The sequence below is a fragment of the Macrobrachium nipponense genome, chromosome 33 (genome assembly GCF_015104395.2).
Source record: "Macrobrachium nipponense isolate FS-2020 chromosome 33, ASM1510439v2, whole genome shotgun sequence".
Lineage (NCBI taxonomy): Eukaryota > Metazoa > Arthropoda > Malacostraca > Decapoda > Palaemonidae > Macrobrachium > Macrobrachium nipponense.
The window spans coordinates 22,578,619-22,719,077 of NC_087219.1; the positions used below are offsets into that span (position 1 = coordinate 22,578,619).

Below are 140,459 nucleotides of genomic sequence, written 5' to 3' on the forward strand. Positions count from 1 at the left end.
GTCTCTGTCCGTTTCCCTTAACCCATAATGCACCAATGTAGTCCACATCTGTGGTATTAAAAGGTTGCCTACATTAGACCTATAACTCAGGTAATGGAGGAACCACATTGAGACTATATAGCCTCCCATGCATTCTCCTACAAATAACATAGTGGTGTAACATACTCTTAGTTAGTTGCGTGATCTGTAGGATCCAGAACTCCTGCCTGACACTCACCACAGTTGCACTTTTACCTATATGAGCGTTAGCATCATGATGTTCTTTAATAATTCCCCAAGTAACATATCAACTCTTCGGCAATAGTACTGGAAATTTAGCAGCTTCGGGTAATTGGGCGTGCTCTAGTTTACCCTTACATCTTATTATTCCGTTGTCCAGGTAAAGATTCAACTGATGTACGAGAGCTAGTTTAGATTTTCTTACCCCCCTCATCAAAATCACAATTTTTTAAAGTAAATTGTATTTTTCCTAACTAGCATATAAACCTGAGGTCCTTTACATTAGGAATACCTTCAGCAAAGCTGGTAAACAGCTGCTAGACTTTGTAGCATGGTAGTTTGAACTACCACCCGGGTGGGGGAGGGTGTACACATTCCACTTTCTTTTGACCCAGGAATAACAGAATGAGGGGTGGCGTGAGATGGGCGACCTCGGGTTTGTATGGTTAGGAAAAATACAATTTACTTTAAAGAATTTATTTGTTCCTACACGGTAAACAAACCATCAGTCCTTACATTAGGAAGACTTATACTTGGAGGGAGGATTATGATATACGTCACCTGAGCTGACTGGAGGTAGGTCACCTTGATTTGAACCTTGGTCTTAAGAGCTAGGGAATGAATCGCACATCTGATGAATTGATCAGAATATGTGAACTGCGAGACCATCAGATATCCGGGCTTTCTCTCTCACTTCTAATCCTTCTCTCTTCTACTTTCTCTTCTTTTTCCTGAATCCTTTCATCCAATCTCTACTTTCTCTTCTTTTTCCTGAATCCTTTCATCCAATCTCTATAAATTTTTATTCCTCATTTTTTACTGCTTTTGTTGACAATTTGGAATGGACCTGACCAAGCTTTGACAGTCCTTCTGATTTGAGGGAAGGTGTGGTTGGATGGCATTCCTCCTCACCCATAGAACTGGGGTACCTGACGTGTTCGAGCAAGGGGAAACGTTTGTTAAACTCCGCACTCTGTGCTTTGCCCGATCTCGACAGACTGACAACTCCCAAGGCACTGGGTATTGGGTGTATATCTGGGTTGGACCCTTAGGGTGCCATATCACCCTCTAATTGTGGCTCCATGGTGGGTATGGGGCCAACCTGGATGCATGGTCATACCATAGCCACATGGATTTATATTCTTCCCCCCCTCTGTTGATGACTCTCGCTTGAATGAGGATTCCGCCTTTTGCCTTCTACTTGACCAAACACCAGGGTGTAAGTACTTGTGGTATAAATTCATCCAGGAGAGGCTCTTTTGAATTTCATGTCGCAAGAAATTGGTATGTCTGCTGGATCCCAGCTATGTCGGAATTTGCGGGAATGAGGAGGCAGATAGATATGCTAAGTAAGCGGTTAAAAGTCATTTGTATCAGGTAACCAAAGTGCCACATGTTGATATGAAACAGACTCATCAAGTCGTACATCTTGAAGAAGTGGTAAGAGAGATGGTCCTCTTCTCTCTCAGCCAACAACAATAAGAAGACAAAGAAAACCATAGAAAAATGGCCCTCCTCTTTTCAAAAAGAGAACAGAAATTGTTTTGGGGCAACTTTGCATAGGTTATAGCAGATAACCCATATGGCTCTTTTAGAAGATGGCAGTGTGCCAGTGTGTGTTCGGTGCATTGTGTAAATTATAGAGAAGAGAGGCAGTGATTCCCTCTTCTCTTGCTGATATTCTAGACACAGCAGATAAGCCTGCACTAGTCATTTTTAAAATATATTGATTTTTTATGAAATTTAGTAGCATGAAAAATTTTAACATTAATTTTTTTTCATAGTCAACATTTCAAGTACCTAATTATTTGTTATTATTTTTAATTAAGGTGTAAATGGTGTTAAATGAGTGTGTGCATGTCAGATATTTTTTTTAATTGTAATTTCAGCTAGGTGATTTTTCAATTATGGTGTAAATGGTTTTGAATGAGAGCGTATGTCTTAGTTTTAATTGCTATGTATCATTAGATGGTCTTAGTTTTAATTGTTGTGTGTCATTGTATATTTTCAATTGCAGTTTTAATTGATCAGTTGTATTCAAGACATTAATTGATTCATATATTCATTCATTTAATCCATTTCATTCAATCAGCCTGTCAGAGAAGATCCTTTGCTGCCTGGCAGAGAGAAAAGGAATGAGTGCCTCCCTGCATTTGAATCTACATACGTACATATACATCAGTGCGGTGGTATTGTCCGCGTGGACTACCACTGTCTTGTAAGTCATGTTCGAGAAGCACTGAAGACCTAGGTGAATTGCCTTTAACTCCCCGACACTGATACAAAGGTTCCATTCTTCTGGGAACCTGACTTCCCAAAAGGGTTCCCCAACTTAGATCGGAGGCATCTGAGTAAAAATCTAGGTTGGAGCTCGGAGGAAGAAGAGACTTTCTCTACAAGTCTTCCTTCGGACAGCTACCATTGGGGGTCCAACTTGATTTCCTGAGTCATGGGTAACAAGACAGAGTTTGGTTTGGTTTTCCTGTCCCAGTTTGTTTAAAAGAGGTCAAAAAAGTGTTTGAAAATTGCAGTGGCCTGGGACCATCATAAGTGGCTGGCATGGTATTGGGGGGAAGAAGCATAGGAAGCATTCTTGCTCTCCTCTGGTAGTGGTTTCAGTTATATAATTATGTATTTGTTACGTTAATTATAAGAAAATTGTATTTTCATAACAAAATTGAGTTTCATATATAGTACTTACAGAACCAGAGCCTTCCCTCCTCCCCTCTCATGGACATAAGATCAGGACTCGTCACCTACACTACACTATTGAAGCACTACCATAATTTTTAAATAAAACTACATCTATGTAATTACTTGTTAAGTAAATATGGAACTTAATTTTATTATGAAAATATGATTTTTCTGTATTTCATTTGCTAGCAGCACAGTCCATAGGATTTATATGTGTGTTTGTGTGAGTATTTAGGACAGTGTTCTAAAGATAAGTCATGAGGACATTAAATATTTGCTAGCAGTTTTTCCCAGTAGGTGTTTTGTAATTGCAAGTTTGATGTGCTCTAGTGCGTGTGTGTAGGTAGATTTGCCAGTCAAGATGTTAGGGTCATTTCTGGCCTGATTTTATAGAGCCCACCATCATCTGTAGCATTTGTTAAGGAAAGGTTTTTCTCTGGATCATACCTATTTGCCAGGAGTGGTCACTGGTATAGGGAATCACTTCCAGAGTAGGAATAAGGAGAGGAGATGTCACAAGTGTTCAGTAAGTGACAAAGGTGCTTCTTCAGCCTGATACTCCATTTTCCTGACATGCTAAACCTCCCTCTCTTGAGTGATAATGCTATTTCCAGTAGGAAGCACCTCTTGTCAGATTATGTCCTGGCTGTGCTGTAGGTTGTTGTCTACTTCACAGGTTTTGCTAGCACTGCTGCTGCTACCATTGGGCCTTTTCCACTGTCAAATCACTCTTCAGTGGGGACAATTTTCACTTCCATTATGAATTCAATTTGTTCTATAATTCAGGTTGAGGTTCACAGCCTAATTGGTGCAACTCCCTTTGTATCTGTTCAGTCCTCTTGCATTCATGTAGCAGATGATAGCTTTGCATGGCAGGCGCTTGTCCTCTCTTGATGATCGTCTGTCACAAAATAGGAGGAAGTCCCTGTCAGACTTCAGTATGATTCTGCTGCTGGTCATTGTCACCATTTTGATTTGTATCAAGAATCCCAATGATCAACCACAAGGCCTTCCCCAATACCTACCACAATATTGAACACTCACTCAATTGTGCTTTTTCCAGAACCCCTTCCATAACTTATACACCAGTGTGCCTATCTGCCAGTGCTCCCAGATTTGTTGATTGATTGATTATGAAATTTGGGTCTTGAGGACCAAGTGCCAGAGCCCATCAGGATTATTCAGCTGTTGATTGCCAGCCAGGAACAAGCTTGCCAATGCCCTCCAGAGCATTGTTTCTGCAAAGTTTACTTCTCATCAAAATCATGGTGATTTAGTCTTCAAATGAGATCACCTTTTTGATTTGTGAGCAACCAATTCTCTCCTAGCAGAAGATAGCAAGCCTCGAGATATTGCTAATTAGGCATTTGGTCACCTCCCTAGGTCTTCCTTCATATGGTTTCCTGCCTTTTAGCTAATATTGACAAAGTGGGATTCAGTGCTGAGGAGCCTCTCCGGCTTATCTTTAGACTTGAAGGCCCTCAAGGTCCCCAACATGGATCCTGCACCGAGGCAGTGTTAATCTTTCTGGTTACCAGTACTTCACACCAGAAAAGAGAAGTAGGATTGGCTATTTAAATGGTTGCTGTGTCCTAAACAGTCAACAGAATCCTCAGACTCTTTCTACTTACCCATCTGTGACCCCCTTCCTAGAACTCAGTAGCCACACTTTAGGCGAGGCAGAACAGGCTAGTTTCCTTTTAGGTCTCCAAGCATGGGAGGAAGAGGAGGAAATAAGAAAAGTACCAACCCTCAGACCAGTAGTCTCAATGAGGTTGGTCTAGAAATTTTGGGGAGTTGAGAAAAGATTTGAACAAAGGTTGGGTTATGAGAAATCTGCAAGATAGCCATAAATTTATATATACAGAGGCAAATACCCTACCACTGACCCAGCCAGTTGCATTGAAGGACTGGGCGTGTCATGTTGTTCTACCTAGAAAAGCTGCTCTGCAATCATTTTCAGTCGAAGTTCTCTCCAGTTATAGCCTAGTTTATGGTCTCCAGCAGTATAGCCGGACACCTCATTGCTTATAATAAATACTCTCATATCTACATTGGTGACATGATCAGAACCATGTAGTAGGGGTTCCATTAGCTTCAGTACCGAAAATCCTGATTTTTGGATGCTTTTGAGTTAAGGGTGGAGCGCTCTTCTGGATTTACATGCTTTATGAACTTGGTTGCAGCAGCAGCACTAAGGCAAGATCTTCAAGAACTTTACAGCAGTAGGACAAGACCAACAGTTTCAGTAAATTGTATGCTGCAGGACGAAGACAAAAGCTTACGGAACTTAGCTGCAGAAGGGAAAATTGAGAAATTGTACCCTGTCTGATTAAACTACAAATCACAAGACATGGTTTGCCAGATCATAAAATCAGTGCCACAGCGCCATGTATTACAGTGTCTTTCTTTCTCACTTGACAACAGTTCTTGCTGATCAGGCTTCATTATCATCAGTTTGTGCATATTTAGGTTGACTAACAGACACTTTCAGACAACTTCTGTTAAACTAATTTACTTTTTTTTTTTTTTAAGTTACACTAAGACTGCAGTGTTTTCAGATGACTTCCGTTAAACTCACACCAACACTGCAGTGTGGGAAACCTGATCTCTGTGGTGTGCTGTATAGATGGAACCAAAGGATCTTTGGCAGTGTCCTTTCAGTCTCGTGCATTGTATTGTCTTTTACTCAAGTCTGTTTTAACTTGGCTATCTTTTATTTTACCTTTTACCTTGAGGTTTTCACCTTATGGTTTTCACCAAATCGGTGAAAATCTTTAGGGCACTCATGTGATAATTGAAGTATAAACCCAAGGTTCTAGTAAGGCAATGTATATTGTTCCCAGATATATGTAATGTTTTGTTTCCCAGATACAACATATGTAGTACATACTAGTAATTCATTATAAACTTCGCAGGTTCAAATTAATTATCAAAAACTTAGACTTAGTTTAATAACAAACTGATGAAATTTACATAAATCATATTCACCAAATTAAAATATAACATGGTTTTCACAATATTTACAAAAAATGTTTATATATTTGGTCTGGAGAAGCAAGAAGCTGAAAACATTCTGAATATAGTATACCCAAAAGGTCCCAATCAGAAAAGATGTCAAAAACACACATCTTCAAAGTAACGGTTTTCTTTGGTTAAAACTCGAGAGCTTACTTATCTGCGAAACTCGAGCACTGAAGTAACAAGATAGGAATTCTAACACCTGATAAAAGAGTATTTTCCTTCCACAAAATTGCTTCAATTTTTTTTTTTTTTATTATTGGTTTTTATCTTTTTTTTTATTTTTTTAAATTTTTCTATTTTAGTGGGGATATGGGGGATAAGGCTCAACATTACTCAGATCAAATCTTCCGTTCTGAATCTCTCGTCCTCTGTAAAAAGCATTGCATCCCTTTTCTTGTGTGTGATATCAAGCACATATTTAGTTCTAAACTGGTACACTTATCACTATATTTTTCTACAGAATCGGTACTTCGTTTTAAGTATGGTTTGCCACGTACACATAGCTACACAACGGGCAAAAATTTTCAAAATCGGAGAAACTTCGAGCACCAGTGCCAAAAGAGAATGTCCAATATATACACTGTATATACATAAGGTAACTATATGAAGCTCATATTTTATACTAAAGCTTTTTTTTTCTTTTTTTTTTATAAATCTGGACAGTTTATGCCAAAGTACCTTTGGCAGTCGTCCTCCCGGACTTTTATCACTATAGATGCCTTCAAGTAATAGAACTCAAGTCACCAGTTATAATATGCAAGGTGCTGCTTTGCATATATATCCTCGCTTTCTTCAGCATATAATAACATCAACTTAAGCATAAAACTTGTAAAATGAACCAGCTTGGCAAAAACGTGAATGCTATCGGATGTCTCACCCTTTGAGGTAACCTGGTGCTGTAGATTTCCTAGCAATACATCACATATAACAATCCAAGATAACCTGTTAAATTATACAAAGAGCTGATGTACTTCACTGGAATTTTATGTACAACAAACCATCTAACTTTCAAATATTTACCGCTATTGTAACAATCCCAAAGTGCACCAGTGACATCTACATAAAAAGTCTTACTTTTGCGCCAAAACATGCGACCATTGAACGTCTCAAGGATCAAAGTTCAAGATATAATCCTTTAAAATTCCAGGAAGAGGGAGCTTATTCACATTCTGGGCCGTTCTCCTTTCTAAAGAATCATATATTATGACTCTGCAGATCTGCTTCAAAGTTCTTGGTTTTGTATAAAGTTCCCTGGAAGTAAAAAATATCTTTAAAACACATTACAAATAGCTACATACCTCTCATTATCATCTAGGAAGTACAGAGGATATATAATGACTCAAGTCTGAAAATTATCAGATACAAATGGTAACCGAGATCTACGGTTAAGTGAACCTATCAATTTAGGAACAAATTCCCTGCCTTCTGGCTAGCCTAGAAATCTGGCTCTGTATTCATGCAAGAGCAATTACACAAAAAAATTCATAACTAGCACCTCACATTTTTATACTTGTTGGATACAACATACTCCAGTAAAACAAAAAGAAAAAAAACAAACACTTGCAAGTAACATGTTTGTTTTTACTTTGTCTTCTTGTAAAAGCTATACTTAGTGTACAATTAAATTTTATTTACTTGCTGTACAGTATTAAATTTATGCTTAAAAGGTAATTTTGAAGTAAAAGCTTCACTTTACTTTGTTCATCTAATTTCATATGTTTAGATATTCAAGGATAATGTGATGGACCATGCTCGTTTCACTGAATAAGTGTAATTACACTTGTAGGCATGCTACTAAACAGGAAATCACTGTTACCAGTAATTGAACATACAGAAACAAGAAGTAATTTCCCCAAGCTTCTTTGTTTCATTCTGAGAGAATGAGCTCTGAAATTCCAAGGTCTATGGTTAAACATTGCAATCACTTTCTCTTGCATTCATACTTCAGAATAGGAAATCATCAATAATCCAACACAAGTTCCACGAAAGAATTCTTTTCTCAAAACTGACTGCACCATACTTCTTTGTTTCAGAGTGCAAACTGGGGTTCTGAAATACTATGACCCGTGGCTAAAAGTGTGATTGTCACGAGAGTTCAAAACGTCACTGTTACACCATCACATAATGAAATTTGGCAATTCTGGCTCCGACTAAAATGTTGTCTTCAAGGTATTGTTAAACTCAAGACGGTGTGTTATGTATTTTGACTAACATACTGAATTTAAGGCATTGTTGTTTACATCATTTAACATCCAAAGTAAGATTTTGTGATGTATTAGCATCAAGGAATCAGATAATGGATACACTCCAGTACTCTAATCACTTTCTACTGAACAGCACCCTGGTTCTTGTGGTTCTTCAAGCATGTGAACTACTACAAATCACTTTTTACTGAACAGCGCCTTAGTTCTCGTGGTTCTTCGCACATGTGAACAACTGCATTATGGTTTGTCAAGTGAATAATACCAACATTTCTGATTTCTACAACTTTCTCTCAACTCCACAAAAAAAGCCTTCAGTGAGCCTAGATTAGGTACTGGCATTTGGCTAAACATGCCATTGGTGTCAGGTCTTTATAAAAACTAATTGAAGCATTTTAAATTAAAAAATTCAACGTATTTGCAGACAGACTGCATCAGTGGCTTAAATGCTTCCCCTTCAACATGTTTGTGCTAGAGTAGTTACAAAACACTTAATTCCACAGAGTTGCTCTTGATTTTTTTAAGTATTATCAGTATAACTTTAGGTTTTGAGACTAATTTGTAATATCTAAACATTGGTAATGCAAAAATTAACCCAAACTAAAAATATCTTAACACAATGCCTCTATGAAATTTCATTCTTCAGCAAAAGTTGTAACACCACATTTTGCAGTTATATGCAATTTAAACCAACTAATATAGAAACTTACCTAAGGACTTGCGTAAGGGGCCGCTTCATGGGAACAAGAGAAGTTTGGGTATAAAGGATTTTTAGGCACTGGTGAAGTTCCTTGTGATCCATCGCTAGGTAATACAAGTGAAGGAGTCGTGCAAATCTTTGGTCTGGATCAATCAGAAGTTCTTCTTTCCTAATTAGCAGCTGCACATAGTAGTACAATACCTGTAATGTTGAGGTTCAAGTTATAAGCTTGTCACTGCCTCTACAGTTTAACCCTTGAACGCTGAAGTGGTATTTTAAAAATCGTCTCCTGTATGCCGGCGGTGTTCATGAGTGAGCGCCGAAGCAGAAAAAAATTTTTTTTGCAAAAAAATCACAGCATGCTTAGTTTTCAAGATTAAGAGTTCATTTTTGGCTCCTTTTTTTGTCATTGCCTGAAGTTTAGTATGTAACCATCAGAAATGAAAAAAATATCATTATCATATATAAAAATTGGGATATATGACAGCGCAAAAAAAAATTTCATATATAATTGTATACAAATCGCGCTGTGAGCAAAATGGTTAAAGCTAACGAGTTAATTTTTTTTCCATTGTATTGTATTGTACACTAAATTGCGATCATTTTGGTATATAACACATTGTAAACGATCAAAGCAACACAGAGAAAATATTATCACAAAATGATGCATGAATTCGTAACGAGCCAACATAAAAAAAAGCAGTTTTCAAAAATTCACCATAAATTGAAATACTGCGCTAGAGACTTCCCGTTTGTTGCAAAATGAAGGTAATTGATTGAATATTACTAGACTGTAAGTGTTGTAGCTTACAATTGCAGTTTTCGACCATTTCAGTCAAGTTGATCGAAGGACGAACTTTTTCAATTTATCGTTATTTATATGAAAATATTTCAAAACTGATAAAAGCTACAACCATGGGTTGTTTTAGTTGTATTCTACATGAAATTGCGCACATTTTCATATATAAAACTTTATGTAACAACTAATTTAAAATGGTGCAAACATTACGACAATCGGACAACAAATTTTTGTTTTTTTCGGAAGAGTTACCGCGCAGACGTAAGGAAAAAGTTTATTTCATAAATTCACCATAAATCAAAATATTGTTGCAAAATAAAGGTAAATAATTGAATATTACTAGAATGTAAGAGTTTTAGCTTACAATTGCGTTTTTTGACCATTTCGGTCAAGTCAAAGTTGACCGAAGGTTGAAATTTTGGCACTTATCGTTATTTATATGAAAATATTTCAAAACTGATAACAGCTACAACCATGGGTTGTTTTTTGTTGTATTCTACATGAAATTGCACACATTTTCATATATAAAACGCTATGTAATGGCTAATTTAAAATGGTGCAAACATTACGACAATCGGAGACAAAAATTTCTGACTTTTTTCGGAAGTTACAGCACAGACGTAAGGAAATTTTTTTTTTTTTTTTTTTTTTTTTTTTTTTTTTTATAAATTCACCATAAATCGAAATATTGTGCTAGAGACTTCCAATTTGTTGAAAAATAAAGGTAAATGATTGAATATTACTAGAATGTAAGAGTTTTAGCTTACAATAGCGTTTTATTACCATTTCGGTCGAGTCAAAGTTGACCGAAGGTTGAAATTTTGGCACTTATCGTTATTTAAATGAAAATATTTCAAAACTGATAACAGCTACAACCACGGATTGTTTTTTGTTATATTCTACATGACATTGCACACATTTTCATATATAAAACACTATGTAACGGCTAATTTAAAATGGTGTAAACATTACGACAATCGGATGAAAAAATTTCTGACTTTTTTCGGAAGAGTTACCATTCAGACGTAAGGAAAATTTTTTTTTTTATATATATAATCGAAATATTGTGCATACGTTTTTATATATAAAACTTTATGTAATGGCTAATTTAAAATGGTGCAAACATTACGACAATCGGACAAAAAAATTTATGATTTTTTCGGAAGTTACCGCGCGGACGTAAGGTAAAAGTTTTTTTTCATAAATTCTCCATAAATTGAAATATTGTGCTAGAGACTTCCAATTTGTTGCAAAATGAAGGTAAATAATTGAATATTACTAGAATGTAAGAGTTTTAGCTTACAATTGCGTTTTTTGACCATTTCGGTAGTCAAAGTTGACCGAAGGTTGAAATTTTGGCACTTATCATTATTTAAAAGAAAATATTTCAAAATTGATAAAAGCTACAACATGAGTAGTTTTTTGTTGTATTCTACATGAAATTGCATACATTTTCATATATAATGCTCCATGTAACGACTAATATAAAATGGTGCAAAAATTATGTCAAAGTGACGAAATAATTTCTGAGATGTGTCGCTGATGCTTTTTAGTGCGAGAAGAAAGAAATTCCCGCTTGCGCGCCTGGGTGACGATTGTAAACAAAACAACGCCTTGATCTGTGAGCTCCCAGCATCCCCCAAGGCACGTGATTCAAAAGTTTTTGCCTAGTAGGCCTATAACTATTTTTCCGCTAATTTAAAAAAAAAAAATTTATATTGACGTACCATACGTTCAATCGGCACCCAGCAGACAATTTATATCGATGTTTAATACGTCCAATCAGCGTTAAAGGGTTAAAGAAGTACCTCTGTAAGACTTGTCCTATCACATAAGCTGGTAGTTTATCATCGACTTACTTTTTATTTCTTAATCTGGAAGTTATAAATTTTCAAAATCCAGATATTGATAATAAAAAATTAATTAATCACATTCATTTACAAGTATCCAAAAGGACAGACATTAATTTTTGTAAATGATTGAGCTAAAAGTTGGTATTTACAAATTACAATAACCTTCCACCCTTCAGGTTGTATAAGATGATGTGTGTGTGTGTTTTATGACTGCAGAAACCATCCATAATGAACAAATATAAACCATATCATCTTGACTAACTTGTGGTTCTTTAAAGTATTATAGTATCATAGTACCTTGGCTAACATGGTTTCTGAAATCTACATGTTTTTATATCTATCATATTATCATAACAGCTTTCTACTGATATCAGGAAATGATTAAAGCAACAGTCAATACTGCCTTACACCTTGTTCAGAATCTAAACTTATGGCCAGACAAGTTACATACCAGATTTTCAGAAAAATTCTCAAGGTTTGAACAAATCTTGAATAGAGCAAATACCTTATCATCAGGAATATTAAAACCTTTTGGTATACATAAATTACCAAGAAGGGGTCAACTTATCAATGAGTTCACCCTTCAAGTTTAGGTTTTCATCTTGCCAACTTCCTGGCCCTTCCTACTAGGTTTTGTCCTGCTAACATCTCTCTCAACTCATTTTCTGACTAACTTCTCCTCATTCCTCATCAAAAATAACAATGTCGAAAATTGTATTTTTCCTAACTATACAAACCTGAGGTCCTTTAACAATAGGAAGGTACTTAGCGGCAGCTGAACCGGCCGTAAGCTTCGAACAAGGGGGTTCGGTAGTTAACTACTTGTCCGGCAGTTGGCGGTCAGCCCGACTGCGAGGAGAGGAGTCACTTTGCTTTAGGCCCAGGAAATGCAGAGTAAGGGGTGGCATGAGGTGGGACTATGTGTAAAGGACCTCAGGTTTGTATAGTTAGAAAAAATACAATTTTTGACAAATTGTTATTTGTTCCGATACGTAAACAAACCCTCGGTCCTTTAACAATAGGAAGACTCACTTATTGGTGGGTGGAATCTGAGTCTTATGAACAGACTGGTATTCGTCCTACCTTGGTTCCCTCCCTGGTCGTAAGAGCAAAGGGAGGGATCCTAGCCTATGCCCAGCTGATCGGGGTGTGCACGCAGGATCAGTGGTCAGACTTCTGGACCAAATTTATAAATAGCAAAAACACAAGAACTAGTTCCTACTTCAAGAGCCAAAATGAAGTTATGGGTTTGTCTCTTGTTGGCTTCCACTTCCCCCCCCCCCCCTTTTTGGGGAGTGGTGGAAAAGTAGGGATAGGATGGAGCTCAGTCGTGTAGCTTACCTGCACCTGCTTCCTGTTCAGCGTACTGACGACCGTGGCCCTCTGCCCACAGGTCGAGGAGGAAGAGAAGCCAGTCACACTCTCTTTCACTCGTCCATCCATGCAGTCGCACAAGGATGTGATGCTGTTCTGTCCGCTCAGGTGCTGGGTAGACTACACAACTTGTTGAGCAGCCACCACGGGTCCCAAGGAAAAAGTGTCCAAGGACATGTGGGTAAATCCGAAGGTAGAAGAAAGTGAAGGTGGTCTGGTTGGCCCAAACCCCTGCCTTCAGAACCTCCGCCAGGTAGAAGTTCTTGCAGAACACAAGGGTTGGACCAATACCTCTGACTTCGTGAGCTCTTGGACGAAGGGTACGGGTGCCGTCACTACCATCCATGTCGTACGCCCTCCTGATCACCTCACGCAGCCAGAAAGAAAGTGTGTTCTAGGAAACTTCTTTCTTGGTAACCCCGGTGCTAATGAAGAGGCGTCGACACTCAGGCCTGAGGTGTCAAGTTCTCTTCAGATAACGCCGTAGCGCCCTCACAGGACAAAGCAGCATTTCATCCGCATCATTATCGGTGAAGTCCTTCAGGGAGGGGATCGTGAAAGACTCGAACCAGTCGTCAGGGACCAAAGGATTCTGAGTCTTCGCTACGAAGCTCGGGATGAAATTGAGCGTCACAGCTCCCCATCCCCTGGAATGCTTGACATTGAAGGAAAGACCATGAAGTTCCCCTACTCTCTTCACCAATGCCAGGGCCAGCAGGAAGAGGGTCTTGAGGGTCAGATCCCTGTCTGACGACTCTCGGAGTGGCTCGAAGGGTCTGAGTCAAACTACTAAGGACGAGAGTCACATCCCACCCTGGGGGCCTGAGTTCTCTGGGTGGGCAAGACCTCTCGAAGCTCTTCATAAGGAGATATCCACTCCTCGCTGTTTAAGGACTAGGGCTAAGGCAGCTCTGTATCCTTTAACTGCGGAGACAGAGAGGAGCTTCTCTCGGCGAAGGAACACGAGGATATCCACTACCTGCTGAATAGTGGCTCTGAGAGGAGAGAGACCCTGTCCACGACACCAACCACAGAAGACGGACCAATTTCCCTGGTATACAGCTGCAGAGGACTGTCTGAGGTACCCAGCCATCTCTGTTGCTGCGCGAAAAGCCTCTCGCTCGCAAGAGATGGTGGATAACAGCCAGCCGTGAAGACACAGGGACACGACCGACCGGTGGTACCATTCTAAGTGTGCTGGCACAGGAGGTTGTGCCAGGGGGGAATCTCTCTCGGTGCTTCGGCGGCAAGCAGAGCCAGCAGGTCCAGGTACCAAATGGCTTGTGGCCATTTGGGCGCCACAAGGACCATCCAAAGATTCAGGGTGATCAGCTCCCTGCCGATCACTTTGCGAATCAGACAGAACGGGGGGAAGGCATACTCGAAGAGATTGTCCCACAGGTGTTGAAGAGCGTCCTCTACAGCTGCCCATGGGTTCGGCACAACCGAGTAGAAAACCTGGAGTTTTCTGTTGTGCCAGGGGGGGAACAGATCTACGACTGGACGTCCCCACAGGTTGAAGGGACCACTCGGTTCTTATCACCTGACCCCGACGGCTGAGCTTGTCGGCGCTACCACATTCCTCTTGCCTGGAATGTAGCGGGCTGACAGCTCTACTGAGTGTGCCACGGCCCACTCATGCACCTGCAATTTCAACTGATGAAACGGGAGGGACACTAGGGCCCCCCTGTTTGTTAACGTATGCCACTACCGTGGTGTTGTCGCTCATCAACACCACTGAGTGTTCCACCAGACGATCTTTGAACTCTTGGAGAGCAAGGAACGCCACCTAGAGCTCCAGGACGTTGATGTGAAGGTGCCTGTCGTGATGGTTCCACACACCCACAGCCAGCAACTCCACCAGGTGTGTGCCCCATCCCTCGGTCGATGTGTCTGAGAACACAACATCTCCGGGGTGGGGGAGTGCGAAGAGGTACTCCTCTTACGAGGTTCCCGTCCTCCAGCCTCCAGGCTAGCTCTTGCCTCACCTCCTCCGTGAGGGACACGGGGAAGAAGGGAGGATCCCTTGCCTGTGACCAACACTACTTTAGTCTCCACTGAAGAGACCGCAGGTGAAGATGCCCGTGAGGGACTAGCTTCTCAAGAGGCGACAGGTGACCGATCACGACCTGCCACTGCTGAGCTGGCTGCTCCTGTAGGGACAGGAACCGTCCTGCTGATCCGCAAATCTGCGGGGAAGACTCGCCCTGCTACCGTGTCGATCAGCATGCCCATGTACTTCATCCTCTGCTTGGGCACTACGATCCCCAGATCACGGCAGAATTCGAGGAGTCGATCTCTGTCCTGTAGTAACTGTGAGCAGGAGCTCGCCAGGACCAACCAATCGTCGAGATACCTCAGAAGACGTATCCCTACTGAGTGGGCCCAAGCCGACACCAGCGTGAACACCTGTGGGGCGGTTGAGAGACCAAAACAAAGTGCCCTGAATTGGTACACCGTCCCGTCGAGGATGAAGCAGAGGTACTTCCTGGAGGATTGATGGATGGGTATCTGGAAATACACGCCCTTCAGATTCACAGAAAGCATGAAGTCGCTGGAAATACGCTTCCTTCAGATCCACAGAAAGCATGAAGTCATTCTCCCTGATGGAATAGAGCATTGACCGTGTTGTTTCCATCATGAACCGAGTCTGGCGAACGAATCGGTTCAAGGGAGAGAGACCTATCACCAGGCGCCAGCCCCCCAAGGACTTTTCCACCAGGAAAAGTTGACTGTAGAAGCCCGGTGACTGATCCCATACGATCTCCACAGCACGTCTGCTCAGCATGGCTTCTACTTCCTGCCGAAGCGCCACGTCCTTGGCCGAACCAGGAACGTACGTCTGCTGATGGACCAGGTTGGAGGTGAGGGGTGGCCGAAACTCAAAGGGTAGTAAATATCCCTCCCAAAGGACGTTCACTATCCAGGTCTCCGCTCCGAAGCGTTGCCATGTTGCCCAATGGCTCGCCAGGCAACCCCCCCACTTCCGAGCAGCAGGTGAGGGGGAATGCTGTCCCTAGCGTTTCCCTCCTCTCTTCAACTTCTTCTTCCCAGTTCCTCTTCGAGAGAAGGAGGCCTGGGAGGAGGGCTGGTTACGGTCACTCCTTACCGAAGAAGTTGAAGGCAGAGTCTTTCCTCTCGGCTTCGACGAAGCAATCGTCTTAGCCACAGAGGAGGCGCTAGCTAAACTCTTGGGCTTAGAGTTGCCCAGCCACCTTCGAGACTGCCTGGTGGACTAAACGGTCATACTCGTCAGTGCGCCGTTGTTCCACCGTAGCGTCCACCATCTCTGGGGAACAGAGAGGAGGAACTCTACACCGGTCCATTGTGAAGACCCAAAGCCGCCTCTCAGTCAGCCGCCCTGGTGACTCGAGTGAGGACAGCGTCCCTACGCCTCAGCACCAGGTTGGCCCACAGGTTAGCCGTCTGTTGGGCCAGATAGGAGATGGCCCTACCCCCAGACTGGCACAGTCTCACGAAAGCCGGGTCCCCTTCAGGAGTGATGTTTCCCCAGGAGGCCGCGGCTTTAGACACTGTGAGGGACCACAGGTCTAGCCATGAGACTGCTTGGAATGCTGCCATAGCGGTAGATTCCAAGGCAAGTGCCTCTTGCTGCAAGAACCAGAGGTTCTCCGACAGGAGCTGGTGCAGAGACACCCCCGGAGTTAGCCTAGCTAATTCCGGTTAAACTGTTTGGGCGGCAGAGGGTCCTCCGATGGCACGTAAAAGCGCCTCTGTCGCGGTAGAGGTGGGAGAAGGAGCTTGGTCGACCTGCCAGACCGAAGCGAACCCTCCTGTCCGGAGACGAGAGCGTCCACCTGGCTAAGCACACTGTCAGCCAAGGCTGATCGCGGCAGACCCATCGTCGTCCTGGGTTCCTTTTTGGATCCCCAGAACGACTCCAAACCTGATGTAGGCTCAGAAGGTGGAAGCGGCGATCCTTCCCCAAAAGTTGTTGTGCTGACGGATCAACGCAATAACCTCGGTGAACGACCTCTGGATCTCAGGAGTGACTACGTGCTGCAGAGACGGACCGTCAAGCCCATCCAGCGAGAACGCCTCCCGAGACCCTCCTCCTGCCACTTGCGCGTACGATTTGGTCGGTCCTAGGACCGTGCCAGGTTCGTAGGGCGTCGTGGTGGGATCGTGAGGAGAGCACCCCTTATGATCACTCCTGGTTGCCTCGCTCTTCCCGGTGTAGCCCGAGGAAGTTGAAGGGATGGGAGAGGTAGACCTGACGCTTCCCCCTCGCCCACCGGCAGAACCGGTGTGCTTGGGGGGATGCAGGGGGTTGCCAACCCATAGTGGCGATCAAGCTGCAGGCCTGGTTGAGCGGTTCTCACGGGGAGAGCGGCTGGACCGAGAACAGCGGTGACGGTCCCGAGCGTCAGGAGAGCTGCTGCTGGTCCCCCTCTCCACCCGGTCCCAGTAGAAGCGGCAGTCAGGGGACCGGCAGAGTCCGCTGTCGTGGTGGGAGCGAGGCCTGTCCTCACGCCGAGGCTGGTCCAGGCGACCGAGAGGACTGCTTCCTCGCCTCAGCCGGCAGCCGGTCTGGGATCATCGCATCAACCCTGGGTACCGGCGTATTGCCGCGAGAGCGATCGCTGGTCTGGGGGACTCCCACCGGTCTTCCTCTCCATGCCTGGATCCTGGCGTCGAGCGGATTCGGATGCCTGGGTCTTGGCTGCACGGTCACCCGCATGTGACCGTACACTCGGTACCTCTCGCGAGCGAGAGGCCGAGACAGTACCCGGCACCGAGGCAGAACCTCTGGCGCCAGGCGAGGAGGTACCGGTGTTAGCCGGCGCTCCTCCGGTCCCCGTCTTCTTCCTTGCAGAAGGAGGACCAGCGGAAGTCTCTGGTGGGACGGACCCTTAGAAGTCTCAGGGCAAGCCTTCTTGGGGGGTGGGGGGTGGGCTACCTTCGTCTTACTCGGCTGTGGGGCCTTAGAAGATGAAGGGGAAGCGGTAGCAGACGACGACGATGAAGACAACGACGACACCTTCCTCCTCCTCCTCTTCTTCTTCGTCAGCTTCCTCAGGACCACTGTCAGGTCTTCCATCCAGGACAGAGCCGGGGCAGTTGCCTAAGCAACAGGGCCCGACTGCACCTGTCCGGAAGGACCTGGGGTGGGAGCAGCAACACCATGGGCAGGAACAACGGCGGCAGGAACTGGTACTGGAACTGGAGCGGCAGGAAACTCAGGAACAGGAGGAGGGGCAGGAACCAGTGGCATCCTCTGTACTGGAGGCAGGGCCAGGGGAGAGCTCTTGGGACACCGGAAGTCAGGGGCTGGAGCAAGAGTGGCAAACCCAGGTGGCGGCGACAAGGCAAACCTATTCACCTCCGGCAGCGGTGCCTGAACAGTAGCTGTCGGGATAACCATGGCTACGTGCTGGGTATACACCAGGTGAGGCGGAGCAGCGTAGCCAGCCATGGACACCGTCACGGTTGTCGTGGTGGTAGGGCCGTGAGTTACCGGCATGGTTCCTCTCGCTAGATGACTCAGCAGCCCCTGCACACTCGGTGTCCCTTGGAGCCCCAGCGAGTACCAGGCCCAGCCGAGATCGTCCTCCGTGGCAAGCAAGTCTGAGGAAGGAAACAGTCAGGTTAATAAGAAGGGGGGGGGTCTCTCCTCGCCCGGGGGGGGAACGGATCCCACCACGAGCGAACAGACGATCCCGAATACAACTGGACATCGGGGTACCTAGCCCCATCCTCCACGCTCGACTCATCGAGAGAGGAGAAGGAGCAAGATACTGGCCGCGCCGCGCCCCCCCCCCCCCCCCCCCAAAATGGGAAGGAGCCATACAAGGGAGCTGCAATGGAGAGAGAAAAGAGGAAGACGTGTCTGTAACCAAAGGAGTAATGGGAGAACCCTCCGATGACTCCTCCCCCCATAACGCTCCCACTGCTTATCCGACCAAACAACACATATATCACATGGCTCGGTGCGAGAGCATTCTCGCCCTCGATACCAAGTACAAAGTTCGTGAGGATTAACCTCTACAGAGGACCGGAAGGCCCCACACTTACGGCCCTCCACACCAAGGCACAATCTGCGGATGATGGGGGGCCGAGGGGGTCTCTCTGGCTCTCGAGATTCCATTGCAATTCACAAAATTCAGCGTATTGAATATACAAAACAGACACGTACTTATGTCTAGCCTTGCACATACACACACAGTTAGAGGGAGAGAGAAAAGCCTTCACGCAGTGAAGAAAACAAAGCATACGACGAGAGGTGGGCAAAGAGGCGAGCAACACCTCTAACCACCAACACGGCCGAAAGCAAAAGTGGCTCATCTCCTCGCAATCGGGCTGACCTCCAACTGCCGGACAAGTAGTTAACTACCGAACCCCCTTGTTCGAAGCTTACGACCAGTTCAGCTGCCACTAAGTACCTTCCTATTGTTAAAGGACCAAGGGTTTGTATACGTATCGGAACAAACCTATACCGTCTCAATCTACGCCACCTCCTCACTTGCAATACAGACATCGCTTTGCTCCCTGGCAATGAATCTTGGCATTCTCAGGTCACACCTTTTCTCCTCCACATTCATTTTGTGCATGTTTTGTCATTTCTATTAATGGGATATTTTTTATTTACCATTCGTCTAGATACTTCCCTCTATTACTCTTACTGGCCCCTAAATCCCTGCTCTACATTCCAGTGTGTCACCAAAGTAACAGAAATGTCCTACTGCTTCAAAGACCTGTTCCTCTCCCTGATGGTTATTAACTGCTCTCTCTTTTCCTAGTCTTCTAATATGTTTGAGCATCAAAATTCTCCTGTATACATGATAACCATGAGCGCATCTATTTAATACCATCTATTATGTACTTTCAGTGCAAGGTACGAAGTTCACGACACAAGACTGACTACCCACTAATTCATTTAAAATTCCATGACTGAATGTTCGATACTTTACTCAAACATATGTTCCTTTACTTCCTACTAAATTTCACTACAAAATAAGATGCCTATTAAATTTCACTACACAATAAGATGACTCTGTACCTGATTGGACGACTTTTTTAGGAAGACAGATGACTGAGAGTGACAAATCATAGGTTCAGTGGTTGAAATGTTGATGTTGGGATTAGCGCCATACTGCAGAAGCGTAGTCGTTAAGTCGTAAACGTGATCCAAATCGAAAGGTGTTCTTGCATTCTGTACCATGTCCATTAATGAGAGCAAGATGTGCTGCGTGCGTTGACTGAACCTGGACAAATGTATGTACACACTATAGTAGAATTTTTCTTTTAGGTCTGTATCATTTATATTAGAATTAAAAACTCAAAATAATAAAAACCTGTATAATTTTTCAATTTGAACTATCATTTATATTAAGAATTAAAAACCCGAAATAATAAAAACCTGTATATCTTGACATTCACTAGATAAGATTACCTTACCACAGAGTATTAAAATATTAAAATGGCTTAAAAAGTCAATAATCAGATACTAAAAATGGTGAATATCCTGACAAAAATTTATTTACTAACAGATTTATCTCCAATAAAAGATTAATGTTGTTGGTTAAAAATTTTACACCGCTCAAGGTACATTTGATTGTAAGTATACCGCATTCCCTTTATTTATAGATAAGTTCAAGTGGGTTATTAATTAAATGGATCCAAGGCTGGTCCGATCCGTTTCACTACTGTCTGATTCCCTGAAGGACAATGCCTGCTTGTGCCAAATCCAACATATTTCAGCATTTCTAGTAACTACTTTTTTTAAATAAAATCTTTATCCGTGTTGGAGCGCATGTTCACAATGATCTTAATTAATGACCTAAAGTTACATATGCAGTTAGTCTTTCTTTGATTTGATTTTTTTATTTATATAAATTTTGGCATTATGCCAAGCACTGGGACAACTAAGGCCATTCAGCGCTGAAACGGAAATTTACAGTAAAAGTTTTGAAAGATGTAACAGGAGGAAAACCTCACGGTTGCACTATGAAACAATTGTTAGGAGAGGGTGGACAGTAAGATGGAGGAAAGAGAATATGAACGGAGGTAAAGTAAAAGGAATGAAAGTAGTTGCAGCTAGGGGCCGAAGGAGACTTGAGAAAGGTGTTTATTGAAGTACATTCATGCATTGGTTGTCAACACTAAATAAAATTTACTACTCATGGAGAAACAGGCTAGATAACTAGTCTAGGACAGCCTCCCACTCACCAAGGGAACTAGAAAATGAAAAATGGTTCTACCACAAATGGTGCCTGTCCTCGGAGAGCTTCCAAGATACAAACATTTCCATCAGTCTTTTAAGGCTTTGTTGGTCAATCAAAATAGGGTTAACCACTAAGGGTAAGGTTTAACATTAATTTTTTCGCTGTATTCAACAAAGTCAATGACGTAAATTCTATGGGTGAGGATGCATGCCCTCCTTATCATCCTCTTTGACATTTTAAGAGTAATTTAATCCATTTTCAATGAAGTGCTTACGTTGTCAACAAAAAGTCTATCCTGACAGATTAAGAGGAGAAAACAGAGTTGGGGGATAATGTTGAGAAAGCCCACTAATTTAGTTCAAAGCAATTACTTGTGGCCAGAGTATAATTTGACCCTTATTAATTACCCCACTCAATAGGAAGGTGCCTGAGTCTGTCTGCATGAACTTGAATGACAAATTTGCTTTTCTCATTGACTCTGAAATAATAATGAAAAATGTCTTTTCCAAAACCAAAAATTTCTAGTTCATGAGTTCACTATCATACCCTAATCACTTTTCACCTACCTTAGTCAAGAATAATAGATATCCAATGCTGAGAATAATGTTGAACAGCAACCGAAGAACAATATATCAGTTTATGATGTTTGCTATCATTAACCAATTAGAAAATGTACAGTACAAAAAATCTTACCTGACATTTGGATCTAGACCATGCTGCAGCAAAATGACAAGTAGTTGCCGAATGAAGGTGAAAGCGCCAGATTTTTCTTCTTCCCTTGATAGAGAAATGTTTTCACTAGCAGTGAACATGAGCACATGAAGAGGTGTAAGATTGGAGCGGGACGAGCAGTTGGGATTAGCACCATACTTGCAAAGTATCCTTACACAATTCAAGTAAAATATCTGAAAGAGAGGAAATCTCTTCAAGTTACTTGAGCAGGAAACTGAGTGACAAGCAGAGTTGCAGTGTGGCATAGTTACAAAATGATGATAAAAATACAGTACAAAACAGTTATGTAGGCTAACTGATTTCTGCAAAAAGCAGCAAAAGTTAAAACAAATATCCATTCTGCTACAGTTAATTGCAATTTTGGAAAGATAAAAACAGAAAAAACGGCCCCCTTTTGGTTATTTTTCTGGGTTAAAGACATACATCAAATAGCACATAAGTTCTTTACAAACCGTCTCCTTTCCTTACATATCTGAAAACAGTATCAAAATTCCCAGCCTACAGATGATTATGCTTGAAAGGGGGCTAATGAACTTATCATCAGACAGTTCTAAGCCTTGGAAAGTTGGGTGGGCCAAGGTTGTTTGCAAGGGCATACAGGATTCATATTCTTAACATAACTTGTGACTTCATAAGAAATTACCCAAATTACATTGCAGCCTTCAAGTAGGTAGTTATTGCAAAGAACCTCTGGAAAATTAAAATAAAGCAAGCTCAATAAAAATGAGCACAATTAATGATAGACTAATTGTAGTAAAAACTATCAAAGTAGCATATTAGGTAAGATAAATGGAAGCAAGTACAATAAAATGCCAGTGGTGAAATAGATTATAAATTCTGATGATGATATGGTTATGAAGAAAAACAGAATAGAGAAGGAATACATGCTAAGGATGAAATGATATTGCTGAAAACTGATGAAAATTTAATGAAGAGATAAAAATATTAACAACTAAAATCATACCACAAAAGGAGATGATGCATGGATTGTAAGTGTGCTTGCAACAATAACAAAAAAACAGCAAAATTTTTGGAATAGATCAGATACAGTGACAAGTGCCAAATTCATAGTTTCTTTCTAAGCACAATGTTTAAGAATCTTAAAATAGACCTCTTCCAAGAATACAACTGCATTGCTATATCCGGTATGCAAGAAAATATAGCATCAAAATGTGGTTGTTGGAAATGCTGAAAAGAGGCATACAAAAGGCAGCATGGTAGTTAAAAATGGTTGTCACATACTCAGTAAGCATTCAATTACCAAGAACCAAAAATAAATACTATTTACAAGCATTGTAAACTTGCAACAACACGCAGGATAAATGGAAAGAGTTTACAGTAAAATTCACCAGACTGTATTATGATTACTTTTCCTAAGCAAAATGCTAACCAATATTAAGGAGCAACACAGCAAAAACACCCACAAAGGGGGAGAGTCTTCAAGGATAAAATGAAAGAAACAGACAACAATAATAATCTGAAACATAATTCACGAAATACCAACCAAATTACATAAAACTAAGAATCTAAGACTTGTCAACAAGACACCTGAGAACTGAGGTGTTAAATGCCTGAAAGTCAAGAGCCAAGATCTATGAAGTGCATGCATGGTGCAGCTTTCCACCCATCAGACAAACTTCTTTTAAACTGGGATGAAACGCACTGTCTAGGATTCATGGACCATGGATATGGACCAACTTAAATAAATGGGTAGTTGAGAAAAGTCTAATAAGCTAATCTGAAATAAATAATCTTACCTCAATGTTTACAATGATTTTTGCTTAATTTGCATACTGGAAGTTTACAACTAATTAAGTCTTAACCCTTAGTGGACCGGTAAAAAAATCAATATGCTGCTCCTCAGGCCGGGTAAACTTTGAGGTCAGCCAATTTATTAAAAAAGAAAAAAAAAAAAAAACACACACACACACTCATTGATGGAAAGAGGAAGATATGCAAATTCACATGGTGAAAGAAAAAAATTAAAAAACTTTCTGTACCTTCCATGAGAATTTGAAAATGACTATTTACAACCCCTTGTGGGGCCTCTTTTACAAAAAGGAAAAAAGAAAATTTTATTTTACCAACTTATAAAATAAATAATTTTAATTTTATTTTGTAAAACTATAATTACAGCTCACAATATCAAAACAGATAAGAAACAAAATCAGTAACAATTTCTTAGCATAATTGTTGAAAAATATTTATGTAAATTTACCAAGAACAAAGATTCAATAACTTTTATTTGCAAATGTGTTTTCTAATATTTCTTTGCACTTTTCTTTGCAAAATTACATTTACAACTGACATACCATCGTAAAAGACAAGAACTAAAACCAACATCAGGCCTTTGGTATATTTATGAGCAAATTTATAAAAAGAAGTCATATGATTTGATTTACATAGATTTTTTACATTATGCCAAGCACTGGGGCAACTAAGGCCATTCAGCACTGAAACAGAAATTGACAGTAGAAGGTTTGAAAGGTGTTACTGGACAAAAACCTTGCATTTGCACTATGAAACAATTATTAGGAGGGTGGACAGTATGATGGAAGAAAGAGAATATGAACAGAGGTACAGTAAAAAAAAAAAAATTAAAGTAGCTGCAATTAGGGGCGGAAGGGATGCTGCAAAGAACCTTAAGCAATGCCTACATTGCACCAAATGAGGTGCACTGATGGCAATAACCCCCTACAGGGAAGTAAAAGTTGCCATTAGTGAATTTACGGGCTATAGCAGTATTAGCACCTCTTTCCCACCCGATTCTTTTCAACTCGATGGCACTTAATACTGTTTCTCTTACAGGATCAATCCGTCCCACCACCCCAACCCTGTTATTACTACTCCTGAGAAGCTATCCATCCATTTAAGATTAACAGCCTGATGATTACTAACCTTCATGGTATGGGTGAAATGGTGCAGTGGATCCTTATTGATGAGGGGAACCAAGCAGACCATTAATGGAACAGAGCCATCTCTGCCCACAAGGTTTGGGTTTCCGCCATAATGAAGCAACATGTCCAAAAGCTCGTAGCGGAACTCCCAGTCCCTCACATGCCTCAGTACACAAGCTAGAGCCGAGTTGCCTTGTTGGTTTATGCTCGGCGAAGCTCCATTTTGCAGTAGATATCGGACTATGTGCAGCATATCCCACTTGTTCCAGGGTGCTGGATCGTGGTCGTAACCATAACGCGCTTCTTCTAATGCATACCTGAAATTATAAAACGATCATGTTAGTTGCAACCTCTGGTTTTTCTGCATCTTCCACCTTCATTTCCTCTGACACCTACAGGAGCAGAAATCCATACACTTCACTACTCATGCACACTAGCTTATTTTAATCAGTGAAGCAAAAATGACATTTTTATAATGAAATACTTTTGTATATATTTACCAGGTAATTACATAGCTAAAGGTTTCTAGCTACGGCAGTCTAAAAATTCAAACTTGATAGTAGTGCTCATTAACTGTTTTAGTGTAGGTAACTAGCCCCGCCCACTTTCCAGGTACTGGGAGGAACAACTAGGCACAGAGAGCTTCAATTCACTTGCAACCTTTATGTCCAAGCAAGGGGAGGAAGAAGGCTCTGATCATGTAATTACTTGGTAAGTATATACAAAACTATTTTATTATGAAAATGTCATTTTTGTATAAGTAACTTACTAAGTAATTACATAGCTGATTCCACATTAAGGGGAGGTGGGATTCTATGGACATACTGTACTCATAAAACATTAAATGAGATGATGATTTTGAAGTACAACAGTTGTGAGCATTGAGATAATGCTCGTTGTTTCTTTACCTGGCAAGGGAGCGACAGCAGCAAAATACTCCCTCTGGTTGATGCTCTTCTTGACCTGTAGTGGGCATGGCTGCATATCCCAGAGTCACCCCTAAATAAGTGGGAATTTTGCAGTGACGGAAGTGCATCCATGGCTAGCAAGTCAAAAAAGAGATGCCCTTGCCCTGGGCAGAGACCAGATAAAAAATCATAACGCTGTTACCTACACTGTAAAAACCCGCCATCCAAACACTAAGAACTGGTGGGTACTACAGGCACCATGTACCCCCAGGCTTCTCATAAAAAAAAACAACACCTATCACAAGATGAAGAATAGTAGAGGAACAGAAGACCCCCAATGCTTCCACTCCCAAGCCCATGCCAGCCACGGATAAAGGCCCTGCAATTTTCAAACGTAGTTTCCACATCCTTGAGATAATGCACTGCAAAAACAGACTTGCATCTCCAAAAGGTAGGTTGGAGGATATTAGACAAGGACATTTTATGCCTGAAGGCAAAGAGGTAGCAATGGCCCGGACCTCATGAGCCTTTACTTCAAAAGTCTGTAAGACGTCATCTCCAATCTGGGAATGTGATTCAGAAATCAGGCTCCTCAGAAAAAAGGAAAGTGTGTTCTTGGAGAGAGGGCATGAAAGGTTCTTTACCACACACCAAAGGTTGTCTGAAGGTCCTCTGATTTTCTCTGTTCTATGGAGATAATATCTGATGGCTATTACTGGGCAAAGATGCCTTTCCTCTTCTTCTGGCCCAAGGAGATCTGTTAAATTCTTAACAGGGCCAAGGTACAGAAGGGTCCTCGTTCTTAGCCAGAAACCCAAGAGGGAGCAAACTGCATTTCCTTGGGAAAAACTACACCCTTATTAATCATTTGTAGCTCACAAACATGTTTGGCAGTGGCCAAGGCTACTAGGAAAAGGGTTTTCTTACTAAGGTTCCTCCAAGAGGCAGTTCAAAGCAATTCGTAGGAGGGACCTGAGAGCCATTTTAAGATGCCATCTAAATTCCAGGGGATAGAGTTAGGCTTCTTTTGCTTGATAGTGTCAAAGAACTTGAAATCATTTTGAGGACAAGTTTAGAGCCCTATGCTTAAAGATGGAGCTGACCACTGATCTGTATCCCTAACAATGGATGCAGCAAGCTTTCTGGAGGTATTAAGACAGAATGGAAAATCAGCTATTTGACTTATAGAGGTTTCAGAAGACAAGATGTTAGAGCAGCTGCACCATCTGAAAACCGTCTATTTGAACTGAGAGAGCTCACTGGAAGGTGGTTACCTGCATCCAGCAATAACTTCTGCAGCCAATTTCAAACAACCCTTTGCCCTGATGAAGCACTTGGCAGTCTGAAACCTATCAGGGCCAGAGTAGACAACCCTTGGTGGAACGTGGAGAAGTGGAGCTGTCTCAGCATCAATGGTTTTTATGGCAGGAGCCTCGGAAAGGCCATTAACAGATTTAGTAGATCTGGGAACCATTCCAACTTGGAATGGTTCCCTTGGCCAAAACAGTGCCACTAGGATCATGGAAACGTCATGATGGCAAGTCAACTTGTTGTTCACCTCCCTGATCAGACTTAAGGGAGGGAAGGCAAATTCTTCTCGACCTGTCCAATCCAGAAGCATAGTTTCCGTCATCCATCCAAGAGGTCTGGGAAAGGGGAGCAGAAGAAAGGAACAGTGGTTCCTGAAAGTTGCAAATAGATTTATGGAGGGTGTACCCCACAGCTTCCATAGATTCTTGCAGACTGGAGGGTCCAGGGTCCATTCGGTTGGCTGGACCTGATTAAGGCGACTGAGTCTGTCTGTCAAGAATTTAGTCTCCCGTGAATGAAGCAAGTCATGCGCGATACCTGGTTTTGGTCTTCCAAATTGTCAGCTGGGTTATGGCAGCATGTAGACCCAGGTGAATTGCCTTCAGTTCCTTTTAGTTGATGTGGTTGTTCCATAGCTCTTCCAGCCAAGTCCCAGACACTTCTTGTTTCCCGAGAAGAGTTCTCCAATCTAGATCTGAGGTATCAGAGTAAAAGTCTAGGCCGGGGTTCAACGGTGAAAGGGATTTCCCCTTCCTGAAGCCTTGCTTCGCACAACCACCAATGAAGGTCTTGTTTGATCACTTCCATAATCGCAAAGATGAAGGAGTCCAGTAGGGACTTCTTGCTCCAGTTTTCCTATAGAAAAAATTGGCGCCTGTCTCATTTGCAATCTGTCCAACCTCACAACTGTTCCACAGAAGCTAGGGTTCCTAAAAGACTCATCCATTGTATGGCTGAGTATGGCTGGAGACAGAAAATTCATGACTGTCTGACAGCAGGCAGCAACTCTTCGGAGTAACAGAGAAGGTAACAGAGAAGCCTGAAAGGCTTGAGAAATAAGAATCACTCCTAAATAGGGAATCTTCTTGTGGGAGTCATTTGAGATTTCTTGTCATTGATGAAAATCCCGAAATTCCTTGTCAAGCGAACGTCTTTTCTGAGTCCTTCATGCATTCCTTCATCGACAGAGATCGGAGAGGTCAGTAGTCTGAGTAGAGGGATAAGTTTATGCCCAGAAGTTGAAACCATTTTCCCAGTGGGGCGAGAATCTGAGTGAATACTTGTGAAGCTGTGGACAGACCAAAGCATGGGGCACGGATCTGGTACACCTCGCTCTGAAACACTAATCTCAAAAACTTTTTGGGTGTCAGATGAACAGAGACATTAAAGTAAGCATCTTGCATGTCCAGGGTGACCATCCAGTCCCCTGTTCGGTGAACTTGACAGTCATTCGTTTCCATATGAAACTTCATCTTCAGAATGCACTGACATCCAGTGCCAGTCTCCAGCCCCACAATAACTTGGGGATCACGAAGAGTTTGTCAAGTACGCTGGCAATAGGTGACTTAGATAGAGGCAGCCTCTCTTTGAAAGGAATGGAGTACTCTTCTCTCAGAACCTTGATTACCCAAAGTTCTGCACCTCTAACTCTATTCCTCCCAAAAGAGGCTCAGTCTGGCTCCTACTGGAGTGTGAAGGACAAAGTTCTCAGTTCCTGCTTGCTTGTTTAAAAGAGGCTCTCTTGGATGGTCTCGAGGCCGAGCATAGATTTGTTGGAGGTCTTCGTTTCCCTCCACAAAAGGGCTGAGGTTGGAGGGGGGGGGAAGGATCTCACAGGCGCAGCATAAGAGACCTTAGTTTTCTTGGTGGACTGAGCAAGAAGGTCATTGGTGGCCTATTTATGTAATGCCAACAAGATTTCTCTAATAGTATCCTTAGGAAGCAAGCAGGGTTTATCCAAGGAGGCAAACAGGAGAACAGACTTCTGGGTCGAGGGAACCCTTTATGAGGTGTGTGCAAAAAAAAAAAAAAAAAAAAAAAAAAGAGAGAGAGAGGAAAGTTCAGCGAATCCATCCCTAAAGGCCTTCGTCAGCATAGGAAAGCACTCCCAGCCATTCGGTCACAGTGTCTTTCGCCAGACAGGGACCGTCCTCAATCTTCCTGGCGAGTGCTCTGATTTGCCAGTCAAGAAAACTGTATAGTACCTCCAAAAACTTGAAGATGTTCCTGGGCAAGTGGTCGAACTCTAAGGGGAAAAACATGACCTTAGCAGCGGAGAAAGCAGCCCAACGACTTGCATCGACCAGGCCAGAGAAGTCCCCTTGGGAGAAAGCAGAAAACCCCAAAGAAGGGGCCTCCCTGGTGGCATAGAAATGGTAACTCCTCTTGACTAGCTTACAAGGAAAAGCAAAGGTGGTTTTGTTTAGTTGTCTCCTAGAGGCCAACCAGTCGTCCACTCCATGAAGAGCCTTCTTAACAGATGAAACACCAATTTCAGAAGAGAAGTCCAATCCGACAGAGGTTTCCTAAGGAAAGTCAACGCAGGAGGCTGGGTCTGCAAGAACAAAGAAATCTGGAAAATTGTCGAGGAAGTAAGTCAACAAAGCAAAGTAAGCCAAAGTAGGGGGCACCAGCCTGACCAAAATCATCCTGTTCAGACAAAACAGGAGAAAACGAATTATCCTTAACCTTGGTGATACCTGGAGTTCTCTTTAAAAATTTCATAAGTTCATCCAACTAGCACTTAAGGGGGTTAAGAGAAGAGTCTTCTTGCTCCAAAGAATGCGGTTGTGGAGGAACAGAGGCTGGCACTGAAACAGCTAAAGCTGGCACCTAGAGTCCAAAGGTGAAAGTCTAGCTGTCAGCAGTAGGAGCCTGGCACAGGAGTCAAAACGTTGGGGAGGAGAGGCAACCTGAAGCCTGAGCGAGGATTCCTGGCGCTTGGGGGCCAAAAGCAGATGATCTTGAAACAAAACTGGCTCTGGGCTGTTCCGAAACAAATGAAGTGGACAACTCGAAGTAGTAGAGGGCAGAACAGCAAAACTGCAAGAGGGTCAAGGACTAATACTAGTCTCCTTAGGCCTTTTGGTTGGAAGCAGGGAGCTTTCTGCACCAATGAGTGTCTCTTGAGTAGGCGCAAAGACTGGTAGCACGGTTGGCGCTTCTTGCTCGCACTGTCATCTTCCGAATCCAATGACAGACAACATGCGCTTAAAAGATGATTATTATTATTATTATTAAGGATTAGTTTATTCAGACCTCTTTGAGACCAACAAAGGTTCTTCTTGGGCTGGTTTTCAGGAATTAAATTAATCCTGAAAAATAAAAAAATAAGATTTTATTCAGAAAACCAGTTTATTTAGGAACGTGATGATTCTGTTAAATAAGAAATCTTTACCTTAAGGAAGGCGGCCTTTTAATGATGGGTTTAAAAAATTAATGCTTCTTTGATGGTTCCAAATTGGACATTCAACTGGCAAGTGTTAAAACAGTCATTGGTATTTGGGATTTATTATATTTCATTGGGTCTGAATGTGGATTTGACATCAAATGACTAGGAATATCTAGTACGGCCTTTATGTTGTCTTGTTAGTATAACTTCTTTGGCTCTCACTGTTTGAGACGATGACATCTATGAACGAACTTCACTTTTTATATTTCTCAGTTTGTTTGTAGTTGGTATTTATTCCAACATCTGTTTGGCAGTCTTGATATATTAAAGGCTTAATAGATGTTACCCAGTCTGATAGTGGGGCATATGTAAATGATGAAGCAATAGTGCAAGCTAATTTGGCTGCTGCATCTGCTTTTTCGTTTCTTTCAATTCCAATGAGTTGAAATCCAAAATATTTTTATTAATAGTCCTGATTGACTAAGTTTATTAATTTTTATTCGGATTTCTTGTATACAGTGATTTGGAGACTTGTATTTGTTTATAGCATTGATAATACTTAGTGAGTTGCTGAAAATTATGGTGGAAATTGCTCTCTTCTCAGATATTATGTCTAGTGCTATTTGTAAGGTTGTAGTAAATACTGATGATATTAGGGTTAGACTTATTTGGACTAATTCATCTTTTGAGAATACTGAAGCTCCTACACCAGAGTTGATTTTTTATCCATCTGTATAGATCATACGTTGCTCTTTTCTTCTGATGTGTTCTCGAGTGCCCTTAAAGAGACGCCTTTCCAACGGTGCTCTGTCAAAGCCTGGGAACGAGCAACAGGCTCGAAGGAGGGACCAACTACCCATGGGCAAATGCCACCAACCTCCCTTGGACCTCCTGTATGTCTACTCCCCGGTACGAGGGAGCGGGACAAGCCACCTCCTTAACACTTACACTTGAAGCTAGATTTTTCAACTAAAGCACTGAACAAGGAACCCTACTCCAACAATGCCTGGGCCAAAAACTCTTAACTTTTGATCAAACTTCGATTCAAGGTCGGCAATGTCGTTGGGATCTGAAGCATAGGAACCTGCAACAGGAGTTAATTGCAAAAGTGTGGGAGGACTATGGATAGGAGGAACAGGAAGGTGAGGAGAAGAAACACCACTGGCTCTAAATTAGTCTTAATTTTGGCTCTAACAGCCACTTTCCTTTTCTTGGCATTATCAAGCTTTTCCAAACAGAAACTAAATACCTTCCACTTTTTCTCGTCCCAGTCCTGACATTCTGGACAAGTATTACCATTAATAGCAATCCCGGCCCCCTTTCACTTGACACACAGTGAGAATCACAGCAAGGCTTAGATCATCTAGTTTTACAATGTTGAGTGCAAAACCTAACACTTTAAGTGCTAGAGTTAGACATTTCAAAAAGCTGATATAAAGCTAAACGAAGCCATCCAAAAAATGACAAAGCAGACTGCAGGGAACCACCAATGTTGGTCAGGAGCCAGCACCAAATGAATTGAAGCTCCCAGCCTAGTTGTTCCTCCCAGTACCCGAAAAGTGGGGTGGGGTCAGTTACCTATATCAAACCAATTAAATAGCACTATTGCAAAGTTTGAATTTTTGGTAAGTTACTTATACAAAAAGTAGGGCCTAACATCAACCCTAAAATCTTATTCTAATAAAAAAGTAATGCCTAATATCAACCCTAAAATGACACAAGATATTAAGAAACAGTCTCTTTCATCTAATTTCCTAACTATTTTTATTTATTCCTTTTTTTACTTGTATGTATTATACCCTTACTTATATCTTGAATTTATTTGCCTTTTTACATATGGCCAATATATTCCTTAGATGCTTACTAAGCAATTCATCCAGATGTGTACACATTATCAACATTAACCATATTTCACTGTACACAAGCCAAAAATAAAAACAATACCTACAGGGTAAAACTGCCTACAAAATCAGTCAAAAGAGCTCAACAACAAGCAGAATTACCTAACAATAAGAGCATGGAGGGGAGTATTTCCCAGAGAATCAGCCGTATTAATATGTTCCTTCAGACCATGTTGGAGTAACAATTTAACAGTTTCTAACGTGTCTTCTGCGCTCTTTTTACCCAGGAGGAAAACAACGTGCAGCACAGTCATCTGCTGCGTGTACGTGCGAACAGTCGTTTCGGCACCACATTGGATGAGGAGATCGAGAAACTTGAGGTCATGCAAAGCGGCTTGGTGTATTGGGTAGTATTCATCGTAACACTGGTTTATTTCATCTGACCTGAAACAAATAGTAAAAATAGTATAACATTAATATCTTTAATATTATATAATAAATTATTCTCACCATCAACTGTGTTTATACTCAACCAGGTGCTGTACTTTTAAGCTTGCATGTAATGTGTTGTTTACGTCCACCTGTTTTCAAATTAAAATGTACTGCTTACTGTCTCAAGGTGCCAAGGCATATACATTCACTCTTGAAAATACCAAGATCCACTTTATTTCAACAGAAAGGCATCATTTACATATGCCTTACATGGAAGCAATGTAAGTAGTACAGTACTTTATATTCACTTTTACAAATTATCTAATGGGACACTAAGGTTTTACTAGACAAAAATTTTTTTCCTTAAGGCTGCAAATTGGAGGAAGGTGAAGTCAGACAGCTGGACAAGAAGAGAACAATGCAACTTAGAACACTTCCAGAATCCTTATATAGCACCAGCACCCCTTCACCCACTTATATATAGTGTTCTGCTTTTCATCTATCTTCCTCTCTTTCCATCAAACTGTCCAATTTCATCATCCAATTTTCAGCCCTATTAAAGGATAAATCCTCTGCCAGTCACCCCAGTAAGTCTTAAATCATTGCAATATAGTTAGGTTATATTTTGGCATTATCATAACCTATATGTAATAGCTTTTTCCCACAAAATTATCTCATCTTTCCCTACAGTACAAACAAACCTTCGCAATGGTGCCTCCATGTTTAAGCAATGTATTTTATGCATTTCATCAGTATACTAAAATCACAATTATTATTAAGATGATTCAAATATGTACACAAATTCCAGTATCTGAAACTTGCCTTTCTAGAACTAAAAACTTCACGCAATTCCAAGCGCCACGCTCGCAGGCAATGTGCAGCAAAGGCCTCTTCTGTTGCCATGGCAACCAGTGATCTTCCCCTTGTTGTGTCAACAACTCCAAAATATCGACCTAAAAAAAGTAATACACTTTATACATATTTTATTCAATATCAAAATATTCAAAAGCTGAATAACAAAGTTCAAAAAGTTCTTCTAGAGTAAAATCTTAGTGAACTGTAAGAATACTTTATAAATAGTTTCTGAAACCCAACATACACTGAACCAGGTTACTAACTCAACCCAAAAACCTGGCAACTTTCTTGAAAGATTTTACAGAACATTCAGAGCTAAGGTTTCTAAGAGCAATACTTGCACAGAAGCCCAAAGAAAATCTGTGCACAACAGGGTGTTAACAAATAAAACCTTCCCTATTATTCCCCTAGTTTTCACTTTCTACACTTATTCTGAGTTTGGCTAAAGTCAAGGGCACAAAAATGGTAATCTTAAAGCAATTAGTAGTGGGTACTTCATCAGTGTGACTTGTGAGGCACACTGCAGATGATACTGAACACTCTTTGGGGACCACTTTGACTGACCTGCATCACTTTCTGTCACACTCAAAGCACTGCTTCCTAACCTTATCATCCACTCCCTTTGGTCTTCAACTTTCTTTTCTTTTGCTTATTGAGCTCTTATTCATGATCAAAACTTCAAGGGAGACTTGTCTCTCACTGAACTTATTTTACAATAATAAAAGGACTTTTTTTAAAAGTAATGTCCATTTTCTAATATGTCTTCCTCTTAAAGGTATAGTATTCATGCCACGTCTAACAGAACAAGACTCAATACTGGGTAGCTAGTAATACCTTTCTGACATAACAATGACTGTATTTCTAAATGAAGCTTTTAACGTACAAGTTCCAACAGCCCTTCCTGAAAAATCTAAAAACCCATAATCAAATACTGTGTACACTAAAACTAAACACATTTACTCAACTTGCCATGTGTACTAGTTATTTCACTATCATCATCACCATCACTACACAAAACAAATGTGTACTAGTTATTTCACCATCACTACATAATACAGAGCTCATGAAATTCTGCCATTCTGTCTTCCCTGTGCTTCTCCTTCCACACATCTCCACCCTTCCATTTCATATTTCTCATCCAAGTAGGTCTGAGACTTCCAACTAGTATTCTTGAGTCCACAGAAACCAAGCTGACACTATTACATAATACTCTCCCAGTGTTGGGCAAAAGAAATTTTCTAGCCATCTCTAGCTCCCAAATTTCCCTAATGATATTTATCATTCTACCTACAATCTGACTCTAAGCATTCTTTAATCACAATTATACTATGACCCATGTCTAAATAGCAAAACAGATCATATAGACTACCTTGACCTACGAGTTTAATTTGTTTAGTGGCCAAGCTCATAGCTCAATCTGCTTGCATATCAAATCAATTTTCCCCATTGACAATACTTAAAATGCCCTTAATCCATTCCAACCCTCAAACTGCCACCCCTTATTTTCATGTTTCATGTTATCAAATAAGGAAAATACATTTCTAAAAAACAAATATTGTACAAAAACATAATAAAAAGAGTATGTAAAGATATAATAAGGTATTATGCAGTGTACAGGTAGTGTTCAAGTTAAGATACTTCATCTTACGATAATCTGATTTTACAAGAGACCAAATTACAATAGCCTAACTTTATCCAATCTTCTAATTAAATAGACCAAATTACAATAGCCTAACTTTATCCCATCTTCTAATTAAATAAGTTCAAAAACAGCAAAGAGAATTATGAAAGTATTGTCTTAATGTTATACTCATTGCGTAAATGTGTACAGCCATGAACAACCGAACTGGATAACCACATCATCTGTCTGGCTTGTATTTCAACCATCGTACAATAGTAAACAATTACCGTAGTTATGTTATAAATGATGCTATGTAGAATAGGCCTGAGATATTTTTATATAATGACTTTACTTGCTATAGATCAAAGATCATGAAAATATAATGCTAAATTTAAACCATCGTTATAGCTGAAGTTGAGAAAACTGTTCAAGCTGCTAATGATCATTATCATGCATCGGTAATAAGGTTAAAACTCCTGTAAATCTACGCCATCAAACACAATCGTTGATAAAATTGAGATCAAATCATTTTAATCAAAACTACTGGGCTTGAAAGAACACATTTTACTGTTGGTTTCACGCCGATAAAAGATAAATAAAGTAAAGCTCGTATTACGATGAAATAAAAGTGAAAATATCGAAAGGAATCACATAATTTTTTAAATCGATAAACATGCCGCCAATGTAATCTGTTAACAAAAAAAGCCATTTAGTTAACAATCACAACGAGACGTATTCAAGTTATATTTCTACTTAAAAACATGTCATATAACAAAAAAATTACCTTGTCTCATATAAGTCAAGTATCTAGATATTTGTTTATGCTAACTAGAAGCGAGAAAATTCACTCAGAATAGTTAAATAAGGAGATACAAACTCATATTTGTCATCAGCTGATTTCCAAACCAAAACATTGACTGCTATGTTAGTAGCATTTTATTATACAATATGAGAATAGTGCATGCAATATTATTGGGTACAGTGAAAAAATTTTCATATAACTTTTTAAAAGATTCATGGAAAAGATGCATATTTACTTTTTCTTCTTTGCTTATCTTAATTTTTGTCACTACGCCATCTTTGTAGCAGCAGCAACTCAAGCTCGTACTTCAATTTTTTGCTCGTGTAACAAAGCAAAAAATCGACTCGTACCTCGGAAAACTCGTATATTAATATACTCGTAGATCAAGGTACTACTGTACTGTATAATTGTACTCTCATAGTCAGTTACAAAATAGTTTAACCAAAAAGCCGAGCTGCTAAATCTAAATATACTAAGCTAAGGTGGGGAAGCTACATAGAAAGAAGAAAAGAAATTAACAAAATGAAGTTTTTATGTTAAAACAAAGTTTAATGTATACTTACCTGGCAGGTATATATATAGCTATATTCTCTGTTCCACCTGGCAGAAATTTTCAAAACTCGCGGCAAACGCTAGTAACCTATTAGTAGTTCAGGCAACCACCACCCCATTACCGTGGCGCTAGCGCTAGGAACCGTTCCCAATTGGGCCAGATTTTCTCTGAACCCTGTCTCCTGAGGGGAGGAGGGTGGGAATTAAATTATATATACCTGCCAGGTAAGTATACATTAAACTTTGTTTTAACATAAAAACTTCATTTTAATGTATGACACTTACCTGGCAGGTATATATATAGCTGATTGACACATTTGGAGGTGGGTCAAAAACAGCAACATTATTAGAGTATAAAAATATTATTAAAATATTATTAAAACTCTAGGTTCCTTACCTGCTAAGGTAGCTGACTTCATAGGTCCTGCCTCTAAGCCTGCTTAAACCTTAGGAGCTCTCAACAAGGAAGTGTCCTGTATGTTGAAGAAGCTAAGACTGGAACTGACAACTGGACGTGACCAATGTGTTGACAGAACCGTACAGCCCTCTTATGCCACGGCATTCAAGCTAGTAATAGATCATTTACCTGAACTACACACACACCACACCAAGATAATACTAACAAGACTGATAAAAGTACAGAACACTTTTCTCAGACGACCAAAAAACACAAACACCATCACCTAATAAAATCAACTAGCTTAAAAGAAGGTTATGGGGTAGTAACTCCTTTGCCCAATACTGTACCAGAGGACACGTATGGACCTAGTGTCTGACAATTATCAAAGGTTGTCTGAATATCCCTAAGATAATGAGACAAATATTGAATTAGTTCTCCAATATGTGGATTCAATAATTTCTTTGAGGGCTAAATTCTTTTTAAAAGCTAATGAAGTCGCAACTGCCCTGACTTCATGAGCCTTCACTTTCAAAATACCAAAGCTCTGCTCTTGACACAACATATGAGCTTCTCTAATCAACTCTCTCATGAAGAAGGCTAGAGCGTTCTTCGTCATGGGTCTACTGGGGTCTTTAACTGAACACCAAAGAGCATCAGAATTCCCTCTGATCTCTCTTGTTCTTTCCATATAAAAACGCAATGCTCTCACTGGACAGAGAACTCTTTCTTGCTCATGACCCACTAACTCAGAAAGACCCAAAACTTCAAAGGATCTTGGCCAAGGATTAGCTGGATTCTCATTCTTGGCCAAGAAACCTTCCTGGAATGAACACACTGCGTTGCCATGTCTCCATCCCACCTTCTTCGATATGGCCTGAAGCTCACTAGCTCTTTTAGCCGTTGCCAAAGCGACTAAAAAGATAGTTTTCTTAGCAACATCTCTCAGAGAGGATTTCTCTAAAGGCTCGAATTTGCTAGAGGTTAAAAACTTCAAGACAACATCGAGGTTCCAAGCAGGTGGCCTGCATTGGGGTTGTTTCTTGGTACCAAATGACCTAATCAGATCTCTAAGGTCTAAGTTATTAGAGATGTCTAGATCTCTGTGTCTAAACACTGAGGTTAGCATACTTTTATAGCCTTTGATTGTCGAAACTGACAAACCCAAATCCTTCCTCAAGTATAGAAGGAAGTCTGCGATTTGGGTCACAGAGGTACTGGATGAAGACACTTTCCTGTTCTTACACCACTTCCGGAAATTCTCCCACTTCGACTGATATACTGTAATTGTGGAGGTTCTTCTGGCTCTAGCCACTGCACTGGCCACCTCTCTAGAATATCTCCTCGCTCTGACAAGACTTTCGATAGTCTGAACGCAGTCAGACCCAGAGCGAGGGTATTCTTGTGAAACCTGTCGAAGTGGGGTTGTCTGAGTAAATCTACTCTTAGAGGAAGAGTCCTTGGCGTATCTATTGTCCATTCCAGTACCTCTGTGAACCAACTTTGGGCCGGCCAAAACGGAGCTATTAAGGTCATCCTCGTTCCTTGGCTCTCCCTGAACTTCTTCATAACTTTCCCCAGTACTTTGAATGGAGGAAAAGCGTAAACATCTAAGTTTGTCCATTATTATTATTATTATAAAAGTAGTTTAACCAGACCACTGAGCTGATTTTCAGCTCTCCTAGGGCTGGCCCGAAGGATTAGATAAAATGCCAGGTCTAGCTCTTAGGCCAGAGCTGGGACCAAGTTGGTCATTCAGGATAAATAAATAAATTGCACCATGGCAAATGCTTTCATACTAGAACACACACACAATAAATACTTTTACTCATGTTCCCTTACATACATACTAAAACGGTATATTAAAATTCAGAATTAGTTTTAACTTTTTGAAATGTTTTAAAATTCACTAAAAACACCAATGTTTTATATTTTATCAATTAAATTGCAGTTCCTCAAAAAAGTCAAAATCGGAACTACCGAAAATGTAAAAGATTCTGACAAAATTTCTTTTATTGTCTTATTTCCAAAAGTTGACAGTCTCTGCTGGTCATACTTTGGACACTCGCACAAGACATGTCTGACTGTTACCAACTCCTTGCACTCCGAACACTCTGGAGCAGAGTCGTGTGGGCTGCTCATTAAGTGTCCATGTGTCAGACGGGTATGGCCTATACGGAGACGTGTCAGAATTACTTGTTCATGTCTCTCTCTCTGATATGATGAACTCCATTTTCCAACATCAGGTTTTATTTGCTTTAATTTGTTATTTTCTGACTCTTCATTCCAAATATGTTGCCATTTCCTTAAAATACCCATCTTTAAGTATGTTACATAATCACTCATTGGGAGATTCACACTTGATCTTGTCATTTGAATTGCTTCTTTGGCTGCTTTGTCAGCCTCTTCATTTCCTTTGATCCCTACATGGGCAGGGATCCAACATATTTCTACTTTTTTCCCAATAATATCTAATTTATGAAGTGATAATTTAATTTGTTGTACTATATTATTTTTTGGTTTGTAACTCTGGATGGCTTCTATGGCACTTCTCGAGTCACTAAAAATCACAAAATTATTGAGTGATGTTTCTTTAATTATTTTTATGGCCGAGGCTATTGCGCAAAGTTCTGCTGTGAATACTGAAGCTGTATTAGGAAGAGAGAATTGGTATGATTTGTCCTGGGACACTGCAGCATATCCCACTCCATGTTCCGATTTAGATCCATCTGTGAATATTGCATAATGTGGACCTTTTCGGTTCATATGTTCTATTGTATGTTGTCTATGGTGTGATGGCGTATATAAGTATTTTTTTGATAAATATTTCAATTGTGTGCAAGTTTTCATTTTATTCATTGTCCAAGGCGGAGGTAATTTTACTACTGGAGGAATTTGTATATTCACATTTAGTGACTCAAACAGTCTTCTAGCTCTAATTGGAAAAGGGGGTGGATGATTGTTTATAAAAATATCTCTGAGTTCAAATAATTTTTTTGTTGGAGAATCGCTTGTCCTAATTCTCAGAGCACTCTTCATTATAACAAGCTCTCTATGGAGAGAGAGAGGTAGTTCACCACATTCAACCTGTAAGGAAGAGGTCGGTGATGATTTAAAGGCTCCTGAACATATTCTAAGGCCCTCATTATGAACTGGGTCCAACGTTTTCAGTGCTGCGTCTGACGCCGAGCCATATACTTCGCTACCGTAATCAATTATAGATAGGACTGTTGCTTTGTACAGTAATGTAAGGGTTTGTCTATCGGCTCCCCAATTAGTGTTTGATAATTTTCTAATTAGATTTAATGCTTTTTTACATTTTGATTTCAAGTATGTTATGTGTGGTTTCCAGTTTAAGTGAGTATCAAACACTAAACCTAAAAATTTTGCAGTTTGTCTAATTGGTATACTATGATTTCTGATTTTTAAATCTATTACTTCATCATTCATCCATCTTTTATCTTTATAAAATACTACTGCTTGAGTCTTATGTATGGATAACTTAAATCCTACAGATGAGGTCCATTCATTTATTTTTACAATACTTTTATTAATGATGCGTTCTGCATGTTTAATACGTGAGGCTGAATAATATATGGCAAAATCATCCATGTAAAGGTTGCTTTTAATTCCAGTGGGTAGATTTTTATTAATATCATTAATTGCCAGGGTAAACAGTGTGCCACTAAGGACACTTCCCTGTGGAACACCATTTTCAAGTGGAAATGTTCTCGATAATACATCATCGATTCTCACTTGAAAGCTACGATTTGTTAAAAAGTTTTGGATGAACTAGGTAAATGTCCACGAATGTTGTTATTTTGTAAAGTTTTTAATATAGGGTACCTCCAGGTAGTATCATAAGCCTTTTCGATGTCAAAAAAGACTGCTACAGTTATTTGCTTTCGCTCAAATCCTCTTCGTATATGGTCTTCGAGGTTAGAGAGAGAATCTAACGTACATCTGTTGCACTGTGACCCAAATTGAGTGGGAGTCAAGATTTTATTTTCTCGAATGTGCCATGTTAATCGAGCATTTACCATTGTTTCTAGTAACTTGCACAAGCAACTTGTTAGAGAAATTGGTCTGTAGTTATTTGCATCACTTAGATCTTTTCCAGGTTTGGGGATAGGAATTATTATAGCTTTACGCCATTCATCAGGAAATAAATTTCTAAGCCATAAATGATATAAAAATTGTAACAAGTATGTCTTCGCCAGAGGTGCTAAGTGGCAGATCATCTCAAAACAAATATTGTCACCTCCAGGAGCAGATTTATTGCTGTTAGTGAGAGCATATTCAAACTCTTCCATATTAAATTTTCTATTATAATATATGTCTTCTATTGTTTCGAAATTTATTGTTATTAGTTCTATATTATTTTTCTTTATGCGGAAGTGATCATCTAAATTTCTGTCACTACTTACATTTGCTAAGTTTTCTCCTATTATATTACTCATTTCTTTTGGATCGAGTATTCTTTTTCCGTCTTTTAATATGGCATGTCTGGGTGGTTTCACATGGGTACCATTTATTTTCCTGAATTTTTCCCATATTTTTTTTATGGGAGTATTATTAGAGAGATCTGATACATATTTCCTCCATGAAATTATTCTTCCTTGAATTACTTCCTTTCGAAATTTTGCAGATATTTTGTTGTATATAGGTTTTAATGCCTCAATTTAGGGTAACTATATAATCATTTTTTGTAAAGTACTTTCTAATATTGGTAATGTTTTATTTATTTTACTGAACTTTCTATTCAAATTATCCAATCGTCTCCCTATTGAGTGTTTTATATTTATTAATTCTGTTAGCTTTTCGGACCACCATGGAACTTTGTGTTTTGTTGGATGGGGTTTTGAGTTTGGTATTGCTTTATCAGCAGCATTTTTGATGAAATGAACAAGAAACTTATTAGTTTCATTATGGTCTTTTAGATATTCAAATGGTGGTATACTTCTAGTATGCATTTCATATTGCTCCCAGTCTGCTTTATAAATATTATAGTGAGGAACGTGTTTTGCTGGGTTATTTTGTAAAAAGGAAATTAATATTGGGAAATGATCACTGGTGTACAAGTCATCAATTGTGTTCCAATCTAATCTGTCAACTATACTTGTTGAACATAGAGTTAAGTCTACAGAGGAAAATGTTCCATGTGTTTTTGAATAATATGTGCTAACTTCTTCATCATTTATACAACATATGTCATTTGAATCTATAAGTTCTTCTACTTTACTTCCTGCTCTATTTGAGTTTGAACAGTTACAGTCCCATATTGGGTTGTGAGCATTAAAATCCCCTACTATTAACATAGGTTCTTTGGCATTTTTAAGTAATTCTCCAAGTTTATCAATATTGTAATTTTTATTTGGTTGGTTGTATAAATTATAAATGCTATAATTATAGTTTTTAATTCGAATTTTAATACCTGATATTTGGAGGTCAGCTATGTTTACAGGTACTTTGTCATAACATACTTTGTTATGTACATATATGGCTGTACCTAAATTTCCTTCTTCTACCTGTGATGTTGATATTAAGGTATATTTACCTATTGTTGGAATTGTATTATTGACATGTTGTAGACATAATATCATTGGTTCATATTCCTTTAATAACCTTTGTACTTCTCCCAGGTGTAATGGTCTGGTCGTAGACCATTTACGTTCCATTGTATAATATACTAACTATTGAAAATAATATGTTATATCGGTCGTGTTTTGTTTTCTTTTTTTGTATTATCATCAACTTGAATTTTTTCTAAAATTTTATTTACCACATTCAGTTGTTTATCTTTATAATATTTTAAGTGCTCAATGCACATACATCCTTTTTCATGGGTGTTTAAATCGGTGGCCTCTTTCTTTCTATATTTCATAAAATTTCTTATAATATTTGTTAAGCAATCTTTTGTAATATTTTTGTTATCATTGCACAATGCAATGAAGCAATCATTGCAGCCACATGTGTTGTCATGTATATATACTGCTTTATTTGTTCTTATTGTACCGATTATTGGTGATGGAGTAACTCTCATCACCCTTGACATAGTCACCATCATCCATGGTATGGTTCTCCTCCACTTCTTTGGTTTTTTGGATCTCTGCATCCATAGGTTTTATTATTATTTTAGGAGATAAAGGTATGTCCACATTTTGTTTTTGTTCTTTCTTCATATCTTTGGTTTTTGGTTTGACCGATGTTTCTCTGATTATAGTTGGTTTCTTTGTTTTTGGTGGTGTTCTCTCTAAAGGTCTCTCTTTAATTTTCGGTACATCACAACTTCCTACTTCCAACTCTGTGATAGTATTTTCTTGTGCTTCTATATGCATTAACACCTCAAATGAATTTGATAGAATATTATCTAATTCATTTGCACTTGTTCCCTGATTTTTTACTATCTTAGTTTTTTCCTGCATATTACAGACTTCTTCTTGAGATCTACTTTGTTGCATCTTGTTACTTCTAACTGTATGTTTTTTTGTTTCATTACTGGTTCCCGTTATAGAAGAATATGTACGTTTCTTAGCAGGATCTTGAATTCCTCTCACTTTTAATTCTAATTTAGCCTCTGCTATAGGCATGCCTGTCCTTTCTTTTAACATTTTTAGTTCAGTGTTGTATATGTAATGCATGCATTCTTTGGATCTTGCATGATGATTCTGCTCACAGTTTACACACTTAGGTTCACCGCACTTCCATTTGGTGGTGTGTTCTGTAGATCCACAGTAAGCGCACACCGGTTCATTCCTACAATTTCTCTTTGTGTGTCCATACTTACTGCAATTTTGACACTGCAGTGGCTTTGGAATATAGGGTCTTAATTCTCTATTTTGACCTAGAATTTTTATTTTTTGAGGTAGATCTGAACCCTCAAATTTTATTTTTGCTATTTTTAGTATTTGTTTATTACCTCTTTTGCTTATTGCATCATAAACCTCGCAATCCTCTACCTTGGGGTATCTCTTTTTGAGAGAGTCTAACAACATTTTCTTATTTATTGGCTCGTCGTTATTGTCAGGAAGTACGATGGTACCCTGGATACTGTTCATATTATCATGTTTTTTTACTTTGACAATAATGTTATCTATTGTTTTTAAAGACAAATAATCTTCAGACTGACTTTTTGTTGTAGCTTCTATAAGCCAAGTCTTTTCTTTTATTTTTCTGAACGACATTTCTGCCGTTGGATGGCTATTTAATAAGCAATTTTCCAATTTCAAAGCTGAAATACTTTGTTCTGCTTCCATAGTAAGAAACCTTGACCAACTTCCACTCCCAAAGAGGGAGTCAAAGTGAGTCAAAGTTGGGTCATGTCGGTACTTAGGTTTCCTTGGTCTGGTATATGGTATTAAAGTTTTAATACCAACCTGGTCTTTGTGACTTGAGCTTTCTTCAGTGGTCCAAATCCGTTCCAGAAGTCGTGAGGGGGTTTGTTAAATTTTCCATATAATTAATATTTAAATTTCGTCCAGGATGAGGTCCCTCTCACCAGGGAGGCCCAACTGGGGGAGGAGCAATACTGTTACACCATGGTAACTGCCCTGGAACACTCACCTGGATATACGCCATACCCACAATGCCTTAAGGGTCGTCAGTCCCATGAGATCGGACCCAGCACTGCAGGCATGGCTTGACATAAAAATTTCTCCTCGCTCAACCACGTCAGGTACTTTAGTTTTACGGGTGAAGTGGCATGCCGTCCAACTCCACCCTCCATCAAGTTATAAGAGCAGTCAATTCAATAGTCCAAAATCATGCCAAGGTCGTCAACAAAAGAAGAAGAAGGGAAGAGGGAAAATTTATAAGAGGAGGAGTAAAGGAGTTAAAGGTCCCAATGTTCAGTTGGATCCAAAGCAGAGAGAGTAGGCGTAAAGGGGCATACTCTCTCTGCAGTGGATCCCTAAGCCCCCCACCTCGTCAAGGAGTTGGGATCAGGGGGTAAGTTTGTCCAATCCATCAGGAATGCGTCGACCGCCACTGCTTCCTGATCTGGAACTGGAGAGCAATAGGTTGGTATTCTTTTTGTTCTCTTCTGCTCAACAGGTCCGCACTCACATTTTTCTCCCCCTGTATAAACCTGGTGAGCAGCACGACGCTTTCCTCTTCCGCCCAAAGCAGAACTTCCTTTGCCAGCTGTAAAGGGGAAAAGAATGAGTCCCTCCTTGTTTGCGGATGTATGCCAGAGCCGTGGTGTTGTCCGAGTTGATCTGCACTGTCTTTCAAAACATCTATTCTCCCAAGTACTACACACATTCTCTCTACACTTCTTACAAATAGTATGAGGGTCGACCGAAGCTTTCGGCAACCTTACCTTACACCCCTCTTTTACACAAACTCTAAACATACTTCCAGTATCCGACATCTTTAAAGAACAAACCAAAGCGAATGCCAAGCTAACGTTTCCGAGTACAATACCAAAAATCCATGAAAAGTCAGCAACGAGAATGAAAATCCTAGCAGGGAACCACCAACAATGTTGCCAGTTCGGCTGGCAGAGAAAATCTGGCCCAATTGGGAACGGTTCCTAGCGCTAGCGCCACGGTAACGGGGTGGTGGTTGCCTGAACTACTAATAGGTTACTAGCGTTTGCCGCGAGTTTTGAAAATTTCTGCCAGGTGGAACAGAGAATATAGCTATATATATACCTGCCAGGTAAGTGTCATACATTAAAACAATGCAGTTGCGGGTACTGCTAAAATATTTTTTGTGCTGTCTAATACTTCAAAGATAACACACCATTAATGGCACCCCTATGCAATTTAGTGGTATAATGATCTTTACTGAAATTTACTTTGAAGAAAAAATGTATCCATGATTTAACAAAGTTGTGTGAAAAAGTCTTGTAAAAAAAAACATTGTATCTTAATGCAATACCTGATCTCCATCGATGGCATAATATATTGCATTTTGTAGTTTATCACTTGACCTGTCACCCATGCTCATGTCAGGTCCACCTGGAAAAAACAGAGAGAGGAAAATTGGTAGCTTTAGTTTTTCAATTATTCCTAATAATTCCAAGGAAGGGGGTAGCAGCGTCAGTGCACCTAACTCTAAATAATCAATTCCATTCCAAAAAATTACAAAAATATCTATATGCAGAGGGAATGAACTACTTCAATTTTCCTATCTTGCAAAGGCCTGCAAGAACCAAGAATAAAGGGAAAGCAAAAATTGTGTGGTAAGGCAGGTTAAATATGTATGCTTCTTTAAAAAAAAAAAAAAAATTAATAAAATTCTATCTCCACATGAACTTATGTTGATGAATACGCTTCTGTGAATTTCTGACAGAAGTTATTTTCATTCCCTTTTCATGCTGCATACTAAGAAATTACAATCCAAACTCTTAAATTTGGGAACCCTGGGACCGGGCCACTGCCAGACCACAGAAATCCCAGAATATAGAATACATCCCTAAAAAATGAAACCCCTACATAAACATAGTTTTGCGAGCTAATTCTACATCCAAACAGCTTAGTTTCCAACTTAGCCTACTACATGGCTAAGTTCTGACACATCTTTTTATCATTTTATTACTCAAATATTTTCACTTCAGCATTTTATAACTTCATACTGTATACTTTTCTTTAAAATAGTGTACTACTTTATTTAACATATTTAGCCTACATTCCCAATTCAGCCTAAATGTAAGTCAACTAGTACAGTACAGGCAGTCCCGGGGTTACGACAGGGGTTTCATTCTTGAGACGCGTCATAAGCCAAAAATCGTCGTAAGCAAGAACATCGTCAAAAACCCTAAGAAAACCTTACCTTTAATGCTTTGGGTGCATTCAAAACTATGTAAACTGCATTCTTATTGCATTTTTCATCCAAAACCTTCAGATATTGATTATTTTGCATTTTTGGTGTCATATTTCTTGTGCCAGATCAGCGTTGTATGCGTCATAATCCTGGAACATGCGTAGTAACCCTGGTAATAATTTCTGATGAATATAATTGAAAAGCATTGTAACATCGGAATGTCGTAAGCTGAACCCATAGTAACCCGGGGACTGCCGTACTAAACTTTTCTCAGAATTTGCCCGTTATCATCAGTGACTTTCATATCCTACTTTTGCTATTATCACTATACGTATTAGTTTCTTCGTCATTTATTTTGATTGTAGAGGGTAGTGAGATGATAAAAAAAAATTAATTTCAGTGATCACAGTGCATTTGAATGTCGTCGTCAAAACTTAAACAAAGCACACCACCATTAATAGAGGAAAATGAACACTAAACTATTCACTAGTTTGATAAACATTTTCTAGCGTAGATAAAGATTTATTCTTGCGCTTCTTACCTCTGGCATCATCTGATCTCATGAATGGCTTATCGAATGGGTAAATATACAGCTACATAAAAGAAATAATGAAAACCCTATCACCTTTCAGTCTTTCAAGCACTCAAAGAGTAAGGAATTTGTGCATTGCAAAATGTCTGTTTTGATTAAAAGTTTTGACTTGGTAGAGCCTTCTCTAGTGGAATATTTAAAAAGAAAATAGTTATTCTTTTCAAGTTATTATCAAAAACATATTTGACTTCACACTTTTTCATTACTAACAATTATTTTCATAATTTTTGCTGTCGGGAAATTGTAAACATTATGTGGCACCACCATCGTGGCCTCGCAACGAACAAATGGCAGCGGATTCGAAATCAAGCCAATCCACAGGAGTTCCTGGACCACAGAATACAGTTTTAAGAGGTTCATCTGTACCTTGACAGACAATGTTCTGTCTTATGTATAGTATTGTAACATTTAGTATACCAAGTTACATACATTTTCACTATACATAATTTCCTATATTACGAGACCTACAACTATTTAACCAATTAAATGTGGGAAGACAGTGATGGACTACCCGATATTAAGTATATCCTATTACAGTATCAAAGAAAAAACTTACAATGCTTGCTAAGAACTGTGTTTTTGTCTACAGTGGAAACAAGGATTTACAAAGAAAATGGTGACATAATACCAAGACCTGTGACTAGAATATTCTTGAAAAATCTCACCACATACGCTGAAGTATTAAAGATATCTTTAGAGGGCTGAAAACTTTATAAAATCTTATACACTGAGAAGGTTCAGACATTATGATGAGAAGATCAAGGCGCAATAAGTTAGAAAACAGACTGATACAAGACAGGTGAGGACCTGACCCAGACCAGCAAATGGAAAGAACTAGCCAGATGTCTAAGTCTCACAAGGAAAACCTTATGGAAAACCTCTAGTGGAATGTGATTGATTATAAGAAAGTAAGGTTTTACAGTTCAGTATACAGTACAATAACTAAAGTAATCTGACTGGCATTAGTCTAAATTATTTTTTAAGTGATGAATTTCACATTCAAACTTTACCAAACACATCAAAAGTTTAAATAATATTTGCTGCACTTGTGATATAAACTAAAAGAACATGAGGCACTTGCTAAGTAAATACATTTCTATAGCTATTACAAAGCAAAGGTAGATTATTTCAAAAATCCAATACTACTACTGAGGAGAAATTGTGTAAATTACAATTTAATTTCACAACAAATGAAGCAAACAGTTGTTGACCACATTCCTGTCATCAGCAATAACATTTACTTACAATATTTCCCCCGCTGTTCACAGTTCTGGTTATGAGGCCCCGGCCAGCACATGCGAGCTTCCACATCAATTCTGGCACCATGTTTCAAGAGAACTTCCACACAATCTTCATACCTAATAAGAGAACGTATGTTGGGAATGTATTCTTATGCTAACCGTGAAAGGATAAGTTAAATAAATTAGATGTCATTTACCAGAGTAGATACCATTTATCAAAGTACCAGACATGGCAAATTATTATTAAAATATTAAACAATTTACACAAACTAGATTTAGAGGAGCTAAATTAACATGGGCTCACTGCACAAACAAACAAGGATAAAATAAACCATATAGAATGAAGAGCCAATAAAAATAATCACAGCTGACCCACAATGATGCTTGAAAAGAAAATTCTTACCCTCTTAGGCAAGCTATGTGAAGTGGGAGGGAGCAGACCCCTCGATTTACATCGACATTGCGTGTCAGACACCATCTCACCATTTCTACGTTGTTGATGCCCACCACTTTTTGAAGCAAATTGTAGCCTTCTTCATTGTGAACGTAAAGTAAGTTCTCATTCTAAGGAGAAAAAATTACCAATATTTAAGATTATCCAAACTTAAAACTTATACAGACTACCAACAACAATCTGCTCCAATTTTCCCCAAACATGAAGTCCAATTTTCCCCAAACTTGAAGAGTGACTGTCCTTTTAAATCCTAATAGTAGTATGCAGTAGCTAACACAAGCAATTTTTGGTCTGCAAAATTATCCTACATTCCTCCAGTATAACCAATGGACCTATGAGTGAGTCTGTGGTCTCAAGTCATCACAGTAAGCAAACGAACTTGGGATGTGCATAGATTACGCAAAGAAAAGTGACAGTACAGTAAAACCTCGTTTTAACAGACCAGGAACCAACAGACATTGGATTTAATGGACAAAATCCAGCCAAGGGTAGTATAGTCTAAGATAAACATTAAATTACAAAACAATCTATATACAGTAGTACCTCGAGATACGAAATTAATCCGTTCCGAGGCGCCTTTCGTGTCATGAGGTTTTCGTATCTTGGACCACATTTTACATGTAAAATGGCTAATCCGTTCCAAGCCCTCCAAAAACACCCCAGTAAATTTCATAATAAAGCTAAATTGACCTATAAATAATGAAATACAACAATTTGGACCATTCAATACCTAAATTAATAAAAAAAAATGCAAAATATAACCTGTAAATAAAGTGTATATTAGTGTACATGGTAACAAGAAATATACTGTACGTAAAATGTGGAGGCTTACCTTTCGAGTGAGGCTACGTACATACGTAACTATCCAAGGAAGATTGCTTCTGCCTACTTTTCACAATGTTCCTGTGTGAGCCTTTTCGGGGGGGTGTCTTCTACAAATGATTGCACTTTATGAAAAGCGGCTTTAATTTCTGCCGTTTTTTTTCTTTTGTACATAAGTACGTACGTACTACGTACACAATTCCTGTGTGAGCCTTTTCGGGGGATCTTCTACAAATGATTGCACTTATGAAAAGCGGCTTTAATTTCTGCCGTTTTTTTTTTTTTTTTTTTTTTTTTTTCTTTTTTTGATTTTTAACTTATTTTGTTACGTTATGTAGATTTTTTTTTTTTTTTTTTTTTTTTTTACAGATTTTCAACTTTCTGTTCTTTCTTTGCACCTCATGACTCTGTTGGCCCTGGTGTCCATCAAAACCCTGTTCAACCAAATGCTCTCTCTGCAACTGATTGGGGTACTGAATGTTCAGCTGCTGACCCTCAACATAAACTGAAGTGCCTTGATTATACGTACTGGTATGCATGTTGTAAATGATTGGTCTACACCCTCTGTTCAGCAGGGAGTGGATATTCTACCAACCTTGCAAAGTTTCCAGTTATCCCATGAGAGAGACCTTGATCACTTATCCCATGTGAGAGATCTTGGTCACTTTTTTTTTTAAATAACGTACACATTGACGATCCCGAGTGGCCAAAGCACACCACCACGTATACATAGTAGATGCATGATGGGAGGGACGCTGGCCAATAGGAGAGAAGGATTTCATGGCCGCGACTAGCATCAGGAACCAATGGGAGAGCAGGAGGATGGTGGCGAGTCTACTAGTACTAAGATGGCGGCGCGCAGCGCGATTTTCAAAATTGTTATCCGGGCGAATCTCGGACTTTCAGAAACCTTTCGTATCTTGAAAACTTTTTGTATGTAGAGCCGTTAAATTGTTCGTATTGGCTTCCGTAACTTGGATTTTTTCGTAAATTGAGCCTTTCGTATCTCGAGGTACTACTGTATAGGCTAGCTTTTGCAACAACAGGTATTTAATGGAAAACTGGTTATGTAAAGATGATGTTATTGATATGTTACCTGGTTATGTAAAGATGATGTTATTGATATGTTACCTGGTTATGTAAAGATGATGTTATTGATATGTTAAGGATATGTTACCTCAATGCAGATTGGCTTGTGACACACTATTGGTTGCATGGATTAGAAGAGCCAATTACAGAGCAGGACTTAGTGGTGGTAGTTGCTGACTGGCTTGATGCTCTTACTTCTAGAGGGGTTTAACCTCTCCATATTAATTGATATTTTGCTGTTTTTGCATTATAATATTAATATTTGAAAATTCATAAATAATTATTAACCATACAAAAATTACATCATGTTACATTTGCATAAACATTTTCTATCTCAGAGAGAGAGAGAGAGAGAGAGAGAGAGAGAGAGAGAGAGAGAGAGAGAGAGAGAGAGAGAGAGAGAGAGAGAGAGAGAGAGAGCATACACTATTGACAGTACATACAAAGCATGAGCTACAAGCTTTATCATCATTGGCTACTTCCCACCCCTTCAACCAATAGCATGTCACCATAGAGAGAGAGAGATGGAGTAAAAAAATTTATTTTTATACAGTGCATACTACAATGATAATAAATAAATATTAAATTTTACTGACATTTGGCTATTTACATTAATATTAATATTTGTAAATTAGTAGATTAATTTTTTATCATAAAAATGTATTCATGAAAATAAAATGAAAATACAATAATTAGTAAATACTGATCTATGAGAAAATCTGCAAGGTAGAGAATTTTCCCATAAGTACTGAATCCGTGATTGCTGAACCGTGATCTAGCAGGTAAAAATTGTTTTATTTCTTTCCCAATCGCAAACAACATGATAATGTACAATAATTATTGTTTGTATGACTACACTGTTTAGTAAAGTTATTTAATACCAAAAAGATGATAAATTTCAAATTCAAAATTAATACTACATTATCCTAAATGTTATCACTACCATAATTACACTTAATAATAAAATTTCTGAAAGGTTACTGTATGACAAAGGTCACTGTGAATGCAACAGTATGACTTGATGTTTACATTTTGTTCACTGGCCACTCAGAGTTAAAAGTTGATTTCATTGGTATGGAATTATTCCTTGAATAGGTTATTTATCATGAAGATATGTCAATATAATATTTAAGGTAAAAATGGTTTTATTACTTTTATCATCATTTTATATCAAAACATGAATCTTTTCATGTACTTTGGTGATTACTGCACCTAGGCTGAGGCTTAGCCTACCAATAAACATCACTTAGGCCATGAAAAACCAATGCTTCACTTCAACAGACAATCAGCTTTAATGGATAATCTCCCCCCCCCCCCCCTTCGGTTAAAAGAAAATTTCACTGTACTGCCAAAATACTTATTCAGACAATGAAATGAGAGTTCCAAAGTACTATTGTACTATTAGTTACTACGTAGGCAGTTCCCAGTTATCGGCAGATTCGGTTAACTGAGGCACCATTAACTGGATATCGGTGCCATAAATCACTAAGTTTCGGTTAACGGCAGTTTTCACTGATCAGCGCGCTGCCGAGAACAGAACCTGGGGACTGCCGTATTCAAATTAACATCAAATCAATAACTTCTGGTTCCTCATGAAAACAAACAACCAGACATAATTTCAAGTTCCTGGTTAACTACATTCTCAGTTGTACTATTCTTATTACTAAGTAGTACATGTATTTAGGCTGAGCATATACTCACTCATATAGAACAAGTCAAGAAGGCTACATAACTTTTAAGAAAGCTTTCACAAAAAGAAGGGCCACATATGAAACAAGTAAAAAAGGCCCACAGTTTCTCCAGCAATCAAGTTTTCTGTACAGCTACTACAGTGTATAATCAAGGCACGGTACAATGCTATATGATGGTGGCCTATCCTATATTGTTGCCAGAGGCACAATTATGGCTAACTTTTTGTTGCCTGAGGCACAACTATGGCTAACTTTAACCTTAAATAAAATAAAATAAAACCTACTGAGGATACAGGGCTGCAATTTGGGATGTTTCATGTTTAGAACGTGGATGATCACCATAATTTGCAGCCCCCTAGCCTCAGTAGTTCTTAAGATCTGAGGGCAGACAGGAAAAAGTGCACACAGAAAAAAAGTGTGGACGGACAGACAAAGCCCGTACAATACACAAGTTTTCTTTTCAGACAACTAAAAAATGAGGAAGAAAGAAAGAAATATATATGCACACACAAACACATGTTCAGTAAGTGGAAAAAAAGGTCAAGCACTAGCCTACAGCAATGAAATATAGCACACCAAATTATGATAATTATCCCAAGCATTACCCAAATAACTGGTGTGTAATTTTGCAATAGTGAGAGGAAATAACACACTGTACTGGGCAGGTGGACATCTAGTCACTTTGCCAGAGTATTAATATAAACAGTAATTCAGGGGAACTACCATAACTAAAGAATGAACCACAATATTGGTTTTGTCCTTTTTCTCAAGGAATGAATCAAGTCTTCCTGTACTGTTGGAAAGAAAGTCTTCCTGTACTGTTGGAACAGAGGAAATTTCTTTTGGAAGGTAAAAAATACATATCACCACAACAAATGCTAATAGTAATTAAGGTACACAAATCCCTTATATGTATTAATATAATGAAGATGCCTTTTCTATAAAAGAATTTCATGCAACCCAAGCATATATCTACCTATGGCTGATGGAGAACTATTACAGTAACTAAGGCAACAACTAAGCTAAATGTTCGTTTTAAATGCTATATGGCTTGGTACTTTCAAGGAAAAAACCAAATACCAAGTTACAGAATGACTGCTCACTCAAGAGAATGGATGTGCTGACCAACTAAGTTTTACATGACTGTTTGATAGGACTCATCTTCAATGCAAAAATACTATAGGCTGTCTCCAGTTATCGGCAATCAAGCTTTATGATGCTTGTCTAGTGCCAATAATCTGCGATTTCCAGCGCCAAAATACACCAATTTCCAGTTATTGGCACCAACAAATGTACTGACGACACTGATGCATACCTAATAGAGGCGCCATTAACCAGCTATCGGCACCAAAATCGGTTATCAGCACCGAAAACCACTAATTTTCAGTTATTGGCGATTTTTGCTAATCATCAAACCCTCAGAAAAGAACCCAACCTCAATAACTGGGGAATGCCTGTATTAGTTGCTATATTCAAATCAACATCAAATCAATAACTTCTGGTTCCTCATGAAACCAAGCAATCAGACATAATTTCAAGTTCCTGGTTAATTAGGTTCAAAAGTTGTATTATTTTTATTACAACATACGTGTATTTAGGCCAAGCATATATTAATGTAGAAAAAGTCGAGAAGGCTACATTAACTTTTACGCAAGGGCCATATGAAACAAGTGAAAAATGTCCCCAAAGTTTCTTCAACAATCAAGTTTTATGTACAGCCACTACAGTGTATAACCAAGGCCACCAAAAATAGATATCTTTGTGGTCTCAGTACAGGCGGCTCGCGGTTAACGGCGCAATCGCTCAGCGGCGAATCGGTTTTACGGCTGTCATAAAAAAAACTCATTAAAAAATAAGGCATTTTAAGCTATTTTTACGGCCCAATTTTCGGTCAACAGCGCTTGTCTAGCGCTTGTCTAATGAGTAACATACATTTGTAGAAATACCATTCAGGCCCACAAAATTTATGTAAATATTAAAAAATTTATTGAGTTATTACATAGGTATCAGGGTAAAATATATGCCTCTGACACTGTTCTATGCCTAAAATATAGTTACACAAGTGAAAATTTAGCATGGATGAGTAGCTTTATAAATGTTCAAGCTTTTGTGTTTAAAACTTGTATGAAAATGTATTACGTATAGGGTATATTTATTTCTGCCCAAAAATATGATACAAAGGCAGCTTTTGAAACTGTCCTTCACGTTATCAAATACAATGTTTTTTCATGTTCATTCTTGTAAGCCGCCGTCTGTTTATCTTCCAAAAATATAGTTTAAAAATGTGCAAATTTAGCGATCGATGTGTCGATTTTATAAATGTTCATGCTTTTATGTTTAAAATGTGTATAAAAATGTATTACGTATAGGGTATTTTTATTTCTGTGCAGAAATATGATACTAAGGCAGCTTTTGAAACTGTTCTTCACATTACCAAATACAATGTTTTTTCATGTTGATTCTTGTAAGCCGCCATCTGCCGCTCTTCCGAAAATATAGTGTTTTTTAAAAAGAGTGCAAATTTAGCGATCGATGCATCGATTTTATAAACGTTCATGCTTTTATGTATAAAATGTGTATGAAAATATATTACGTATAGGGTATTTTTATTTTAGTACATAAATATGATACAAATTAAGGCAGCTTTTGTAACTACCCTCCACGTTGTCAGAGGATGTTTTTTCATGTTCGTTCTTGTCTGCCACTGTTCCGAAAAATGCATGGTGTTATTTTATTAATATGCATCTTTTCCATAAATCCTTTAAAAAGTTATACATTACTTCACTGTATCCAATAATATTGTATGTATAGTCTCATATTATTGCATTATAAAATACTACGGCAAATCTAAGCCAGTATTCCTTGAAGCAGCCAATGTTTTGGTTTCAAATCAGCTGATGGCGAATCCAAGTTTGTTTCGCTGTATTTAACGCAATTCTGAGCGAATTTTCTTGCTCCTAGTTAGCATAAACGAATATCTAGATACTTGACTTACATGAGACAAGGTTATTTTTCCTTATACAACGTGTTTTTAGGTGGAAATATGAACTAATTTTTTTTTAAACAGATTACGTACAAAAATGACGTGATTCCGTTCGCAATTTTCCTTTATATCATCGTAATACGAACTTTACATTATTTATCTTATGTCAGCTTGAAATCAACAGTAAAATGTGTTCTTTCAAGCACAGTTGTTTTAATTAAAATGATTTGATTTCAATTTTATCTACGGTTGTGTTTGGTGGCATACGTTTACAGGAGTTTTATCCTTGTTGCCGATGCACGATAAGTCATTAGCAGCTTGAACAGTTTTCTCAGCTTCAGTTATAACTAAGTTTAAATTTAACAATATATTTCCCGATTGATCTTTGATCTATAATGAATAAAGTCATTACATTAAGATAACTCAGTTCTATTCTACATAATGTCATTTATAACAACTATGGTAATAGTGTACTAAAGTACGATGATTGAAATACAAGCCAAACAGATGTTATCGAATTCGGTTGTACTTAGAGAAAAAAAAAAGTTGTTTCTCGTTCAGTTGCTCACGGCTGTACACGTTTACGCAACAAGTATAACGTTAAAACCATACTTTCATAATTCTCTTTTGCTATTTTTGAACTTGTGTAACTCGAAGATGGGATAAAGTTAGGCTATTGAAATTTGGTCTCTCATAAAATTGGATTATCGTAAGACAAATTATTGTAACTTGAACACTATAGCTACCTGTACACTGTACGTATAAAACCTTATTATATCTTTACATACTCTAGACACTCAAAGGATTAAAGCTAGGCTTTTTTCACTTTATTTATAATACTGTAATGTACTGTACAGTACCACTGTACAGTAAATTCCATAGTACTATACTGCATAAATATAATTTTACTTATTGCGCCATCACGGGATTACGGACCGTTTGACTGGTCTAGGGCGCTGTTAACTGGTCTAGAATTTCGAAAGAAGGTATGCGCCGGCCGTGGGCTTTAAAATCGCTTAGCGTCGAAAATCACTTAGCGTCGGCGGCCAGGAACGGAACCCCTGCCGCTAACCGACGGCCGCCTGTATAGTGCTGTATGTTGGTGGCCTATCCTTTATGGCTGCCAGAGGCATGATTATGGCTAACTTTAATCTTGAATAAAATAAAACCTACTGAGGTTACAGGGCTGCAATTTGGATGTTTCAAGTTTAGCAGGTGAATGATTAACATAGCAATTTGCAGCCATCTAGCCTCGTAGTTTTTAAGATCTGAGGGTGGACAGAAAAAGTGCGGATGGACAGACAAAGCTGGCACAGTACATAGTTTTTTCTTCAAAAAATAAAAAATGAGGGAGGGAGAGAGAGATAAATATATATGCACACACAAACACAAGTTCAGTACTTAAAAAAAAAGAAGTCAAGCATTAGCCAAAAGCAATGAAATGTAGCACAACAAAATTATAATAATTGTCCCAAGCATTACCCAAACAACTGCTGTATAATTTTGCAATAGTGAGAGCAAGTAAATGACACTGTACTGGGAAGCTGGACATACAGTCACCCTGTCAGAATATTAATAGTATAAACACTGCAAAAATCGGCAGCAAACAATAATTCAGAAGAACTACCATTACTAAGACACAACCCCAATACTATTGATTAAGTTTTGACCTTTCTCTCAAGGAATGAACCAAGTCTTCCTGTACAGTTGGAGCAAAAGGAATTTCTTTTGGCAGGCAAGCAAAAAAATACATATCCCCACTGCAACAAAGGCTGATAATTAAGATACACAGATCTCTTATATAATTAAGATAGACAGATATCTTACATGTTTTAATATAATTAACATGCCTTTCCTGTAAGAGAATGTTTATGAAATAAACAAGACAAAGCTTATATCTACCCATGCCTGGTGGAAAAATAATATAGTGACTAATGCAACAACTAAGCTAAAAACTTGTTTTAGATGCTACATGGCTTGGTACTCTCAAAGAAAAAACAAAAAACCCAGCTATAGGAAGACTGCTTACTCAGGAGAATAGATGTGCTGACGAGCCAAGTTTTTCATGGCTGTGTGATAGGAGGACATGTCTTTAGTGCACAAAGACTGAAGCCAAAACAGCACCTTGAAAACTTCATGTAAAGGCACTTTCCGGAGAATAAACAGAAGCTATTGCTATTTTACATTTTTCATAGATCAATATGGGGTAGCTCCAATACAGCTGCCCTAATATGGGTAGCTCCAAAGAGAAAAAAGAAAAATCACAGCTGCATTTATAATCAGATTCCTCATTACAGGATGACCTTGTGCAAAAATCTTCCCAAACATTACATGCCCTACACAGTTCAAACGGCTGTACCACAAAACAAGGAGTGTCTACAAGCAGATGAAAACCTCTTGAAATATGGCAAAAGTGTCTCTCACCTATAACCAACAGCAATCTTATGTTAACCAATATGTAAATGACAGCTACAATGGTGGCCATAGGCAGTACAATATGGCAAATGACAACTTGAAAAGTGTCAGGTGTTTGGGCTACAAATGCACTTTATACCCCAAGGCTGAGGAGTACCCCATGATGGGAAGTAATAGTGTACTATTAAATATTTAGCCAAATGAGCCTCTTCTTCAGAGGCTAATGCCAACCATAATTTATTGACACCTACAGGATGCAACAAAGTAAAAATTAACATTCGTGTTGTTCTACATGGAGCAAAAACTACCAAACTGCCAAAAGCAAATGTTTTGCTGCTAATACCCAATCTTTTTTTTTTAATTAAAGTGCCAAAACAAATTTATAGTTATAATCATGCAGTTTACAAACTACCAAGTCAGTTTCAGACTGTTGCAGCTTGCCCATAGGATTTTTTTCTCAAGATAAGAGATGGCAACACTTATAAAGTGAAGTTACGGAAGATGGTCCACAAAATCCAGTGCACACTGGAAGGCCAAATCTTCTATGAAAATGATATTGTTATGATACAATAAAGTTTGTTCATACTTACCTGGCAGATATATATATAGCTGTATTCTCCGAAGTCCGACAGAATTTCAAAACTCCCGGCACACGCAGTGGTCGGCCAGGTGGTAGTACCCATTCCCGCCGCTGGGAGGTGGGCGTCAGGAACCATTCCCATTTTCTGTCAGATTTTTCTAGTGCCACTGTCTCCTGAGGGGAGGTGGGTGGGCACTTTGATTATATATATCTGCCAGGTAAGTATGAACAAACTTTATTGTATCATAACAATATCATTTTGTTCATGAACCTTACCTGCCAGATATATATATAGCTGAATCCCACCTTTGGAGGAAGGGGGAGACAGACTCGGAATTTGGGAAACAATTCCATTTACATGATTTATATCTTGGTTCCTTACCTGTTAGCATAGCTGACTTCGTGAGTACCGTCACCCAAGTCTGCTTCTGCTTTACTAGAGACTCCAGCCAGGTAATGACCTGCGACGCTGTTGAGTTCTAGAGGATCTGTCAACTGGGGCGTGACCACAAAACAACTAGATCCTACATTATAGACCTCCAATTTTTGGGTAATGCATTCCTAGAGGTGCCAGCAAGAACGTGACCTGTGTAGCTGGTGCGCTCTAATGAACTGTCACGGGGAGCGTGACCACAATGTGACAGATCATATAGGTGTTGATTAGACACCGAATGCTGTTAATGCTTCACTGGAGGTGCCAGCAAGGACGTGACCTATGTAGCTGGTGCGCTCCAGATGATTTGTCAACGGGTACGTGACCACAATGTGACAAAAACATTTTACCCTACTATGAGGGCGAAGCAAAAACATTACCACCTGACCTAGCCTATCTAGTTAAACTTCGTATAACCAAGGCTAATGGAGGGAAGTCCGCCTAAGGCGGCCGACCCAAGACCACAATAAACTAAACACCTAAACAAGCATAATAAACTAAAAATAAAAAGAAATAAAATTAAAAAGTCCAAACTAACATATTATTTCCTAAATGATAGAAAGAGTGCTACTCTCTGTCCCCAATATAGTGTCTGCTGCGACATATGGGCCCAAAGAGCAACAGTTCTCGTATGTAGTCCTCACCTCCCGAAGGTAGTGAGAGGCAAACACTGAATTACTACGCCAAAATGTGGCATTCAAGATGTCATTAAGTGCCATGTTCTTTTGGAAGGCTACCGACGTAGAAATAGCCCTCACTTCATGCGCATTCACCTTCAACATTTTCATATCACTGTCTTGACAGGATGAATGCGCTTCCTTGATGGTGTCCCTCAAGTAAAAAGACAAAGCATTGTTCGACATTGGTAAATTTGGCTTCCTTACCGAACACCACAAGTTATCCCAAAGACCTCTACAATCCTTAGTCTTCTTTAGGTAGAATTTGAGAGCCCTGACAGGGCACAGAACTCTCTCTGGCTTGCACCCAACGATTTCGGCCATCCCTTTAATTTCGAAGGTCCTAGGCCAAGGGTTGGACGGATTTTCATTTTTTGCCATGACGTTGGGCTCAAGGAACAAACCGCGTTATAACCTTTAAAGCCCACGTATTTGCTAATCGCTTGCACCTCGCTGACTCTCTTCGCCATCGCCAGAGCAGTCAGGAAGATAGCTTTTCTAGTAACATCCTTCAGGGAAGCCGTATGCATAGGTTCGAATGGACTGGACATGAGGAACTTCAGAACTACATCCAAGTTCCAAGACAGCAACCTTGGTTGTGAACCTTTCTTGTTTCAAAAGATCTCAAGAGATCGTGAAGGTCTCTGTTGTCCGCCAAGTCCAGGCCTCTGTGCCTAAAGACAACTGAAAGCACACTCCTATATCCCTTGATTGTAGAGACTGCAAGTTTTAGATCCCTTCTCAGATATAAAAGGAAGTCAGCCATCTGGCTCAGAGAGGTCGTGGTGGAGGAAATGCCGTTCTTCTTGCACCAACTCCTGAAGACTGCCCACTTCAATTGGTATACTGCATGCAGTCAGACTCAGAGCGGAGAGGTTTCTGTGGTACCTCTCGAAATGGGGCTGTCTGAGTAGATCTGTCCTTACTGGAAGCGTCCTCGGGAAGTCTACTACGAAGGCCATGACCTCTGTGAACCAGTCTCTCGCCGGCCAGAACGGGGCGATCAAAGTCATTCTCGTCCCTTCCGACTCCGCAAACTTTCTCATGACTTCCCCTAGGATCTTGAACGGGGGAAAGGCGTACAGGTCCATCCCCGTCCAGTCCCAGAGAAGTGCGTCTATCGCCACTGCCGCTGGGTCGAGTACTGGGGAGCAGTACAGTGGAAGCCTCTTCGTTCTGGACGTCGCAAAGATGTCCACTAGCGGACGTCCCCATAACCCCCACAGCTCTTGGCATACCTCCTGATGCAGAGTCCACTCGGTTGGCAGAAGTTGACCTCGTCTGCTGAGGAGATCTGCCCGGACGTTCTCTACTCCTGCTACGAACCTTGTAAGGATCGTGACGTCCAGTGCCCTTGCCCACAGCAAGATCTCCTTTGCCAGGGCAAAAAGGGACCGAGACTGTGTTCCTCCCTGCTTCTTCAAGTACGCCAGAGCTGTGGTGTTGTCTGAGTTGACTTGGACTATTCGATGAGACTTTCTCTTGGAAAAACTGGAGAGCTAAAAAGATGGCTGCCTTTTCCTTTAGGTTTATGTGCCAGGACACCTGTTCCCCTCTCCAGGTGCCTGACACTTCTTCCCCCCCTAATGTTGCTCCCCACCCCGTGGTGGACGCGTCGGAGAACAACACTAGGTCGGGGCTCTGAAGCTTGAGAGACACGCCCTCCGACAACTTCACTGGATCTAGCCACCATTTTAAGTGATGTTTTACCTCTCTTGAAATTTTTAAGCTCATATCCAGATTCTTGTTTTCTTTCCAATTTTCCATGAGAAAAAATTGTAGCAGTCTGAGGTGCAGTCTCCCCAAGGAAACAAACTTCTCCAGCGAGGAAATGGTCCCCAGCAGGCTCATCCATTCCCTCACTGAGCACGAATCTTTCCTTAGGAAGGCTGTCACTTTGTCTAAACATTGCTGCTGACGTCCCTGGGACGGAAAAGCTCGAAAAGCCACTGAATCCATCTGAATCCCCAGATACAGGATGGATTGGGTTGGAATCAGATGTGACTTTTCGAAATTCACCAGTAGTCCCAGGGACTTCACCAACGATAAAGTTGTTTGAAGATCCTTCAGACACCGCGTTTGAGTGGAGGCACGAATGAGCCAGTCGTCCAGGTACATAGAGACTCTGATATTTGCAAGATGAAACCACCTCGCCACGTTCTTCATTAAAGTCGTGAAGATCATAGGGGCCGTGCTCAATCCGAAGCAAAGCGCCCTGAATTGATAAACCGTCCCTTTTAGGACAAACCGAAGATACTTCATCGACTGTGGATGGATGGGGACGTGGAAATACACCTCTTGAAGGTCTAATAAAACCATCCAATCGTTTGGTCTTAAGGTCCCAAGAACTGACTGAGGCGTCTCCATCTTGAATTTCTGCTTCTGTACGAACCGATTCAGACTGCTCACATCTAAGACTGGTCGCCAACCTCCTGACTGTTTCGGCACCAGGAATATCCTGTTGTAGAAGCCTGGGGATTCCAGGTCTACGACCTGTTCCACCGCTCTCTTTTCTAACATCTGCTCGAGCAGATCGAAAAGGATTTGTTGCGTCTCCTGATGGTAAATAGGGCATAAATCCTTGGGTGTCGTGCACAGTGGGGGAGGTTTCAAGAAAGGAATCTTGTACCCCCGCTTGATGACGTTGAGCGACCAGCTGTCCGTCTTCCTTTCTATCCAAGCTTTTGAGAATAGTCGAAGCCTGGCTCCTACTGGTGGCTGAAGGATATCTGGTTCATTTCTTTCCTCTGATCTTAGCCGAGACTCTGCCTCTGAAACGTGTACTTCCTCGAGAAGATGTTCTCGAGGAAACTCCACCTCGAAAGGGCTTCTGCTTCTTGAACGTTTTGCCGACTGAGCTAGGAGGTCTTGGGTAGCCTTCTCTTGTAGACTGACAGCCAGATCTTTGACCATAGCCTGGGGAAACAGATGGCTCGAAAGAGGCGCATACAAAAATTCTGCCTTTTGAGAGATAGAGACCGCCTTTGCAGTAAAACCACAATAGGCCGCTCTCTTCTTCAAAATCGAAGTGCAGAAGTGCGAGGCCAACTCCTCCGAACCATTCCTGACGGCCTTGTCCATGCATGCAAGCACGCTGGACAGCTCCTCGAGGCTAAGTGAATCAGGACTACGCGACCAGTTATCCAAGACCCCTAAACACCAATCCAAAAAGTTGAAAACTTCTATTGTACGGAAGAGTCCCTTCATATGATGGTCCATCTCAGAAAGGGTCCAGGGCACTTTCGTCGTCGACAAAAGGGATCTCTTCAGTGCATCTACCAAGGTAGCGAAGTCACCTTGGGACAAAGAGGGGGCTCTAAAACCTAGCGAAGTCACCTTGGGACGAAGAGGGGGCTCTAAAACCTATCTCCTCCCCTGTCTCATACCAAAGACCTGCCTTGCCTGTCAGTCTTGAAGGGGGTAGGGCAAAAGCGTTCTTGTTTCGGGCTTTTCTTGACTCCATCCAATTCTGCATTTTCTTAAAAGCCCTTTTTGTTGATAATGAAGTAGCCATCTTCAACAATCCTGGAGTCTTGATAGCCTTAGATGATAGCAATTGTGAAGGAGGCGACTGCGGGGCTTCAGGTTTAAACTTCTCTTCAAAGGAGGTTCGAAGCAATTGAACCAAAACCTGGTAATCTGAAGATACTGTTGATGATTGTTCTTCAGTTAATTCCTCCGACAAGTTTCCTTCTTGAGATTCATTACTATCCTCCGAATCTCGGCGAATGTCTGAAGAAACATTACGTCGTGCATCCAGCTGCGCGCCATGCCTGGCGTCAAGCCGAGAGTCCTGCCGAGCGTCACGCTTGGCATCCAGCCGAGCGCCCCGCCCGGCGTCGAGCTGAGCGCCCAGCCGAGCGTCAGGCTTGGCGTCAAGTCTCGCTGCCGCCTTAACGTCGTGCTCTGCAGACCTTCGTGCACGAAATCTCGAAGGCGCGGTAACAGGAGAAAGAGCGAGGCGATGAGAAGGAGAAGGAGACTGCCTGGATCTCTTGACTGGCAGCTTATCATCCTTCCTCCTGTGACATGAATTATCCTCTTTCTCTGCAACTAATAAGGCAATTTGATGTTGCAAATTCTCAATCTTCTTCGATTTAGGGCTGATCCTGTGAGAAGACGAGGGGCGAGGGGAAGCCCTCCTCCTTCTCACATGGACCGCCACAGGTATATCCTTAGCGCAACCAGGGCGCTCAAAAGCATTGTCGTCAAAAGACATTCTCTCCGGCGACGATCGCAACACAGAAGAAGAGAAAGGACGTGAAGCGTCCTTCTCCCTAAGACCAAAGGTGCCGGTCGCCTGTGCGACACCTTGCACCTTTGCTCTCTTTTGCGGTGGAGAGTCTTCGAATTGTTCTGGAGACGACTGCAAAACAGAAGGGGCTAACGGATGTGCAGCGTCCTCCTCTGAGGAATCAAAGGCAGCGGCCGCCTGTGCGGCATCTATCGTCTTTGTCCTCTTCAAAGGGCGCGATCGCTTCCGAAAGCTCTAACCGCTGCGCGGGGAGGACGATTCTGATGACAAAAAACACTCTTTCAAGATCCGTTTACGAACTTTGGAAGCCTGGGAAGCGCCCCCAGGTCTTGCCGAAGGAACGTCAGATCGGTTGTCCGACCCCCCTTCCGCAACACTCGGAGCATTATCACTACACACCACTGCACTATTAACACCTTCTAATGCTTGCACTTTTGATTCCAGGCTACGCAAAGATTCAAGAATCATCGATAGGGTATTACCCTCCACAGACACTAATGTAGGGCCCGAAGGCATCACAGGTTTAGGAGGGATAAATTCCACTGGATGTGTAACTGGCGTTGCACTCCTTCTTACCCTATCTCTTTCTATTTTACACACATATGATTCATACGCCTTCCATGCAGAATCAGACATACTCTCACATTCATTGCAGCGATCATCAAACACACAAACATGTTTCCGACAATTCGCGCACACTGTATGAGGGTCTACCGAAGATTTTGGTAGCCTCACCTTGCATTCATCCACACAACATACTCTGGCGCTAGTCGAACTAGATCCAGACATCTTAAGTTTAAGGAAAAAACAAGCCAAATTCAAAACCAATCCACAATTAGCGTATGCCTAATCACCGATCCAAATCAAAAACCAAAAAATCAATCGGGATACTCAAGTGACCAAAAGAGTTCCAAAATCCAATGACGGAGGTGCAGAAAACACTTGTTGGCTGCACCGGCAACAGAAAATATCTGACAGAAAATGGGAATGGTTCCTGACGCCCACCTCCCAGCGGCGGGAATGGGTACTACCACCTGGCCGACCACTGCGTGTGCCGGGAGTTTTGAAATTCTGTCGGACTTTGGAGAATACAGCTATATATATATCTGGCAGGTAAGGTTCATGAACAAAATATAAACTACGAAAGAGGTGAAAGCAAGGTCACTGAATAGATGAACTTCCTTTGATTAGATCCTTTTTAAAAGAAAAACAAAATATGATCCAAAATAAGAAAGCAACACTCTAAGGGAGGATACTATAATAAAAATATAGATTTATTATCAGGATGAGAAATTTTATATCTGTCATCCATATACATTTTATTTTACAGGCAAAGTCAGCATTTTAAATTATAATAAATATCTACAGCAAGTTTAAAGCATCTAAACAACCAAATTGTTGTTGTAAAGTGAAAGACTTCACTATCATCAAAAAGAATATATTAGGAGGAAGGAGGAGCTGTTAAACAACCAAGATCACAAGTACTAGATGAATGCAAAATACACTGAGACTACCTATTAATTGTGTGCAAAAGACAATTCTGAAAACAAAAGTTTTGCAACAAAACCTCACGAATCCCCCAAAACAATTGTCAAGTATGAACCATTTTATCTGTACACTGAGCTAACGAAGTGTTTCACACAAGTCATGTGCACTAAATTGAAAATTACTTAATAATCATGTACACAGGAAATTATTAAAAATTTGCATTCTGCTAAAAAATAAAAAAATAAAATTTTAACTATGCTTTCAACTATTTATTTTTCTACTTATTCTCAGATTTCCCACAATCAATTGTAAAATTTGGATCATTTAACTTATCCTAGGTCATGGTAAGTAAAATTATGTGCCAGATCTTGTTGAAATCCCTTATTAGCAGCTCTGTAAACAACTGTGATTTTTCTGAATCACAATTAATTGTTAAACCTGTGTAATATTTATAAACTAAATATCACACAACTCAACCTTTATCATACAAGTTACTGAGCAGTAAACAAAAATGGTCCCAATTCCATTTATCATTATACAGGCAGTCGCTGGTTATCAGCGAGGATTCCGTTTTCGGCAGGGTGCTGATAAGCGAAAAATGACAAATTTTTAACCAATTTGTATTTTTTATAACTTACAAACCTGAGGTCTTAACATTAGGATAAATACTCAGCGACAGCTGGAAACCAGTAAAGTTTAAAATAATTGTGTATGCAAGGGACTATTGGCATCTGTGCTTGGTCACGAGACATGTGGAGCCACACCCACATACCCCCCTTTACCGCCTTTAAGAGAGGACGTGCTTTGCCTCTGTCCTTTTAAAGACGGTTTAGTTTGCCCCCTGTTGTTTTGCTTTTTTTGTTTGGAATTCTCGGCCATGTGAACATGAAGCCTTCTTATGCTCCAAGACTTCCTGGATATCACAAGAAGCAGATAAACGACCTGATTTTTCTTCGACGATTTCGATGTCGAGGAACTCATCGTGTAGTAAGTCATAGATGCAGAAACTCTTAAAGGTACAGTTAATTCTTTATCTGTGCTTTGGGAAGTAATTATGACTAATTGTGCTTCTTTCCCTGCGGGGAGAGGTGTGCATCGCCATCTTGTTTTCGTTCCAGATACGTGGGTAGGGATGATGCAGGTGTGCGGTCGGCGTTAGGCTTATCAGGAGAACCAACCCAAGAAGGACAGTTGGTTTGATGTATAACATCGCGCTGCCATCCAGGGTCCCGTGTGATGGATGTCCCTTTTATCCTGATATGCACTGAATGGCGGTCGGATGCATCACCATCTGTAAAGAAGTAGATAGTACAACACAGCAGCCTTTAATATCAGGTTGCTATGCCTACGAGAATATCATCAACAGCCTTGCACTTCTGGTAGGGTGCTGGCTTCGCATTTGAGATGCTCCGCGACGTCATAAACATGGCGACCGCCATGACGTCACTTCACAGCCTACACGGAGACATGCTTCCATTTTTCACTTCGAGGTACAAGAGTACTTTACAACTATGCTTTCAGATTTGGAGAATTTTAATGCACATTGTTTTTGAGAGAAATTACAAGCGTTAGGAGATATAACAGTCACATAATGGAAAAGACAAGTCTTTCCTCTGTAACCTTCCGCTTAGGCGTCAACAAGCTTAGGTGACTGGCTTTGACGCCAGTGCGACCGAAACACTGATTTATGGCTCTTATAGTACTGAGTTACGGTTAATGGTGCCAATAACCATTTAATGGCACCACTGTAAGGTATGTTATGGCACTGTAACTCTATTACCAGTACCTTATGGCACCAATAATCGAAACTCAGCCCATTATGGCACCATAAATTGCTGATTTTATGGGGCTAAGCACCATAAAACCGGATCGTCATTAACCGGGGACTCCCTGTACACTATTTAGTGAATATGTAGTTGGAAAAACCCATGAAAAGGTGAATTTCCTGCGAACAATGGTTAAATATGGTCCAAAGAAAAACCCGTGAATAGGCGAGTCTGCGAATCTCAAGACGGTAAATACGGGGGTTGACTGTGTTTCCTTGATCTGGCACTGAACTAACCAAAGCAGCAAAAGAACAGTCATGATCATCCCAACTTGTGGGTGCTGGCTGGCGCCTGGGAGCTGCTAGCAGTTCTGCCGCTACTGTTTGCTAGCAGGCGCTGGGCACTCTGCCCCCACTGGGCGTTCAAACACTTCCAAGCACCTGGAAGAAGCTGGGCACTTTGGCGCTGACTGACTCTCTGTCTTGCACACGGGAGCCAGCTGGCGTTCAGTGACTGCTGCACTGCTTGGCGGCGAGTACCAAGTACTGGATGATGGAACAGCTTCCCTAAGCTTATTACAAGAAATTTTTGGCATATTACGTCAGCTGCAGACCTTTTCAATTGTCTCGAAATGTCACTAAAGCACCACTGGCGGCTCCGCTCAGGGCTAGAGGCCTCAGAACTAGAGGAAAGACGGTGCACTTCCACAAAGATGCCTTTCCAATGGTTGTCTGTCATCACCTGGGATATGGCAACGGTGAGACTGAGGGGCCAACTACCCATGGGCAGACCCTACTGACCTCCCTTGGGCTTTCAGTATGACTTCTCCCTGGTGCAGGGGAGTATGCCAGGGACCTTTGCCTATGAGAATTGGCGGGACAGACAGCCAGCTACTCCACTCACACTTCACTCACTTCCCTTTTGCGCTCTATAAGCACTTTCAGAGATTCACCTAACTGTGAAACGGTATTAACTAACAATTCGAACTTACGGTCAAATTTGCACTCTAAAGTGGCAATGTTGCTGGGGTCAAAAACCTGGGAGCTGGGACGAAGATTAGGTGGAACAGTGAAACTGGGAATGGGCAAAATTACAGGAACAGAAAGATTTGGAACATCAATAGATAACCTAGCTGATTCCTGACTATAGTCTTAGTCCCGCCTTGTTTAATACAGGCAGTCCCCAGTTATTGGCAAGATTCCGTTCAGACGGCTTGATGAAAAGCAAAAATCGCCAATAACCGAAAACCAGAAATCATCAGCACTTATTAGCACTGATAACCAGATTTTGGGATCAATAACTGGTTAATGACGCCTCTATTATCGTTGCCGATAACCAGAAATCTGCAATTTTCAGCGCTGGACAAGCACCATAAACTGGATTGCCAATAACCAAGGCTGCTGATAACTGGGAACTGCCTGTGTTTGCTTTCCCTCTGTCTATCCCTTGCTAACTTATATAGATAAGAATTAAATACTTTCCATTGCTTGCTATCCCAGCCCTTACACAACACAAGACTTTTCTAAGAACAAATTTGTCCCCTACAATTAGAACAAATTGTGAGAGTCATATTTTCCAGAAAAGTCAAAATCAGGAAAAGTCGCTTCACTGACTAAATAAAAGGATTTTCTAAATCCCTCAAAGGATTATCTAAATCCCTAACTAAATAATTTGCCGAAAGGCTAACGTAAACAAAGTACTTCACCAATTCTCCAAGTAAGAAACCATCAAAGAATTCATATTTCAAACCAGCTACTGCTCACAACCTCGTCGCAAGCCAGCAGAAACAAATTGAAAGACCTGGCTCAGTTGTTCCTCTTCTTCCCAAAAGTGGGCAGCACTACTTACCTAAACCCAAAATAAAAGAATCAGTACCGTGAATTTCAAATTTTACCTGTCAACACTAGAAACTGTTAGCTATGTAATTACTTAGTAAGTTACTTATATGAAATTTATTTTTTCTACCCTTCATTTCTTGATGGATGATTACACTTAACCCCCCCTATCGCGCTATAGCATTTAGCGGCTATCGCATAGGCTTAAAAAGCTCCCCCAGCTTGCTTATTGCTCACCAAATCGGCAGCTATCGCACGCCTTGACGTCACGACTGGCGGCCATGTTCTTTTCTGACATCACGCTGATTGTGTGTGTGTGTGTGTGTGTGTGTGTGTGTGTTACGATAGCAGCAATATTTTTTTGTGAAAGTGCTACATAATGGCCAGTAACCCTCCAACCCCATGCTCAGAATATGGAATTAGTTAAGTTGATTGATGCTGGAAAGTCCAAGCACAGTGTAGGGAGGAAATTTTAAATTAATGAATCCACAGTAAGAGGTATTTACCAGAAGCATGAGCATATCAAGAGTCATATGATGCTGTCACCCTCTGAAGGAGCCAGCAATGCCTTGCGTAGCCGTAATTTGGTGCTACTGAAGACTGAGCAGCCTCGGAACACCCCCCCCCCAAAACCTACCTAAGCCCCTTATCATCCTCAAAAAGGTAAATGAAATGTCTAATTTTAATTTCATAGCCTTGATAAATTTATATTTTTCAACACTGATTTGTTAAAAAAGGTAAAAATGGTGAAGATAAAAGGAGAAATATTGGTGACTTAGGAGGAAAATTTGTGGTCGGGGAACCAATTAGAATTTTTCCCATAAGTTCTTCAGTTCCGCAGCGGAAAACTATAGCATTTTTCACTATAGCACGTCGATAGTGGCACCAATTAGACGTGATAGCTGGGGTTAAGTGTATAGTAAATCATTACAGTTTAAGTTACAGCTTCGTGAAAAAAATTTAAATAATTTAAAATTTATTTTCTAAATACTTACATCTCCATTATATTTCTTTAACTACCACTGGCACGTAAGTAAAAGCTATTTAATAGAGAGGTAAGTTTAATCCAAAAAATATAGTGTAATACAGTACGTAAATATTGTAGGTATGACAAAACCATTCAGATATATTTACAGCTAACTATATATCAAATACTTTAAGTACATAATTTTTTAATACATAAATACCTTCGGAATAGCTGACAGTAGGCCCTCTAAACGCTGAACTGTAACTCGAGGATTCGCTCGAAGAGCGTCGAACACAACTCTGATATTTTTCTTTGTCGTTTCTGAGACAGTTCGGTGGTTGCCAGAGGACAGGAGTGCACTGCCAGACTGAAAAAAGGAGGACAGTACACCCCCCATCACGCCAGCTCCACCTCTCTGTACACACGCACTGCCTGAAAGGAGAATAATCATTAGCTGACAGATATATTTCATAAGTCAATACAACAAAGTGCCTTTAAAAATAGTATTGTCATGATAAAATTATGTTTCACTTATAGTTTCCAAGTAATCATATAGCTATACTTTTCCAATCACACAGCAGCTTAAATTTGAAATCCACTTCTTTTGTGCTTTTATGTCCATAAAAGAGGAGGAGGAAGTGCTCTGTAATTATTTGGCAAGTATACATGAATCGTAATTCTATCATGAAAACATCATTTTCATAGAAGTACCATACCAAGTGATATAAGGACATATTCTATTCCAAAAATGATGTTATTATGATATAACAAAGTTTCATGTATACTTACCTGGCAGGTATATATATAGCTGTATTTTCTGAAGTCCGACAGAATTTAAAAAACTTCCGACACACGCAGTGGTCGGCCAGGTGGTTAGTACCCATTCCCGCCGCTGGGAGGCGGGTATCAGGAACCATTCCCATTTTCTATTCATAATTTTTATTTCCACTGTCCCCTGAGGGGAGGTGGGTGGGTACTTGAATATATATATATCTGCCAGTTAAGTATGAACAAACTTTATTGTATCATAACAATATCATTTTGCTCATGAACTTACCTGTCAGATATATATATAGCTGAACCCCACCGTTGGAGGTGGGAAGGAACAGAATAGAAGGATTTTGGGAAACAAATGCATGCAGATGATTAACATCTTGGTTCCACCTGTTAGCATAGCCGACTTCGTGATTACTGTCACCCAAGTCTGCTTCTGCTTTACTAGAGTTGCCAGCGAGGTAGAGACCTATAAAGCTGGTGCACTCCAGATGATCTGTCAACGGGGGCGTGACCACAATGTGACTTGACCATATTGACCATACCATGAGGGCTAAGAAGTAAAATAAATATATATATATAATTATATATATCACCACCTGACCAACCTAGCCAAAGTTAATGTGTGTTAACTAAGGCTTAAGAGTTAAGAAGTCGCCGTTGTCAGCGACTCAACAACTAAATTAAGAGCTCTTCCTAACCATTTTCTACAGGATAGGATGAGTGGTACTTCTTGCCCCCAAGATTGTGTCTGCAGATACGTATAGCCCTAGCGAGCAGCAGATCTCATATGCCATCTTCACATCTCGCAGGGAGTGTGAAGTGAACACAGAGTTGCTTCGCTAAAACATGGTACTCAGGATGTTCTGAGTGCCATGCTCTGTTGAAATGCTTCCGAGGCCGCGCCCTCACCTCGTGAGCATTCAGATAAAAAGATTCCAAATCTTTGTGCAAACACAATGAAGGAGCATTTTTTGAAAGAACTCCTTAACCCTAAAACCAGGGTGTACTTCGATATGGGCAAGTCTGGTCTTTTTCGGAACACTGCAGATTGCCCGACTGACTTCGACTTTCTTGATTTTAAGTAGATAAAACTTGAGAGACCTGACAGGGCACAGGACTCTCTCTGGCTCCTGCCCACTAACTTGTGCCATCCTTGCTTCCAAGCTCCTGGCCCAAGGACAAAAAGGGTTTCCATTCTTAGGCCATAACGAAAGGCTTAGAGAGCACACCGCCTTGTGTTCTCTAAAGCCAAAACTTGTGACAATGGCTTAAAATCTCACTAACCCTCTTTGTCGTATCTAGGGTGGTTAGAAGAAGGCCTTCCTGATCACATGCAAGAAGTTAACAGGCAGGAGAGGTTCGAATGCTTTGACATCAAGAACTTCAGACTACGTCTAAGTTCCATATTGAAAGCTTCGATCCGGAAATGCACAGTCTGTACTAACGTCAGGTGACCGACCAGTTGACCAGTCAGACGAATCAAGGACAGCAAGGCTGTACCCTGAAGACCAAAAGGCACTATTCTTCGCTGAAGGATGAGTGTCTGGACTGCCTGGGCGATTCAATCTAAGCAAACCTTGGGGGGGTGTATCAACGCAACCCGACGTCGTCCGCAATCGACTTCGTCAATAAGAAACTCAGGGCTACTATATGTCGCCTGATCTCGCACGAGTGTCTGACTCCGAGAAAACAGGCGAGACAAAAAGTAGATGGTGAGCTAGAATCGAGATTCCACAGACCTCAATGATCGTGAAGGTCTTTGTTGTTTGACAGATGCAAATCTGTCAAACAACATTCTCTGTTGTCTGTTCGCACTGGCAGAATTTTCAAAACTCTCGGCAACCGCTAGACCACTGGTAGTTCAGGTGATCTCCACCACGTTGCCGTGGCGCTGGTGCTCGGAATCATTCCCATTTTCGTCAGATTTTCCTCTGAACCCTGTCTCCTGAGGGGAGGTGGGTGGGAATTTAATTATATATACCTGCCAGGTAAGTATACATGAAACTTTGTTATATCATAATAACATCATTTTCATGTATGACACTTACCTGGCAGGTATATATATAGCTGATTGACACATTTGGAGGTGGGTCAAAGACAGCAATATTGTAAGAGTTTTAAAATTTAAAATAAATCCCAAATACTCTTAGATTCCTTACCTGCTAAGGTAGCTGACTTCGTAAATCCTGCCTCTTAGCCTGCTAAACCTTAGTAGCTCCCAACCAGGACATGACCTAATAGTTGATGAAGCTAAATACAAGGGTCTGACAACTGGACGGGACCAATTTGTTGACAGGAAACCCTAGCCCTCTCTTACCAGGGGCATTCATGCTAGGATAAGTTAGACCACCTGAACCACACACAAAGCTAACGTAACACACTACACTTCACAGACTGAAGAGGAAATAACCCTCTCAGACCACCATAAAAAGAACACCACTTAATTAAAATACCTAGCATGTTAGTAATCTATAGTTGCTGCCGTCGATCGAGACGATTCGTACGGACTTTTGCAATCCTGTAACGAACCTCTAGAGGGTCGTTACATTCTACGCCTGTTGTTATAATAGGCTCTTTCTCGTAAACTCGAACAGGGACCGAGAGAAGATACTTCTTAAGATATGAGAGAGCTGTGGAATATCCGAGTTGATCTGGACCACTGGTTCCCAAAAACTCGTTTTGAGGACTGGAGGGACTACCGAATCGCTTTTACTTCTTTCAGATTAAGATCCAGGACATCTGAAACCCTATCCAGATGTCCGGCACCTTCTTTCTATCACCTCAGGTGATAGACGCACTGAGAGATGTTCAGAATCATTCCTAGATCTTGAATAATATTTCAGTTTCCCGGTAGTAAAAAAACTGTGGTCTGAATTGCAGTCTATTCGGGGAAACAAACTTCTTCAGGAAGAAAATGGTCCCCAGCAAGCTCATCCATTCCCTCCCCGAGTATGCTTACTTCCCTAATAAGGCTGCGGTTGCCTAAGCAGGAGAGCATATAAAAGTGCAATGTTGCGGTAGACTCGTAGTTCTATACCGTGCGGTAACGAGCACCGAAAGGATTAAGAGATAACTCTGTGACATAGTAAAAAGCAAAATGAATGCAACGTTTATTCATTCACGTAAGAAATCCCCTCAATCGTAGGCTAAAGTCCGTGATTGTAGGACAGAGATACAGTTAGTCAGTCAATCCCGCAGGAGAGACGCAACCGCTAGCACAGAGATAGGTTAGTCAGTCAATCCCGCAGGAGAGAGAGACGTAACCTACCGCGCATGACAGCGCACGATCTGTTACTGGCTCGGATGGCCTGGAGGACAGACTGACAGAGTCAGACAGCGTGACAGCAGCCGCCAGCAGCTTACGAACGTCGTCTCTAACTTTATGTCTGGGTTGCCAGCTACCCTATTCTACGAAGAGATCGGTCCGTTATTTTTTGAGCAGAAAGACTCTGAAACTGGTATATTTAAGCGCAACCGACAACGCTAAATATATAGATGCGTTTGTGTCGTCAGAACACTACCATACATCGGTAAAAGATAAATCGGAAACTCCTGGAAGGCTGCAGGGAGTAACGATTAAATGTCCTTAAAATAATAGCCAATAGAGCTCTCGGTTGCCCTCCGAAGCGGTAACTACAGCAAGCGTATATGACTTGAACCAACCAGTAGTAAAATAACGCAAGGCAAAAAAAAAAAAAAAATGATATATCACAATAAAGTTTTTTCATACTTACCTGGCAGACATATATATAGCTGAATTCGGAAATACAGCTACATACATAACTGACAGGCAAGTTTCATGAACAAAACTTAGAGAATCGAAGCAGACAGCTCAAGCTTCTTAAGTTACTGGACATAAGCGTTCATTGACGTAGTCTACAAGTCTATTTCTTGTACGAGTCTGCGAATGAGGAATTAGAGCTCTTCCGAACCTTGTCCTTATTCGCATACGCAATATCAAGTTAATGAGATGTTTGTCAATGAGAACTAACCCATTAACGGTACAGAGAGATATTTTGTCATGGGGAGACCCCACTTACTTGACAAAACGATAGTATATTGTCAATGGGGGAAAGTCACTGAATTGACAAAACGTAATCCAGGAAGTCGAGCATTTTATTTTTCCGATTCCCGTCTCAAACAAGGAAGGGACAAGAATCCTGTTAAGAGACTGGGCTTACGGTAGGTAGAACGACGATGTTCAATTCGGCATGGAAGTCTCGACTAGAAACTAACAAAATCTATCATCTGAAAAACCCTTTCAGATGGTCTAAAAAGCTTTAAATTTATTGGCAGTATGGCAAAGGAAGTCCTGTCTTGCGCTTTCCTGAAGAGCGTCCTTTTGATGAGTGCCTTTGCAAGAATCCTACTGAACGTTGCCGAAAATCCTGACGTGCAGGACGTCGAGCCTTTACATAACCCGTAACTGTCTTATCTCAAAGTCTTGACTGAGGTAGAGAAAACGAGATCTTCCCTTGAGCTTTCCTTAACTCCATCCACCTTTGCGAAAAGCAATATAATATTGACAGAGACCTCTTGAATTCACGAAACCCGAGGTCTTGCTGGGTTTCGAAGACGAAGTTCTGTTCACTTTCTTGAGGCTCAAATCTTAAACAAGAGCTTGAAGAGTTCAACAGAAACGTTCAGCCAGGAGACAAACCTGGCGTGTTCTGGTGCGCGCTCGGCGTCCACTGGCGAGGACGCTCGGCGTCCTGGTGCGCGCTCGGCGGCCACTGGTGAGGACGCTCGGCGTCCACTGGTGTGCGCCTGGCGTCCATCCAAGCGTCCTGTTCAAGCCGAGCGTCCAAATAAGCGTGCAGAAAAGCGTCACGCTCCTGACAGGCGTCAAAACAAGCGAGAGAAACTGCCTTCTTTTTCATATTTCTCGGTGGAAAGACGTACACGTGATCAGGCAACTTTCGCCTTCTTACTTCTCACTGAAACACATAACGAGGGAGAGGGGACGTGAAGCGTCCTCTTCTATAAAGCTTCTTAGAGGGCGCGAGTCCTTCCGAGAGCTCCAACCCTTGCGCGGGGAGGACGCCTCGGAGGACGAGAAGCAATCCTTCAGGATTCGTGCATGTGCACGAACTTTGGCAGTCTGGGGATTTTCATCAGAAACTGCCGAAGGCACGCCAGATCGGTGGGGTTCCCTGTAACCCTCCTTCGGCTTTCGACATGCCCTCTCCCTTGGTTCTGGGAGTTCGACAGAGGTCTAGACCTAGAGGCGTTCCAAGGCCGATCTGACGCACCCTCCACTACACAAGGGGCACTGTCACTGCACTTAGCCACTTCACTATTGCTCTCTAAAGCAAGCACTTTCGATTCTAAGTTACGAATCGAAATAGTATAAGAGAAAGGGCAATAACCTCTACAGACACTGTTTTAGGGCCCGAAGGCAACATTACAGGGTTAGGCGTAACAAAAACAGAAGTAGAACTCTTCACAACAATGAAGGAGAGCGATCACCTCTCGCAGACATAGTCATAACCCGTAGGGCATACTACAGCGTTAGGCAAAATAAAGTCTACCGGAAGGTTAGCAGTTTCACTACCCTGACTTTCGTAATTGATTAATTGCGTACATACTAAACAAACTTTTCCTTACGGAATTAGACACGTTTACTGATTAATTGCGTACATACGAATCATACTTTTTCCTTACGAAAATAGACATGTTTACTGATTAATTGCGCCCCCCAAGTGCGGATCTACCGAAGCTTTCGGTAGCCACACCCTATCTTTGCAGACAACACCCTCTGAAACTAGCCTAACTAGATTCAGATATCTTATGAAAAAATGAATCAAATTCAAATCAATTTAAGATAGCGTATGCCTAGCCACAAATCCAAGTAAATAAATTAAAAGACAATTAGGATACTTAGCGGTAAATGAAGTTTCCAAAATCCTAAGCCGGAGGTACTGAAAACAGGTGTTTTCAGCACCGGCGACAGAAAATTTATGAATAGAAAATGGGAATGGTTCCTGATACCCGCCTCCCAGCGGCGGGAATGGGTACTAACCACCTGGCCGACCACTGCGTGTGTCGGAAGTTTTTTAAATTCTGTCGGACTTCAGAAAATACAGCTATATATATACCTGCCAGGTAAGTGTCATACATGAAAACATTCAGACATGAAGATGAATTTGAAATACACAATTCAGTTGGCATTGATACAAAGCTTGTTGTTTCCTTAACTGGTAAGAGAACTACTGCAGGTGATTACTTCTGGTCAGTGCTCATCTTAGCCTGTAGTGATGTAGCAGAATTGCCACAAGTCATCTATACTTTGAAGTGGGGGCTTTTTGTAGTCAGGGACAATCCTAATTGCTCACAAAGCATACGAACAGATGCCCTTGCCCTGGTCACAGTACCAAACAATACTATCACCTACACTGCAACAAAGTTGAAAACCATCACCCAACCACTAAGGATTGGTGGGTACTCCAGGTACAATGCACCCCACCCCCCTCCCCAATGATTTGACATACTAATTCAAGGCTAAGAGATAAGAATAAGAAGGAATACTTCCTTCGCTTCTTCTTGCGATACCATGCCAGCCACTGATAACAGACCAAAGGTACTGTAATTTTCAAAGACTGTCTCTACTTCTTTACAAATAGTACATGGTGAAAATGGATTTACACTCCTAGTAAGTTGACTGAAGGGTTGCTGAAAGCGACATATTATGCCTGAAAGCAAACTAGGTGGCAACCGCTCTAACCTCTTGTGCTCTCTCCTAGACCCTTATTGGACAGGGTAATAAATCAATATGCAGCACCCCAGGCCAGTATAACTTAAGAGGTTGGCCAATTTAAGAAAAAAAAACACCTCAATGTAAAGAGGAAGATATGCAAATGCACATGGTGTAAGAAAAAAAAAATCCAAAAAAATATTCCCTACCTTCTGCAAGAAGTTGAAAATGACTATATATTTACCCCTTGTGAAGCCTCTTTCAGAAAATAATCATAAATTTTACAAAGTTATTCATGATTTTTCTAATAAATAAATATTTCATTATATACTAAAGTTGTAATTATAGCTCACACAATATCAAAACAGATAAAAAATAAAATTAACAAATTTGAGCGTATTTGTTGTAAAATATTTACATAAATTTACTGAGAACAAAGATGTACTAACTTTTTTGGATTTATACATGTTTTTTTCTAATATTTCTTTGCAAAATTATTTATATCTGACATACTATCATAAAAGATAAGAACTAAAATCAACACCTTGGTATATTTATGAGCAAGTTTACAAAAAAAAAAAAAAAAAAAAAAAAAAAAAAAATATGAAAGACAGAGAGGCACTACAATCCCTTCGAAGTCAAGATCACAACTAAGCCCTGAGCTGTCAAGTCTCTCTTATTAACCAGTCTTAAAGTTGCCATTAGTGAATTTATGGTTTATAGAAGTAATGGCACCTCTTTCCCACCAGATTCCCCCAAAATGTTATTTTCATGATAAAATAAATTTTTGAACATACTCACCTGGTAGTTATATATATAGCTTACGTCCCTGACGTCACGGCAGAATTTCAAAACTCGCGGCAATCGCCGATTGGGTAGTCAGGTGCACCACCTGTGCGCCCTCTACCAGGTACGTAGCACCATACCAACTATTCCTCAGATCTTCCATGCCCATAGTTTCTAGAGGGGAGGAGGGTGGGAATTTAATTATATATAACTACCAGGTGAGTATGTTCAAAAATTTATTTTATCATGAAAATAACATTTCAAAGCATCTAACTCACCTGGTTAGTTAGATATATAGCTGATTAACACCTTTGGTGGAGGGTCAGAAACAGTATCACATCGTTGGTAATTGGACATAAGTGTTAATAAAAACAAACTTACGGTTCGTACCTGTTAAGGAAGCTGACTTTAATGATATCCTGTCTCATTGTGTCTGCTTTCCTTATGAGGTCCAGCGATCCACCCAGGGGGCTGAAGACCTCTTGGAGACTGTCAACCGGTCAAACCTCTATGTGACTAGACTCCCTACAATACTCTTGTTCCGGGCACTACTAAGGAACAATTTGATCACCTGACTAAAGATCAATGATTGTGGAAGACTGCATCCAGTCTCCTCCACCCCCAAACCCCCACAAACACCATAACTTTTCAATAGTTCCAAGAGAAGAAAAAAAGAGTATTGGATTATGGGTTTTAAGGGGTAGACCCTTTTCCCCACTACTGAAAGAGCTGCTACAAACGGACCCAGTGTGTAGCAGTCTTCATACAAAGTTTGCACTTGCGTAGATAGTGAGACGCAAAAACTGACTTGCTCCTCCAGAATGTTGCGTCCAGGATATTCTGAAGAGATCTATTTTGTTTAAATGCTACCGAGGTTGCTACAGCTCTAACCTCGTGAGTCTTAACTTTAAGTAGCTTCATATCTGCTTCAGTACATGCTGAATGCGCTTCCCTAATTAATTGCCTTATAAAAAAGGATAGCGCATTCTTCGACATTTGCAGAGAGGGTTTCTTGACCGAACACCAAAGCCCTTCTGAAGTGCCACGTATTTGTCTCGGTCTCTCCAAGTAATGCCTCAGAGACCTTACCGGACAAAGAACTCTCTCTACTTCCTCACCCAGTGAGATCCGAGAGGTTCGGTAATTTCGAATGACTTGGGCCAGGGTTGAGAGGGGCGTTCGTTTTTGGCTAGGAATCCCAACTGTAGCGAGCAGATGGGCTTTGCCCTGTCTGAAACCTACAGTTTTGCTGAAGGCATGGATTTCGCTGACCCTCTTTGCTGTTGCTAGGCTAATCAGGAAGAGAGTTTTCATGGTGAGGTCCTTAAGGGATGTTTCCTGTAAGGGTTCGAACCTGTCACTCATGAGAAACTTGAGGACTACATCCAAATTCCAAGATGTTGAGGATTGTATTCTTTCCTTAGTTGTCTCGAAGGATCTAAGAAGATCTTGTAGATCCTTATTATCAGATAGATTAAGGTTTCTATGCCTGAAGACAGCTGCTAGCATGCTCCTATAACCCTTGATAGTAGAAGCAGAAAAAGTTTACGTCTCTTCTTGAGGTATAGCAGAAAATCTGCTATCTGAGTGTAGTCACAGAGTACTGGAAGAGGAAATAGAGTTGTCCCTGCACCATCCTCTAAAAGTCTCCCCACTTCGATTGGTATACCTTAATGGTTGAAGACCTCCTTGCTCTTGCAATTGCACTCGCTGCCTCCCTCGAAAATCCTCTAGCTCTTGTGAGTTTTTCGATAGTCTGAAGGCAGTTAGCTGAAGAGCTTGGAGGTTTTGGTGATACCTTTCAAGTGGGGCTGTTTGAGTAGATCTACTCTTAACGGAAGGCTTCTTGGGGTGTCCACCATCCATTCCAGTACCTCTGTGAACCATTCTCTTGTCGGCCAGTGGTGCCACTAGAGTCATCCTGGTTTCCTTCGTGAGCCACAAACTTTTGTAACACTCTGTGACCACTTTGAATGGGGGAAAGGCGTACACGTCTAGATGTGTCCAATTCAGAAGGAACGCATCTATGTGGATTGCTTCGGGTCTGGGACTGGAGAACAGTAAGTCTCCATCCGTCTTGTCTGCGCTGTTGCAAAGAGATCTATGCAAGGCGCCCCCAGATTCGCCATAGACTCTTGCAAACTTCCTGATGGAGAGTCCATTCTGTTGTCAAGAGTTGATGTTTTCTGCTCAGGAATGTCTGCTCTCACATTCTTTTCTCCCTGAATGAAGCGTGTTACCAGAATCACGTTTTTTCCTTTTGTCCAGAGGAGCAGTTCTCTTGCTGCTCTGTATAGAGAGACTGAGTGAGTCCCGCCTTGTTTGCTGATGTAGGCCAACGCCGTTGTGTTGTCGGAGTTGACCTGTACCACTTTGTTCCGGGCTACGCTCTCTAATTCCTTGAGAGCTAGGAAAACTGCAGTCAATTCTTTCAGATTGATGTGGAACTTTACTTGCTCCTTGTTCCAGAAGCCCGAGACTTCTAACTTCCCCAGTGTTGCTCCCCAGCCCGAGTCCCTAGGCGTCGGTAAAACAACACTAAGGTCTGGGTTCCTCTGCTCTAGGGAGAGGCCTTCCTGGAGCTTGACGGGATCGTTCCACCACTGTAGATAGTGTTTCATGTCGTTCGAAACAGGAATACACATTGACTCTAGTGTCTTCTTCTTGTCCAATGCTGATTTAGATGAAACTGCAGAGGGCGTAGGTTCAGTCTTCCCAAGGAGACAAACTGTTCTAGCGAGGAAAAGGTCCCCAGCAGGACTCATCCATTCCCTCGCAGAGCACTTCTGTTTCTTTAGGAAGTTTCTTATTTTCTCTAAAGCTTGTTCCGTTCTCAATGTGGACGGAAAAGCCCGAAAAACCTGACTCTGAATCCTCATCCCCCAGTACAAGATTTCCTGGGATGGGATCAGTTTTGGGATTTCTGGTGGTTTATCAGAAGGCCTAGGTCTTCTGATAATCGAATTGTTTTCTGAAGATTCTCCAGACAGTTGGCGTAGGAATGGGCTCTGAGAGCCAATCGTCCAGATACAATGAGGCTCTGATGCGTTTCTTGTGTAGCATTGCTGCTACGTTGCTCATAAGTTTTGTGAAAATTTGAGGTGCGGTATTTAGACCGAAACAAAGAGCTCGGAATTGAAATGTTTCTGTCTTGTAAACAAATCTTAGGTACTTTCTGGAGTTTGGGTGGATCGGGACGTGAAAATAAGCATCCTGGAGATCCAACGAAACCATCCAGTCGTCTCGTCTGACTGCAGCAAGAACTGATTTCGTTGTCTCCATAGTGAATTTTGTTTTCTTCACGAAAAAATTCAGGGAACTCACGTCCAAAATCGGTCTCCATCCGCCCGAGTTCTTGGGGACCAGGAATAATCGATTGTAAAACCCCGGAGATTCCAGGTTCTGAACTCTTTCTATTGCTTCCTTCTGAATTAGCATAGAAACCTCTTGTTGTATCGCTAGAGTCTTGGACTCCTCTCTGTACTTGGCTGACAGATCGATCGGTCTTTCTTGCTAAGGGGGGTTTTTTCCAGAAAGGGATCTTGTATCCTTCTTTGAGAAGCTGAATAGACCAAGGATCTGCTCCCTTTTTCTCCCATGTTTGCCAGAAATTTTTGAGTCTGGCTCCTACCACTGTCTGAAGAAGAACTTTGTCAGACTTTATTACTTCCTCCTCTGAAGCCTCTTTTCTTGGAGTTTTTTGTAATAGGTCTTGCATTCCCCTCTCCTGAGGGATCTACTCGAAAGGGCCGAGAACTACGTGGTAGAGGAGTGGTTTCTTTAAGTTTCTGTCCTGCAAAACTTGACGGAACAACTCTCCTTGCTGCTTTAGTCATCAGATCTTGTGTCGCTTTTTGAGTCAGAGCTGAGGATACTTCTTTTACCAAACTATGCGGAAAAAGATGAGTCGAAAGGGGAGCGAAAAGCAGTTCCGCTCTCTGAGTGAGCGTTACTCCACTCGAAAGAAAAGAACAAAATTGGGCCCTTTTCTTCAAGATTCCAGCTGAGAAAAAGGGCTGCTAGCTCGTTTTCGACCCGTCTCGAAGCGCTTTGTCAATGCATGACATAAGGTGAACAAGAGTTCTTCCGTTTTGGTAGACTTCAAGTTTTCAATTTTCTTTCCCAACGAACCCAGAGTCCAGTCTAGGAAGTTAAAGACTTCGAAGGCTCTAAAAATCCCTTTGAGGAGGTGGTCCATTTCAGAGGAAGACCAAAACACTTTCGTCTTCCCCATGGCCGTCTGACGAGAAGAGTCCACAAGACTAGAGAAGTCCCAGGGAAGAAGCTGGAAAAACTCCCAAACCTAGGACTTCTCCAGTGTCGTACCAGATGCTGGATCTGGAAGCTAATCTGGCCGGAGGAAATGAGAAAGCTGTTTTTCCCTGGTCTTTCTTAGAGTCCATCCATTCCTTCATTAATTTCAAGGTTCTTTTCGAAGAGCGCGATAATACCATCTTCGTAAAGTCGGAATCTTTAGAAGCCTTCCCTAAAGTGAACTCTGAAGGTGGAGAACGAGGGGCAGCTGGCACAAAACTTTCTGGAAAAAGTTCCGCAAAAACTTTCATAAGCCTTTTAAGATCTGCTGAAGGTTGTAGATCGTGTTTGATATTCTTCCTCGGAAACGACTTGCATCTGATCAAAGGAGAATGGGGGATGTCTTCATTCCTTTCTTCTGATTGAGACACAACTGATGTAGCGATGTCATGTTGCGTTTGTGCATCCTGCTGTCCAGTTTCTTGATGCCTGGAGTCTTCTCGTCCAGTACCTTGATGCCTAGTGTCCTGGCATCCTGTCTCATGACGATTTTCGTCCTGGCGTCTTGCTTCAAGACGTTTTTTCTTCCGTCCTGGCGTCTTGCTTCAAGACGTTTTCGTCCTTGCGTCTTGCTTCAAGACGTTTTTTCGTCCTGGCGTCTTGCTTCAAGACGTTTTTTCGTCCTGGTGTCTTCCTTCAAGACTTCTTTCGTCCTGGCTGTCTTGCTTCAAGACGCTTATCGTCCTGCTGTCTTGCTTCAAGATGTTTTTCATCCTGGCGTCTTGTTTCAAGACGTTTTTCGTCCTGTCGTCGGGCTTTAAAAACGTTTTCGTCCTGGCGTTTAACAGTAAGAGTAGCAGGTTGATATGACTGCATAAGAGAGGAGAGTTTCTGCTTAAAATCTTGCAGTACGGAAAACTGTGGAGCTTCTTGCTGCTGGGAACAGACTAGAGAAGTTGCAAAGTCAATCTCTCTCTCTTCATTCTGTTCGTCTTGAGATGAAAGGCCTGAAGAACGCCAATCCGAAGGAGGAGCAGGAGCATGCACTGAAGGCATCCATCGTCCGATGCTTCCTTTACTCCTACCAAAGACGACGCGCCGCCTGTGCGGTATCTTTACGTCTTATATTGGTAGGAGAGCAAACATCGGAGACGAAAGGGAAGCGAACAGGAGTTGTAGCACGCACCGAAAGTCTCCCTTCGTCCGATCCTTCCTTACTTCCTGCCAAAGACGACGGCCGCTTGTGCGACATCATGCGTCTTGATTTGGCAGGAGAGCAAGCATCGGAATCGAAAGAGAAACGATCCGGAGTTGCAGTTTGCACCGAAGGTTTCCCCCTTTCCAATATTTCCTTGCCTGAAGGGAAGCGCTCGGGGCTGCTCCAATGACTACATCCTGGACGCTCTTGACGTATATCGTCCTGGCGTCCAGTATCAAGACGCTCGGCGTCCTGGGATTTCCTTTTAATGGGTCTGGATTTAGAAGTCTGACGCCAGCCCCGTCTGGGTACTGCGTCGTCAGAAGACGAAGAAAACACTTTAACCTCGCCTTTCCCTATAGCGAGGGTGAGCGTCCTGGGGATCGTCTACAGGTACGCTCGAGGGGACGACCGCTCGGGAGCTAAAACCTCTCGCCTCCCTTCGTCGGTCGACTTTCCTTCTCACAGGGGTTGGTGAGCTTGGGAAGATGGTCTAGGACTAAGGAGCACGACAAGTCCGAGCGGCCGCACCCTCCACTGCACTTGCACTAATTTCACTATTCACTTTAATATCTCTCATATTAGACCATAATTTATCCCTGTCTTGTGCCAGGGATTCTACCCGTTGACCAAGGGCTTGAATGGCCGGTCATCATGTCCTGTAATGATGGACTTTTACCTGTTTCTGAAACTGGATTTGGTAATGATACAACAGGAGGAGGATCAATAGGATTATCGAGGGATAGAGAACTATCTATTCCTTGACTGTCTATGGAGGAGCGAGACAAGGTCTTCTTCGCTCTCCTTATCCTATCCTTCTCTAATTTACGCACATAGCGGTAATATTCAATCCATTCAGTCTCAGGCAAGCCCACACATTCATCACATCTATTACCTATCTCACAAACTTTTCCTCTGCATTTACTACAAATAGAATGAGGATCTAAAGAGGATTTAGCAAGTCTAGTCTTGCAACCTTTCACACACATTCTCAAACTTGAAGCAGAATCAGACATGATGATAAATCAAAAAGAGAGATCAAAAACAAGCAAAGGTCAAACCAACAATATCGAAACGAAATCAAAATCCAATCAAGCGAAAGCCAAAGCCAAAGTGTACTTCACCAAATAATACTGCAAAAGACACGGGCTATAACGAGCGAAGTTCCAACGATGTCACCGTAGCGGCGGCAGGGAAGATCTGAGGAATAGTTGGTATGGTGCTACGTACCTGGTAGAGGGCGCACAGGTGGTGCACCTGACTACCCAATCGGCGATTGCCGCGAGTTTTGAAATTCTGCCGTGACGTCAGGGACGTAAGCTATATATATAACTACCAGGTGAGTTAGATGTTTGAAAATCGATGGAGTGTAATATTATTACTATGAGTCACTCCATCCACCACCCAAAACCTGTCATTGCTGCTCGATGTGAGTATGTCCATCCAACAAGGGCTAAAGGCAGACAGGACATCCTCCTGAATTTGTGAGTGCGACTGTAATGAAGTCCTTAAGAAAAAAAATGACTGCATGTTTTGAAAGGGGTCATGAGGGATTCTTGACAAGAGCACCAGAGATTACTGAAAGTGACTGACTCTCTTGGTTCTGGCCATGTAATACCTATGGGCCTTAACAGGGCAAAGGGCCCTCTGCTCCTCTTCTGTACTGGGGATGACCATAAGATTCTTAATGGTGAATGAGTGTAGCCAGGAGCTGGATGGTGTCTCGTTCTTGGACAGAAAACTTAGCATAAGGTACAGACTGCGTCTCCCTGGGCGAAACCAATTCACTTGTCTATGGCCTGTAGTTCACTCACTCTTTTGGCAGTAGCCAAGGCTACAAGGAAGAAAGTTTTCTTGGTCAAGTTCTTAAGAGACATGGAATGGAGAGGCTGAAAAGCATGGCCCGTTAACCACTTAAGAACTACATACATCCAAATTCAGAGATATGGAATCAGCTCGTCTGCTGGGAAATTTCAAAGGACTTAATGAGATCGGTAAGATCTTGGTTAGGAGCCAAATCTAGACCCTATGTTTAAAAAGAGACCCCAGCATTGCTCTATATCCTCTGATGGTGAAAGCAAAGAGCCCTTTGGCAGTCCTCAGGAATAGGAGGAAGTCCACTATCTGAACTATAGAAGTTTTAGCAAACAAGTTATGACTGCTACACCACTGACGGAAGACTGCCCACTTGGATTGGTAGACTTGGCAAGACCACCACTAAAACTCTCAGTAGGTCCAAGAACCACTCCTGGAGAGGCCAAAACGGAGCTACCAAGGTCACACTGTGATGGGATTTAAACTTTTGAGCACTTCCCTTACATGATAATCAGCGGAAAAGTGTCAAATCTAGATCTGACCAATTTAGAAGCATGGCATCTGTCACCCATCCCACAAGATCCAGGACTGGAGAACAAACAAGAGGAAGGCGATGATGGTCTCTCCTACTGCTTCCAAGGGGAATTGCAGACCATGGAGTCCAAGGTCCATTCTGTGGGAAGGACCCATTGACCAAAACTCAGTTTGTCCGCCAACACATTCATTTTCCCTTGAATGGAACGGGTGACGAGTCTCACATACTTCTGGTCTGCCCAAACGAGGAGTTCCCTTGTCACTTCGCAGAGGGAGAAAGAATGGGTCCTTCTTTGTTGCCTGATGTAGGAAAGAGCAGTGGTGTTGTCCAAGTGCACCATTACGGTTTTATCGGAGACTACTTCCGAAAACAACATTAGATCCAAACCAATGGCTGTCAATTCCTTGACATTGATGTGCATGTTCAGTTGTTCTGGAGATGAAGTTCCAGAAAGCTTCCATGTTCCTCAGAAGGGCTCCCCAACCCAGATCTGAGGCATCTGAAAAGAATCCTAAGTCAGGGCTCACAGGGAGCAGCAACTTTCCCTCCGAAAGTCTTTCTTCTGAAGTCCACTATTGCAGGTCTGACTTTATCTCTGTTGTTATGGAAACACCACAGTCTGGTTTGGTTGTCCTGTTCCAATTTGCTCTAAGGAAGAACTGAGGGGCTCTCATTTGCAGCCTGCCGTATTTCACAAACTGTTTGATGGCTGAGCAAAACGGAAGAGAGAGAGAAAGCTCTAGACTGTCTGTAGATAGTAATGCCCCCCCCCCCCCCCAGCCCCCCCCCCCCCCCCCCCCCCCCCTCCCCCCCCCCAAATAGCTTAGAATCCATGAATACGTGGAACCTCTATAAAAATGCTTAAAACTGCCTATTTTGTTAGTTAAAACTCAAGAAAAACCCACTAAAAATGTTTATACCTGGTTTTTTAAATAGTTGTATCACAAAAAGTGGATTTTATGATTAAATTTATATGAAAATACAATAAGTTGTGGATATTTCTCATAGACAAATACTACTGCAAATAGGCAGCTGTCCCGCAAATAAGGAACGTACAGGAATTCTCAAATATGTGAGTCCTGGAATCTTGAGTCCACGAATACAGGGGGGTTCACTGTATTAGATTCTTTTGGGGGATGGAAAAGCCAAAAAAAATTACATTTTTATAATAAAGTAAAAATGATATTGTTATGATACAATAAAGTTTGTTCATACTTACCTGGCAGATATATATATAGCTGTATTTTCTGAAGTCCAACAGAATTTAAAAAACTTCCGACACACGCAGTGGTCGGCCAGGTGGTTAGTACCCATTCCCGCCGCTGGGAGGCGGGTATCAGGAACCATTCCCATTTTCTATTCATAATTTTTATTTCCACTGTCCCCTGAGGGGAGGTGGGTGGGTACTTGATTATATATATCTGCCAGGTAAGTATGAACAAACTTTATTGTATCATAACAATATCATTTTGTTCATGAAACTTACCTGTCAGATATATATATAGCTGAATCCCACCGTTGGAGGTGGGAAGGGACAGAATAGAAGGATTTTGGGAAACAAATGCATGCAGATGATTTACATCTTGGTTCCACCTGTTAGCATAGCCGACTTCGTGATTACTGTCACCCAAGTCTGCTTCTGCTTTACTAGAGTTGCCAGCGAGGTAGAGACCTAAAAAGCTGGTGCACTCCAGATGATCTGTCAACGGGGGCGTGACCACAATGTGACTTGACCATATTGACCATACCATGAGGGCTAAGAAGTAAAATAAATATATATATATAATTATATATATCACCACCTGACCAACCTAGCCAAAGTTAAAGTGTGTTAACTAAGGCTTAAGAGTTAAGAAGTCGCCGTTGTCGGCGACTCAACAACTAAATTAAGAGCTCTTCCTAACCATTTTCTACAGGATAGGATGAGTGGTACTTCTTGCCCCCAAGATTGTGTTCTGGCAGACACGTATGGCCCTAGCGAGCAGCAGATCTCATATGCCATCTTCACATCTCGCAGGGAGTGTGAAGTGAACACAGAGTTGCTTCGCTAAAACATGGTTACTCAGGATGTTGCTGAGTGCCATGCTCTGTTGAAATGCTTCGAGGCGCGCCCTCACCTCGTGAGCATTCAGATAAAAAGATTTCAAATCTTTGTGCAAACACAATGAAGGAGCCTTTTTGAAAGAACTCCTTAACACTAAAGCCAGGGTGTTCTTCGATATGGGCAAGTCTGGTCTTTTTCGGAACACTGCAGATTGCCCGAATGACTTCGACTTTCTTGAGTTTTATGTAGATAAAACGTGAGAGACCTGACAGGGCACAGGACTCTCTCTGGCTCCTGCCCACTAACTTGTGCCATCCTTGCTTCCAAGCTCCTGGCCAAGGACAAAACGGGTTTCCATTCTTAGGCCACAACGAAAGGCTTAGAGAGCACACCGCCTTGTGTTCTCTAAAGCCAAAACTTGTGACGATGGCTTAAAATCTCACTAACCCTCTTTGTCGTATCTAGGGTGGTTAGAAGAAGGCCTTCCTGATCACATGCAAGAAGTTAACAGGTAGGAGAGGTTCGAATGCTTTGACATCAAGAACTTCAGACTACGTCTAAGTCCATATTGAAAGCTTCGATCTGGACATGCACAGTCAGTCTGTCTGTACTAAAGTCAGGTGACCGACCAGTTGACCAGTCAGACGAATCAAGGACAGCAAGGCTGTACCCTGAAGACCATAAGGCACTATTCTTCGCTGAAGGATGAGTGTCTGGACTGCCTGGGCGATTCAATCTAAGCAAACCTTGGGGGGTGTATCAACGCAACCCAACGTCGTCAGCGAATCAACTCCTGACTCGAGCTTCTGGTGCCAGGAGAAAGGAGCAAGGAGCAAAAAGGCGATTCAGTCCCGAAGGAAGAATGCCTGACAGTCCAACCTGGTCTCATGTTACACGATCATCGGGGGTGTATAAACGCAACCGACTTCGTCAACAAGAAACTCAGGGCTACTATATGTCGCCTGATCTCGCACGAGTGGTCTGACTCCGAGAAAACAGGTGAGACAAAAAGTAGATGGGTGAGCGAGTTTCGAGATTCCACAGAACTCAAAGATCGTGAAGGGCTTTGTTGTTTGACAGACGCAAATCTCTGAGCCCAAAAGCCGTCAACAACATATTTGCGTATCTTTAATAGTTGTGACTGCCAGCTTATCCCATTCTTCAGACGGAAATGGAAGACGGTAATCTTATTCCTGTCAACATCTCGATAGTCTGAACGTTGTCAGACTCAGAGCGGAGAGGTTATAGGTACCTTTCGAGTTAGAGTAGACCGACTCTCTCGGAAAAGGTCCTTGGAAAGTGAACTAGGAAGGATGTGGCCTCTGTGAATCCAGGATCCTGAAGGCCAACATGGGGCGATCAGCGTCATTGTCGCTCCCTGTGACGTCATAAATCCTCATTACAGTCCTAAGCGATTGAAAAAGGGGAAAAGAGACTAAACATCCATCCCCGTTTAATATCATAGGATGGCGTTTAATGGTACCGATCCCGGATCGAGAAAAAGGGAGCAGAGAAGAAGAAGCCTCTTCGTCCTCAACATATCGAAGAGAAGAATGAAAGGGCGTCCCTAAAGTCTCCACAACTCTCAACATACTTCTAAAGAAAGATTCCACTCGGAAGTCAAAAGTTGCTGCCGTCGATCGAGACGATTCGTACGGACTTTTGCAATCCTGTAAACGAACCTCTAGAGGATCGTTACATTCTACGCCTGTTGTTATAATAGGCTCTTTCTCGTAAACTCGAGCAGGGACCGAGAGAAGATACTTCTTAAGATATGAGAGAGCTGTGGGGAATATCCGAGTTGATCTGGGGGACCACTGGTTCCAAAAAAAAAAAAACTTGTTTCGAGGACTGGAGGGACGTGGGACCGAATTGCATTTACTTCTTTCAGATTAAGATCTAGGACATCTGAAACACTATCCAGATGTCCGGCACCTTCTTTCTATCATGACGCACTGAGATGTTCAGAATAATTCCTAGATCTAGAATAATATTTCAGTTTCCCGGTAGGAAAAAACTGTGGTCTGAATTGCAGTCTATTCGGGGAAACAAACTTCTTCAGGAAGGAAATGGTCCCCAGCAAGCTCATCCATTCCCTCCCCAAGTATGCTTACTTCCCTATAAGGCTGCGCTTTGCCTAAGCAGGAGAGCATATAAAAGTGCAATGTTGCGGTAGACTCGTAGTTCTATACCGTGCGGTAACGAGCACCGAAAGGATTGAGATAACTCTGTTGAACATAGTAAGGCAAAACGAATGCAACGTTTATTCATTCACGTAAGAAATCCCCTCAATCTTAGGCTAAAGTCCGTGATTGTAGGACAGAGATACAGTTAGTCAGTCAATCCCGCAGGAGAGACGTAACCGCCAGCACAGAGATACGGTTAGTCAGTCAATCCCGCAGGAGAGAGAGACGTAACCTACCGCGCATGACAGCGCACGATCTGTTACTGGCTCGGTTGGAACGGTTGGACAGTCAGACAGCAAGCAGCCAGCAGCTTACGAACGTCGTCTCTTAACTTTATGTCTGGGTTGCCATCTACCCTATTCTACGAAGAAATAGGTCTGTTATTTTTTGAGCAAAAAGACTCTCAAGCTGGTATATTTAAGCGAAACAAAACGCTAAATATATAGATGCGTTTGTGTCGTCAGAACACTACCATACAACGGTAAAAGATAAATCGGAAACTCCTGGAAGGCTGCAGGGAGTAAACGATTAATGTCCTTAAAATAATGGACAATAGACCTCTCGGTTGCCATCCGAAGAGGTAACTACAGCAAGCGTGTATGACTTGAACCAACCAGTAGAAAAATAACGCAAGGCAAAATATTTTATTATATCACAATAAAGTTTGTTCATACTTACCTGGCAGACATATATATAGCTGAATTCGGAAATACAGCTACATATATCTGACAGGCAAGTTTCATGAACAAAACTTAGAGAATCGAAGCAAACAGCACAAGCTTCTTATGTTATTGGACATAAGCGTTCATTGACGTAGTCTACAAGTCTATTTCTTGTACGAGTCTGCGAATGACGAATGAGAGCTCTTCCGAATCTTGTCAATAAGAGCTTATTCGCTTACGCAATATCAAGTTAAAGAGATGTTTGTCAATGAGAACTAACCCATTTACGGGACAAAGAGATATTTTGTCAATGAGGGGATACCCACTTACTGGACAAAACGATAGTATGATTGTCAATGGGGGAAAGTCACTGAATTGACAAAACGTAATCCAGGAAGTCGAGCATTTTATTTTTCGATTCCCGTCTCAAACGAGAAAGGGGCAAGAATCCTGTTAAGAGACAGGGCTTACGGCAGGTAGAACGACGATGTTCAATTCGGCAGCGTAGTCCCGATTAGAAACTAACAAAATCTATCATCTGAAAAACCCTTTCAGATGGGGCTAAAAAGCTTGCAAAATTATTCATCCTGGGTAAGAGGAAGAAACTCTCCAACCAGCTTCCTCTCCCGTATCACAACTAATGCCTGCTAAAGCTTAAAATTTATTGGCAGTATGGCAAAGGTGGCAAAGGAAGTCCTGTCTTGCGCTTTCCTGAAAAGCGTCCTTTTGATGAATGCCTTTGCAAGAATCCTACTGAACGTCGCCGAGACGTCGAGCCTTTACATAACCCGTAACTGCCTTATCGCAAAGTCTTGACTGCGGTAGAAAAAAACGAGATCTTCCCTTGAGCTTTCCTTAACTCCATCCACCTTTGCGAAAAGCAATATAATATTGACAGAGACCTCTTGAATTCACGAAACCCGATGGTCTTGCTGGGTTCGAAAACGAAGTTGTCTGTTCACTTTAAGCTTCCTCCGAAGACACTGCTTACTTTCACATTCTTGAGGCTCAAATCTTAAACAAGAGCTTGAAGTCTGAAGAGTTCAACAGAAACGTTCAGCCAGGAGACAAACCTGGTGTGCGCTGGCGCGCGCTCGGCGTCCATTTGCGAGGACGCTCGGCGTCCTGGCCGCGCTCGGCGGTCCACTGGCGCGCGCCTGGCGTCCATCCGAGCGTCCGTTCAAGCCGAGCGTCAAAAGAAGCGTGCAGAAAATCGTCACGCTCCTGACCGGCATCAAAACAAGTGAGAGAAACTGCCTTCTTTTTTATATATTTCTCGGTGGAAAGACGTACACGTGATCAGGCAACGTTTCGCCTTCTTACTTCTCACTGAAACGCATAACGAGAGAGTGAGGGGACGTGAAGCGTCCTCTTCTATAAAGCTTCTACTTAGAGGGCGCGAGTCCTTCGAGATTCGTGCACGTGCACGATCTTCCGCAGCCTGGGAAACGTCAACAGGTCCTACCGAAGGGACGCCAGATCGATGTGGGTTCCCCGTAACCCTCCTTCGGCTTTCGACATGCCTCTCCCTCCCCTAGTCCTGGGAGTCCGACAGAGGTCCAGGCCTAGAGGCGTTATGGGGGCGGATCTGACGTTCCCTCCTGACGAGAGAGAGGACGTGAAGCGTCCTCTTTCTCTCAAAGCTTCTTAGAGGGCGCGAGTCCTTCCGAGAGCTCCAACCCTTGCGCGGGGAGGAGGACGCCTCGGAGGACGAGAAGCAATCCTTCAGGATTCGTGCAGTGCACGAAACTTTTGTGGCAGTTCTGGGGATTTTGTTTCATCAGAAAACTGCCGAAGGCACGCCAGATCGGTGGGGTTCCTCGTAACCCTCCTTCGGCTTTCGACATGCCCTCTCCCTGTGGTCCTGGGAGTCCGACAGAGGTCTAGACCTAGAGGCGTTATAAGGCCGATCTGACGCACCCTCCACTACACAAGGGCACTGTCACTGCACTTAGCCACTTCACTATTGCTCTCTAAAGCAAGCACTTTCGATTCTAAGTTACGAAACGAAAGAGTATAAGAGAAAAGGGCAATAACCTCTACAGACACTGTTTTTAGGGCCCGAAGGCAACATTACAGGGTTAGGAGTAACAATAACAGAAGTAGCACTCTTGCACAACAATGAAGGAGAGCGATCACCTCTCGCAGACATATTCATAACCCGTCGGCCATACTATAGGGTTAGGCAAAATAAAGTCTACAGGAAGGTTAGCAGGTTCACTACCCTGACTTTTGTTTACTGATTAATTGCGTACATACGAATCATACTTTTTCCTTACAGAATTAGACATGTTTACTGATTAATTGCGTACATACGAATCATACGTCTTCCTTACGGAATAGACAGAGTCTCACACTCCTTACATGACAAATCTCAACAAAGAAGCAAGACCCAAACCCCTCGTGCATACCAAGTGCGGATCTACCGAAGCTTTCGGTAGCCACACCCTATCTTTGCAGACAACACCCTCTGAAACTAGCCTAACTAGATTCAGATATCTTATGCAAAAATGAATCAAATTCAAATCAATTTAAGATAGCGTATGCCTAGCCACAAATCCAAGTAATAAAATCAAATAAGACAATTAGGATACTTAGCGGCAATGAAGTTTCCAAAATCCTAAGACGGAGGTACTGAAAACAGGTGTTTTCAGCACCGGCGACAGAAAAATTATGAATAGAAAATGGGAATGGTTCCTGATACCCGCCTCCCAGCGGCGGGAATGGGTACTAACCACCTGGCCGACCACTGCGTGTGTCGGAAGTTTTTTAAATTCTGTCGGACTTCAGAAAATACAGCAGAAAATACAGCTATATATATATCTGACAGGTAAGTTTCATGAACAAATTATTAATTACACTTACCAAGTAATTATATAGTGAAGATTTTCACTCACCCATCATTTCATTTCCGAAATTTGCGGGTTTTGCTAATTTTCTGTTCTGTTTTGGTTAGGTAGCAACGACCCTGCCCACTTTCTGGGTAAGAGAGGAACCACTTGGCAAAGAGCTCAGTTTGTTCCATACCTTTAAAAAGAAAAGATCATGCTAAGGGTCAGAGGGTGGACTCCAATTATATAATTACTGGGTAAGTATAATTAAAACTTTATTTTATTATTATAAAAATGTCATTTCTAATTATTGGACGTAACCAGTAATTATATAGCCGATTCCTACATTGAGGTATGGTGGGATGCATGGATATTTCTACCTTAAAACACTTTAACTAGAAAAATGATAGGGAAAATTTTGTCCTTATCATATGAGAGCTGATGCAGGAAAGTGCTGCCTTTGGTTGTCACTCTTCTTATCATGCAGAGATGTAGCTGTGAAGCTAATAAGCATCTACTACTTTAGTGGGACCCTTGTGGCAAAGGCAATTTCCAATGGCCAACAAAGGATATACCGTAAATCACCCCTGCCCAGGGTTCAATACCAATACAAACCAGAGAAAAACTTTGTTACCTATCTCCAAAACATGTTTAAAACAAAATACCACCACCACCCTACCAAAGGATTGGAGGGTACTCGGGTACATTGTACCTCTAGGCTTCCCCGAAAAAATATAAACACCTTATATCATGGAGAACATTCTCCACTTGTTTTGTAAATGTCATGATAGGATTGCCTTCTGCATCTAGCAATCGCCTCTGCAGCCACTTTAGAAAAGCCCTTCTTTCTATGCAGTTTCTTGACAGTTTGAAGCTTGTCAGGGCCAGAGATGACAGTCCTTGGTGGAATCTTTGGAAGTGAGGTTGTCTGAGTAGTTGCTTCTTTTGAGGAAGCAGCCTCGGGAAATCCACTAGGTGGGTGCTGACATTGGGGAACCATTCCTTCGACGGCCAGAACAGCGCTATCAGAATTAGGGATACGTTCTGAGGAGACATAAAATTGTTCAACACCTGTCTTATCAAACTGAATGGGGGAAAGGAATATAGAACTTTGTTTGACCAGTCCAGGATGAAAGTGTCTACTGACCAGGCTTGGGATCTGATACTGGCGAACAATACAGAGAAAGACGATAGTTCCGAGAATGGGCAAAAAGGTCCATCATTGGTTTTCCCCCAAAAGCTTCCACAGATCTAAGCAAACCAGTGGAACCAAGGTCCATTCCTTCGAGAGGACTTGTCCCTGACGGCTTAGTTCATCTGCTTAAAACATTGATCCTTCCTTCGATAAACCTGGTAATTATCCTGGTGTTGTTCTAGTCTGCCCATAAAAAAAGGTCCCTCACTACTTCATACAGGGAGAAAGACCGAGTCCCTCCTTGCTTCGCTATGTAAGAACGCGCTGTCGTATTGTCCGAGTGGACTAAGATTGTCTTCTTTTCTACTTCTAGAGAGAAGGACTGAAGGCCTAAATGAATAGCCTTGAGTTCTTTCACATTTATGTGGAGTGACCTTTGTTCTGGAAACCATATCCCTGACGTCTCACTCTTCTCTAAAAAATGTCCCATTCCAGATCAGACGCATCTGAGAAGTTCAGGTCTGGGTTCAACAGAAAACTTTCCTTAAGTATCTCCTCCCTTGGAATTCCACCAGAGAAAATTCTCCTTTATTTGCCTCATCACAGGAAACATACCAGTCTGGAAGAATCTTCCTGTTCCAGCTCATTTTTACAAAGAACTGTAGGGGTCTGAGATTTAGTCTGCTCAGATGTACGAACTGTTCCATCAACGAAAGGAAACCAAGGAGGTTCATCCAATTGTTGGTCGAGCATCCTTCCAGAGAAAGAATCTCCTGCACCTTCTTTATGCAAGATTCTATTCTTTTTCGGAGTCGGAAAAACCTGAAAATCCTGAGACACTATTACCATCCCAAAATATTGAATCCTCTGAGAGGGGATCAACTGGGACTTCTGATGGTTTACTAGAATTCCTAATTCTTGTACTATTATTATTATTATTATTATTAACAGGGCTTATTTTTTCCAGATCTCTGAGTCTTAAGTACTCGGGCTGGTTCCCAGGGATTAATCCTGAGAAAAAAAAAAATTTAGACTTTATTTAAGAAACCAGTTTTATTTTTAAAATTTATGATGTTAACTGAAAAAACTTTGCTTTCAGCAAGAATACTTTTCATTTTTGAATTCTGTAGATAAATTGATCTTTGTTGGGTCTAATTTGGGCATTCAACAAGTAAATGTAGCACTGTCATGGGTGTTTGATATCTATTACACTTCATTGGGTCAGCATGTGGTGTTGACATCACAAGTGTCTCTTGAGGTACACTTTACAATGGGAGCCATTACTCTGGTGAAAACCTGAGGCCTTGTCGAAAGACCGAAGCAGAGAGCCCAAAATTGATAAACCTTTCCCTCGAACACAAACCTGAGGTACTTCTTTGAGCTGTGATGAATAGGAATGTGGAAATAGGCATCTTGCAGGTCTAAGGACATCATCCAATCTCCTGGGGAACGGATGACGGGATTGATTGGTTCGTTTCCATCTTGAATATGATATTGTCATGTTACAATAAAGTTTTATACATACTTACCTGACAGATATATACTTAGCCATAGACTCCGTCGTCTCCGACAGAATTTCAAATTTCGCGGCACACGCTACCGGTAAGTCAGGTGATCTACCGCCCTGCCCTGGGTGGCAGGACTAGGAACCATTCCCGTTTTCTAATCAGAATTCTTCTCTTCCACCTGTCTCCTGCGGGGAGGCTGGGTGGGCCATTAATCGTATATATCTGTCAGGTAAGTATGTATAAAACTTTAATTGTAACATGACAATATCATTTTTATACATTCAACTTCCTGCCAGATATACTTAGCTGATTAGCACCCATTGGTGGTGGGTAAGAGACAGCTAACTACTGAAATAGACAGGTAAACAACATATGTTGTAGGTATTAATAAACCTTGGTTCCTACCTTATTAGGCTGAAGACTTCGCGGCTACTGCCTTGGAGTCTGCTTAGCCTCAAGAGCCTCAGCGAGATATTGATCTACGGCTAAGAGTTCTTGTGGGTCTGCCAATGGGGTCTTATCCACTTACTCGGCAGAGCCTAAAGGCCTTTGTCATTGGGTGCTATTCCACTAACATGACAATACACCTTGTTCAAGGAGCACAACACCGATCCCGATCACCTGATCCTAACATCCATGTTAGTTCTAAGATTGCAAGGAGTTATCCCCGAACTCCTTACAAACAACCAAAAACTCGAAACATAATTACACTTTCATTTACGAAATATACAAAAAAAAAATTTTGTACTCCCCTACTAGCCATACATACCCTTGATCCCCTACCAGCAATGACACTATGCTCCCGTGCGACATCAGTGAGCTTGCTAATAGAAAACCAAGCACATATCTGACAAGAGGGTTTATGTACGATAAAAACACAATAATTAAGGATCAGTCTTTGCTCCAAGACCCAGCACTGTATCTGCTGATACAAATGGACCTAGCGAGAAGCACTTCTCATAGGTCACTCTCACATCCTTCAGATAATGAGATGCAAAAACTGAATTGCACCTCCAATATGTAGTCTCAATGATATTTTTTAGAGACATATTCTTTTGGAACGCCAAAGACGTTGCTACTGCTCTCACCTCATGGGTCTTGACCTTTAGAAGACCGAAGGATTCCTCCGAGCAGTTCTTGTGAGCGTCCGTAATAACGCTTCTCACAAAGAAAGCCAAGGCGTTCTTGGACATGAGTCTTTTGGGGTTCTTCACCGCACACCAAAGACCTTGTTGACAAGCTCCCATCTGTCTCTTCCTCTCTAAATAATATTCAAGAGCTCTCACTGGACAGAGAGACCTCTCTATCTCTCTGCCTACGAGGTTAGACAGGCCTTTTACCTCAAAACTTCTGGGCCAAGGTTTTGACGGGTTTTCGTTCTTTGCCAGAAACATTGTCTGGAAAGAACAGATGGCAGCATCTCCTTTGAACCCCACTGTGGAATCCAGAGCGTGCAATTCGCTCGTCCTCTTGGCTGTAGCGAGAGACACCAGGAACAAGCATTTCCTAGTGACGTCGCGGAAGGAAGCCAGATGTAAAGGCTAGAATTTATCCGATGAAAGGAATTTCAGGACCACGTCTAGATTCCAACTAGGTGTTCTAGGAGTAGCTGCCTTTGAAGTCTCAAAGGATCTAATCAGATCGTGTAGATCTTTGTTGCTAGCAATATCTAGCCCTCGATTCCTAAATACTGAAGACAGCATGCTTCTGTATTCCTTTATTGTTGAGACAGATAGGTGTGATTCCTCTCTCAGAAAGAGGAGGAAATCGGCAATATTCACTATAGAGGTACTGGAGGAGGACAGCTTCTGACTCTTACACCACCTCCTAAAGACTTCCCACTTTGATTGGTATACTTTTCTCGTCGAAGCTCTGCGGGCTCTAGCGATAGAGCCCGCAGCCTTGCGAGAAAAGCCCCTCGCTCTGACAAGTCTTTCGATAGTCGAAAGGCAGTCAGAGCGAGACCTGGGAGGTTGAGATGAAACCTCTCGAAGTGGGGTTGTCTGAGTAGATCTGGTCTGTTTGGAAGAGATCTGGGGAAGTCCACTATCCACTCCAGTACCTCCGTGAACCATTCCTGGGCTGGCCAAAATGGGGCTATTAGTGTCAACTTCGTGTTCTTCGAAGCTACGAACTTCCTGAGCACTTCCCCCAGGATCTTGAACGGGGAAAGGCGTATGCGTCCACACCCGACCAATCCAGGAGAAACGCGTCTATTGCGAAGGCTCTCGGATCTTCCACTAGAGAGCAAAATATCTCTATTCTTTTGGAGAGGAACGTCGCAAACAGGTCTATGTGAGGTCTCCCCCACAGGGACCAAAGACTTCGACACACTTCTTCGTGTAGAGTCCATTCTGTGGGAAGGACCTGATTCCTCCTGCTCAGTCTGTCCGCTCTCACATTCTTGATCCCTTGAACAAACCTTGTGAGAGTTATGCCTCTTTCTTCCGTCCAGGTTAACAGGTGTCTTGTTAACTGATAGAGGGAGAAAGAGTGCGTGCCTCCTTGCTTGCGTATGTAAGCCAGAGCCGTGGTGTTGTCCGAGTTTATCTGTATCACCCCGCCTCTGACTATCTCTTCGAAGAACTTTAAGGCTAGGTGTATGGCCACTAGTTCCTTGCAATTGATGTGCCAGGACACCTGTTCCTTTGTCCAGGTGCCTGACACCTCCCTCGCTCCTAGCGTCGCTCCCCATCCCGACTCCGAAGCGTCGGCATATAACACTTGGTCTGGGTTCTGCAGAGCAAGCGATACGCCTTCGTTCTTTTGAAGAGGAAGGATCCACCACTTCAAATGATCTTTTACTTCTTGTGGAAGTTGGAAGATGTCCGAGAGTTGTCCCGTCTTCCACTCCACACCCCTTTCAGGAAAAACTGAAGAGGGCGAAGGTTGAAGCCTCCCCAGAGAGAAGAACTTTTCTAGTGAGGACAGGTCCCTAAAAGGCTCAGATAATCCCTCGCTGAACTGTTTCTTTCTCTCTAAGAAGCTCGAGATTTTCGACAAACCTCGAGTGATTCTTTCTCGCAAGATAGGCATACTACTCGAAAACCCCGAGAATCCATCTGAATCCCCAGATAGACCAAGCTCTGGCTGGGGATCAGCTGCGACTTCTCGAGGTTGACGAGTAATCCCAGCGATTCTATCATGTTCCTTGTTACTGATAAGTCCTCCAAGCACTGAATCTCCGACTTGGCCCTGATCAGCCAGTCGTCCAAGTAGAGGGAGATGTTTATTCCCTCTAGGTGAAGCCATCTTGCCACATTCGCCATCAGGTTGGTGAATACTTGCGGAGCTGTAGACAGACCAAAGCACAGAGCCCTGAATTGAAAAATCTTGTCTCTTATTACAAAACGAAGATATTTCTTTGACAAATGGTGAATTGGAACGTGGAAATATGCGTCTTGCAAGTCCAGAGAGACCATCCAATCTCCTGGACGAAGAGCCGACATTACTGAAGCGGACGTTTCCATGAGAAACTTCTTTTTCTGAACAAAGCGATTCAGAGCGCTTATGTCCAGAACTGGTCTCCACCCCCCCGATGCCTTTGGTACTAGAAAAAGGCGATTGTAAAATCCTGGGGAGTGTGGATCCTGCACAAGTTCGATGGCCTCCTTTTCCCACATTTGTTCCACCATTTGAAGGAGAGTCTTTCTCATTACAGGGTCTCTGTACCTCGCTGACAGTTCCCGAGGCGTAGATGTTAGGGGAGGGCTGTTCTCGAAGGGGATTACATATCCCTTCTTTAGGACCGACACTGACCAAGGGTCGGCTCCCCTTTTTGCCCATACTCCTGCAAGTTCAGGAGTCTGGCGCCCACTGGTGCTTGAAGGAGCAACAAGTCATTTGGTTTTCTTGAAAGGCCTAAAGGAAGACCTTCCTCTCTTGTCAGAGCTCTTCTTTCTGGCAGGGGGACGAGCCGCTGTACCTCCACGAAAGGGCTGCTGAGGAGGACGAGAGTCCTTCTTAATCGCCGACACTACAGGGCGTCCTTTCTTGGACGTTTGTGTTAGTAGGTCCTGTGTCGCCTTCTCAGTTAGCGAGCGAGATATATCCTTCACTAACTGAGAAGGAAACAGATGATCCGATAGGGGGCGAACAATAAAGCAGTCCTCTGGCTCGGAGAAACCCCTTTTGATAATAAGGGTCCATATACTGATCTCTTTTTCAGGAGACCAGCACCAAAAAGGGACGCCACTTCTCCCGAACCGTCCTGTACTGCCTTGTCCATGCAAGACAGGACGCTATGGAGAATCTCTGGGTTTTTAAGAAACTCCGGATCTTTAGATTTGTTGGCCAGAACTCCGAGTGACCAATCCAGAAAGTTGAACACCTCTAAAGTGACAAAAAGTCCCTTTAGAAAGTGGTTCAACTCCGAAGTGTTCCACGTCGCTCTGACCGATCCTAAGGAGTGACGTCTAGAGGCCTCCACTAAATTGGAAAAGTCCGCATCTGCAGAGGCAGGCAGAGAAAGACCCATAGTCTCTCCTGTTCCATACCAAATACCTCTCTTTCCATGTAGTTTGGAAGGAGGCATGCAGAATACCGTCTTTCCTAACTCTTTCTTCTTGTCCATCCAAGAATCTAAAGAATGGAGTGCCTTCTTCATCGAAATTGCAGGTTTCATTTTCAGAAAGGCCGAAGATTTTGCCGTAGCCGAGCTCGAAAAGAGAGAACGAGGAGAAGGAGGAGCCGCCGGACTAAGAGAGTCTCCAAACTCTTGCAGCAATAATGAGGCTAAGATCTTATAACTCGAGAGTCCCTCATTTGCAGGAGGTTCGTCATCAGACAAATCGTCTAAACCTCGGTCAGACGAAGGAGAAAGTTCACGTTTGGAGGGAGAGTACTTCCAAGACCTCCTACGATATGACAATTTGTCCAAAATTGCATTTTTCCTAACTATACAAACCTGAGGTCCTTTTACAATAGGAAGGTACTAGCGGCAGCTGGATAGGTCGTAAGCTTTCGAACAAGGGGTTCGGTAGTTAACTGCTTGTCCGACAGGCGCGCGCGCGCGACTGGGAGGTAAACAAATCACTTTTGCTTTTGGCCCAAGCAAAAACTGCAGAGTGAGGGGTGGCATGAGGTGGGACTATGTGTAAAAGGACCTCAGGTTTGTATAGTTAGGAAAAATGCAATTTTGGACAAATTGTCATTTGTTCCGACACGGCATACAAACCTTCGGTCCTTTTACAATAGGAAGACTCACTTCTTGGTGGGAGGAATCTGAGTCTTTTGTGAACAGACTGGTGTTCGCCCAACCTTGGAATGCCTCCCTGGTCATAAGAGCGAGGGAGGGATCCAAGCCTCTGTCCGATTCATCGGGGTGTGCACCGCAGGATCAATGGTCAGACCTCTGGACCAAGTACTAAGAGAGAGGCAAGCGTATCTCTTCGTACCAGCAAACAAGAACAAGTTCCTATTTGCAAGAGGCAACATAAAGTTATGGTTTGTCCTCTTGTTGGCATCCACTTCCCCCCCCTTGTAGGAGGAAGTGGTGAACGGATAGGATAGGATGGGGCTCTGTCGAGTAGCTCACCGGCATCTCGTCCTTATCCAGCAAGGTGATGACCGTATCCCTCTACCCACAGGTAGAGGGGGAGAAAAAGATAGGAAGAGAAGCCAGTCACTCTCTCATTCACTTATCTTTTCTTACAGTCACACCAGGACTCGATGCTGTTCAGCCTGCTAGGGTCTGGGTTAGCTACACAACGTGTTGAGCAGCCACCACGGGTCCCAAGGAAAACGATCCAAGGACCTGTGGGCAATATCCAAAAGGTAGAAGGAGGTGCCAGTGGTCTGGTTGTACCAGACCCCTGCCTTCAGTACCTGCGCCACGGAGAAGTTCTTGTGTAACTCGAGGGAGTGTACTTCTAGGTCATCTTGGTGCTGACGAAGTGTCTTCAACACTCAGCCTGGGATGTCAAGTTTCTTCAGAAAGCGCGGTCGCGCTTTCACAGGACAAAGCAGCATCTCCTTCGCATCGAAGGCGGTGAAGTCCATTAGGGAGGGGATTGTGAAGGACTCTAACCGATCGTCAGGAACCGAAGGGTTCAGAGTCTTCGCTACGAATTCGGTACGAAATCGAGCGTCACGAATCCCCATCCCCTGGATGCTTGACTTCGCAGGAAAAGTCATGCAATTACCTCGGAGGAAAAGAAGGGTGGGAATGGTCGTATGACCTATCCCTCTTCTCGACTTCGGTGATGTTCTGTACCCATACTGGTCTATCCGTCTGCAGCGAAGTTGTTCTTCTCGGTAGTGGATAGGACACCGACACTCAATGGTGGGTGTCGATGGTATGGGTACTGTGACAAGCCGTTTAGGACGAAGAAAAGACTGTTATGGAACAACCGAACTAAGTCCACAGCGAAGTTCGTAACAGACTTGGGCGCTCTGACAGCTGCCGACTGACTGCGTTCGGTAGGAGGCAAGTTGTCCAAGCACCCGAGCAAGTCACGTGACCTTCGCCTTAAAAGGGTTATGCCAAGAGACTAAACAAATAATTTGTTCGTCACCGATGCCAGAAGGCAAGGTGATGACTCTCTTAAGGCATGTGCCCAACAGGCGAAAGTCAATTGCCTTCTAGAGACCGAGGTCCCTGATGGCAAGATATCTCATAGTATAGTTGATTCTCGGCTAAGGAGAAACAACACTATGTGTCGTTGAAGACGAAGGTGTACAGAAAATGCAACCTACGTCTTCACAGCTGAACCGAGAGAAGGATTCTCAAGATTCTGAACCTGTGCTACAAAGACTGAGAACGCTAACCGCTATTCATTGCTGTCCGGTGAGGATCGTAGTTGCAATAAAAGCGGAGCGCTTTTCAGTAATGAAGACAGGGAAATACTGCCTGAAGAACTGCTTCTCATGGGCTGAACATTTGGAAGTAGAGCTGTCAGGTCGGAGAGTAGGCGATGTCTTCTGACATATCTGTTAATTCGGGGCGAGCAATGAATAATTGCACACCTACGAATACGAGATATTTTGAAGACAAACTCAGATGTCTGCAAAAATCATTCGCATTATCGCGGTGCGATGCAGCGGGTGACTAGTACAGACTTCTGTTACCGTGCGGTAAACAGAAGATGAAAGAGTCCAAGAGATATCTCTGTTGAAAAATTCTCGCAATGTCGAAGGCGATGAAATCGAGCGTCACAGCAGTAGATGGTCCTTCATTATTGCGAGAATCCCCGTTAAGTCAGAGACCTAAGTCCATGATTGTTGGGCAGAGATACGGTTCGGTAAGTCAATCAAACCAGGGGAGAGAGAGACGTAACCGACCGTGCATCTCCGAACCTAGCTGATTACTGAAAGCCGCTATCAGGCAGTTCAATACAGTAGCTCTCGGTGACTCGTCATCCGAGTTGCCAGGTAATCCATTATTCCACGTAGGAATGCTTTCGGCTAGAACCATCGAGCATAAAGAATACGCTCGAGCAATTATATTTAACCGAAACGGATTTCGGTAAATACAAAAGCTGATTTGGTGTTGTCATGACAATACCAAGTATCTAAAATCGAAACTGATAACTGCTGGGAGGTTGCAGGCAACCCCGAGTTGCAGTTCAATTAAGATACAATTCGTCTCGGTCACAAACCGTAGAGTTAACTACGGTATGCGCCTACCCCCCGGACAATTCAACTGTTAAAAGAATCATGTCGCGAGGGTAAACTATACGTAGTATATTTGTAGGTTCTGTACCACGACCTCCATCCTAAATTCTTTTCCTCTCGAGGAATGAGAATAAGGATTGGAGATCGACCGCCTTCGTTCTCTAGTCAAGAGAGTGAAGGAGAAGTCTTTCCCAGGAAAGCTTCAATGGTAACAGAATACCGAAGACGATAGTTCAAGCCAAACTGGAAGTTCCCGTCCGTTCTTCTCTATTCCAGGTTAATCGCCTACTGTGAGATACTCTTCTTTCAGCAGCAGTCTTCTTCCAAATGCTAGAAATTACAGGAATTCGAGCATAAGTGAGGTTCCCGATTATCGTGTAACAATTATCGGGGAATTCTCCGCTCACTTTGGACCGTGGTCTCGCCTAAGTGTTTGGAGATCGTAAAAAACTCGAAACACTCTGAGTGCGCTAGAAATTTCCGTAGAATTCTAAGCACTCTGCGAAACCCCCCACCGAATTCGTCAAACGATATCGGCTGGTGATCCTCCCGATTCCCGTAGTAGAAATCGAGAAAGGGGCAGGATCCCTCCTCAACGACCGGGGCTTATGTCAGGTTAGGACCCGAAGGTTCCCCCCCGGTAGCGCAGCCCCTAACGTGGGATCTTACAGAGAAATCTCTGTAGGATCCCTCCCCTTTCCCTCGTAGCCGTAGGATGAGAGGGAATGGGGAGGAATTGGATGCTGGCTCGCCTTCCCAGCGGAACTAGCAGTTGGAGAAGAAAAGGAGCAGCCATCGCCTTACGGCGATGGCCTCTCAGAGCCTGGGAAAACGTATCGTCAGGAGAAAACGATTAGTAGCGATTAGTGGAGGGCTGCAGGCGATCGTCAACCCGCGGTGGCGATCGAGCTGCAGGCCTGGTCGAACCGTCTCGCTGTGGAGAACGGCTGGACTGAGCACAGCGGCCCCGATCTCGAGTGTCAGAAGAGCTGGTGCTGGTTGCCGTACCCGATCGCTCTCTGTGAGAGCGACGGTCAGGCGACCTGCAGGCTCCACTGTCACAGTGAGACCGGGTTTTGCGGTGTCCTCACGGCACGTTCACTTCCGCTGGTTCCAGCCGTGGCTGGCACCTGGCCGAAACGGGAGGAACCTCTTTCCCAGCCCTCAGCCCGGTGCCGGTCGTGGACCGTACCGTCCAGTCCCCGGGTAGCCAGCTGGTCGCCCGGGCGAGAGCGAGAGCTGGTCTGGTGAGAGTCGCGTGAGCGGCTGTCACCAGTCTTCCGCCCCGTGCCGTGAACCTGACGCTGAGCGGACTCAGAGGTCTGGTTCCTGGCTGACGGTCACTGGTAGGCGACCGTACACTCGGTACCTCCCGCGAACGATGAGGCCGAGACGGACCCTGATGCAGTGGCAGAACCACTGACACCAGGCGAGGAAGTACCGGTGTTAGCCGGTACCTCTGGTCGCCCGAGTCTTCTTCCTTGCGGAAGAAGAGACGGGCCCCGCTCCCGAAGGAGCAGGAGGACCAGCGGAAGGAACCCTCCCATCCCACCGAGGTGAGACGGGTCCCGAGAAGCTCCCGAGGGAGACTTCTTAGGAGGGAGGAGGCAACCTTCTTCTTCCTCGGCTGTGAAGCCTTAGAAGTCGAAGGGGGGAAGAGGCGGCAGCCGACGACGATGAAGAAGATGAAGACGACGACGACGACACCTTCCTCCTCTTCTTCGTCAGCTTCCTCAGGACAGACGTAAGATCTGCTATCCAGGGCGGAGCCGGGGCTGCTGTAGCCGAAGCCACAGGGCCCGGACGCACCTGTACAGACAGACCAAAGTCTGGGGTAGTACCACCACGAACAAGGGACGGACGTCATCAAGGTATGGGCATCTCAGGAACAGCAGGCACAGCCAGCACAGCATCGGTAGGGACAGCCAGCGCAGCAACGGCAGGGACAGCCAGCGCAGCAACGGCAGGGACAGCCAGCGCAGCAACTGCAGGGACAGTCAGCCCAGAATCGGCAGGTACGGCAGCACCGGAAACACAGGAAGTGGAGCAGCAGCCAGCAACATCCTGGTACCGGCGGCAGGTCCAGGGGTGAGCTCTAGGGCAGCGGAAGTGTGGTCGCGGCAGCGTGGCAAGGGCCAACCACGAGCGGCGGCGGCAACGCCCCCATCTCGGTACGGCGAACGGCACGTCACAGCGGCTGTAGGCAAGACTGTTACCACGTGAGGCGAGTACACCAGGTGAGGAGGGACGTCGTCACCTGGAGCGTGGTCACCACTCCATGGGTGACCGCAGTAGGCCCAGACATAGAACCGCAGCCCCTGGACACTAGCACGCCCTGCAAATGGAAGGACGCCCATACCTCACCAAGGTCCACCCTCGTGGCAGTAGCACCTGCGGAAATAACAGTAGTAGCGATTAGTGGGGGGAAAGTCCCCTCGCGCGGGGGGGGTGAGCCCTCTCCGAACGAGTGGAAGACCCCGAATACAATTGTACATCGGGCACCGAGCGCCCTCCCCCGCGCTCGACGGATCGGGCGAGGAGAAGAACGCAGATAACCTCCCCCCCCCCCCCCCCCAACCCCCCCCAAGGGGAAAGGGCCATCTGTGGGAGCTGAGCTGGGGGGGGGGGGGTCTCGTTCCCCACCCCCGCACAGCAACCCATGTTACCCAACAATAATAACTAAGAGCCCGAGAGCAATCGTGCCCTCGGCCCGAATGCAAGGGCATAAGGATCAATTCCCTGACTGAGCGGAACTTGAACCAAATAAATATTGATGCAATCAATAATAAAAGGAATAAAATGAAAAAGAATCTTGCATTACGATTCACTTCACAATGAATAAGGGCTCGGATCGAGCGCATTTGCGCCCTCGGTACCGAGCGCAAGGGTAAAAGGATCCATTCCCGATTATGAATGGAAACCTTGATCCATAATGAATTGATGCAATCAAAAATATATATGAAAATGAAAAAGAATACTGCGCTTGCGATTTCACTTCATACAAATAAAAAGGGGAAGGATCAATTCCCGGGAAATAGCGGAAACATTGATCCAAGTAAACAATGCAATCTCAATAAAATAAAAGAAAATGAAAAAAGAACTGCACTTGCGATTTCACTTCATTCAAATAAAAAGGGGAAAGGATCAATTTCCGGGTAAGCTCGGAAACAATGATCCAAAATGAGTATTGCTACAATCAAAATAATATATATGAAAATGAAAAAGAATACTGTACTTGCGATTCCACTTCCATACAGAATAAGTTTTCGTGCCGAGCGCATTCGCTCGGCAACGAGCATACAGGTCAAAAAAAAATATAAATGAAAAGAGCACTTACTTACGATTTTCATCTACACATTTCCAACCAAAATATACGCTCGGAGCGAGCGCTCTCCCGCCCTCGGCACCGAGCATACACAATACGAGGATCATTTCTGGGAAAATGAATTCCCGCACTTACGCCCTTCAGTCCCGGCACTCGGGTAATCGGAGGGCGTGGTGAAACCAAGATCCTTTAATTCACAATTGAATTCAATGGAAATAAATATGAAATGATTGTACTTACAATTCAGTTTCACTAGATAAATAGAAAAAAAAAACACAACCATGCGAAAGCAACGACGATGAAGCGGGCAGAGAGCGATGATACAGTCCACACGCCAGCAGCCGAAAGCAAAAGTGGTTTTGTTTACCTCCCAGTCGCGCGCGCCTGTCGGACAAGCAGTTAACTACCGAACCCCTTGTTCGAAAGCTTACGACCTATCCAGCTGCCGCTAGTACCTTCCTATTGTAAAAGGACCGAAGGTTTGTATGCCGTGTCGGAACAACTGAAGGAGAGGAACTCCTATTTGGAGAAGAGTCATAAATTCCAGGAAAGAGTCTCCGACTCCTGCCTCCTGGCTCTTGACTCTTGCCTCCTGACTCCTGCCTCCGGACTCCTGCCTCCTGACTCCGGACTCCTGCCTCCTGACTCCTGCCTCTTGGCTCCTGCCTCTTGGCTCCTGCCTCTTGGCTCCTGCCTCTTGGCTCCTGCCTCTTGGCTCCTGCCTCTTGGCTCCTGACTCCTGCCTCTTGCCTCCTGGCTCTTGCCTCCTGGCTCCTGCCTCCTGCCTGGATGCCTCCACACTCCTGGCTCTTGGCTCCTGCCTCCTGGTTGACTCCTCACTCCTGGCTCTTGGCTCCTGCCTCCTGGGTGACTCCTCACTCCTGGCCGGTGCCAGACGTCTGAAAGGTTCATCCAGGTTCGTACAGGAAACCTCACCTCGAGTAGGAGTATCGATCCTGGCAGCAGATACCTCCATACGCCTGGAGGATCTTTTGATCGGAAGGGAAGAGTCTTTCCTTCTAGGAGGTTCCTTGACAGAACTCCTACAAAAGACGAGATCTGCTCTTGCATCGCCATCATGAATCTCTTCGTCACCTCCTCTTTATCCTCTTCGGGAGGAGGGGAAGGAGGAGGGGAGGAGTCCATAGCCTCCACCTCCTGCCTCCTTCTCACTCTGGTTGAAAGAATGGCTCTTCTTGCCTTCTTCACTCCCGAAGGAGACTCCTCAGGGAAGTTTTCTGGGCTCGAATCAATAGTCGGAGCCTTCCAACTCCTCTTGAGTGGCCGAGATCGATCAGAATCCCTCCAATCACGTCTCGGAGATGAAGATCCCGACGACGAAAAACACTCACGCAGGACGCTTTTACAATAGCGATCCTTGGCAGTCTGGGGTGTCACAGAAACCGCCGAAGGGACACCTGATCGGTGGGGGTTCTCCACAACCTCCTTTCGGTTTTCGACATTCCTTCTCCTCTGGGCATGTGAGCTTGGAAGAGGTCTAGACCTAGGAGCGTTGCTAAGCCGACCAGATGCCCCCTCCACTACACTGGGGACACAAATATCACTGTCCACTGAATAATCACTTGCCTTACCTTGTATGGCAGCCATTTTGTTTTCCATCAACTTGAAGGCTGCTTTTAGATCCGCAAGTTCTTTCGCTGAATCTAAAGGTTCTGCAATAGGAGAAGGGGCTGCAATGGAAGGAGAAGTAGCAATACTTACCCTTGGGGAAGATCCCAAGCTAGGAACTAGTTCAGATCTAGAACTACTTAAACTTCTATAAGAAGCCTTCCTCACTCTTTCTCTCTCTAACTTTTTTAAATAATTAGTTAGATTCTTCCATTCGTTCTCACTCAAATTCTCACATTCCTTGCAAGTATTAGTAAAAGAACATTCCAGATACGTCACCAAAAGTCGGTCAAGAAGATCAATTGCCGGTGAAAAAAGAAAAACCAATCGAGAGGAACCAACAACAATGTTGATGGCCCGGGCGACAGAAGAATTCTGATTAGAAAACGGGAATGGTTCCTAGTCCTGCCACCCAGGGCAGGGCGGTAGATCACCTGACCTACCGGTAGCGTGTGCCGCGAAATTTGAAATTCTGTCGGAGACAACGGAGTCTATAGCTAAGTATATATCTGGCAGGGAAGTTGAATGTATAAAATTTGTCTTTAAGACGAAGACATTGAGAGCGCTGACATTTAAAACAGGCCTTCAGCCTCCTGATGACTTGGGGACCATGAACAGACTGTTGTAAAAACCAGGGGAATAAAGATCCTGCACTGGCTCTATTGCCTCCTTTCCTAAAAGACATATCACTACTACTGCAATCGCCGAAAACTTCTCTGACCCTTACAAGTAAGCAGACAGACGACTGGCATGTTGACTGAGGGCGGCATTTTCTGAAAGGGGATGATATAACCTTCTTTCAGAAACTTCACTATCCAGGCCTCTGCTCCATTTTCCTTGCCAAACCTCCCAAAATGAAAGATGTCTGGCTCCAACTCTAGCACAGAGGACGGACTCCTCACTTGTGAGAGGAGCCTTTAGCAGAATCTTTTTGACTGATTTCAAGGCAAAACAAGTACTTCCTCTGAAACTGGAGAAAGATCTCAGTCTAGACTGAATGGGCTGTGGCCTCAAAGGAAGACACTGCTTCAAACTCACAGCAGGCATCTCTTTAGGTCTCTTGGTAGACTGAGCAAAAAGATCCTGAGTGCCTTTCTTCTGCAACTCAGAGGCTGTCAAGGAATGTCATCTGGAGAAAAAAATAAAAAGTTTCTTTTATCCAGCGGAGAATACAGCAACACCGATCTCTGAGCAGCCGTAACTCCCTTATAGATGTATGAGCACCAGAGCTCCCTCTCCTACAGCAAATAAAGAGAAGCTAGTTCATGGAAGCAGTCTGTGATTTCCCTGTCAATACAGGATAACACTCCAAACCAGTCCAAGAAAACATTCTCTGGCAAGACCCAGCAAGATCCAATTATATGGGCCAAAGCACCCACTGCCCAATCAAGATAGTTCATCACTTCAAACACTTTAAAGATGTTTTTGAGATGTGCAAGCTCTGCGGCCAAAAACAAAATATTGGCCGACGAAAAAGCAGAGTGGCTGGCCAAATCTACTAATCCCAAGAAGTCTCCCTGGAAAGAGACAAATTCCCAAGGAAGGCACCTCTCTAGTGGCATACAAGAGATACCTCCATCTCAAAATCCTAAAGGGACGAAAACTAAAAGAGGTCCTGCGTCAATCCCACTTTTCTGCTAGCCACGCTTCTATGTCCTTAAATGCCTTCTTAGCTGAAGAAGAAAACACCATCTTCAGTATGTCGGAAGAAGCAGACGAAGGCATAACCATCACTAACATTGACGTGGGCGACAAAGGAGTTATAGGCAAAAAGAAGGTCAGATAACATCAGCAGGCACTTGAGCTGTATCTGCTACCTGGGGAGTCAGAACTACAACGGCCATCTGAAGAAGATCCGCGCCTGAGGACGCTTGAAGTGTCTCATCCACTACTGGCACCTGCGACGAAACAGATGCTGGAGAAGTCGCGGCCGCTTGAGGCATCTAGGGAGCATTAATAAGAATGTAAAGCCAAAATGTCATCTGGTTTCAGCTGAATAGGGTCCACTTCGGTTGAAACAGCGGGAGCTACTGGAGGGGTAGGAGGCGCCACTGGGCACTCAGGCACAACTGCAGCTTGCTGTGACTCCTTACCAGCAAGCGCTACTTGGCGCTAATTGACAGGAGAAGGATCTGGTGCCAATGGCGCTTAACTGCTTCCGACATCGCAGGCGCCTTGGGAGACACAGGCGCTGGGGTAGCATCACCTTCTAAGAGGGAATCAGAAGAAAATTGCTCCGAAATGTCCCAGTGGCTGCAAGATGGGCGCAGATCTCTAGACCTCTTTACAAGAACAACAGGTGGCGCCGCTACATCCGTAGAGACCCTCTTAAGAGGCCGAGATTTACTGCCCGAGAGCCAATGACGATGACGACAAGGAGAGGAGTCTTCAGAACTTGATAACTGATTCACTTCCAAAGAGACACCTTTCCAATGGTTCTCTGCTGCAACCTGGGACTCAACAAAAGGTTGAACTGAAGGGGTGACTGCTCATAGGCAGATCCCACCAACCTCCCTTGGGCTACCAGTTTGATTCCTCCCATGTACTGGGGAGTATGCCAGTGACCTTTACCTAGGAGAGTCAATGGGACGACAGCCACCTCCTCCACTAACACTGCACTAGGTGCTCATCACTTTTTGCTTTGTTCATCAGGACTTTCGCTGATGAACCAAGCTGTTCCATCGTCTGAACTGACAGAGAAAAAAGTTTTTCAAGCTTTTCTTCTATACTGGCGATGGGGTTGGGATCAGATGTACACCAAGAGAACTGGGAACTGGGGCTAGAGAAATGACAGGAATATTGGAATCCAATGATCCCTGACTAAATGATTTCAAACTAGCTCTGGCTAAAGCCTTTCTTTTCCTATCTCTATACAATTCTCTTAAATGAGATTCTAAGTGTCTCCATGTTCTCTCATCCCAATCTGCACACTCATTACACCTTACATCCATAGAGAATAGTACTTGGCCACAACATGATGAGCACTAGGTATGTATATCATAAGAATCTTTAGTCAATCTAGTCTTACAACCAATTGCACAATACCTAAGGTTGGCAATACCAGAGTCCAACATGTTGAAAAAAAAAATGTGACAAGTCAGTAAGTTTAAATTTGTCTAGTTCTTAAAAGAACCTAAATCTACATAATATTGCCGAGTCCACCAAAACAACGCAATTAATAATTCACCAAATGCTAATAAACAAAAGGAAAAGTCAAGAATTCGAGAATTAAATGCAGCTGACAACCAGTGTGTAGCCATCAGCCAGCAGAAACAAACTGAGCTCTTTACCAAGTGGTTCCTCTCTTACCCCGAAAGTGTGCGGGGTCATTGTTACCTAACCTAAACAGAAAAGAAAATTGCACAATCCGCGAATTTTGGAAATTAACTGCCAGGCAAGTGAAACTCTTGGCTATATAATTACTGGGTAAATCCCAAAATTAAAACTGTGAGATGATCCTCATCTCCAAATACAGAATCTCCTGAGTTGGAGTCAGCTGTGATTTCTGCATGTTGATCAAAATTCCTAGATCATAGCCACTAGTCTACATAAACATTGACGCCAAGATGATGTAGCCACTTCACTAGAGGGGCTAGCATTCATGTAAAGACTTGAGGAGCTGTACAGAGGCCTAAACACAGGGCCCAAAATTGAAAGACAAGCACTTTCTGGAGTCCAGATAACAGGGACATGGAAGTGTTTTGCTTATCTAGAGTGATCATCCAATCGTTTTGTTGAATGGATGATAGTAACAACTTGTTCATTTCCATTTTGAACTTCGCCTACTAGACAAAGTTCAGAGCGCTGACATCAAGGACAGGTCTCCACCCCCAATGACTTTGGAACTATGAAGACACTCTTGTAAAAGCCTTTCATTGAAAAATTTTCTACCACCTCTATGGCTCTCTTCCTGAGGAGGAATGACACTTCCTCTGAAAGAGCCACATACCTCTCGGAACCTTTTGTGTAAGCCCTCAATGCGATCAGTGTGGACACTAGCGGGGATAGACCTTGAATGGTATCGAGTAGCCCTTCTTCAGGATCTTAACTGTCCAAGGCTCTGCCCCTCTGACAATCATCTCCTGAAAAAGGAGGAGTCAGGCTCCCACTGGTACACAAAGGACTGATGTTTTACTTTTTAGAGGAGTGTCTCAAAGAATTCCTCTTGACTGACCTTGCCAAGAAATAAACCTTGGAGCGGGTTTTGGGAGGAAAACTGTATTTCCATAAAAGGACTGTTGCTTCAGTGGGGAGACAGATTTAGAACTAAAAGGTGCTTCAAGGATTGTGCCTACAGGTCCTGGGTTGACTTTTTCTGGAAGTCCATTGCTCTTTTACTGTGAACTGGGGAAAAAGAAAAAGATGGTCTAACAGTGTAATGCAAGGCAGAATTCTGTACAGAATTCACTCCCTTAGTGATGGAGGAGCATCACAGTCCTTTTTGAAGACTCCTAGGGAGAAAAGGGCTGCAAGTTCTAAGGAGTTATCTCTGATGGCTTTGTTTGTGCACGACAGTACCCTAAGCCAGTCTGCCATGAAGTCTGTCACCAAATCAGTGCATTCCTGGATTTTTATAGCGATGGCCCCCGACTGCCTAGTTAAGAAAACTAAGGACTTCAAAACTTTTAAAATATTTTTCACAAGATAAGCCAACTGCAAGGAAACGAACATCGCTTCAGCTGACGAGAAGGCTGAACAGCGTACTGCGTCAATAAGACCTGAGAAGTCTCCCTGGGATGAGGCAGCATCTCAAAAGGATGGAGCTCCTCCTGTAACATAAGACAGGTATCTGGCTGTCAATCTTGAAGGTGGAAAAGCTAAGGCGGCCTTGCTTGCTCTTTTCACTGAGAGCCAATCCTCAACCTCTTTGAGAAGTTTCCTTAAAGAGGATGAAAGAGCCATCTTAGGAAGACCAGCATTGGCCTCAAGTTGATTCCTAAGGAAAGTCAAGGCGAGCGAAACTGATGCGGCTGGCTGGAAGTGCAACAGAAAAGTCGCCAGGAAATATCTCAACAAGGATGCATAGGCTGAAAGAGTTGGCTCTTGCACTAACTCTTCCTCAACAAAAAAAATCAGGGGGCCAAGATAAGTCCTTAGCAGATATGGTTTATGGTTCCAACCGGAGTTTTACGGATCAAATCCAAAATATAAGCTAACTGCTGCTTGATGGGCGCCAATGACAGATCTGCTATTACGGACACAGCAGAACTAGAAGCTGGCAAAGAGGCAGTTAGGCGCTCGGGTGGCACCAGGCACTTGAACAGCTGGTGCTTAACACTTGAGAGTTGGCACTTGGTGCTCGGGAGCTGGCGATGACCGTTCAGAGACTGGAACTGATACTCTGTGCTTAGGAGAACACATTGCGTGCTCATGTGGGCGCCTGGATGAAGAAAGAGCATTTCTTGATAATAAGCACTTAGGCACCAAATACTGGCGCTCAGTATACGAACAAATGCTAAGGAGAAAAACATTCAGGAAAGTACAAACATAGCAGGAAGGCCGAGGACCAAAAGAAGGATCCTTAAAACATTTGCAAGGAATTGGAAAAGTTGTCAATGTTGTCCTTACGTCTCATCAAGGGACCAGTCTCGCCAGGAAATGGCCAATGATGTCTCTTGTCAGGAATGGACATCTCAAAAGTCCAAAGATAACTGATGAATACTAACTAAAACGCCTTTCCAATGGCTGTCTGTCGAAACCTGTGTGCGCGACAGATTCAACTGAAGGAGCGACTACCTGTGGGCAAACTTCACCAGGCCCTTTTGGACCTCCAGTATATCTTCTCCCAGGTTCAAGGGAGTGTGACAGGGACCTTCATCTGGGAGAACCAGCATGACATACAGCCACCTCCTCCACTGGCACAACACTATTCACTTTGTCCATAAGGACCCTTAGGGACACCCATATTTCCACCACAGTACTGACCACTTAATCAAACTTATGGTCCAATCTAAATCTCATGACTGGCAATGGGATCAGGTTCGGAAGCATGGGAACTAGACACGGGAATAGATGGTACAATGTAAGGGGGACTGAGGATGGGACACAAGGCTGGAACCGGGAAAGAAGGAATGGCAAGATCATCTATAGCACTAAATCTAGGTACAGGTTCTAGACTAGAAGCCCTACCTTTGTATCTAGGGGCTGCCTTCCTCTTTCTATCTCTATACAGTTTATCTAAATTACATTTTAATAACTTCCACTGCTTGCCGCCCCAGTCTTTACATTCATCACATGTAAGCTCTTTTGAACACACCTATCCTCTACAATTTGAACAGATTGTATGAATCATAAATGGCTTTGGTCAACCAGGTCTTACAACCCTCCTGACAATAACTAATGCTGGAAGAACTTGAGTCTGAAATGATAAACTATCAAATTAGGCATAAAACTATCTAAGCTAAGCTTGAAGCCTACACAGATAACTAAATACTTCACCAAATCCTGGAGGGATAGCCCAAAATAACAATAAAATAACTCTACAAAAGCTGCTGCAAACCTTTTATGTAATGTCAACGAGCGGCAGAAAAGAAGTGAAATCTTTCGCTTTGTTGTTCCTATTGTTCTCCAATAGTGGGCAGGGTAGTCACCTACACATAAACAATTGAAGCGATACACTGATTTTTAAATTTAAGCCATCATGCGAGTGGAAAAATATAGCTATGTACATAATTACTTGGTAGTTATTTACATGAAAATAAGTATCTAAAGTTTACTGCTACCAAAATCAGGCCTTGAAGGATGGTACCACTACCAAGTCTGAATCTGTAGGGTGGTCCCTACATCAAAGTCACGCACTTTAGACAGTGGGCTTAGCACAGTACACTATGGACAGTAATAATGGTCCTTTGTGAAATCTCTTTGCCTTCCAACCTTTGATTTGTCGTCCTTGCCCAATCATCTCTTCCTACCAAGCTATCCAACTTCTGTAACAATACCTTGCTCCACCTGACACCTCTTACTAAAGAACAAACACTTTAAGTGAGCCCTGTGAGTTTAGGAAAGATTTGTTTAGGCTCACTTCTTCAAAATATAACGATGATACAGGTAAGACAAGATTCAGATTTGGAAATTGATTGAAAATTTGGGCTTTTCAATTTGAGACAGGGTATCTTCAACACCAATGAACTCTTATTCATTACATTTACTGTAATATAATTTATCTGACAAAGACATTTTTGGAGGCACAGGCTACTTCTCTGACTGCAGAGTAACAACAAAAGCACCTTCCTTTAGTATCTATAAACCTCAACAAAGGACGTAACCCAATATTTCCAACTGACAAGTACATAATGCATAAACAAGCATCCCGCTAGGTACATACACAATGAAAGATTGTGAAGTAACTACATTCAACAATTTATACTATGAAAAAATATATGTCATCACTCCCTTGACTACATAATGGTTTAGGGATGGTTATCATGTAGCTCCATATTACCACCAGTGAAAGTTATCCATTTATCAAAATGATGCAAGGCACAGCAAATGAAGCTGGACAGCCAAATTGGAAAAACCAAGGGATCATGTTAAGTAAAATGCAGAAATTACTGTAGCTGGGGCCACTACAACACTATCAAGAACTTTGGTACTAATATGTATATACATAGTATCATCCAATGCACAATACAAGCACTGCCCACTACATGAGCCTACAGATCTGCCTCTAAGTCCCCATAACCACTTTTAACATCTTTTAGCCAATTTTCCCTTTAAGGACTGGATGTGAAGTGATTTCTCTCTATATTCTGCAGTTTCAGCCTTACCAATAACCACAAAATCTGATAGAACATTAATCAGGATATGTAGACATATATGATCAAAAGTATTCCGCTTCTTCAAAAATTACTGTAAAAGGGGTCTGACTGCAATATGTTCATGCATTAATAATGCGTTTCATATACAAAGTAACTTCCATCATCCAAATATAACCTTGTCATACCTAGATGACTATGCTCAGAGCATGATGCATCTTTAACTTGAGCAAAATCATGCTTTCAATTAACCCCTTCTTTACCGGGTGGGTGAGCAGAATGTAAACATTGTGTTCGCTGCCGAACTGAATCTCTCGGTAGTGACTCGAGTTTGGAGGGGTGCCCATCGTAAAAATATTTGCCAAAAATACACTAATCAAGACAGGCTAATGAAATTATCAGGTATTATTAGCACTATAATAACGCATATTCTCTGTTAGTTTTATCATCCTACAGGGAAAATAAATGATTTTATGAAAAAAAATGTGAAACTCAGTGTCCCTTGTACAAGGGACACTGGTGGTCGGTGAGAAAACTACGGTCTTGAATAGAAATTCGGTCTTACAGAATGTTGGTATATTGCACCTGGAACATGCACATAAAGTATTATCAAAATAGAACAGTAAATAAGCACGTAATAACAAAAAAAAAAGAGCAAAAACTAAAGCGAAAGCCCCGCCAATAAATATGGAAATCGCAAATTTTATAGTATATCTTTCAAAAATTGGGCGATGTCATTTTCTACGTTTTCTAAGTTTAGTTTCATCACAGAAAACAACTTTAGGGGCATTAGGGGTATCTAAACTAATTTTTCAAGTTTCTTGTCCTCAGAAAAAATCGCTTTTTTGCTTTTTCTCTGGTTTGTTTTTTTATATATAAAGTTACTATAAGGCTTTATTTCTACCTTCATTTATCTGGTGTTCATATCTTTTATTTGTAAAATGTAATAAGTGAATAAATAAATAAATACAGTAAATGATGATACAACTGGTTTTTTACTTGGGTAGAAGTTATTACATGTTTACGCTTGTCTGGTTTTGTGATTTTTTGTTGAGACGCAGTTCATCTGTCACCTACACACTACTATAAGCAGTAATAATACTATTTTTTTGGGTTCATCATACGTCTGGCATCGTGTCATACTGTTTATTTTGCTCCAAACTCTTCAAACCGAAATTACAGAATGATTGGAAGTCCCTATCTGAAAAGAGGAGTTTTGGTGGTACTATGCGTACCACCTTTATGCACCCGGTGCGGTATAGTAGACTTCAATGGTGGTACCCACCTACCTCCAAACAAACTTTCGGTAATGAAGAGGTTAACTGAAAATGATTATCCATAGATTCTGAAAAATCATAAACATCTACATATGCTCATAACAGAAAAAAAGCAAAATTACTAAGCAATAAAGCTGTAACAGATACTTAACTCATATATGTCACTAAGCTACGAAATGAAACAAACAGAATATCTCATCTCTACTGCACTTCCACTTGCAAAAAGGGGAGGTCTGGTTAAACTTTCAGATAAAACTAATAACCTCCCACAACTAAGCCTACAGGAGCCACAAGAACAGCCTCCCTTTACACACACACAAGCACTAAAGACTCCAGCAACTTACCACAGTGTCGGCGGCCACACATACATTTGTATCGATATATTGCGAGTTTGTGCCTGACTCCCCAGGACACAAGAGCCAGGGTATCACCTTGCCTATAGGCACCATGATCAACATAATATGAAGATGCTTCAGCCCCCATGCTGATACAACTCTCCCTATCTCCTTGTTATAAGATGGCTATTATGGAAACACAAGACACAACCATCAACTTCTTGAGTTTAACACTATCAACCCTTGATAAATAACAAAACTGAAATGAAAGCCACAGGAATTATAAAAAGCTTATTAAGTTTAAAGAAAAAACATTAGGATAACTGGTAGAAGAATTTATACAAATTTTTCTATCAGCTTATTTATTTGTATTATCTTTGCACAATCTGCCCATCTATCAAAAATGAAATGGCATAAACTGACTGAAAACAGAGTCAGCACAGGAACGTGTTTCTCGCACTAACACAACACTAACACTGAGGTCGGGTTCACAAGGGTTCAACTTTGGGGGCTTCACTTAGGGCGATCAACCCAAATGGATTTCACAATAAAGAAATACATGACAAGAAACCCCCCAAATGCAGGGGCAGCGAGCGCCAGATGATGACCCTGCAGAGCAACAAATCCATTTACTCTCTTGATGGACCTTGCAGAGGCTTTTGGCATGCAATGTTGTCATTTATGTTTTGGTTACAGCATCTCTTACTTCACCTTCTGGTGAATGGAAGCCTTATGACAGCAAAAAACAAAAAAAAAAAAAAAAAAAAAAGAAATCTTGAACGTGACCCTTCTTCATGTTAACCTTGACAAATTTATTTTACAATTTTGCTGGAAACTGCAGATACCAATAAAGCCCAACCAAACCTTAAGGGGTGGTAAGAAGCCACAGAGCAGTTCAATATCAAATTAAATCTGTTTATGAAAAGTAAGATCTCTTTTATATCTTTATTTTTGAAAGGTAAGGTCTCTTTCCATCACTAATTGATATTTAAAGTCAACAATTAAAAAATTATACTCAGTCTTTCTAATTTTTTTTTTGCAACTTTAAGGACTAAGATTTATATACTAACTACATCCCCTCAAGAACAATGGTGAAAGAATAAATCCACATCTAAAACAGATTACGTACATTCATTCAGTAATAACTTAGGAAGGGAACTCTGAACAACAGACAACTCAAAAAATGTGAGAATGCCAGGACAGCTGCAATCACAATGGAAGATGGTAGGTCAATCCAGGTCACACCATGGGACTCAGGTATATAGTTAGGATTTTGTTTCCAGAGATGATTCAATAACAGCCAAAGGCAGGTAAGCACAAATTATTCCACATGAAAGCGTAGGTTTGTATATGTGACAGAACAAATGACTTCTAAGTTTACAACCACTGGCCCTTCCCGTATTTCATCCTAGCAGTTTCAGAGTTAAATTGGATATATCATTACTCCAAATAAAAGCAATTCATAAAATGTATTTCAATATTCATCCCACATGAACTCAGAGATATACAATAGGACATTTCTACATACAACATATCTTAAACTAAACTCCAATTATATACAACAGTTTCTTCTCATGCCTAAAAAAAAAAACTCTAAAAAACAAACAAAAAATAGAAACACATCAGTTTGACTTAATGACTTGACACAGATGAAGAGTCAAAATGATAACCACAATTAACAGGCATATTTCCAAACCAAAAATGATTTGGGCATGGGATAAGAACAGTTAAGAGCATTTAATTACTTAAATGATGCTGCACAGTGAAGACTTATTAAAGAAGGTGACGAAAATTGTGGAAAATGGGGAACAGATGAAAACCTAGGGCAGTTTCAATTAAGGTGAAAAATGCGTATATGCAGACACGCTGAATAGACGCCATTTTACAAAAAACCATCCACTCTGAATTTCATACCTGTTTCTATAGCTGACTGAGTTAATATTTTTTTAAACTTCTGATAAATCTGTGAATTTTGAAATCTGTCATTACCTCCCAAAAAAATTAAAATAAACAGTACTGAAAAAAATAATCAGATGATTATGATGATGGCAAGTCCAGGTTAAAACAGCTGGTACATATTGCCAAACCAAACATTTCCATCATCATCATATGGTAAAGATTTTGACATAAATCCTCTGAACTCCTTCAACACTAAAATTTAAGCAAAACTGAAGAAATTAGCCAGTAAGACATTCAGTTATCAACTGCTATCATAAATATTTTTCAAAGTTGATTTTCCTTTTGCGAGTCATACATCTGACACATTGTTTTTCTAATAATGTATAAAGGGATTATCAGTGACTATCATGTGCATACAGGTTGCAAATTTTAAACGAAGGGCAAAGTTCTATACTACATTATCATAGCATCAGTTCTGAGAATCTCACAAAATAGTGTACCTATCAGACCTGGCCAAATCTATATGTTTAGCCACGACTGTTTTGGAAAGAATTTAAGCCTAAGCTATGACAGGATAATACAAATTTAGGCCTATTGTACCCTTAATTAAAACTACTACCTTGGGTTACATGAGCAAATTATAGACATAGCCAAATTGAACAACGAAGGAACAAAATAGCTAGTTTGGATCTTTGTGTAAGAGCAAAATCGCAAATACCTACCTAGATTAAATATTCTAGGCCCTTATCCCTACTGTCTGTTGGATTTCTGTAAATCTGGCGATGCAGTTACCTAGCTGGCTAGCACGATAGTTCAAAAACTAGGTTTTGGGAATATCTTGATATGAAAAACAGCCTTGTCTTGCTCTAAATAAATACCAGACATAAATGTCTCCAACAAAACCCGGACTAGTAACATCACAGACGTGACTTCCATCAAGAATGGCCAACAACTTTCGGCCGGATGACGACATTTCGCTAGCACCTCGCCCTCAGAAACTCCAACGACATTTCCCCAAGAGGTCAGTCAAGGCAAAGGACAGCTGTCACGCCCGTCGGGGGCGTCGCAGAGAGACGAAATAAGCCACGACCCACCTGGGCTACTTTACTGCAGCAGACGGCCATTCGACGAAGTGAGTCCCCCAGCAGTCTGTCTTATGTCGGTCATTATTCTGCTGTCCTTTTCTCCTCCTGGCTTCATCGGCGGCTCCCCCTCCTCTCATTGACCGATCTCCTCCGCCCTGCCCGTGGTGGTGTCTCCATAAGGCGGCGGCCTCCGCCGTTCGAACAGCAGGATGATTATTTGGGCGACAGAACACAATTTGTTATGGTGCTCACCTGTTCCACAGTGGTGCCATCTATGGGCGCCTCCGAGAGGGAACAGTTAGGGGAGGTCGTCGCCGATGCTAGGGATTTCCTGCCCTTCCTCTAGGGATAAGGCGGGGAGGGAAGATGCTGGCTAGGGATGTGTTGGCAGAACAAAGAACAGGCACTTAAAACTGTTCAGTTGTAGCTAGGATGAAAACAACGCTTAAAATGGCGAAATACTCATAAGAAATATCAATTCGTATCCCAAAGCAGGATAGAATGAGATAGGCAAACTCATGATGGCTAAGGGGTTGTCAAAAGAATGAATTACAGTGCACTTTACATAATACCAGTATACGTGTTTAACTACGCCTATAGGATGCTAATAGGCTCAAAACAGCTAAATATTAATATCGAATAACACTTGTGACCTAAAACAGAACAGAATAAACAGGCCAAACTTCGTGTATATACTAAATAATGTCGTTACATAATCCCAAACGAACAAACAAAAACACTGTATACTACATTTGAATTAAACCACAGTGTGAGGGGCACTTGACTCTAAATCTACTTTATTTGCATTACTTTGTTTACTTTGTTTAGTTTTACGTACAGCCCTCCATGCAGGATTATTATTCCGTCTCTGGCGAGCCCCTGCGCATTTTCTAAATAAGTTGCTTCTTATATTCTATATTTGTCTTTTCGTGTTTTCTCATCAGTATCGATACCTCCTGCAGAGTAGGAGAGTCTTCAGTTCGTTTTTAAATTTGCTTTCTTCTTGTATGATATTCACTTCAGGCGGTATTTTGTTGTGATATGTTGGTTCACCATATTTTAGTGTTTTAATGATTGTATGAAGTATTTTATATTCTATTCTTACTTTTACTGGGAGCCAATGTAGTTCGATTTTAGTGTTGGGGTTATTCTGTCACGGTAACGTAATCCTTTTATTAATCTGATGGCTATTTTGTACTCCTTGAAATTTTCTCATTAGATAGTTAAGAGGACCGTAGTATATAGTGTTGCAGTAGTCAAGCCGCGAAAGTATTTGCTTACAAATTGCTGTTTTCAAAGTATCTTCGTTTAAATATTTTCAAATAAATGCAATGTTTAATATGGTAGTTACAAATGTGTACAATATGCAGTATATGATTTTACATGGCTATTTTATTATCAATGGATACTCCTAAGTCTTCATTGCCGCCACCATGTTCATGGATGACAAGCCAATTCTTTTGAAGTGTTCATATTTTCGTAGTGCACTATCAGATCCAAATTACATACATTCAGTTTTGTCTGCATTGAATTTTAGTTTCTTCGCCGACATCCACTTTTTCATATCTTTCATTATTGTATCAATTTTACCAATAGCATCTTTTCAAGAGGAAAATGGAAATATCATCAGCATACAGTTTATAACTAATCTTGTGCTTGTTTAGGATTCTAGATAATTCATTTGTGTAAATGCCAAATAGCAGTGGACCAAGAACGCTGCTTGGGGCACTCCTCTAGTTAGGCCTCTCTTTTCTGATTTCCCGTTTGACGTAACCACTATAACATTCTTGTTTTCTAAGTAGCTTTTGCACCATGTGAGTACATCATCTAATATGCTTACTGCTCTCGGGTCTTCAAGGAGCAAACTGTGGTCAATTGTGCCAAATGCTGCATTCAGGTCGAGCATAACCAAGATACCACATTTTCCACTTGTCATAATTTTATCATGTCATTTGTAATTATGCACATAATGTAGTTTCTGTTGAATGTTTTTTTCTATAACCTGACTGATCATCAGGCATAATGATGAGTTGTTTCAAATGTTTCCACGTCTGTTCGTGAACTACCGTTTCTATAAGTTTTGATAATTACGATAAGTTCGATATTGGCCTAAAGAAGCCGAGATTTTCTTTATCACCTTTTCCTTTGTAGGCCGGCTTTATAGAAGTCAGTTTTTCACTATTTGGGAAGGATGCCTGTGCTAAACTCATTTGGACACAATAAAATATATCCTCTTTTATAAAAGTCACTTTTGGAAACGGGTCATTTTCGCAGTAGGTGTTTTTTTTTTCTTTGTTCCTTTCTTCTTTTCTCGTCGTTTTTTCGAAGTCATTCATGTTCAGTTCTTCAAACTTACTAAATTTGTTATTACTCATTATCACTGAGAGAACAGAACTGGCCTCCTTTTCTAAACTATGACAGATTCTTTCAACTTTTTCTTCAAAGTAATTCACAAAGTTATCAGCCAGATTTGTTATTGTAACATATTTTCTTGGCTTTCATGATTAAGTCGTTGTACTAATTTCTAGCTGTTTATATAGTGACCGGTTTTAATTTCTTCTTGTTTCTTTTTTTATCTTTTCCATAGATCTTCCAGGTTTCTTTTCTTTTTCTTACCTTCACATAATTCAATGTAGAATCATTTGATATTTTCTTTAACTATTATTTGCCTTGTCACTTCTGGACATTTATCGTTGTAGTTTGATGCTAATATACTTTTGCTGTAGTTTGTGAAACAGCTTACGCATGGCTGGTCACCTGTCAATGTATTTCTCAAATTACACTTGCTCTCGACAATAAATTATCATCTTTAAAGTTGGTTTTGTTTCTGTAAGTGATAGTGTTTTTCACTGCATAGCCTTTCCATATATCTATACTAAATGTGACTAGTTTATGCATTAGAGATATCACACATTCAGTCTCAACTATAGTCGATTCATTTAAGGTAGATTCTTGCGCCTACGAGACGTTTGTTTGGCGGCCTCTGATTGGCTGGTACCGGGAGGTAGGCCGCTCGCTCAGTCTCATTATTTTCTACTGTGGCTTAGAAAACTAGCAATATTATGTTTATATTTCTTCAATCAACTCACGCTTTGCTCAAGCTAGGAAAATTTCGGCCATATCATAGGATTCGGTATTAATTGTGCAACTAAGTCATCTTTTCCTGAAATCAGTAAGATAAAACACAAAGGAATTACAACGAATAAAAGTTTAAAGAGAAACATTTAATTCTTTATACCTGTTTTTATTTATCATCGGATTTTGCATCATTAACGCGATTAAAATAAAATAAAGCTTGTGTTTTCATACAACAAATTCACCCTGAATACACTGGTGCTTTCAGATTTTGGATGCGTGTAAAATGTGAGGAGAAAATGAAGAATATGTCTTATTATGTTGCATCAGTAAATGATTCAAGTTTGACGGTATTGCTGAGAGAATGAGATCTGCAAGGCGCGTCGTCGTTGCGTTTGTCTCCTCAGCGAGAGATTTGAGTTGCCAATTAGCGATATAAAAGGTTGCAGTTTCCACAATATTTACCATGTTATATTTATCACTTTTCTGAAAATAAATACACAGAATTTCCAATATAACTGTCGAACATTTTAAATCCAATATCATATAGTATGTCTGGGCATATCTGATAAGGAAAAAAATAATAATAATCAGATGGATGCAACTGGTATCGTTAGCTCAGACCCATGCGGGCCGCGGGAATTCAATCCAGCAAAGAAGTTGAACTCTGTGGAAAGACGACTTCACATCTTCAACTCAGCCTAAACTTTAATCAGGTTGTTTCAAGACATTGTTTCTAATTTTATTTTATGAATATATTTTCAAATGAAAGAGACACCAGAGACTTATTTGAGTGATATGAAATAATAATCTCAGTGAAGTAATAAACAACAAATAATTAAGAAAGATTGACTTCCTATTAGGCTGAGTCAAGTACGGCTGCAACAAAATAAGACATATTCTTCATTTTATCTTCACATATTACACGCATCCAAAATCTGAAAGCACCAGCGTATTCAGGGTGATTTTATTGTATGAAAATACAAGTTTTAATTCATCTTGATCGTATGACTTATTAAAAATCCGATGATAAATAAAAACAGGTGTAAAGATTGAAACTTTTTCTCTTCACTTTTACTCGTTGTAATTCCTTTGTGTTTTATCTAATTGTTTCAGGAAAAGATTATTTAGTTGTGCAATTAATACCGAATCCTTTGGTATGACCAAAACTTTATTATCTTTTGGAAAACGCGAGATAAATGAAGAAATATAAACATACTGCATGTTTTCTAAGTCACAGACGAAAATATGACACAATGAGCGAGCGGCCTACCTCCCGGTACCAGCCAATCAGAGGCTGCCAAACAAACGTCTCGTAGGCGCAAGAATCTACCTTAAATGAATCGACTATAGTACCTAGTATGTCAATAACAATCTCAATCATTGTTTTTGTTTTGTATCACAAAGTCGATGGTATGGTTCAATAATGATGTCGGTTTCTTCACGACATTTACAAGATCGTGGCTTTCAAGTAACTCTATAAATTCTTTGACATAATTGTCACATTATCTTCTAAATGGAGGTTGAAGTCACCACAAATCCGTTGTATTTTTGTTATCAGCTAACAAGTTTAGGAAGTCGAAATTCGTCTAGAAAAGATCTCTTACTTGTGCTTGGTGGTTTGCAAGCTGTTATAATTTGTGTGTTTATCTATGTGCGTGATTTTAGTGTTAATAAATTCAAATGTACTGAACACATTTTGTTTGTTTGTTTGTATGGTGCTTTTACGTTGCATGGAACCTGTGGTTATTCAGCAACGGCACCAACGGCTTTACGTGACTTCCGAACCACGTCGAGAGTGAACTTCTTTCACCAGAAATACACATCTCTCACTCCTCAATGGAATGGCCGAAAATCAAACCAGCGACCACCGAGGTGGGACGCTAATACCATACCAACCACGGCGCTGAGGCGGTCCGTTTGAGATATTTTGCATACTTTTTAAACAAAGATTCCCACTCCACCTCCTTTTTTGTTTTCTCTTGGTACTACACGGTAATAAAAAGTCCCAGGCGTCATTTCGTTTATTTAAGAATAATCACTTACATTATCACTTAGCCAAGTCTCCGTTAGCATACATGTGTCTAGATTGTGACCATTTATAAGATTTTTAACTGAATTGCATTGAATATAGAATTTAGGCCCTGGGACCTATAGGATCATTCAGCGCTGGAACGGAAATTGACAGTAGAAAGTCTGAAAGGTATAACAGGAGGAAAACCTCAAAGCAGTTGCACTATGAATCAATTATTAGGAGAGGCCAGAAAGTAAGATGAAAGAAAGGGAATATGAAAGGAGGTACAGTAAAAGGAACGAAAGGGGTTGCAGCTAGGGGCCGAAGGCACGCTGAAAGAATATTAATTAATGCCTACAGAGCACATCATGGGGTCCACAGACAGCACTATCTACCTACGGGGATAAGATTTTTAATAGTGTTGATTTTATTTACTACTGACTGTTTATTTATTGAACAGCAATGAAGATTACTATGAGTCAAAGACATAATCCGTATTTGATACTTGTTCTTTATATGCTATGGACTTATTTCCATATGTTTTATGTTCAGTCTCACTGTTGCCTTTCTTTTCACAATGTTTACGTTTCAATGTGGTGCCGGTACATTCATTTGATGTATGATTTTTGCCATAATTTAGGACAAACTTGATTATTTCTACAATTTGCTGCATTATGACCAAATTCTTGACATGTATAGCATTGATAGGGCAAATAACAGTCGTACTACACGCTGCAAAAGCTATATAGCGCATACAACTTGTCACCGCTATCATAGATAGCCTTTCGTATTTGATGACATAGTACTTATATTTGTCATCTTTGGCTCTCATTTCCTTTACAATATTTAGGTCGTCGTTTTCAGAAATGAGAGTAGTACCTATCCATGGATTTTTCTTTATAATGTCATCTTCGTCCTACGGAATATATGCTACTTTTATTTTGGGTTGAAGTTTATCCTTCTCATTTACTGGTACATTACTAAATCCCTGCATCTCCATTTTTGCTTTTTCTAAGTTTTTCCTGTCTGGAAATCTTACAAATCAGTGTCCATCTCTTGTTGTTTTAACCTGTTCAAGTGGCGCCGTTACTTTACTTATAATTTGCTTTATTTTTTTCTTATATGATTCTGCATAAGTTTTGTCCATATTTGTAATAATCTTTACATCTTTATCAACACTCAGTTTTGCATTGAGTTTCATCTATGTTGGTCATGACATCACACGTTCTTCGGGATGAATCCGGCTAAGCCTATCATGGTTAATATGATTTCATTTTAGCTTTAGGAAGAGTGTACTTGGATTCTACAGATAAGTGCACTTGAGCTGAAATGACATCTGATCACTTAACTTTGTGTATTAAGCAATAACCTCAGCCTCGTAACCAAAGAGGTTCAAATCACCCACTTGGGTAAGAGGATATCTCCGTTCGTTTAATATCAAATTTCTTTGCTGTCACTCACTGGAAAGCTCGTCCTAGAATACCGAGAAACAAGAAAGTTAAGAGGTCGTTGAGGCCATCACAACACACGGTGAATGTGTCACTTATAGGTTATGATTACCTTAGCCTAGACCAGTATTACCTAACTTTTTTTTTTTTTTTGGCCCCTTCTAGTGATATATAATGCTTAAATGTTCACGTGGAGGAGGATAAAAGGCCATTGATTTGGTTTAAACGTTCTCGAATTGCCCCCTTTAAAAATCAAATTAACACCCCCCCCCCCCCTGGTGGGGCGTACATTCCACGTTGGCCCACTAGCCTAGACCTATCTTCAGGTTTCCCAGAAAAAATCACATTTGTACCCACTATCATGCCACTGAAGCTGTATGAAAGGTTCTACAATAAAAAACGACTTATGGGAAATGACCAAACAGATAATGGTACTCATACGAACGCCACAAAGGTAGGTTTAAAACCCCAAGAAGGGGTACTGATGCCATCATCTCCATAGTCATAGGAAGTCTTACAAACAACACCAAGTTTTCTGGAAGGACTGGATGACATATATTTTTAGAACCATGAAAAATAACACAGACCACCGTCATGTATTCAAAATCATTAAATACTGCGTCACCTATGCACAACTGGTCAATTTTAATAAATTCCTGTTCAAGCAACATCTTGTTTCCAAGATTCAACAAAATTCTTTGGATGCAGTTATGAAGTTAATACACTTCAGAACTTAGTTGTTAAACAAGCTTAGATCCATGCTTACTGCGAAGGTTGTTTTCAACATTATTAGATCAACACACGTATTTAATGGATCCCAGTAAGTAAGCTATATTGGCTGTCAGAATACATACAGGGATTTGAATTCAATATACTTATATATATATATATATATATATATATATATATTATATATTATATATATATATATATATATAGATATATATATATATAAGGATTATTATTATTATTTATCTTTTTTTTTTTTTGGGGGGGGGAGTCAGATTCAAAGATAACAACAGTGACTGATGAGTCGTTCCACTCAGCACCTCTACAACCTAAAAGGAATATGCACAGCTTTACTACGTCGTTTCCGCTGAAGAGGAAATATAAATACGAAATGGCACCAATTACTCAAAAGCTCCAAGAGGGATCATTATACATTACTAAGACTTCGTAGTTCGTATAAAAGTATAAACTTGACTGGTTTCAACGATAAACAGTCAAAATATAGCTTTGTCGAGGCTTGTTTACAAATGGAACACTCAAGTAAAAAAAAAAACACACACACACACAGCAAAAATAAAAAGTTGGTCTTTTCTGACCTTGAGAGTCTCGGCTTAAAAAAAGTACGTTTATTTTGTAAAAAGATTACGGTAGCCTACTGGCCTGTTCCATATACTGTCAGTATTGGCCTATATGGTGTCCATAGGTTTACCTACTTTACAAAAAGCATACCCCATAATATGCGCTAGGTATTATGCAACAAACAGAGAGAGAGAGAGAGAGAGAGAGAGAGAGAGAGAGAGAGAGAGAGAGAGAGAGAGAGTTTAAGTGCTTGACAAGGGTCAAGTGCAGAGCAAGAGAGTTCAACGGTGGGGGAGGAGACGGCCGGAGTGAGACTGTTTTAACTCTCAAAATATTATTGTTCTATTATTTCTAATGGTCAGAATCACTACGTTTGAAAACCAGATGTCACAAGCGTAGTACTTGAGAACAAATTAAGGCACAGACACTTATACGTACGTAAGTAATAAAAGTTATTCACGTAAGCGCCATTCTTAATGTTAATCAGATATAGAATCATTCTTAAAGAAGAAGAACCACATACCGAAGACAGTATCGGCGGCGAACATCGGTCTAAAAGTTCTTTCAAATATCTCTCATTTTGGGGCCTCAGTAGCTACTAGCGAGCGAGACCTATAAAGGTCTTGGTGAGTGAGTCTGCCAGATCACTCACTCCGTGGGTCGTTAACCTTAGGGCACCCTCTTGCCCCCGAGAAGGTAAATAGAGTTGAAATTCCAGGCCTCGGAAACAACGGTGTTTGTGAACGCAACGGGACTTGACCGGGCACGACGAATGACGTTGCGATATTGCTCCACGATGCTTCTTATAGATAGGAGGTGGAAATAGGGCGTTTGTATCGGGAGAGAGAAAGATAACTTTCGCCATTTAAAAGGCTTATTAAAATGAGACTTTGTCACGGTATCGGCAACAAGAAAGTGTGTATGGGATGGGGCGGGGGGGGGGGGCGGTAAAGAGTCAGATATCACGGCTTCCTGGAGATAAGACCCAACTCCAAACGTTTTCGGCGGTGTTTATCTTATTTTAGTTAATTAAGTGCGCGGGTGTGTATGAGAGAGAGGGAGAGAGAGAGAGAGAGAGAGAGAGAGAGAGAGAGGGGGGGGGGCATTAATAATCATGAACTCAAAGGAGTTTCAATTTAAACCTGACTGTTAACCGCTATGACGATATTCGTTATAAACATAACATCACGTACTTGAATTATCCGACAACGTGTGACGGGAAGCCACTAAAATGCGTATTCATATTTCTTCTTCTTCTTCTTCTTTCTTTCTTTCTTTGTTTACACGAGCTCGTGGTCTGTAACCGAATATTGGGTAAAAATAAATAAAATCGGAAAACAGACGAGAGGCTTCATCTACTAAAGAACTAACAATTGGTCTCTATCCTTCACATAAAAGTTTATGGGAAATCTAGGGAAAATGAAGTGGATAAAAAGCACCGTAGTTTAGGAGTACGTTGACTAGCTCTAAGTGCTTGCCAAGAGGGCTCATCAGCAGTGTCAACCCCTCCTACACATACACAAACGCTGTGCTATTCTCAGTTCTTGCACGATCTCCTGTACTTCAAGGAAAATACTTTCAGACTCTCGAGTAGTTTACCTCCAACATTCCAAGCCACTATTTCCATCTTAAATATTTTCTGGCCCTGTCACTTTTCTGCTATGTCAAGCTTTTCTGTTGATCTGACTTCTGGAATTATTCAGTCTATAAACATATTAAATATCCACAGTGACACTCTCCTGTCGATACTCAAATTTATGCACCACTTCCACTGAAATTTAAAATTGCTCTCAACAATAGCTTAAGCTTATTAGAAGCCTTTGTGGCTCATATACAGTTTTTCTCTCTCTTTTTAATACTAAACTCCTAACATTACTTATTTCATAAACAATGTTTGACCCACACTCCTACTTCCGTATCTAACGCAACCTGCTCTTCCCCTGTCAATCCTTCAATCGTCTGTCTTATTCCCTGGCCTTTCTGATGAATAGCGAAGGGCCTGTTAACGTTTCTACATATCTTACAGATAACAATAACTCCATACAGTTCCTAAGTATCTTATCTTAAAGGGTACCATAAGGAAAACTACTCATAATCTGCAGCTGATAAATATGGAAGTCCGCTAAATTCTAGACAGATGAGGTGTTAAGTACTACACCGAAATAAACCTTAAAGTTGATACTGTCAACTTTAATTATATATATATATATATATATATATATATATATATATATATATATATATATATATATATATATATATATATATATATATGACATGAATAATATTTTAACTGTACGGACTCACAACGGAATAGACTCATGTAGTACTTAATGAAGAAACAACCAAAACCTCTTAGCAAAGAGATGGTGTTGGAGGGTAAACTAACCTAAAAACATATATTCTGTCTACCTCGCGGGGCAAGAGATTAAGGTTACCCGAATGAATCTGATTCTAAGACGATTTTCCAGTTCATATTCTTTGTAGTACACATCAGAGGCTTCACTTTCGCAGCCGGGGAAGATGAAGTAATGCAGAGGGAAAGCAGAACGGGAGATAAGTGAAGATGAAGGGACATTAGAGATGTGGAAAATGGAGGCATAAGTTAAAAGATAAATGCAGTGAAATGAAGACGTTATGCTAAAACTTTCTTATACTTTGTTTTCTATTCATCGGCCTTTTCACGAATATATATATCTCCACTGTTGACAGATTATAACATTTTTTTTATACATATCACGGATAAGCAATTTTCAGTACAAGTTAATAGTTAACGTATACTTAGTATGCACATTACAATCGTAAAAACAAGAATTGGCTATATCTTTAAGGGATTCCTTTGCATACATTACAGAACCATTGATCAAACCGAGGATCATAGTCGTCACTTATCAGACTGTGAACTGATTATATTTTCGTTATATGCTAACATCCTTCCATTATATAGATTTCCTTTCAATAGATGTAAGCAATAAGCCATGACAACTACTAAAAGCAGGAAATACAAGTAATAAAATGTTAAATCTTGTTGCACAGCACATTCTTCAGTTTGAATTCGATTTTCCTTACATTCTTTTTTCATTCGAAGGAATTCCAATGTATCTCTTACTGCTAATTAGTCGTTGCTTTCCTATTTCGGTTACGTTTACATAGTTTCGTTCATGGACGTTTATCTAGTTCGTGAAAAAAGGAGAAAAAAACTTGCTTTTTTGAGCGAACGTCAGTGAAACTATCCCAGCGGGGAAATTTCCCCAAAAGCTAGGGGAAAGCAGTGTAAATATTCACCATCTCTGCCAACGACACAGATCCCGATGATTTCTTTTACTTATTCATTTTCTTTTTACTCGTTCGATATCAACCCTATCACTTTTACCTCGCCAGTCAGTTATAATCAACTTTAGAGTATATTTGTTATATAGGTGACATGACATACTATAGAACAAAGATGAGTTAATCATTACACCGACCGTGAGAAGACAACGAAAACGGAAACCAGATCAGATTCAATTGCAAGAAGCAGAGATGACTGCACTCATCTTCCCTTTACTTCACGCATGAATCTGTAGTAGTTGCACGTATCCGATTAGAGTTGAGACCACAACATGTTTCATAACCTTCGTTTAACCAAAGAGAATAACCATCTTGGTATAAATATGACGCTTCTCTTTATCGAACTGGACAAATTTTGCAGATTTGTAGCGTTTGCGCTTACGTCAAACTTAACGGGGTTCCGACAGAACTTGCTGAAAATATTTCTGTTGCAATTAGCATGCCAAGAAAATTTTCAATTATATATAAAAAAAAAAAAATCTCCCAAATGTACTTTCGTCTGTCAAATACATCCTCGAGCAATGTTATTTTATCTCGGGTTTTGCTCTGATTTGTCATTGCATAAGGCGATCAAATTTCAACAAACTAAAACCATTAGTGCTCTCTCTCTCTCTCTCTCTCTCTCTCTGAATATGTATATAATTATGGCTCCATGTATTTTGAAGTGATTTGATTTGCATTGATAAATTATGGCCGACAACAAGTTGGCACTAGGCATTCTAGTAACTTGTCTTCCATATTTTGTTCATATCAAACAACCTCAAAACATTTTCTCATCCATCTTGCATCTTGAGAGAGAGAGAGAGAGAGAGAGAGAGAGAGAGAGAGAGAGAGAGAGAGAGAGAGAGATTGCTAGTTGTGGTGAAGAGAATATTAGTACAGAAGTAAATCATCTGGATCCAGGGTACCCGTAACCCAAGAACAAGTACAAGACTGACGCAGTGAGTGCACAAGGCAGGCAGGGTGCTATTGATGAGCCTTCCGCGGAAGTTTTCTCAAAGTTTTCTCAGCAGCTCAAAGATAGCTGTGATAATAATTTGTGTCTATACATCCATTGCTCTTTGGTTTTTTAAATGAATATAGAAATTAAGCCATAGGTCAAACACTGGGACCTATGAGGTCATTCAACACTGGAAACGGAAATTGACAGTAAAAGGTTTGAAAGGTGTTAACAGGCGGAAAACCTCTCAGTTGCACTATGAATCAATTGTTAGGAAAAGCTGGAAAGTAAGATGGAAGAGAAAAAGAGAAGATGTACTACAGTAAAAGGAACGAAAGAGGTTGCAGCGAAAGGGCGAAGGCACCTGCAAAGAACCTTAAGTCATAACTACAGTGCACTGCATGAGGTGCACTGATATCACTACTCCCCTACGGGAACTGCGCTTCAGGGAAACAGCTTGTTGGTCTAGTGGTAGCAATACTTGCCTCGCCACTGTAAGAAATGATTGAAATGACTTAACCACCTTCAGGCAAAATCTACTGGTTTTTTCTTCTTCTTCTTTTTGTCAACTTTCCTTAGTACCTGGCTATGGTGGATCCCAACTAATCAAATGAGACAAAGAACACACACACACACACACACACACACACACACACACACACACACATATATATATATATATATATATATATATATATATATATTATATATATATTATATACTATATATATGTGTGTGTGTGTGTGTGTAAATAAATTCTATTAAAACAGGAAACATCTCAAGGGAAAAAGGCCCATTAAAACACTCTGTAGGGACAATATTTCTGTAGACTGACTTCCACCCTTATCAATTATAGAATGACAAGACAAAGTTACGTTGGTGACATATATAGTGGGATGTATGCCCTTAGGAGATGCTTGGGGTCACCACTAAGATGACGTTGTTTCTGTTGTCTTAATCCACTTCATCATTGCCTTAAGGAAAATATTGTCTATATGGTCAGAGTCCCAGGCTCTATTGGAAAGGTTGATCATATTATCTTGTTGTTTTATTAGTGAAGATTCCACCTTCTGACATTTGTATTGACAGCTGCTCTTGTATAAAATTCAGGATGAGTTCCAATCCATGGTATGGTTCGTGTTATTTATAACATGACAGAAAATTGTCAAACTATGTCCATATCTAACTGAGCACTTATGTTGAGTTAATCTTTCTGAGAGAGGTTTTCGTGTGAATCCTTTGATGATAACTTTTACCGTCAAAAATTTGGTTGCAGTATCAGGGAGTCCGCTCAGTCCTGCCTTAGCAAATTTATATAAACGAAGTATTTCAAAACAGAAATTATAAACCCTATCAAACCTGCAGATATGATTTGGCTTCGTTATGTAGATGATATCTTAACATACTGGAAAAGCAAGTGGGCGATTTTGATGTCTTTCTACAAAAATTAAATTCCTTGGTCCTGACCATAAAATTTGAAGTAGAATGGGAAAACAATAACCAAATCCCCTTTTTAGATGTCTTAATCATCAAACCTAATAACAACTACAAATTCATTGTCTTCAGGAAAAGACCATTCTCACTTTCATACATATATTTTTACAGTTATCATGACATTTCAGTTAAACTCAACATAGCAATAACTTATTTTTTAGAGCCCTGAGAATTTGCTCCCCCAGATTTTCTTAACAAAGAACTTGAAACAATCAGCAATCAATTATCTTGTTAAAATACCCCAAGCACATAATAGATAAAGCTATACATAAAGCAAGCAGCTTTTTTCACAAACCCACAAAAAACAAAGAAAAGGAAAAATACACAAACAAAATCATAATCCTTCCCGTGGATAATTTACAAGAGATCACACAAACCTTAGGCCAACCCAACCCTTTTATGTTCACTTATCCAAATACACTGGGGAAATCCTTACTTAACGTTCAGCAGAAACCAGTTTCTAAAGACGTAGGAGTTTATGTGATCCCCTGTGGGAATTGTGATAAGTCATACTATGGTTTCACAGGAAAATCTATCTTGGGAAGATTAGCTCAGTTAGATATGGACAACATAGTTCGGCAATTTTCCATCATATAAATGACATGAACCATACCATGGATCGGAACTCATCCTGAAATTTATAGAAGAGAAGCTGTCAATACAAATGTCAGATGATAGAATCTTCACTGATAAAACAAGATAATAGGATCAACCTTTCCAATGGAACCTGGGCAACGATGAAGTGGATTAAGACAATTAACAGAACCAACATTGGCTTAGCATTGACCCCAGGCATCACCTAAGGGCATATCTCCCACTACATATTTCACTAATACAACTTCTGTCATTCACTACTTGGTAAGAGGGGAAGCTAGTCCACCGAAATAGAGTCCTTAGCTTTAAACTAGAGTGTTTTAATGGGCTGTTTATACTTGAGAGATTATATATATATATATATATATATATATATATATATATATATATGTGTGTGTGTGTGTGTGTGTGTGTGTGTGTGTGTGTGTGTATGTATATAGTGTCCCCACTTCTATGGAGGGAAAGGTTCCAGAACCTACTGCAGAAATGCAAAAAAAAAAAAAACTCTAAAACTGCTTATAACTGGCTTGCAACTGCCAAATACCCTGTATGCCTTAAACTACACACACACACACACACATATGTATATATATATATATATATATATATATAGCGCAGTGTCCACAAAACACATAAAAAATGCCATATATATTATGTACATGAGACGTCTCACAAATATGCTCTGTACATCATCAATCTGCAAATATAACAAAAATTGTTAACATTTACAAAAACTATTTTAAAATAAAGTTGAGAAAAAGAAATTCTTACAAAAATTAATATAATTTTACATGCATGCAGTAAAAAAGACCCAGTGCTCAACAAAGCATCCAAAGGAGAAGTTGAAGAACAAATAACGAAGACCAGAAACCAACCTATGACTTCAGTTAGCCTATGCCAGATAGACAGAAGTGGAAACGTGAAGACTTCAAAGATGGAATAACCCGTTTGATGTATAAGGACTCAAGGGCAGTAAAGTAATCACTATGGCTTGTACCACCAATGATAGAGAAATGCATCTTATTCACTTCGATTTTACGTATAGAGGCATGGTTCTTTTTTATCAGAAGATTCTGGCTTACTCAGCTCCTGAATCTTTCTAAAACTTTTGTATCCCATATGGGTACAATATCTCATCTAAAATAACATACAGCAAGATCCATCATAAACACCGAGGTATCCCGGGCACTTGAATTTATAAATAATATTAGATCTCATGAAGGTCTGCAGTTTGTCATTGTAGTTAAAGAATACACCAATCTTGAGTGGATTGACTGGAATTAATTGAATCTTAAGGCATCCATATTCCTGTTCAATTATTTAAGTTTAGTGGAAAACTTGTTGTCCGAAATAAACAGGATTGTGGCAAATACATTTTTCTTTGGGACATTATAAGAGGGTGTCGGATTAGAAAAGTGTTGTGACAACAGCCTGTTAATTACTTTAAAAACCACATTTTCAGGATAAGAGTTCTGTAAGAAAAAAATGACTAAAACCAAAATCTCATTATGGAAAAGAGACCAACTCGAAGAATATTAAAGAGCTCTATAAATCAGTGTGCATATGATGTTCAGTTTAAAGTTCTTAAAGCATAAACTACAGAAGTTGTTAGCAAGTCCAGAGTATGTTTTTTTTTTTTCTGATATACATGAGCAGTAAATTCACCATTGTCTCTGCTTACATTGATATCTAGAAAAGGTAGAGAATGGTCGTTTTCTTTTTCCATGGTAAACTTCATATTTTGATTTTGATTATTCATATTAATGTCCCAGTATCTATGTTCGATCTTGCCGCAGGTCATTGCAGATGAGATATTGTGACCATATGGGATACAGTTTTAGAACGGATCAGAAGCTGAGTAAGCCAGAATATTCTAAATACAAAGAACCATGCCTCCATATGTAAAAATCGAAGTGAATAAAAAGTATTTCTCTATTATTGCTGGTACAAGCCATAGTGATTACCTTACTGACTTTGAGTCCTTATACATCAAACAGCTTATTCCATCTTTGAACTATAAAGTTTCCACTGCTCTTTCTGTAGCATAACTGAAGTCATACGTTGGTGTTAGTCTTGGTCATTCGTTCTTCTCCTTCTCCTTTGGATGGTTTGTTAAGCACTGGGTCGTTTCACAAACTCGAGGAGTAAACCTACAGACTACTTTGTTCTTGTTCTTGTTCTTGTTGGGGGATAGGAAAGGTCTAAAATGGTCTGAAAGAGGTGTTTGGCATTGAGTTGAAGATAAAATTAATTTTGGCATATGATATTTATGATTTATTTATAAGAATGAAAATGTAGAAAATAAATAATGTGCATGTTAAACACTACAGAAAAATTATTTCTAATAAAATATAGCATATTTATTTCAATTTTCGTTGGTGAAACAAGGCTCTATTTGACTGTAGATTTCAGTAAGCTTTAATCTATTGGTGTACTGAATTTAAGCTATATTTCTGTTCAATTATTTTGTTTCCACTTATAACTGAGAATATATTAACATGTTTAATTTGTCCTTTTTATTTGATCCTTTTTTTTAGTATGAGTAGTAGTATTATGTATGAATATATTAATTACGGAGACCACTTCACATTAAGCTAGGAATGTAATGTCTATGACTTATGCATAAGGGAAAAATCTTGCACACATCCCAAGTAGGCTGGAGGTCAGAACACGCCTTGTTTACTGTATATACATATTTTAAGTCATATTAATTTGTGTAAATAAATTAATTTTTGTAAAGAAATTTTTCTTCTAACTCTATTTTAAAAGTTTTTGTAAATGTTTGCGATTTTTGTTATATTTGCAGATTGCTGTCAGAGCCCATGTGCAAAACGTTTCATGGAAATAAACTATGCCATTTTTTATGTTTTTCATGGTCCCTGCTGTATGACTATATTTCCACCTGGGATCTGTAATATATATATATATATATATATATATATATATATATATTATAATATATATAGATATATATATATATATATATATATATATATTATATACACAGTAGTACCTCGAGATACGAAATTAATCCGTTCCGAGGCGCCTTTCGTATCATGAGGTTTTCGTATCTTGGACCACATTTTACATGTAAAATGGCTAATCCGTTCCAAGCCCTCCAAAAATACCCCAGTAAATTTCATAATAAAGCTAAATTGACCTATAAACAATGAAATACTACAACAATTTGGACCATTCAATACCTAAATTAAGAATAAAAATGCAAAACCTGTAAATAAAGTGTATATTAGTGTACAAGAAATATTATTACTGAACGTAAAATGTGGAAGCTAACCTTTCGAGTGAGGCTACGTACATACGTAACTATCCAAGGAAGATTGCTTCTGCCTACTTTTCACAGTGTTCCTGTGTGAGCCTTTTCGGGGGGTCTTCTACAAATGATTGCACTTTATGAAAAGCGGCTTTAATTTCTGCCGTTTTTTTTTCTTTTTTTGATTTGTAACTTTTTTTTTTACTTTACATAGGTTTTTTTTTTTTTTTTTTTTTTTACAGAATTTCAACATTGGTTCTTTTTTTGCACCTCATGACTCTGTTGGCCCTGGTGTCCATCAAAACCCTGTTCAACCAAATGCTCTCTCTGCAACTGATTGGGGTACTGAATGTTCGGCTGCTGACCTTCAACATAAACTGAAGTGCCTTGATTATACGTACTGGTATGCATGTTGTAAATGATTGGTCTACACCCTCTGTTCAGCAGGGAGTGGATATTCTACCAACCTTGCAAAGTTTCCAGTTATCCCATGAGAGAGACCTTGATCACTTATACCATGTGAGAGATCTTGGTCACTTTTTTTTTTTTAAATAACGTACACATTGACGATCCCGAAAACGAATACCGCGTGCGTACTAAAACAATGCTGGTACCGAGTGGCCGAAGCACGCCACCACATGTACATAGTAGATGCATGATGGGAGGGACGCTGGCCAATAGGAGAGAAGGATTTCATGGCCGCGACTAACATCAGGAACCAATGGGAGAGCAGGAGGATGGTGGCGAGTCTACTAGTACTAAGATGGCGGCGCGCGGCGCGATTTTCAAAATTGTTATCCAGGCGAATCTCGGACTTTCAGAAACCTTTTGTATGTAGAGCCATTAAATTTTTCGTATTGGCTTTCGTATCTCGAGTACTACTGTATATATATATATATATATATATATATATATATATATACTATATATATATATATATATATATATACATAATCTCTATATATATAATAATATATATATATTATATATAAATATTATATATATATAATAAATATAAGATAAATATATATATATATATATATATATATATATATATATATTATATTTAAAATATATATATATATATATCTATATATATATATATATATTATATATTATTTACACTTCCACACTATTTGTATCATTGTATATATTGCCTTGTTCCTGACTGTTTTCCCCTGTATACCACTTTCCTTTGTCCTTTCCCAGAAACTTGTTTGCCTTGTTTCTCACTCCTTGTTCTTACTTGCTCCGCCCATCCTAAAGTTCTTCGACCCCTAAATGTAATTTTGAATCAGTCTCCACTCGGCAACTAAACCAAGGACTTTGGCGTCCGGCAGGGAAGCAGTCCACTTTATTGTGATGTATCTATAACCTAAGTATAAGTGATATTGTTGTAAGGGTTTAACAACGAATTGTGCTTTTGTTTCAAGTGTTCTTAATTTCTAGTGTGATTACTTTTCGAGCCGTGGTTGTCATTTGTCATTTGTCATTTATTTTGTCCTATTTTGTCATTCCTGTCCTTTATGGCATTTGTGTTCCTTTTATATTGACGTTAAGTCTAATTACAATGTTTTGTAAATAATGTTTGCATTTTATATTTAAATCTTGTTTGATCGTATTCTCATTCAAATACCTTTATGTATTTTGTATTATTATGGTCCATTGAACCCACCTGCTAAAATGGTAAATTACCCTTCTCTCTCACGACTGTAATAATATTGTGGGGGCCTGTCCGGGATATTTTTGCTAGACTTTGTGGGTATGTAATAATTGACAACCTCGTTAAGAATCAGC

At 41.2% G+C, this 140,459-nt stretch overlaps 1 protein-coding gene across 2 annotated transcripts; it reads right to left on the bottom strand.

Moving 5' to 3' along the window:
- Positions 1-5,850: 5,850 nt before the first annotated feature.
- On the bottom strand, positions 5,851-121,475 carry LOC135203021 (ankyrin-3-like). 2 transcript variants are annotated; one of them, XM_064232589.1, is made up of 13 exons: positions 118,628-118,642; positions 118,214-118,463; positions 70,066-70,277; positions 48,794-48,954; positions 48,395-48,507; positions 45,673-45,752; positions 33,385-33,515; positions 32,293-32,574; positions 24,681-24,996; positions 21,744-21,955; positions 19,886-20,090; positions 8,849-9,039; positions 5,851-7,188 (listed from the first exon to the last, which is right to left on the bottom strand). In XM_064232589.1, the coding sequence occupies exons 2-13, from the start codon at positions 118,350-118,352 to the stop codon at positions 7,044-7,046; spliced, it is 2,187 nt and encodes a 728-aa protein (XP_064088659.1). In that variant the 5' UTR covers positions 118,353-118,463; positions 118,628-118,642; the 3' UTR covers positions 5,851-7,043. The 2 variants fall into 2 exon arrangements, with proteins under 2 accessions (XP_064088659.1, XP_064088660.1); XM_064232590.1 differs by lacking the exons at positions 118,214-118,463; positions 118,628-118,642 and adding an exon at positions 121,198-121,475.
- Between the last annotated feature and the right edge of the window lie 18,984 nt (positions 121,476-140,459).

Excerpts from the sequence above, each read along its gene's own strand:
- LOC135203021 (XM_064232589.1), bottom strand. The coding sequence starts at position 118,352 with ATGGGGGCTGAAGCATCTTCATATTATGTTGATCATGGTGCCTATAGG. Across the intron at positions 70,278-118,213 it reads GTGTGGCCGCCGACACTGTG|GCAGTGCGTGTGTACAGAGA; the intron begins GTAAGTTGCTGG and ends TTCTCCTTTCAG. Across the intron at positions 33,516-45,672 it reads ATGCCATCGATGGAGATCAG|GTCGATATTTTGGAGTTGTT; the intron begins GTATTGCATTAA and ends TACTTTTTTTAG.